Source organism: Hippichthys cyanospilos, chromosome 6, assembly GCF_059441005.1.
Source record: "Hippichthys cyanospilos isolate Australia breed blue-spotted pipefish chromosome 6, RoL_Hcya_1.0, whole genome shotgun sequence".
Lineage (NCBI taxonomy): Eukaryota > Metazoa > Chordata > Actinopteri > Syngnathiformes > Syngnathidae > Hippichthys > Hippichthys cyanospilos.
This window is the reverse complement of record NC_142374.1, coordinates 24,429,775-24,570,000: the sequence shown is the minus strand read 5'-3', so window position 1 is coordinate 24,570,000 and position 140,226 is coordinate 24,429,775. Positions and strand designations below refer to the sequence as shown.

The 140,226-nt window shown below is 43.4% G+C and overlaps 5 protein-coding genes and 1 long non-coding RNA gene across 13 annotated transcripts; 2 read left to right on the top strand and 4 right to left on the bottom strand.

Moving 5' to 3' along the window:
- Positions 1-3,246: 3,246 nt before the first annotated feature.
- LOC148422930 (copine-8-like) lies at positions 3,247-37,120 on the bottom strand. The gene is made up of 20 exons (XM_088417607.1): positions 36,952-37,120; positions 30,586-30,626; positions 27,117-27,163; positions 25,410-25,513; positions 23,331-23,370; positions 20,422-20,498; positions 19,663-19,726; positions 18,129-18,232; positions 16,803-16,907; positions 14,594-14,635; positions 14,144-14,219; positions 13,066-13,122; positions 12,865-12,926; positions 12,722-12,768; positions 11,043-11,224; positions 10,268-10,395; positions 9,303-9,405; positions 8,821-8,878; positions 7,055-7,128; positions 3,247-6,009 (listed from the first exon to the last, which is right to left on the bottom strand). The coding sequence occupies exons 1-20, from the start codon at positions 37,026-37,028 to the stop codon at positions 5,797-5,799; spliced, it is 1,701 nt and encodes a 566-aa protein (XP_088273733.1). The 5' UTR covers positions 37,029-37,120; the 3' UTR covers positions 3,247-5,796.
- Positions 19,654-21,585, top strand: LOC148422931 (uncharacterized). Its single transcript, XR_015865933.1, has 3 exons — positions 19,654-19,862; positions 20,439-20,532; positions 20,865-21,585. It is a non-coding gene; the product is annotated as an uncharacterized LOC148422931 (long non-coding RNA).
- Positions 37,121-41,520: 4,400 nt separating the features above from the next.
- LOC148422929 (kinesin-like protein KIF21A) lies at positions 41,521-78,491 on the bottom strand. Of its 4 annotated transcripts, XM_088417603.1 has the most exons (35): positions 78,235-78,491; positions 68,061-68,283; positions 67,012-67,194; positions 66,376-66,516; positions 66,162-66,296; positions 65,441-65,617; positions 65,134-65,249; positions 64,873-65,068; positions 64,222-64,411; positions 64,063-64,129; positions 63,676-63,879; positions 62,741-62,812; positions 61,737-61,827; positions 61,427-61,541; positions 60,368-60,556; positions 60,102-60,301; positions 59,898-60,005; positions 59,754-59,822; positions 53,250-53,392; positions 52,757-52,901; positions 52,013-52,207; positions 51,838-51,939; positions 51,059-51,224; positions 50,334-50,354; positions 49,570-49,627; positions 49,414-49,465; positions 48,750-48,916; positions 48,496-48,624; positions 47,461-47,597; positions 47,207-47,381; positions 46,394-46,558; positions 46,202-46,319; positions 45,182-45,352; positions 44,739-44,938; positions 41,521-44,618 (listed from the first exon to the last, which is right to left on the bottom strand). In XM_088417603.1, exons 1-35 carry the CDS (start codon positions 78,276-78,278, stop codon positions 44,522-44,524), a joined length of 4,761 nt encoding a protein of 1,586 aa, XP_088273729.1. In that variant the 5' UTR covers positions 78,279-78,491; the 3' UTR covers positions 41,521-44,521. The 4 variants fall into 4 exon arrangements, with proteins under 4 accessions (XP_088273729.1, XP_088273730.1, XP_088273731.1 ...); XM_088417604.1 differs by lacking the exon at positions 50,334-50,354; XM_088417605.1 differs by lacking the exon at positions 62,741-62,812.
- A 623-nt stretch (positions 78,492-79,114) lies between these two features.
- LOC148422928 (proton myo-inositol cotransporter-like) lies at positions 79,115-90,704 on the bottom strand. 3 transcript variants are annotated; one of them, XM_088417989.1, is made up of 12 exons: positions 90,602-90,704; positions 87,327-87,811; positions 86,408-86,567; positions 85,181-85,389; positions 84,763-84,871; positions 84,494-84,657; positions 82,995-83,109; positions 82,554-82,679; positions 81,972-82,090; positions 81,687-81,839; positions 81,459-81,631; positions 79,115-79,975 (listed from the first exon to the last, which is right to left on the bottom strand). In XM_088417989.1, the coding sequence occupies exons 2-12, from the start codon at positions 87,754-87,756 to the stop codon at positions 79,775-79,777; spliced, it is 1,959 nt and encodes a 652-aa protein (XP_088274115.1). In that variant the 5' UTR covers positions 87,757-87,811; positions 90,602-90,704; the 3' UTR covers positions 79,115-79,774. The 3 variants fall into 3 exon arrangements, with proteins under 3 accessions (XP_088274115.1, XP_088274116.1, XP_088274114.1); XM_088417990.1 differs by lacking the exon at positions 90,602-90,704 and having other exon boundaries at positions 79,115-79,800; positions 79,907-79,975; positions 87,327-88,172; XM_088417988.1 differs by lacking the exon at positions 90,602-90,704 and having other exon boundaries at positions 87,327-88,172.
- Positions 90,705-90,737: 33 nt separating this feature from the next.
- Positions 90,738-117,206, top strand: lrrk2 (leucine-rich repeat kinase 2). 3 transcript variants are annotated; one of them, XM_088417984.1, is made up of 50 exons: positions 90,738-91,111; positions 92,386-92,471; positions 92,560-92,633; positions 94,045-94,133; positions 95,308-95,445; positions 96,195-96,329; positions 96,924-97,055; positions 97,665-97,784; positions 97,875-98,047; positions 98,114-98,193; positions 98,839-98,945; positions 99,218-99,472; positions 99,542-99,669; positions 100,189-100,333; positions 100,430-100,569; positions 100,734-100,865; positions 100,941-101,111; positions 101,182-101,446; positions 101,579-101,764; positions 101,825-101,937; positions 102,146-102,215; positions 102,320-102,516; positions 102,660-102,910; positions 103,578-103,729; positions 103,801-103,894; positions 104,079-104,265; positions 104,330-104,511; positions 104,694-104,923; positions 105,110-105,237; positions 105,701-105,919; positions 106,467-106,668; positions 106,893-106,981; positions 107,314-107,495; positions 108,316-108,470; positions 108,549-108,695; positions 109,019-109,210; positions 109,272-109,418; positions 110,179-110,482; positions 110,594-110,754; positions 111,555-111,725; positions 111,810-111,910; positions 112,919-113,104; positions 113,384-113,577; positions 114,613-114,685; positions 114,756-114,943; positions 115,282-115,428; positions 115,896-116,134; positions 116,510-116,578; positions 116,665-116,800; positions 116,950-117,206. In XM_088417984.1, the coding sequence occupies exons 1-49, from the start codon at positions 90,976-90,978 to the stop codon at positions 116,790-116,792; spliced, it is 7,590 nt and encodes a 2,529-aa protein (XP_088274110.1). In that variant the 5' UTR covers positions 90,738-90,975; the 3' UTR covers positions 116,793-116,800; positions 116,950-117,206. The 3 variants fall into 3 exon arrangements, with proteins under 3 accessions (XP_088274110.1, XP_088274109.1, XP_088274108.1); XM_088417983.1 differs by having other exon boundaries at positions 90,863-91,111; positions 100,734-101,111; positions 107,317-107,495; XM_088417982.1 differs by having other exon boundaries at positions 90,863-91,111; positions 100,734-101,111.
- A 551-nt stretch (positions 117,207-117,757) lies between these two features.
- On the bottom strand, positions 117,758-134,129 carry slc6a15 (solute carrier family 6 member 15). Its single transcript, XM_088417985.1, has 12 exons — positions 133,966-134,129; positions 131,285-131,768; positions 127,651-127,808; positions 127,251-127,377; positions 126,435-126,616; positions 122,858-122,968; positions 122,145-122,386; positions 121,849-122,044; positions 120,813-121,005; positions 120,558-120,717; positions 120,190-120,352; positions 117,758-119,329 (listed from the first exon to the last, which is right to left on the bottom strand). Exons 2-12 carry the CDS (start codon positions 131,610-131,612, stop codon positions 118,943-118,945), a joined length of 2,247 nt encoding a protein of 748 aa, XP_088274111.1. The 5' UTR covers positions 131,613-131,768; positions 133,966-134,129; the 3' UTR covers positions 117,758-118,942.
- Between the last annotated feature and the right edge of the window lie 6,097 nt (positions 134,130-140,226).

Sequence of the window (140,226 nt, the reverse complement as noted above, 5' to 3'; positions counted from 1 at the left end):
CACCATAGAAGAAGATGTGTAACATTAAAATATGAACGCGCCAAAACTATAAACCTGTATACATTACATACCAAAATCAACTTGAGGGCCGGATTAAACCCGTTGCGGGCCAGAACTGGCCTGCGTGCCGTATGTTTGACACCCCACCGTAGCCTATTTTCCTCTCTTAGAAACATGATTGAAATTTGAGACAAATACTGTATGTCCACGTAATATTTATATAGGGCAAGGGTTTGAAAAGGGTCGCAGGTTTGCTGGCACCTATCTCAGCTGGCTTCGGGCAGTAGGCGGGGAACGCCTGAACTGGTTGCCATCCAATCGCAGGGCACGCAGAGACGAACAACCAATCACGCACTCAATCACACCTAAGGACAATTTAGTATGTCCAATTCACTTGCTATGCTTGTTTTTGGAGTGCGAGAGGAAGCCGGAGTGCCCGGAGAGAACTCACGCAGGCTCGGGGAGAACATGCAAACTCCACACAGGAAGACTGTGTATGTGTTTATATATATATATATATATATATATATATATATATATATATATATATATATATATATCCCGTTTCAAATCCGCCCAGCTCCGGCCTTCCTGTGTGGAGTTTGCATGTTCTCCCCGAGCCCGCGTAAGTTCTCTTTCCTCCCAGCTTTTGTGAAAAGGCATCACGTTTGCATGTTTCAAACTGTACCGTACGGCTCGACGGAAACGCGGCAAACAACTTGGATGAGTCTGACAGAGGAATGACTTTCGTATAATAAAAGAAAAAGGTAACAAAAGACCTCAGGTCAACTTGAACGATTCCAGAATGGGCCCGTAAGATTTTTAAGGCAAAACAGTACAAAGGAATTCCACTGATACTCTTACTTTGAAAATCCACTTGCAAGAAAAGAACGTACACATGCAAACTCAATGCATGCTCGGATAAGAGAGAGGATATTCATCAGAAGCATTCCGTGGAATCGCCGCATTTCTATCACAAGAGACATGGGAATTTTTTTTTTAAAAAGTAGCGAGTAGGTCACATGGCCTGGCGGGCCGCGGCTGACGGAGGCGGCGACCGGCGTTTTTCCGTGGTCCGTCCACGCTCTCCATTGTTACTCCTACACGGCCTCAGAGGAACAAGGATTTCGCACTTGGCGGAAGACTTCCAAAGCCCACCCTCCGACACCCCCGTCCGTCGCCATGTGAACGCTATTCATCCGTTCTTCCCCGGGGCACGGCAAAGCGCGCCAAACGGCCCGTTGTCCAATTAAAATAGGTCTTTTACTGCTTTGTGTACATTTATATATAAATACGGGGCGCCGATTGTCGCCGCCAAAATGTGTTGTTCGCTTCTCATTTCCCGGAAATCGCTTTTTGAAGATGACTCACTCTGCCTACACTCAAGTCATTATTTGGACGTTGGTCCAAGCCTACCTGACGACAGTCTCTTTGGAGAATCGTGTGCATGGAAATGGAAAATACTGAGAACGGAAAAGGAAGTCCCAACTTGGGCATACAAAAAAAACCCCAGGAGGCTAAAATATTGCATAGATTGTCAAAACATGTCGACCCTCCATATGCCATCCCTTCTAAATGCTTGCAAACGAGAGGATGTGAGGTTCACCCTATAGGTGTCAAATTTAGCCCATGTCAGGCTCATTTACTGCCATTCAAAATTGGAGATTCAAAACCCAATGTTTTATCATGCATCTCCCCCCGATATTTGCATTAATCCTTTCAACGGCAAGTGACAAACGGGGCGCAATGGAAATTTTTGTGTTGACACATCCCAAGTTGTGTGATAATAAGGCCAGTCTAGTGAAAAAAACTCCCGGACAGCCAGGGGTTTAAACGTCGAAATGACGCTAATGTTGCACAACTCCATCTAGTGGATGCAACCCCGGCCAATACTGCAGCTTCTATTCTGTGCGCCTTATAATGCGGTGCGTCCTTTTTATGAAAACAGTTTTGACCATTTATTGAATGTGCGTCTTCTAAGCCGGCGCGCCTTATAAGCGCGGAAATGACGGTAAATCTTACCAACCCGACAAAACAAACAACAACCCTGTGAAACAGTATTGGGTCATGAAGGAAAAAACTTCAAGCCAGCAGAAATAAAAGCTCCATTATCCGCAGCATAGTCCGTCCTACATTAAACTTTTCTTAGATATAAAAATAATCAAGACCGGCAGCAGAGCAAACTATTTCTCTCTCCAAGTCTGCGTGAGCTGCGCTTGTTAGCATCGGCCAATTAGCTAATTAGCCTGCCGAGAAGCGCGACGGGTCATCGCTGATGCATCCGACATCTTGGAGAAGTCCCGCTATTTAGTGATCCCTGCCTTGAAAACGTCAACCGTTGTCCTTCTTTTTTTCAAATGAGGTCGCGATTAATAGCCAAGGACATGAAAGCGTTGTTCCTCTGAGAGCACAATCAAAAGTGGGCCTGCTTACACAAGCGTCATACATGTTTCATACGTGCGCTGGATGCGCATACCAGGGACCGGGAGAGCGGGGGCGACATCAAACTTGTCGTCATGAATAAATGAAACCAGAGGCCCTTATGCCTCGTGATCCACGCGCTACGAGACGCGCACCGTACTGTATGTACGAATTACATAGTGGATGTCCTCCACATCCGCGGGACGCAACGTCAGGGACATAACATGATCAAAACAAGGGGCAAAAAAGCAAAACACTCCAAATGTTTGGAACACAAACCTCATTTGCATTCAAAGAAATATCCTCCTGAAACAAGGCCTATTCATTTATGTCCCCACCATGTATGTGTATGTGTGTGTGTATTTGTGTGTGTGTATATATATATATATATATATATATATATATATATATATATATATATATATATATATATATACTGTAAATACAGTATATTTTCTGAGAGCTAGCCTATTCATTTGTGTCCACTGTGAGGAGTCTTCGTGTGCTGAGGACAAATTTTGACAGTAGCCCCCCCCCATTGAGATTGCTACCCCACTGAAAAATTTCTGGGTATGCTCCTGGTGGGATGCAATTAACTTGCCTTTCTTGCTGAGACAAAATGGAGACTACAGTGGACACAAATGAATAGGATCGGGAGGATATATGAAACATATTTTGATTCTGGCATCTCCCATGGTCCCAAAACATTTGAGGACTCAAGCGGGATCCCAGAGGAACGCCACGTCGTTTTGCTTACCCAATTACGCAAGGTTTGAATTATCACTTTTTTTTCATTGGATGTTTAAATGATTTGGAAAGAGCTCGTCAGTTGAAAATACATTTAGAAAAATTTAAGGTCATAGCATTTTCAAGAGGTCGCTGCTACATTTGTCACTCAGGTGCAGAACAAAAAGACAAAATACGTGAAAAAAAAAATAATAGTAAAGAGTATAAAAAGTCTGTCAGACCACCCTTTTCATCGCCGACATTACGCAAAACAATAACACCAAACAAAGTGTTTCTTGGGGTCAATGCTACCGAGTGTTCACAATATACACAATATATAGTTATAAAAAATACAGGCCTGTCGTTCATCATTTAAATATGAATAACTCAACATAGAAATACAGATAAGGCCTGTTAGTCATAATTTAAATATGATTACAGGCCTCGGTACAAAATATGATACATAAAGAAGCAGCATTACATGTAATAATAAGATAGATATCATGAGCCCATACACCAAAAAAGGCAGATATTTGTACAGTGTATAAATATATACTGTATTTATATGTATAAGAAAACTGTTTACAAGCGTGTGTTGGGTGTGTGTTATGAGGCCTGACTTTGGAAAAATATTGTAAACAGGGCCGGGATTGTTTTTTTCCGTACGATGAGTAGGAAGTGGGCGCTTGCTTGCTTGCTTGCTTGTTTGTGCTTAGCTTCACATTAAAAGAGACAAACAAAAAAGACAAATCCAAGAAAAAAGGGGCGTGGCTCAAAGTGTCACGTGCAGTTTGGGGACGGACTTTTGTTTCCTGAACTTTAAGGGGACGCAGAAGAAATCGCCATGCGCCCTTTTGCCATTGAAAGCGGCCCTGAAAAGTTTGTAATGGATTGTCGCGCCATGGATCACATTATGAGTATTGTTCCTCAGATTTCAGAACTTTTGGAAGCGTTTCTATTTGCGCACTTATACCGGGTATTCTTAGTAATGTTTGGTTCAACTTTTAACGGCTTATTTTTATGACACGTGTGACCGGGTACGATGAGTAGAATCAACACCAACTGAGATGGATGTCGTCAATTATAAGGAATATCATCAGGTACTATGAGTATTATCGGTTACAAAAGTTATGACTTAAAAAGGTAACTACAGTTATGATAGTTATCGTCTAATATGATTGGGATCCTTTCGTAAGATGGGCATGGGCTTTTGTGATAGCTAACATGAAAAACAGTTTCGACGGCAATGAACGATACTGAAAGGTATCGTTCATGATAACGAGAGTAGACACATTTTTTTCAGTATCAACTGTAAGGACAGTTATTGCCAGTATTTGTCCAATAGGTATTCCAATAGGTATCTTCAATGATAACAATAAGAGCCAAAATTTTGGGGGGATAGCAACTATAATGACAGTTATTGCCAGTATTTGTCCGTTACTACAGCTAGCTTAGCTATCGTCCGTTTTAACAGCCATTAATATCTTCAGTTACAGTCTGGATTGTAAGTTATGACGGGCATAGCATCAGCAAATGTACTTCAAAGGTACATCAACTGAGATGGGTGTCACCAATTACAAAGGGTATCGTCTCAATTCTAATGGGTATCGTCAACGATAACGCAGGTAGACACAGTAAGTTATGACGGTTAGGTCAATTATAATGTTCATTAACATATGCGACTGTCAATAATGATGGGATTCACCAGATTAGATGGCGATCACGTATGACGAATTTCCTTATATCCGATGATAGTTTACGATCGGTGTATTTTATCGGTATTCGGTTACGACGGACGTCGCTCGTATCCTTCACAATATTTATCGCCGGTTACGTCAATAACATTGATCATTTATGACGGGTACGAGTTAGAACGGCTACTGCGAGTTATCAGATGGATTAGCTGCAAACCTTCCCGCCTCACCTGACACTTCAGTTGTGTATTTTTCTCGTGTAAAGAACACGTTTAAATGCTACTAGAACTTCAGCAGTCTTTCACTACTGGCTTCGCTTGTTTTTTTGTTTGTTTTTCAACCAATGTGCTTGGTGGAAAAAAAATATAAGAATTCAAAGGCTTGGAAAAAAAAAAACCAAACAGATAGGCTATCATGCTTTGGCAACACACTGAGAGGTAGGAGGGCAAAAGATACGCAAAAAAAAAACAAAAAACAGATGACACGCTGTAGTCCTGTTTTGAATGTGGAGTGTGCGGATTACTGCCAAGCTACGGTTCCATGAAGCCGCGTGGAAGAAATGTTAGGCCGGTTCCGGTCGGTGTTGCGGGACAAAGCCCTGAGTGCGGGACGACAGCGCATGCTTCTCTTTAACTAGCACATGCTCCATTTAATAACATAGTAAAGAATATGAAAAGTCCCATACTGCATCCTCACATTGATTGGTTAGTTTCATCCTTTTCCAGGCCTCAACTTGTAAACTTTTATATATGGAGACACAATTTGGTGACGGAAGCGGGATCCCAAATAACGGTCCCTTTTGTTCATGCGGCCTGAGCTCACCCTTCTAAACTAGCTAGCGTTCCCACGGTCACGCGTGCACCCGAGCGCCGTCGCCGCGACGGCCGGCGCTCACCACCTTGAAAGCTTCCGGCCAAGATTCGGAAGAAGAAGACCAAGACGAGGCCTCGGAGCTTTAGATCCGGCTTACGCGTCTGGTGAGGAGAGGGTGGAGGGCCGGCGGGGGGCACGGCGTATAAGGGGGCGGCAGAGGACCGGGTTTGATCCCCCGCGTCCTCATGTAAGACAGGAACTGGTCGGGGATTTCCGCCAGAACTTCCTTGGCCAGCCGGGCCATGCTGAGGATGTGGTTGCCCCTGCGGTCGATGTAGTCCCGGAAGGGAACAAACTTTGAGAAACGGAGAACACAAGAAAAGGCGGACGAGGCCCTCATGAGCGAGCGAACCATTGCAAAAATGCCCGTGAAGATTTTCTCCGAGTCGTAACCGATAGCTTGGGAATCCGTGGCGCCTGTGGAAATTGTGGCCCGTATGATATCGTTTCAACCTTTCGAAACTTTTAACCTTGCTACAATGAGAATTTCTCGCCGCAAACACCAACAAGGTGTTATTTTCCTTCATTGATGCATTTCGAAGAATTTCTTGCTCTCGGCACCGGCCCCGCCCCGGCAGCTATAAGCGACTTCCGTCCTCGTTTCTTTTAGTAACGTGGCAGCAAGGGCAAAGGTACCGTACCGTACCGCCTCTACACCGCCCACGCGAGAGTAAAACACGCCCACCTTATCAGACGAGACGTGTACCTGTTGTATGATAAACAGTACGCTCTAATCTCCATGTTGGTCGCCAGTTACCTAAAGTGCTAATGGTAAGTAAATACATTCCTAGCATCGCTGATACAAAATTCCAATTATACGCAACATTTAATATACTCATGAAGAGGTGGGGCTTGGCTCCGAAAACGCAGTGTTGCACAGGATGCTTGCAATCAACAGGAAGCGCCTAACGCAACAATATCCTGTTTGCTTTTCACGATAAAACATCATTTTTAAACTTACAATTGAAACAAAATAAACAACACGTGGATTTTCTGGAGACGGAAATAGTAATGGGAAAATGAAGCCTCGTGAAGCATTTGTGATATTTTTTTTACACCTTTAGACGGCAGTAAAACCATATTCAATTTCCACTGCATCTTGAAATCAAGAGCGGTATTCGGAGGAGTCCAAAAACATATATATATCACAAGTGCTTCATGAAGCTTCGTTTGGCCACTCTTAATCAGATTATGTACATTAATTGAAAACAACAAAAAAAACTACTGGGGAAAAGTATTCAAATCTGTACTCGCTATTGGGGTAGCTAGCGAATTATTAGGGGTGGCCCGTCCAGCCATGGCCGCCTCCTGGTGGCGCCACTGCTGGGAATGTGTCATACCTGAACAATGTCCCGCTCAGCAAATCGTCCTTGGGAGGAGATCCTCTCCTCGTCGCCGTCCAGTTCGATCATTTCTGGGATTACATCAAACATTTTTTCTTACAAAAATAAAATTATATAAAAAACAAACGAAATGATGCCAGATTTTGGGGAAAGATGTAAAATCATTATCAAGCTGCCTAGTTATCAATCGGCCCAGGTATTGTAACATAATAATCGTTAGCATATTGGCATTTCATCCACTCATTAGATATTGAAACTGGCCAGGGGACGAGAAGAGCAATTCTTTTATCTATCTGCTACAGTACTTTTTATGTGGATATGATAGCATACAAACCGTTAGCATGTGTTTCTATACTCTTACTAACCCAACTTGCTAACAATTACATATAGTATTGAATTAAAGGGCAAAATGTACAATATATGATTGCACAACCTGCCTTTGCGCTTTATGCGTTTTGGCTGTTGGTTCTTGTGTAGCAACTGTTTGCATTTCATCAATCCTCACTTGGAATAATGCTTGACAGTAAGCATGATTTATTGCGTGTGTTTTATTCATTCACATTAAAAAGTGCGGCCAATTAAAGTGCAGATTGTAAACATCTTACTGAGCCGCTTCAGCACTTTATGTACCAGAGTGGCTAATTTGCAGTATTTTAGCGTAATAATTGTTAGCATGGTCACATTTTTTGAATACGGTGTGCCCACGGGTGCCGATTCTTGGCAGGGGGTCGCTTTCTTCAAGTATGCGGCCTCTTTAGAACTGCATAATGGCACTTCAACATTCGCATGAATCTATTATTTATAGACAACATACATGCAACTAATTATATTGATGTTGACTGTGGGTTGTGGGCGCCCCCCCTTGATGAATGCCCCTGGGCCACCCCCCCCATTGGCCTCCTGCCTGCATGGCCCTGAGGGCATCTCCAAGAAAACTTAAGCATGAGGAGACCCGCAAAAAAGTCTTAAGAAGCCATACAGTACCTGAAAAGACACGGGGAATCCACCATTTTGCTTTGAAGTGGACAATTTCGGTTCATAAATCTACACAAAAATACGTGCAAAAATTCAGCTCCTGGATCTAGTTTTACTTAGCGTCATAAACTTAGGCAGGCATGTCTATCATGAGTAGACGCACAAAGAAGTCTGAAAAAGCCATATCATGAAAGTCTCAGAAGGTCCACCATTTTGACTTGAAGCGGACAATTTAGGTTCAGAAAAAGACATGTAAAAATTCAGCTCCTGGATCTAGTTTTACTTAGCATCCTAAACATTTGCCAGACATGTCCATCATGAATAGACCGGCCCCTCTGGAACCGCATAACGTCTCATCAAAATTCCGACAAATCTATTATTGATGGGCAACATCCACGCACCTAATTACACTGATGTCGAGCGCGGGTTGGGGGGGCCCCCGGGGGCCACCTTCCGCAGCGCGGCCCTGAGGGCATCTCAAAAATCTTTGGCGATCCGTCAAATTGTTTGCGTTGCTCTGATTGGACGCGGCAACATTCGATCCGGTATCATTTCTCCTGTGCGGTTCTATAAATAAAAACTCCGCTGCGTTTTGTTACGTGGGAAATAAGTGCTCGTCCTCCGCCGTGACAACGGGGAATTTTCCCCTCAGCGGCGGCGCGCCGGGGAAGAGCAACAATTATTGAGAAGAGGGCACGGAGAGAAGCCTCGCGCCATGTGGGAGCGGAGATAGCGAGTGTGGAATGGAGGATTAACGCACACACGTAGGCAATCCGCGCGCCGCTTACCATCAAATTCTGCTGGTCCGACCCCGACAATTATAATTGACATGGGCAGAGAGGCGGCCTGTGAGGGTGAGAGGAGAAAGAAGGCATGAGAGGCAAAGCGGGGGGTGGGTCGGGGGGGCCGGCGCTGTTTGCTATCTTTGGGCCTGCAGGCTGTCAGTGAAATAGTGCCGCTAATTACTGGCTGAGCCCATGAGAAAAAGGAAGCGCCATTGTGAAAAGAAGACCAAAATCAATCTGCCTTTTTCTTCGCTCACTTTTCTCATTTCAGCGCGGGCAGTTAAGCGAAGACGGGCAAACTTGCGACGGGCTCGGATCCGGCCCTGAAAATCAAGGCCAGGACCCCCCCCTTCTCAAAAATCCATATAAATTCACCGCCGGAAAAAAAGGTATTGAAATTGCATTCGTTAAAAGACATTGTGCAACAAAGACGGCTTATTGCACTTTTGGACCAGAGCTGAGCGAAGGAAAACAAAAGCGCTCACGTTGACGATGGACTCTTTGGTCTGAGCCATGTCGGTGATGACGCCGTCCGAGATGATGAGCAGGATGAAGTACTGAGAGCCGTCGGTCACCGCCGACGCGTACCTGCAAGGGAGGGAATGTCACGAAGAGGAAAAAAAAGGAGAATTCAACCCGGAGAGGAGACTACTCTCAGTTAGCAACAAGACATTTGGCAGATGTGTCTATCATGTGCGAAACCGCAAGAAGAGTCAAAGAAGCCAAATCCAAAACGACGCAGGAGTTCCACCGTTTTGGTTAGGTGGGCAATTTACATTCAAAAATGCATGCAAAAATGATGTAAAAATAACAAATATTCAGCTGCTGGATCCAGATTTACTTTGCAGCGTTAAATCACGTCCACAAAAAATGCCAAAGCGAAAACTGTTTGGGTTTGAGGTGGACAATTAAGATTCGGAAATATACGTCAAAATGATGTAAAAATTCGCTTCCTCGGTCCAGTTTTGTGTAGCGACATAAAATTTGGTACACGTGTCTAAAATAGTGAATGAAACCCCATCGGAAAAGAATCGGGCGGTCCACCATTTTGGTTCAAATTGAACAATTTAGGTTCCGAAACGCACGCAGACGATTTGCAAAAATGTTCAACCCAGATCCAGATTTACTCCGCAACATAAAACTCGCGAGACATGTTTATCATGAGCAGATCCACAAAAATAGTATGAGTGAAGCCATATCTGAAAAGACACGGGAAGTCCATCAATCCGGTTCGAAGCGGAGCGAAATGTAAATAAAAGTTGCGTTGGATCCAGCTTCACTTGGCAAGAAAAAAACTTTTTAAAAAAAGTAGACCCACCAAAAAGTGAATAAAGCCATATCAGAAACTCCACATCCAGTCAAATCAGATTGTCTTTGTTCATTACGAGCGGGCGGAGCGCGGCGGCCAAATTGGCTGATTGGCCATAAAAGCCGAAGGACTTATTAGAACCTGGCCACGTGGTTGATGACCGGGGAGAAGTGGGTGGGCCCGTAGAGGCGAACTGACTTGAGACTCTGGTAATAAGCCTCCATCACGCCCTCGATGCCGCTACAGTACGGATTCTGCGGGTTCCCGTTCTGCACACACAAAAGTGATGATGCCGCAAACAAAGCGGGAAAGTCTTAAAGGGGCCACGTTGCATTTTTTAAGAGTTCCGCACGGGGGAATCACGTCGCACGCGCGGCAGTCGCTATGGGGGGGCGGGACGGGCAGGTACCGATACCGCGCATCTGTATCGGGCCGAGACCGACCTGAGCTCAAGGTATTGGTATCGCGGTGAAAGTTGATACTAGTATTTCTACTGCTCTACTGGCTATTTGTTAAAGCAAAATGTTATATTGGAATAAATTATTTCTTAAAAATCATTTCATATTTTTTGAGGGAACGTTTACTGTATCAAAAGTATACTTGACTTCGATCCCAGATGATAGATTTTTTTTTCAAAAGTTTGCCATTTGAAATGAATCTAGTACTAAAGCAATTAAGTACTGAAATAAGCAATTAGTTGAGTTCTTAAGTGATCTAAAATAATACACCTGATCATTTTAGGTACTAAAGTGAAGCATTATTTTGGAGATGAAGTACTAGAATCATTTGATTCCTTCTCCCAAGTACTTGCTTTAAAAAAGACGAATAAATAAAACAACAATGAAAATACATTGAAAAAAAGTCCCTGGCTTTAAATGTCTTAAACGAGTTGTTTTTGCTGCCCCGGAGTCCTGACCAGGGCAAACTCGTGCGAGACGCGTCCGTCGGGGGGCAGCTTGGCTCCGAAGCCGAGCGCGGGGAACATCTTGTCGCTGTCGTAGTCCTGGATGATTTCGCCCACGGCCCGGAGCGCCATGGCGTAGTCGTTGAGCTGGTACGGGCTCATGTAGTGCAAGGAGGTGGGCTGCGACGGGTTGCCTGCGGGAACACGCAAATGCCCTTTTTCATCTTCGCGCCATTTCCCGCCCAGCTCCGCTAATTCCCTTTTTCTGGCTAATGGAGAAAAACATTTGCAAAATGGCGCGCCGTCATCCCCTACGCTGACGTTTCTACATTTCGACAAACGCCAGGCCCAAAAAGTAGCCCATAAATAATGGGCCACCCCCGTCTCACTCTTGAGTGGTTTTGTAATAAAAAACCGTCCGCGGCCCGCGGCCAAACTGCCAGGAATAAAACAATTACGCCGCTAATATCGAGATTCCGACGCGCCATCGCAGCAGCCGGCGAGGCGACGGGATGATGGGAGGCGTGCCGACCCCCCCCACCCAGCCCCCAAACTTAATTACATTTAATAACTGGGCTGCTGGTACGCATGTTTGCCTCCAGGCGCCTCATAAGGCCTCGCAAGAGAAACATTAGCTTCCAAGAGCAAAGTTAGCCAAAACTATACTTTTTTGCTTTTTTTTCCACATTTTGGGGTTTTTGTGATGGAGATGCAGAAAAGAGGAGATTTAGAGCCGATTTGGGTGTGTGTGAGGGATTGTCTTTATATCTTTGTTTGTGTTTATGCTAAATGTAATCTGTCTCTTTGTTTGTGTGCATGCGTGTCGTGTCCTCCAATTTTGAGACTTTTTCAAAAATAATAGTCAAAAATGTATGAAAATGAAAACGAAATCATATTCTTATTGATTTAACCAAGATAATTTGTTGGTTTCTTTTATTAAATTTTAAATAAGACAAGTATAAGTTAATTTTTTGGTTTATTTTATTTTATTGATTTTGTTTTAAATAAGACAAGTATAAATTTGCAATTGAAGTGAGAACCATTTGTTTTGATTTTTATTTTTAAATATTTGGGAAAAAAATAATTAAAGAAACTTCCTATCAAAATACTAAAAACAAACATTTTCATATTTTTTCATAAACAAAATGTAAATGAGTAAATGTTTCAATTTTAATCTATTTTTAATTGGATTCAGAATTTTTAATAACACAATCAAAATTCTAAAAAAAATGTTTCATTTTTTTATCAATATTTAGGGAAAAAAAAATCTAAAATCGCTTTAATACTATCAAAATAAAAAACAAAGTATCTATAATAAAAAATATAAAATCACCAAAATTGTAACAAAGCAAACATTTTTGGTTCAGTTGTGCACCACAGAATTTAATTTAATTTTAGTCGCTATTATAAGAATAGAATAGAATAGAATCGAATAGAATCGAATAGAATAGAATGCCTTTGTCGTCCTTGTACACTGGTAACCCCGAAATGGGGAACGCTGCTCAGACTGGGCATTTCAATGTGAACAATAAATTCAATAAATAGTAATATAAATTACAAATATTCACGGTCATTATTTATTTTAAGTTGTTTTGTTGCTATTCAAGGTTACGTTAAACTCAAGGAAACGAAGGGCAGCGGAAGGCTAGCGTGGCGTCCAACATCGCATTGGAGCGAGAAGACGCACTCACCATTTGATGCCGTGAAATCGATGGCCACCGTGAAATTAATCTGCGTTCTGCAACGACAAGAAAAAAAAAAAAAAAGAAGGGCATGAAGGCAATGGAGAAGCAGGTGCCGGCTCGTCCGCTTGCCCGTCTTCATCCCGCCTTACCCGCCTCGGATGTAGTCCAGGAAGGACAGCTCCGTGTCCACCAGGCACGACAACAAGGTCACCTGCAGGACAAGGTCGGTGGAGAAAACCCATTGCATGCATGCTTCAAAAATACTTCCTTGAGGCATTGAATACTAGCCCACCTCAGTCAACACTTTGATTGGTTGAGACGTGCACACAAATACACACACAAGTACTCACCGTTCCTGAGTTTTGGTACTTTTTCTTCTTCTTCCCTTTCTTCTTTGGATTTAGCACCTGTGGGGCGAAAAGCGCATCGGCGATTGTGAATGTGTTGCCACGACGACGCCTAATGAGCCCGTTTCGCGACTTTGTCGCAAAGTTGTGGTGCGTCTGACTTGGATATCAACTATCTACAGACAAGCAAGATGGTGTCGTTGAAAGGAGCCGCGGCGCGCCTTCTTCTTCTCCTCGTCAGCGTTTTTTTTTTTTTTCCCGCCCTCGACCTTTACCGGCCACGTGATCGGGGAGCCGAGGTCGAGCGACCCCGCCGAGGGATCGCTCGTACGCCGCTCCGATTGCTGATATTTCAAACTAGCGTGTGCTGACATCGTCACTTCATGACTAACAGGCGCCGGACACGTTTTTAGGCAAAGAATTGAGAAGTCTCTCTCTGTTGTGTGTGTGTGTCGCTGGTTTTCACTACACGGTCGGGATGGAATCCCGGGTTTTACGGTTTTTGTGGGGACCTTTAGCCCATTTTGGTCATGGCCACAATTTCAGACCTTTGAGAGTATAGCTTTAAATTGGGTTAGGGTGGACGACAGGGATGTCCCCACTACGATAGCAAAACCTCATTGCATATCTATGTGTGTGTATGTTCTTGCTCAAGTTTGTCTTTTTATCTGTGTGTGTGTGTGTAATTGTCTTTCTATCTTTGTGTATAATCGGTATACAGTCTTTGTTCATATAAAATATATTTAGAGTCTTTTGTGTAAAACTAGTGACTCTACTGTATATGTGTGTGTGTTTATTTTTATGAATTGTGTGTAAAATGTGTGTATAATGTACAGTACAGTATACTGTACAGTATATATTGCTGAACAGTGTACAATGTGTGTTCTTGTCTTTATATCTTTATATGGGTGTATACTTATCTTTCTAACTTAGCGTGTGTGAGACTGAAAATCAGCGTGGGCATTCTTGTCTTTCTATCAATGTGTGGCCCCACGTGCTTTGATTGGTGGGAACATCTGTGTGAGGACATTTTCGCGGGTCCACTTTTCGGGTGTGTGTGCGTGCGCGCGTAAGACGTTACCTCATAGATATGGAACTGCGACTGGCTTCTGGACATTTCTCTGTAGCTGGTGGTGAAGTCGCCGATAAAGTCATGCCTACGTGTGAGAAAGGACACGGACGGGGACACACGCACACATAAGCGTGCGAGTCAAGATGATCACGTTTAAAGCGTGACATGTCATCTGATATGAAGCGTCCCAGCTAACGAGCCGATTGGTCATTTGCATAATTGTGAAACGTGGACATTAGTTGCCGCATAGGCAAATCTGACATTGGAAAATTGCGTGAAAGCCGATAAAGGGTTAGCCACGTTAGCGGCTAATTGAGCGAATCAAGCTAACAGCCCGCTGAGTTCATGTTGCTCTGCTCTTTTTGCAACGTGAACTTTGTGTTTTGTACAGCCAGTGAGACAAAATCATCATAAAGTGTGAGACTGCGTCCGTATTGAGCGAATGTCGCGTGTCCTTACCCTCCGTCTCTGTCCCAGTCGTACACTTCCACCTTGATGCTCCTACAAGATGGCAAGGCATAACCGTGATTATGTATTCCATTTCTTAGCATTGCTATTGATTTTTCAGAACCTTTTGAGAGCCACCCTATTGATTTGCATCCACTGTTGTGTTCGTTTTGTCTCAGCGAGACAGCAAAGTAAATTGCATCCCACTCAAAGACATGAGACCTGATCGGAAAGGCCAGGATCTGTTCTACTGAGCGCGCCAGGACTTAGTAAGCTAGCTCTAACGAGTTAAAACATACACACATATCCACCACAGCCGACGTGAGGACTCAGTAAGGAAGCGCCAAAGTGTCAAAGCTATTGACTAAAAGAAAATGTCCACCTCAGAGGACGCTAAGTTTTAGTAGGTAGGGTAGCTTTAGTGAGTCAAAAGATATTGACTAAATACCAATGTCCACTACGGTGGCCACTAGGATTTAGTGGTGTAGCTCTATTGAGACAAAATATGAAGACCAACTTTCACTAGAATGGACACTAGGACATAGTAGGGTAGCCCAAAAACCAGTGTCCACCTCAGCGGACACCTCAGTGTCAAAGCTATAGACTCAAGGAATTACAGTGGACACTAGGACACAGTTAAGTAAAAAAATACAGTGGAAAAATGAATGTCCACTAGAGTGGACATGAATAAATAGTCTTGGTTTCTAGCCATCACAACGTTTGGGTTTTAAAGGATGGGCAGCATTAAAAGTGGCGTTTCCTTTTGGCATTTTCCCGACAGGTAATGCATGAAAGCGCCACCATATGCTCTGATATTTAACCTTAGGATCATACATGAATAAAAAATGCGCTGCCGCAGGTTTAAGGTCAAGTCATTACAAATGCAAATCCCCTTTTTTCTTTTTTTTTTTTTCTTCTAACAAGTGGGCGAGGTCCAAGTAATCCAGCGGCAAGCGCGGCGCGAATGTGACAGCGCGAAAACCTGCCGAGCTTCTTCTTTTTAATCTCGCTACGCTTTCATCGCTATCAAGCGCGCTAAGAACGCCGATGAAATACGGCGCGCTGTAATGCGATGGATTCCACGTGCCCGCAGACCCCAAAAGATTCATCGGCGTAGAGGAGCTAAAGAAACTCGGCTCTCTCTGTGATTTATGAAGCCCCGGGTAGTGACCGTTAATATAAATGAGAAGGCATGTGAAAGCTATTAACAGCTCCGCGCGAAACATTAGTCCAGCTTTATTTGCAGTAATCTTAGCATATTGGCATAATGTGTCTCCAGAGACTTTTTTTTACTGCGCAAAAATATGAACTCATTCGCCGGCAGCCGCGAATAAAAGGGACTTTGACGTCTACGGCCGTCAATGGCAGCGAAGCTCACATTTCTAGGGATTGTTATTGAGTTATTTGAGATGTGAACGTCTGCAAGTTATGTGAAGCCCGCCCCAAAAAAAGGGTCATTACTAATAGATGCTACAGCGTGGCGGGGAAACGCTAAAACCAGCAAAGATCATAAAGTATAAACAACACGCGTCTTACAAGCGTAAAAAATAGAAAGCAATTTAATATTACTTTGTAATAAGTATGTATAAGCATTGGGCTGATACTACTATCTTCTACAGTAGGTTTTAAAATCAAAAACAAGAAAAAACAAATTGGAAAGATAGCAAAAAAGTATATGATTATTATTATGAAATTTATATTATTGTTGTTACTAATGTATATATACCGAATACAGTGGACACAAATGAATAGGCCGTCTCTCTGGATGTATTTTTCATCCATACCGTTCAAAGACATTACACATGCTTGGAAAGTCCAGGATGTCCACAACTCAGGACACCAGGACTTAGTAAGGTACCCCAAATGAGTCAAAATTTAAAGACAAAAAACAAATATCCACAACAGTGGACTCAGGTGCATAGGCCAGTTCTCAGAAACGATATGGCGTTTTGAATGCATCCAAGCCAAAGACATGAGACATGATTGGAAAGGCCAGTAAGTCCTCTACTGAGGACACCAAGGACTTAGTAGAGTACCTCAAATGAATCAAAAGATGAATGAAATGAATAGGTCGCTTCTTAGGAGAATGTAGTATATTTCACGCATCCCACCGAAAAGGTAAGACATGCTTGAAAAGTCCAGGATGTCCTCTACTGAGGACACCAGGACTTAGTAGGTTATTTCAAATGCGTCGGAATTTATAGACCATTTTTATGCATACCTGTCGTAGTCTCCGTTGCAGAGCGCCCTGACGGGAATTTTGAAGGCCTGCCACACGGGATCCAGCGTGTTCTTCACCACCTCGGTCTTGTGGCAAATGGTGAACCTGAAGCAAACACAAACACACACGTGTTCAGGTTTATGTGCGATGCGGGGACCCTCTTTGCTTTAGTATTTAGGCGGCCAGAGTGGACATCAAAAGCTGGACAAAAAAAGCAGGATTTGCTAAGTGGCTTCCGCTGCGGGCTCCACTACTTACAGACCAGCACTTTGCTTTTGAATTTTAGGGAAGCTTTACAATGACGACAGTTTGACCCTGGAATCAAAGAGTTCTATTGCCATTACTCCCGACTGGGACTTTTTTGTGTTGCCACAATATGATAGTAGCAACGGAGGCTCCTGATTGGCTCTCAAAAACAAGTGTTCATTCTGAGTACCCGCTTACTTACTACACTGCACGGAAAAAAAAAAAAATCACATTAACGCAATTAAAATGAGGGAACAGATTAAAGGCAATATTATTTATTAATACGAATTAAATAAAACTCTTAATAATGATCTATTTAATATGAAAAACATAATATTCTAAATCTGTAAATAGACCTATAAGTCTACTACTAGTCTAATATTCAAAACTACTATTATTACTACCAAACTAATAATATTATTTTTTTATAATAACCTGAAAAGCAAGCTATACAATTGTGTCCACAGTTGTGTCCATTTTGACCTAGCAAGACAGCAAAGAGAATTGCAAACTTGTGAGATGTCATAGGAAAGGCCAGGATGACCACTGCCGAGGACAACAGGACTTAGTAGAGTAGCTCTAATGTGTCAAAAGATATAGACAAAAAAAAAATGTCCACTGCCTCGAAGTGGGCTATAACATTTTTCATCCATCCCATCCAAAGACACAAGACAATATTTGGAAAGGTCAGGGTCCTCTACTGAGGACACCAGGGTTTATAGTATGGTAGCTCCAATGGGTCAAAAGATATAGAAAAAAAAAAATGTCCTTTACGGTGGACACAAATTAATAGGCTGCCTCTCAAGCAGATATGATTAAACCTAAAGACTTTTGTTTTGTTTGTTTTTTTGTTTAGTTTTTTTTACAATCATTTATTTGAATGACATGTTTTTCTGCTTTGTGGATGCACATGGCACATGAATGTAAAGATCCAGTATAGAAGATTATATAAGAACAACACATTTGGAGCTTATGGAGTGTACACAGCAGCTTTCTGGAGCGTAAACAATCAGCGTGTGTATGTGTGTGTGTGTATGTTTGCGTTGGTTAGCGGAGGCGAGCGGCAGCTTGTCAACTCACGATCCGTCTTCATTACTGCGGTAGAAGACCAGGAAAGGGTCCGACTTGCCGAAGAAATCCTTCTTGTCCAATTTGTTTCCACAAAACTGCAGCATGACCGACTCCTGCCAGCATCACACACACAAAACACACGCACAACACACAACACACAGTGTGACGGCTGCCGTGGCCCAAAAGAAAAAATGATGCGAAGAGACTTTCCATTCGACTTAGTTTGGTTGTTAACTCACGCTGCGGACTCATTCATTATTCATAATACCGCTTATAACGTGATTCATTTTGAATGGTGTTTTGTTTACGAAAATGCATTTTTCATTTCATGTCTTGAAATATATACGGTCAGGTTTCAGATTCACCTCGACTCGCCTATTGGCGTGAGTTTGGACTGCCTTGAAAATACTGGGTCATAGCACTCTTTTTATATATATATATATATATATATACATATATATATACATACACACATATATATGTATTTTTTTCATATAAAAAATGCTTTGCGCTGGTTAGAAGGCACCTGGGTTACTTTAGCCTGGGTTGATAGTGGAGGTTACAGAGCGGGTATTTCCCAATCATGTGAAAGCCATTTTTTTTAATTATTATTATTATTTAGATGAACGTCAAAGATTAGTTTGAATGATATTCAAATGTGCAGAGATGTTTATCATTTACAAAAGGAAAGAAAAATGAATGAAATTGGTAGGTCGTTTCTCACCCCAACATGTGCTGTATTTTTAATGTACTTCTCATGATGTATTAATCCATAAATATTACTCACAATGTTAATATAAATACTGTTTATTTATGAGCAAAAAAATTGCTCTGGAGAGGCTGAAATTCCCAGTCCCTTGTTACCATGGCGACTAGAAACCGCGAGAACATGGGGAATTACTGTGGCTGCCGCGGACCTCGTTGCAACATCCTTTTTGAATACATCGCTAATGGATATAAAGAAACAAAATACGTGCTTGTGCTTGTGTTGCATGTGGCAGTAAGCGGCAGCGGGGAACTATTTTTAGAAAGTCCACTTTTGGACACTCGCCTTCTAATTTTAGCCCCGTTGGGAGCGTCGCCCGGCAAACAAACACTATCTCTGCGCTGCATTCATGACATGAAGGACGTTTGTGTGTCGGAGCGTCTGTTGACTAACATGCCCTCGCAGTGTGGTGCATTTAACACACGTAGGATGTTGGAGTGTCAGGTCGCTATTGAAGACAAAGTCGCGGTGGCGTATTTAGGACGTGTACGACGTTTGTGTGTCAGTTGAGATGGCTATTGACAAAAACTTTGGGGTGCTTTCAGGACACGGAGAGCATTTGTAAATCTTGTGACACACTCTAAGTGGTGCATTCAGGACACAGGATGTGGGCCATTTTTTGTTAAACAAAACATTACAACAAGTAGGACATTGGTATGTCAGTGCGTCTCCTTGTGGTGCATTTAAGGACACCTAGGTGGATTGAGCGTGAGAGTATCTGCTGACTAAAACTCTCTGTGGTGCATTTTGGGCATATAGGATGTTTGTGTGTCTCACCCGGCAGTTGCTCAGCTCCTCGGCTCTCACGATCAATGTTCCGCATTTCTTCCCGGGAATTCCGCTGTGACGCAAGACAAACAGCTTAGCTTAGCACCACACGGCAAATGATAGACCATTTTTCTTTCGGGGTTTGTGCAGACTCCAGAAAAATGGACCATTAACTCACAATCTAATATTTGATGGCATAGCAAGATTAGGTGATTACATGGCGTTATCGTCGCAAGCTAGCAGATATTAGATGGCTAGCAAGCGTCATCTTAGTGTATTAGCAGAATGGATAGATTGCAGCTGGCTGGCTGGGAAAAAGTCATTTAACATTAGCATGCTAGCTGGCTAGCATGGTTAGCTTGCTAGCTAGTATTTTTAGTTGTAAAGATTTTCGCTGTCATAAGCTGATTGTAGCATGCTTGTTGATAAAACCCAGAGAAGTGGTTAAGCAGATTGCAAACTAGCAAAAAGTTAGCTTGCTAAGCTAACTCGCATATCTAACTCATACATATCTAGCTCTAGCTTGCTAGCATTAGCGTGCTACCTTGCATACCTTTGATGATAGCATGCTCGTTGATTATAGCTGGAAAACAAAACTAATTTCAGCGTTTCGCAGACTGGGAAAAAAAATGTCCTTTGACATTAGCGTGATAGCTAGTAATAGCTGATTACTAGATTACTTGATTTGTACATGTCATAGTGTCAGAGAATGAATTAAAGTCGAAAGTCAAGGTTGTGTGCGGCGCATAATGTGCCTGTGTAACTCACATCAACGCTTTCTCCAGGCGGCTCCCCAGCGAGCCCACAATCTCGCCCAGAGTGCAAAAGGCCTGGCCAAGGAAGTCCTGCGAACGTGCCGCCCCCCCCAAAAAGAGTCAGGTCAAAGATTTTCATTTTTATGTTTCACGTAGTACATTTTGCTATGGACGTTTTTTCTTCTCTTGGTATTGTATTGGTACGGCCTCGCGTTGCGTTCACAAAAAAACATCCAAAACGGAATTCACACGGCTGCTCAAATTCATTTTGGCCTGCCGGGGGCCTTCGATTTCCCGGCCGTCTTGAACGCGGCTCGCTGGTCTGACGCGAGGGCCACTCGTAGCGTCCTTGTTGGTGTCTGGGGGGCCTCCGAAGAGGATTGCCGTCAGGAGCATCAACAACAACGACACGTCTGTGCAATGATATATAAACACGCGCGCGTTCCTGTCCCGCAGGCGCAAATGTGCTCCCAAGATGCTAGCCGGAACGCGGCGAGCTCCTCCTCCTCTTGACGACAAGGAAACATGACAAAAAGCGGCGACCTTTCCGAGAGGACCTCGCTGGAAATCATATTCACGACCGAAGATGACCACAATGTGTCCGCTACATACCGTCTGGCTTTTCTTATCACTGGTTAACAAAAAAAAAAAAAAAAAAGGTTTGGAAAAAAAAAATGGAATCAGGAAAGGAAGTCATTTTCATCACGAGAATTTTTCATACGTAGTAAAGATGATAAACCCTTCAAATTCATAATTATAATTGTGACAGTTGATAATATGATTGCAGTTAATTCGTTTGCCTTGAGATGGCGCTTGTGTATTATTGGTGATGCGTGCAGAGAACCTTGTTTAGGTTGTTTAATTTGTACATTTTTATTTTACATTTCCAGTGATCTAGGCATCATTTACAAGTCTGCAGGAGCATAATTTTGAGGACGTGAGTTTACTTAAGTTTATTTTAAAGCACTGGTGTTGTTTTGGTCATTTCTTTTGTCATTGCTTACTTAAAAGCCAATTATCTCAAAATTTGTTCAGTTTTTCATCAAACTTTCCCCCGTTTTTCGTTAAAATAATGTAGGATTCTTTGAAATTGTTTAAAATTTGAAATGCTTTTGTAAATATCATTGCCCATGAAATAAATCCTGCATCAACCCCATTAAAAGCATACCTAAATCCATATTTTGATCATCTTTTGCTAGCCCCCATTGAAAAACTGTGTCACCATTTTTGTTGCCAATTACTTAGAAATTGTATGTAATGTTGACGTCAGAAGTACCGTATTTTCCACACCATACGGTTCCGGGCTTTATATCCATACATCACTCATACGAGTATTACATAATGTTCTCTGATTGGTTTATCACTACCAGCTAATGTGCAGCATGTATAAAGTCATGTTCTGTAATTGCCAGTGTGTACTGCAGCATACAATGTACTGTACGTATTACGTAAAGTTCTCAATCGGTTTATTGCTGCCATTTTTTTTCAGCGGGAAATAATTGAAAGTAAGTCAAGCGTAGCACCTACCAAAATATTTTTACAGATTTTTGAACCCGCAAAGCGCATCGGATCGGAGGGCGCCCCGTCGATTTCGGAGAAAACGCCAGGCTTTTATTTGCTGCTTACGCTACGGAAAATACGGTCATTTTTCTGAGGGTAAGTGTTATTTGTGTACAATGGGGCCACGTGCCCGATCGGCAATCCCACACATGGGCGGCGCTGACAGGACGCATCCAAGCATCCTCGGCCTTCACGCTGCGCTCAGATGGAGCCCCCGGGGCATTGTGGGTAGGAGAATACGAGGAAAGAGTTGAGCGGGTTAGGAAGAGGCGTTAGGGTGTGGAAGGGGGCGGGGGGTCCATTTGGTCAGGATTGAATAGCTGAGGGCTGATAAAAGCATGTCTCGCCATTTTGGAGAAGAAAATGCATGTGCATGTTACTTTTTCTTTTTTTAATTCCAGACATTCAATTAAAGGTATTCATGTTTTATTTTATTTGATTTTTTTTTTAACTGAAGAGGGGACTAAGAATGGCTGGCACTAAGTAATTGACCACATTCAGTAATTAAGTAGTAAAGGATTTAAATACCTTAAATATTTTAGTAATAAAGTAACTAGTAAGTGCTGAAGTAATCAATTACTTTCCATGGAGTAATTGTACACTTTAGTAATTGTTTAATTAGGTGCTAAACTACTAAAGTAATCGATTACTCTGAGCAGTTAAGTGCTAATCAATTACCTTAGAAATTTCAGTCATAAAGTAACTACAGTATTACTTTGAGAAACTCAATGCCATTTCACACTGGTAAATAATATATTAGGGTGAGAAAAGTAGAAGCTTTGGTCATGCAAATGTGGGAAACATTGCCACCTGGTGGCAGGATGACAAAGCACTTCATTTGAGATGTGGGGTTAGGGTTGAATCAGGCGTTTTAACTGTTAATATCGCCACTAAAGTATGAAAGTGCAAAAGTACGAAGGTAATCAATTACTTTGGCAACTGATTAGTAACCAAGTACTAAACTACTAAAGTAATCGATTACCTTGGGTAATTCAACACTAAAGTAATCAACTACCTTAGATATTTCAGTCATAAAGAAACTATTAGTTTAGGTACTAAAGCACAGAATAATTGATTACTTTAAGGTATGGTCATTTATTACTTTAGCAATTTATTAGTGAAGCAATCAAGTACTAAACTACTGAACTAATCTATGACTTTAGCCATTGATTATTGATGGATTTTTAGCCACTCAAAGTAAAAATATGCCTTTGCAATTGAATGAGTTGAAAGCATGCATCTTCAAACGCTGCCTCATTGTATTGACACTGCCAGTAAAAAAGCATGTCTCCAAATAATCCTTTTCAAAGTGGAGACATTATTCTTTTGATGTTAATGAAATGGAGGGCGAGAGAGACTCACATGTTTGGAGAGATTGTCACTCTTGCAGTCCAAGTCGTACCTGAGCGGAGAAGGGTGCAAAATTAGCATGGCCGACAGATATTTTAGTGCAGAGGTTTCACATTTAGGCGTGTCCCGCCTGTCTAGCCGTCCAAATCTGGTGGCAAATGGACAAAATGTCGGACAAAATGTCGGACAAAATGTCTGACAAAATGTCAGCTCAGCTGGAAGTGGCCCAAATGAGCCTCGATCTGCCAATTGAAAGCAAAATGGCGGCCGGCCTCCGTCTTTTCGGACGGGGCTTCATCACAATTTTTTCCTTTTGATGCCAGAATCCTTATGAAAGGCATGCCAAAATTTATTTATTTATTTTTTTTACAGTATCTCCTTGCTACGTTGTAGTTCTGTTATGGTAGCTTCACTGAATTTATGAGCGTAAGCTTTTCTACTGCAAGTTAATCTCGCAATGTTTTTTTAATATTTTTCCTTCAGTTATGTCAGATCAGGCAAAAAAAAATAAACGATTATTCTTTTAATTTTTTTTTACAAAATAAAGCAAAAATGCAATACAAAAGCAAAACAAAACACTTTTTTGTGGCTTTGTATACATGACCATAATATTTTAAGTTTCACTGACTATTGTTTTGTTTTTTTTATAAATATTTTTCAAAAGAAAAGAAACAAACTGTGGAAACAAACTTAAAAAAAAGTTGAATTCCTACCTTGCTGCGGGTATTTTTGGGAACATATTTTACGATAAACGAGGGGAGGCAACATTTTGTATTTAGCAAATGTTATTCTGAAAGTCACGTGATGAAAAGAAACTCAACATGGCAAAGGTGAAGAATGTGTGTGTGTGTGTGCGTGCGTGTGTGTGCGCTGGCGGCATGAGACACAGGTGCGCTTGATGCGTTGCGTCCGCCTCTGTCACTTTGGACGCCTCATGAATCATTCATGTGATCCCGTTTCATAATGAGATACACCGACGAGTGTGTGTGTGTGTGTGTGTGTGTGTGTGTGTGTGTGTGTGTGCGTGCGTGTGCGCGAGAGAGCAAGTGAAGGCAAGGCAGGCATTAAAAGCAACAACATGATGGATGTATGTTGATCCGAGCACACGCACACACACACACACACACACACGCGCACGGATCTCCCGCGGCGCCTCGTGAGCACAAATTTGTGGATGACATCACTGGGCAGCCCGCCACAGAGGATTCCACTTCCTGTGCCGTATGTTTACTTCGAACAGAGATGGACTGCGAGTCTTTTTTTTTTTTTAACTACTTTTGGCCAACAAGTACACAAGTGAATCTTTCTCCTCAATGAATTGTGCTTTCTTTCAATGATGTAGCCCATGTGAAATATTTTTTTCAGCAAAGTAAGGCTCGGAAAAATGTGTCACATGACAATAAAACCGTAGAAGTAAAAGCATTAGCAAAGATAAAATAGGATATACACAGTATGCACGTACTGTATTTGTGAGGAGCGGTGACTTGATGTAGACTTAAAATTTAATTTATAAATATTGACAAAGAATTCAGGATTGTTCAGTTTGATCTTGCGCCGATTGACTAGTTTTTAAAACCTGGATATTGATGTCAATATTTTTAAGTTAAGGTCGTGTTTTCTTTTTCTGTGCAATATGCAATAAGTAAAGATTGGAGTACAAGAGTTGCTTCGTGTTCTAATTCATTTGCTCTTATTTTGAAAGGGAAGGCATTATAAAGATTTGAACATACACGCATTTCCTGAAGTGCCTTCATGCACCCCCCCACCACCCGAAATTAAAGAACCGACACATTTTTTCGGTTCATGTAGTTGAATTCTGATGGGAAGTGTACTGTATGTTGGTTGTAACGGACGCCTCAGCATCGTTATCACAAAACGCCTTCCGGTCAAATGGACTTTTTGTATTTTCCTCTCCGAGCGCAATGAGAATGCGGGGGGAAAAAAAGTGACAAGAAAACGCGTCTTTTATTTAAAAGGCGGAATAACGTACATCTCCCTCCCGCACACCGCATGAATATTTGACGTTTAGCGCCGCTCCGATGCATGGAGCGCACACACGCGCGCACACACACCAATCAATGATTAACTCACAGGTCAAAACGTAAATTCTGCCTCTCCTCGAAGAAATAATCCAAGATGAACTTGCGCACAAAGTCAGGGTTGAGCGTGTTGTCGATCACTTCTGTTCTGCCAAACTGCAAGAAAAGAAATAATCAAATCATATGTATTGACGATACAAGATTGATCGCGGACGCTAAGTGCGGGAATTGGATGCTGAGATGCTCATTGTCATCGTTTCTACCAAGGGCAGTCTTTCGTGTTAGAAATAGTAACCGTAACAAATAAAAAAATTCATTTTGGTCTCTTTAAAACATCAGACACTTGCAATACAACATTATGTCATCAAACTTTTAAATATCAAAGAGAAAAAAAACTACAAAATCTTGTATTGTGAATACATAAACCTCTTGTCAGAACATATTACATATATATATTCATATTCATATACTATAACTGCAATACTAAAGAAAATATTTCAAATGGACTTTTCCATCGCAATTGCACAAATGGGGACTTTGCCCATTAGACAGCGTCTTAACTTGCTGGCTGGCCGCCATTTTACCCAGCCTTCCCTGTTTGTCATGAATAATACATTTGGTGACAACAAAACATCCTCTTGCGGCCCTAACAAAAGTGTGAAAACAACCGTGCTCTTCCTATTGTTACTGTCTCGGAACACTTCAGCAAGCAAACCAAAAAAAAGTGACACTAAGGACAATAAAATCACCAAATTAAAGTCATAAGATATTATAAATATGACATATATGAATTTGGGTGTACTGGTGAGTCGTTGTAATTGACAATAAACAAAATGGGCTTTAGTACAACGATTGCCTCATGTTCCAATTGATTCGCTCTTAATTTGAAAAACCAAGTTTTGTTCCTGAAGTGCATTTCTGTGCCCAAGGAATAATTGTCGCCCCTGGTCTGAGAACCACTAATTTTTCTGGAAAATTGTAACACTAAAAAAAATGTGTGTATGACAACAAAATAATGGCATCAACAAACAAATTTTTGGGCAAATTATCATAAACGTCAACTTTCCTACAAAGACAGTGCGACTTACAAACAGTCGTGGGCTAGATTTCACAGAGAAACAAACATGTATGTCACAGACACTGACCGCTCTCAACTCAAGCCGCACCGTCCTTCCTCACGACAAAATGGAAAATCAACAGCGAGAGGCGGTGCAAAAAAACAAAGATCAAGCCAAACAAAGCACAAATTGACTGTTAAAGGAGAAGCTAAACGGTTCAAAAACATCACTATTTAGGATGCGGGCAGGTACCAGTGCGGGGACGCGGACCGGCGTTTGTGAACCTCTGGGTTAGAAAACACGGAAAGGTATCCCGCTTGACTCCTTTATTAATTCCGATCGTTTGGCATATGCATGCTCAACTTTGGTTATTTATGGCAAAATGAAGTTGAATTGCGTCGCGACGTAAAAGAAAACCAAATGCTTGGAGCGCGTTTACACTGCCGCTGCTTTCGCTGACCGCTCACAATATGGGACATCTGAAACACATTTCATTTACGGATATGAACACAATATGAAGAATTTGCAAAGATGTGTTTAGCTGGTTTTTTACACTGTCGCCAAACTATTGGTGTGTCCTAGGAAAACAACCAAATTTGACTCTGAAATTAAGGGTGCGTTCTACACACAGGTGCGCTCTATATTTGTGGACTTATGCCCCCCCCCCCAAAAAAAAAAAAAAAATGACACGAGTGACTCACCTCTCTCCATTCCCTGTTTGCTATCCCCTGAGTGTAGAGCACGCAGACTGCGGAGAAGGGGACGAGACAGAGAAGAAGACTTGAAGGAGAACATTTGAGCAGTGACAAGTTGATGCTGACGAGCTGAGAGCCTGTTTTCCCCCGGACGGCGGCGTGCATGGCGGGAAAACTCCCTAATTAAATGTCACTAGAAGTTTGCCTTGCAGCGTGATGATATGTCAGTGAGAGGAGGGGGGGCAAAAGAGGGGGGGGGGGGGTTGTTTGCGTAGGTGGGAGAGGAAAAACGAGGTTAGAGTGCGGCGGAATGTCCTCCTTATCGAGTGAGGACGCTCGATAATATTGACATGCCAGCGTCTGCCGTCCCTCGGGGGGAGTCTCCTTATTTTTATTTTTTTTTTTCATTTTCCAAGACGGCTCCGGTGGAAAAGCAGAGAGAGGCGATCATCCGGCACTAAAGTGACATTTCATTAGCATTCGCGCCGCCGCCGCTACTGTACTGGAGATGTGCGAGGAAATGACGTCATAGCGGAGACGCTTTGAGGACAGATTGGAAAAAAAATGATACTTTGTTCGTGATGGGGATAAGCTTCATAAAGCAATTGTGATTTTTTTAACCCCTTTACAGTGTGCTCTTGTTCGAAGATTAAAACGATACAATATCATATATCTGCTAAAAGGTATACTAAACTAGCACGCTAACATTCGCGAGCTAACGCGCTAATGTCGATCTTAAATGCTAACTCCATGCTAGACGCTAGTTAGCTAAAGTAAACTATTAAGTAAGTAATCAAATTTCGAACATCTCTGATACAAAATTACAAAAATCATACGTGATATTTATATACACACGTAAAAGTGGAGTTTGGATAAGAAAACGGAGCTACAATCATGTAGTGAGCAGTGTAGTGTAGTGTAGTTTCTTACATTTCACTAAACAGGAAGCGCCCAACGCAACAATATCCGGTTGGCTTTTCACAATGATGTAGATTTACAACGGTAAACATTGAAACAAAACATACATGGCTTTTCATGAGACAGAATTAGGAAATTAAGCCCCATGAAGCACAAGTTTTATATATTTTTTAGCCCTTTTAGATGCTCTTCTTGGTTTAAAGATGAGTGCCGTGGATTTTTTTTCCATTTCCACCGCATTTTTAAATCACAAATGACTTCTAATTTCCGTTATCCCGTAAGATAGTTCATCCTTGATAAAGTTTTCTCCTGAGAAATTAATACTAGACTGTTTGAAGACAAAGAATTTCATTTGAATTTTATGCATTTCTGCCACATTTGGATAACTCGGGGGGGGTCAAACTCATTTAAGCTTGGAGGATCTCTTCCTTATTAGGCCAGACCGATAAAATCATGGTTTATATTTGTATAACTTTGGGTTGCAGTTTACATTTAAGCACCCTAATACAAAAGCATCGCGCGGGCCGGATCAATCTGGTTCGCGGTCCAGGACCGGCCCGCCGGCCGTATGTTTGACGTCCCTAGCCGTCATCGGTAGCGAATGGGTTATTTATTTAGCTGTAACGGAGCGAATGGAATTGGTAAGTGGACGTAGCTGTTTTTTGGGGAGCGGGGAGAGGAGGCGCAAGAATGAGCATCCTCGGCGGGGCCAACGTTTATACAAGGAGGCACTTGTGCTGCGTCCATGTCTCTGCTATGCTGACAGTCACTGGCCACAGTCACACGGCATTAGAGCGCCTCAGCACACACACAAACACACACAAATACACACGCGCGCACGGACACATTTTCAGGGCCTCGGGCACACGCTGGCGTACCGTATTCATATTAGCTTATAAGGCCGGATGAAATTCCACTGTTTGTGCATATCGCCGCTATTCCATATACACGTGTGTGTGTTCGGAGGGAGAAACCAGGATGACGGTTAACTCGTTCGCTGCCGGACGAGTTCCAATGGATTTTTGACTTGTACGGCCGCCAATGAAATGAAATGAGTTGACGTATGTGTCGCGAGTCCCCAAATGCAGCTGAGTCCCCAATTGTAGTGAACCAGGAAGTAAAAAACACCCACTTTAAAAAGAAGTATGATGTCAATTGATCGTTTTGTTTAATTGGGTGCATTTACTTACACTAATATATATATATATATATATATATATATATATATATATATATATATATATATATATATAAATAAAAGCAATGTTCCCTCGCTACAAGGCTCTATGATGAGTTTTCATTTACGGCGATCACTTTTTATATTGCGGGTTTACCTCGTTTTTTTCCAAATAAACAAAAAATCAATTTTATGTACTTATTTTGAACAAAACCCAAAAAAGGAACAAAACAAACAAAAAAAAATTCAAGCTTTTAGGAGTGGATTTTCATTTTTTGATATTAGCAACTTTTTAAATTTATATTGCTTTTTTCTTTTGTTAATGTTAAAAGGATCGAGGTTTAGATACAATTTTTGTAGACAATAATCTTATTTATATTCATTGCGATAGGTTTTCTTTTTCCTGGAGGGGTCAGGGCAAAATATAATTGAGAAAAACTGGCTTGGAAAAATCGGTCGTTGGATGACAGACCTAATTCGGGTTGAAGTACACGCACACACACACACACACACACACACACACACAAGAATGCAGATAGCATGTGTACGCCGATGCTTCATGTTGGGTTAATGGAAAACATGCAAGCAGATGAGGCCCCGAGTAAGTGCACGACATGCGCAACGCAACATGCAACAAAACATCACAATCTTATGTGCTTCCATCTTTATGTTACATGGACATTTGTAAATGAGCTGAGCCATTTTGATGGTTAGCATTCTAGTAGCCATGCCACAATGTTGCGTAACGCCATGTGTATATATATATATATATATATATATATATATATATATATATATATATATATATGTGTGTGTGTGTGTGTGTGTGTGTGTGTGTGTTTATTGTGTATATGTGTGTCTGGGATTCTGGGCTAAAAAAGGAGCAAAAATATGTATTTAGTATTGAATAAGGTTAAGATTCCAGTCCAACTTTTTCAAAATACATTGTGTATTTTTTTTTTTCAGCCAAGTAACCGTTAATCAAAGCAAAGCATCACATGTCTTCCATGTCTGACTCAAGTCAACTTTGGAACGACATTTGTATTTTATATTATTTCCTTCAGCAACTTCAGGAGATGAAATTGTTTTATTTCTGTTTCGTCGACTGGAAAACTGCACCATTGATCAAGATTCGCATCTGTAAGTGTGTGGGAATGGCGAGAAAACAATTTAGCCAAATGGCGCTTTATGTTCCAATTAATTTGCTCTTAATTTGAAAACTGCACGGCACTGAATTCGAGTTGCTGCTACGTGCAGAAACGCTGTTCAAATCTCATTTCTGTTCTGGTAAACTAACCGTTAGCATCCCCACAATGTTGTGCGCCTAATGTTTATGTTCCAGTGTGCGTTTAAGTGTGTGCGTGTGGCGAGGGGTCTTACTGGGATCCGATTTAGAGAAGGTGTCCCGGTCCAGCAGGTTTCTAAAGAGCAAGAAAACAAGACAAAACATTAGCGCTAATTGAAAAGCATCTTAATTAAGCTTCCCCAGCCAAGGCCAAGAAATAAAGAAACAAAAGAAGTATTTTTCTTTGATTGCTTGCCACCGAGACAGCAGCAATAAAGAGACTCCAAAATGCGACAGAAAGTGGAACTTATTAAATATTTCAAGCGTGGAGCAGCCTGTTTTCTCTCTCTTTTCGCCGTCCCTCAGCGCCATCAAATTTACATGACGCCGCCATCTTGGCGGCGAGGGGGAGGAGGAACAGCCGACGCCGAGCGGCTGCTCTCAACGGAGGAAATCGATTCAAGAGGAACATCCAAAGTCTTACAGGATGACACATAAACGGACAAGTCTTCGTATGGAACGCAATTAAAAATAATAGGCTACTGGTACGCGGCGATGAAACCCGGTCGTGTTGGCTTTCGCCCCAATTAAAAGCTCTCAAGTCAAAATGTTCCGCTGTTCAATAATACTTCATTTACAGTAATAATAGAAAGAAGTGAATAGAAAGTAGTAGAAAAGACAGAATTTTTAATTGAAAGTATTAAAGGAGACAGATTTATATCCAACAGGAAGTAGTATTACAGCCAACATGAAGTGGAATTAGGAAGTATTCATGGTGACAGAATTATGTCCAACAGGAAGTAGAATTACATCCAACAGGAAATTAAATTAGGAAGTAGTAAAGCAGGCGGAATCATGTACAAAAAAAGTTGACTGACAGCCAACAGGAAGTTTTAATTGATAATGATAAAGGTGAGAGATTTGGGTATGACAGAAAGTAGTTTGGCAGCCAACAGGAAGTTGAATTAGGAAGTACTAAAGGAGACAGATTTATATCCAACAGGAAGTAGTATTACAGCCATCAGGCAGTTTTAATTGAAAGTAATATAGGAGACAGATTTAAATCCAACAGGAAGTCTTATTACAGCCAACAGGAAGTTGCAGTAAAAAGTAACAAAGTAGAAAAAATGATGTCCGACAGGAAATTGTAATTAAATAGTAGTAAAAAAGACAGTATGTCCAACAGGAAGTAGATTTACAGCCAACAGGAACTTAAATCAGAAAGTACCAAAGGAGACGGAATTCTATCCTGCAGCAAGTTGAATTTCAGCCAATATGAAGTTGAATTAAGAAGTACTAAAGGAGACAGATTTATGTCCAACGGGAAGTCGTATTACAGCAAACAGGAAGTTGCAATAAAAAGTAAAAGGCAATAGAACAATGTCCAACAGGAAATTGTATTAGAAAGTAGTAAAAAATACAGAATTGTGTCTGACAGGAAGTAGTATTGCAGCCAACGTGACGTATTAATAGAAAGTAACACAGGTTATGGAATTTTGGCTAACAGGAAGTAGCATTAGCATTACAGATGAAAACAGCCCATTCAAGTCTGGTTTCGGTCTAAATATCGGCAAATTTGCATTAGGATTTACTCTACCGAGCGTATATTTTACTTTTGAAATTGACGGTACTAAATGAGTAAAATTGCATTCTGTGAAAATCCCTGCGTGGGCTGTGACTTGTTTTCCACCGAGAGCGCAGTTTGGCGGCTGTTGCTGATGGGACTGCGAAGGGGTGTTTGGTGGGGGCGTTGGGGTTGTTTGGATGATGAAGCTATCATGCTAGCTGGAGGGCGAGCGCCGCGTCCCGTCCTGTCCCGTTTGACAGGCGAGGAGCGCCGCGCAGCCGCTGATGTCAAGTGATGTTTCTGGATCGGGCTCTCGGCTTCTGCTGATCCCAGCGTGGCCCAGATGGTAGCGACCCCCCCCCCCCCCCAACTGCCCCCCCCTTCGCCGCCCCACCCCCCTTAAATAAATGATAACAAGCCGACGGGATGGCGTCCAAGCGCTTCACGAGTGTGTGGGAGTGAGAAGTGGGAGCCTTCACCTGCCAAACGAGATAAATGTCGGATAAAAAGCCAAGAAATAAGGCGGCGAGAAACCACAATGTAAGTGGGTGTGATGTGTATTTCTGCGTGTGTGCGTGTCTGCCCAATCTTGGTTGAGATGCAGGTTTAAAAAAAAAAAAAAAGAAAGAAAGAAAATGGCATCCCGCGGTGGGAGGCCCCGGCTGAGTGGCTCTGCGCTCATCAAACATTTACGGCAGCGTTCCCTTCCGACACCGGAATTACATTTGAATTACATTTGAACTCCCACTAGCGACCCGTCACGTGCTCGGCGCAACATGGCCGCCCGCCACTTGAAAGCAACTTTTGACGTTAAGCCAGATCAACATCAAGTGTAAATTAAAAAAAAAAAAAAAGAAATCTAGTTCAACACACATGCATAACATTAGTGATGTGCTAAGACTCAAAAGGGTTCCCTTACTGTATACAACATTGCGGAGCAACTACATGTCAGAGTTGACTGGAATGCTAATTGACACCGAAGCCATCGTCTCCACAAAATGTAAGATTCAGGAAAAACTTGGCATGAATATTAGGTTGCGTAGATAGCTGGACCATACACAAGGGCGCACACACAACATTGTGGAGTGTCTACAGATCACATTTACCAAAATGCCAAAGAATTTGCATGAATATTGTTGTGTAGCAAGCTGAACCATACGCAAGGGCACACACAACATTGCGGGGTGTCTACATACAGTATCTCATTTTACCAGACTGCTAATTGTTACTAAAGATGTTGTCGTCGCAAAATGTAAGATTTAGGAAAGAATTTGCATGAATATTAGGTTGTGTAGCAAGCTGGATCATACGCAAGGACACAAACAACATTGCGGAATGTCTTCGTATCACATTTTACCAGAATGCTAATTGTTACTGAAGACACTGTCTCCACATCATGTAAGATATAAGAAAGAATCGGCATGAATATTAGGTTCTGTAGCTGGCTGGATTTTGAATGCAAGGACACACACAACATTGTGGCGCGACATCAGAAATGCTCAGAGAAGACGGCATCTCCATACAATATAGGAACTTAAGCAGGCCCAATAAGCAGCAAAAATCCCCAGAATATAAACACAGGCGTACACAACATTGTGGAGCGACAGCCTGTCGCTCTACCGGAATGCTAATGATCATTAAATACGCATTCTTCAATTAATTTAAGCTACAAGGCACACATGGCATAAGATGGCAAAAAAAAAAAAAGCTGCGTAGCTAGTGGGAATATCAACAAGGAGGCACACAACATTGTGGAGCGACCACATGCTGGAATTTAGTGAAACGCCTACCGCCTGCCGATGCCATTTCCTTCTAATGTAGGAGAGAAAGACTGAACGGGACTACTCGGTATTATACATTTCCGCAACATAAACATTCAGGGACACAACATTGTGGAGTGACCACATGCCAGAATCCAGTGGAACGCTTCCTGCCTGGAAAGATGCCATTTCCATCTGACGTTGCAGCAGAGGCAGACCGGCCGGGACGAATGGATTACATTGATCCCCAGAACAGAAACACGGAGGCACACAACACTGCGGAGAAAGCAAGCCGTCACGCTAACTGCTGTAAATGGCACATAAAATTCAAACGGAGCTTGAATAAGAAGACGACTGGGAGCCAGTCCAAATTTTGCTTGAGCTAATTTGGACTTCCATCTTTTATGACGGCCAACACGGCACCGGGCGGGATAAAAGTACGGCGCCAAAAGTGGGTCGGCGTGCAAAACTCCTAAGTCATTTGGACTTGAACGACCACCAGGGTGCCGTTTCGTACATTTCATCACCGAGGCTCGTTACGGTCAGCGTTTTCTCGCCTTTGTCCAAGCGCTTACCAAGTATCAAGCGCGCACAACATTGCGTCGTGATGGTCATTTCGGTGGAAAAAAAAACATGTTTAACAGATATCTGTGTGAAAGTCTTTAAGAAAAATTGCAGCCAATTTCTGCAGTGCATGAGAAAGCAAAAATATTCTCAATTGCCATTGCTTCACTGGGTTCTTTGAGAAATACTCGATCTACCCTTTCCATAGCCGTAATTTTGCAGTGTCTCCGTATTAAAGGCCTTTAGTCTTTAAATGAATTTTACACTGCCTGTACAGTACAGTAAGATTTTTGTGTGGAAAAGACACACACCGTATCTGCAAGTGTGAGTGTGAAAAATGGACAATTCTACGCTTGGTAGATAAAAACATATTCACTGGGTCTTTGAGTGAAAGTCTTTAAAGACCAGCCCTTTTTTACACTGTGTGGAAAAGTCACTTTTTTTTGCCATCTTTTCACTAGCTTATGTGAAAGAAAGAAAACGTAATGCTTTGCCTTTAGTAGATATAATTTTGCAGCATCTCTGTATGAAAGATTATTTTTTAACTTCATTTTACAATGCCTGTAAAAGAGACATATTTATGTGTGAAAGACAAATGCTGTATCTCCAAGGCTCTGATGCAGGTTATGAAAGAGATGATGGGCAACAATTCTGCTTTTTTGGATAATTTTTTTTTTTTTTTTTTACTGGATCTCTGTGTGAAAGTCTTTAAGACCAGCCTGTGTAAAAGCAACAATTTTTTTCAAGTGCCATTGCTTTACCGGGTTATGTGAGAATCCCCAAATCTAACGCTTTGCCCTTTGCGGCTGCAATTTTGCAGCGTCTCTGTGTGAAAGATCCTTTTTTGAATTGAATTTTAATCTGCTTGTAAAAGCCACATGTTTTTTTGCGCGTGAAAGACAATTGCTGCATCCCCAAGGCTGCGATGCAGGTTATGAAAGAGATGACGGGCAACATCTTCTTCACCTAGCCGAGGAGAGGCAAACGTGGGCGCCGACGCATCGACCCGCCTCTCGGCGGGGAGCCTTCCACGCGGCCGCGTATCGACGCCCGGATGCGCGGGCCCCAAATGTCACGTGGCTCCCGCTCCACAATGCGGCGGCGGGGACCGCGGGACGCTTCTCTTGACGCCCGCCGTGACTCGCCCAACACCCGCGGGCCCTTCTGCTCTCATGTCAACGCCAAGCCTATGGCGAGATGACCGAACGCCTTCCAGATATTACGCACGAGTGAGAAAAATCACACCGCCTATACGGGCGTATGGAGAACGGCGGCAAGGATTTCAGGTGCAGTCGTACGTCATTTCAAACAGTGCTTCTTCTCTGAAGGACCCCGGGAAATAGAAAATGAGGCCACTTCAGAACCAAAATGGAAGACCTCCTCTCCAGACTTTTTTTTTTTTTGTGATAGACATGCCTGGCCAATTTCATATTGCTGAGCGAAAGTGCCGGCACGTTTTGCAAAGGTTCTGGGGCGCAAAACTGAATTCGAAACGGCTCCGTCGAGGCAAAATGACAGACTTTCCGCGTCTTCGAGTATACGGGGATGATAGTTGGCGAATTTGATATATTTTAATGGTGTAAAATGGAGAGTACGTTTTCAGATTAAAAGCAAATGAGTTGGAACATGAGAAAGTTATCGCAACATTGTTTTGTTTGTGGCTCCTTTGCAAACTGTTTTATGCTTTCATTTCGATGACTGAGTCAGTTGGACAAACAGGTGCTGGATGCCAATGTGTTTCAACACTACATGGCACTGTATACCAGTGGCTTGAAATCTTCTGCAGGTATGAGTCTATACTTAATGGAGTATTTTTCTTTTCAAACTACGGGCAAATTAACTGGAAGATGAAACAGCGTCTAGCTAATTTGTATCATAGTGGCTCACTTGCAAAATTGTAGCATTTATTTTGTTGTTTTCTACAGATGCATATTATAAATGACAATTTTAATAGCGATAGCTCTACAAATGTACTTCTAAAGTTTAATAAGCACGGAACTCTCTTTGCTGTCTGTTTTCGGGGGTACTTGGCTGGAAAAATAGTTGACAATATTTTAACAGGTGAGTGAAAACGATTCCTTGGTGAGTAAAAACTTGAGTTATGAGCGGGAATGCGCAAGGTACCGTAACGTCGTAAAGACAAGCCACTTACGGCCGTTTATTGAACACAACAAGCCGCTGCTGTGGCCCACTACTCACGCCCAGATGCTCACACGCAAACCGGCCAACTGACTCAATTTGCCACGGCCCTCAAAAAGGCGCACATTCCCTTTACAGCAATATCTTTCTCTTTTATGTTTTATAAAACACTGTGGGTTTTTTTTGTTTGTTTTGTTTAAAAAAATGCATTTTTTGAGGACTGGAACGTAACGATGCAAAATTGGCATCACGGAACGACCAATACGTCAGCAGCGTGCCATGATAATATTGGGAGAAGAATGTTGGCAGCGGCCGGCGCGGGGCATCTCTGCACGTGTCACCTCGCGCAAAAGACAGCTGCGGCCAAACAAAGCATCCCCCGGCGCGCGCGCGCGCACCCGCCAGCGGAGTCAGGGAAGCATATGGCGTACCTGCACGAAACGCTGAGTTCAACTTTGGTGGCGGGGATGGCCGCGGTGAAGGGGTCCGCGTCCCCGATGCACGCCATGCTCCCAGCTGCAGGAACGCTTCAGCGGCGGGCATGAGAGGGACGGGAAGGAGCTGGACGATGAGGAGGGGGATGATGATGAAGACGGTGGTCGCGCCGTGGGCAAAAAAGACGACGGGGAGCCCAAGTGAGGAGAAAGAGAAAGAAGGAAGGAAGGAAGGAAGGAAGGAGGAGACCCCTCCGTCCGCTGCTCCCGCCCGAGCGCCGACGTGCGGATGCTTCCGAGCGCGGGAAAAAAAAGACGGGAGTGTGTGACAACACTGAGGGGGGGGGAGGGGGGGGAGGGACGGGGGTGTTTCGATTGGCTGGCTGCGGATTAAAGCCGCTGTGTGGAATAATTACATTCATACCTGTACTAGAGCGCTCACGGTGGGAACGGGAGAGAGAGCGCGGGGAAAGAAAGTGAGTGGCGAAGAATGACAAAGAGGAGAAAGTGAGAGAGGACAATAGGGAGGCTAAGCGGGAGAGGAATAGAGCGGGGGAGAGCGAGGGCAAGGGGAGACGAGAAGGAGAGGGAGATAAAGAGAAAACAAAAAAGGAGAGAGCGAGAAAGAGAGAACAAAGTGAGGGAGCGCGAGAACGAGAAAGAGAGCAAAGTGAGAGAGCGAGACAGAAAGTGAGAGTACAAGAGGAGGAAAAAGAGAGACAAAGACGGAGAGAAGAAGAGAGGGAGCGAGAGATTGAGGACAAGACGGAGTGATGAGAGAGAGAAAAAACAAAAGAAGAGAGGGAGAGAAAGAGAGCAAACGCAACAGCGAGGAGGGCGACGAGAAAGAGGGAACAGCGAAATAAGAGAGCAAGAAAAAGAGTGATGAGAGAACAGCGAAAACTAAAGAGAACAAGAAAGAGACGGAGAGGAAGAGAGCAAAAGACAGCGCAAGGACACAAAGAGCGAGAAAAAGACACTCGGAGAAGGAGAGAACAAGGGAGTACTACGAGAGAGAACAAGAAGGGAAGGAGAACTGCAAAAACGAGAGAGCAAGAAAGAGAGCGGAGAGTGTGAGAGCAAGCGCAGACAAAGTGAAGGAGGAAGCGACAGAACAAGAAAGAGAGGTCAAGAGAGAGAAAAAGAAAGAAAAGTGAGGGAGAACAAGAAAGGAAGAGAAAAAGAGCAAAGAGCGAGAGAGTCCGGAAGAGAAAACAAGAGAGAGCAATGAGAGAGAACAGTGAAAATGAGAGAACAAGAAAAAGACAGAGAAAAAGAGCGCAAAGGGAGAAAGCCACAAGAGAAAAAAAGGACAGGGAGAACAGCAAACATGAGAAAACAAGAAAGACGGGGAGAGAAAGAGCGCAAAAGAAAGTGCCGGGAAAAGTCAGACGGCGAGAACAAGAGAGAGCGACAACAGAAAAAGGGAAAGAACAGCAAAAACGAGAGCGAGAAAGCAAACGCAAAGGGAGAAAGCGACGAGAGAAAAAGAAGTCAGAGAAACGGAGAACGAGAGAGCAATGGGAGAGAGCGAGGAGAGAAAGAGAAAAGAGAACGGCGGAAACGAGAGCGTAAGAAAGCGGGATCAATGGGAGAGAGCAGGAGAAAGAGGAGAAAGGGAGAACAGCAAAAATGAGAGCAAGAGAGAGCAAGAAAAAAAAGCATGAGAGGAAAACGAGAGAGAAAGCGAAAGAAAAAAGACAGAGTTAGAAAAAGAGAGTGGAGAGGAAGTAAAATGAGCGAGAGAGACAACAAATCTAATTTCATGCTTATTAAAGCAATGAGAAGAATAGTACATTTTCCTTTCAAATAAAGAGCAAATTAATTAGAACATGAAGCACCTTCATTCAAAATGGCTTCTAGTTACTCCTTTACAAAACATATGATCTTGTCCGGGTAAGTTTCATATGCGTGATCGTTTGTGGCGCCATTTCACAGTCATATGAGGCAGAAATCAAATAGATGATGTCACACGCCTCAAAGTCACAGAAGGTGTTCCAGGCCAGCTGTGACTTGGCAGATGGTTGGCCACGGGCGAGCACCTTGACCGTCTCGGACTGGCTCCGAGCAAAATGGCAGGCGTGCTAGCGACAGTTAGCATCTACGCTATCCCCTCTTTGAGAAACCTCTCCCAGTTGGACCACAATTTCACGCTTCACCACAAGAGGCGATAGCGAGTCATCTTGTTCCGCGTTGACCGAAAAAAACAAGATGGCTGCCTGAGCAAAGCTAATTAGTGTTTTTATTTTTTTGCTCATACATCTCAAGGTCAAATTGACTAAAAAAAAAAAAAAAAAAAGACCGTGTCTCATTAATTAAACCTTGAAACTACATTATTCCGCTCCAGAAGACAGATTGTGGAACATCTGATGTTTGTCTCATTTGCCAGAAATTTGCTAAAAAAAAAAGTCACAAAATAAAGGCAAACAACATTTTGCAAAAGAGTCATTAAAAACAGCCGAACAAGTGGGCGCTTCATGTTCCAATTAATTTGCTCTTAATTCGAAAACTGCACTGTACGTGACATTTCGCACTACCGGCAGAAAGTGTTCAAATCTCACGTCTCTTCAAACATACGTTAGCAATGGGGATCCTCGGAAAATTCGATTCCCGAAAAAGTTTGACAATACCTGAAGTAAATAGTGGCAAAATGTGCTCAATGTTTTTAATATTATACACAATTTCAGTGACACCCCCCCCCCCCCCCCAAAAAAAAAAAAAAAACATTTTCATCATAGCGTCATCTCACATAAGGTGAATATGTGCTTAGTTAGCAGGAAGGCAGCTGACAGGTGAAGTGTGTGAAGTCTCACGTTTTAATCGCAGCCTCTCGCAGACGACACGTGTGCGAGATCCTGCAAAGTATATCATCTGGAATAGACCTTGAGTGACAAGGGCATTGGAGCGTTCTTATCGGCCGTACAAGTGGAGAAAAACCGAAATAAAAAAACATGCCAGGTACATTCGGTGAATTACAAAAGAATTTAAGCAGAAGAAATTAATGTAGCTTTAGCTTAGCATAGCACACTAATGAAAAGGTCTTTTAACCCCTAGGTGAAATTTTGACCCAACTCTGGCTTTTTGATGTTTTTGATGAGTAATGTCAAAAGCGTACCCAAAAAAAAAACAATAGGAACCTATAGCTGTCAAATTTAGCCCATGTCAGGCTCATTTACTGCCATTCAAAATCGGAAATCTAGTCCATTTTGGACATATTCGAAACCCCATGTTTTATCAAATATTTCCCCCAATTTTTTGCATTAATCATTTCAACGGCAACCCACAAACTGGGCGCAATAGAAATTTTTGTTTCGACACCCTAAAACCACCAGATGGGGCTAGCGGTCAACATATGACATTTGCATTCTTTTCAATGACTTTGTTGACTGGCTTAGCCTGGACTCCCATAATGCACAAGTTTTCAATTTCAAAACTATATAACGCTACGCATATGCATATATTTATTTATATGATTGTATTTGACAATGTTATTAGCCTTTCAATGTCAGCCCGAGTTGGGTGATGATAACGCCAGGCTAGTGAAAAATCCCCGGACACCCAGGGGTTAATGAGAATCCCGTACCTCGCCTTCAAAGATGAAAAGTTGCGCTGAGTCGGCACCTCCTCCCACATGTGCAATTCTGCAAAAAAAAAAAAAAATCCTCGTGCTGCTTGCGCTGTTTTTAAATGAGGATGAATGGACGCCCGCGCTTTAATAAGCATCGGCGTGCCGCCGCCTCGGAGGCTTTGGGGAAACAATGCGTTGGACTGAAAGTTGGCAATGAAAGATGATCACAAATGTAAAACTATTAAACAGAGATAATTGGCTTTTATAAGCGTGCACATTATCTTGGAACTATTACAAATTCATCCAAAAAACAACAAAAAATAAACTAAGCATTTGAACAGGGGTGTGTAGACTTTTTATATGCACTACTGTGCAGATGTAGTGAGCAACATATGAATTCCGCAAACTATAATCAACACAGAGAAATGACAGGAGCAGAGCCAGATGGTGTCCAGGGGTGGCCACGCCCACGTCGAAGGTACATTTTTAACATCTGGGATATTTCCGCCATTTTTGCTTTCGTTTTCTTGTACAGCCATTCACAACTTGTGGTTATCTATAAGAACGGCATATTAAATCTAATTTACTTTTTTATTTTGTTTGTTTAATTAATAAAATAGAATTACATCATTTCTGGCTCCGCCCCTGGTCCGGTAGATTCAGGATGCCTGTCAAAATCGCACATCAACCACACAGGCGGTGAACCTAGACCTTAGATTTTGTCGTTTGCCACTGCTGCCACCTGGTGGACATGGATGGTAATTATTTCACAACAATTTGTAATCCGTTGCCCGACGTCATTCATTTCCATTTTTTTTCAATTGTGTAAATGTGTCCTGTAAAAAGAAGTCTAAAGCAAACTTTTTATAGTATATATATATATATATATATATATATATATATATATATATATATATATATATATATATATATATATATATATATATATATATATATATATATTAGTGTGTACAAAGAAGACAGCACGCGCGGATCCGTTTTGCTTTTGACAGATGGCGTTTATTCTCAGCGGGCATCATCTGACATTAGAATAGCTACAGAGGCGTGGCTTCTACAATTGCGAAAGGGGAGGGAGGATCCGGGATTAACGCTGAGCAGGGGGGACCCCAAGAAAATGGCTACCAACAAAAACAAGGCAAACCTGAATGAACAAAGTCATGTCAAGGAAGCGTTCATATCGGTGGTCCCGAATAATAAAAAGCAGACAAACAAACAGACATTCAGTCGTGTTAGCATCATCAAAACATTCGGGAACTGTGAAGGCCTCTTCTCTACAAAACGCTGCGAGGATAATGGACAAAGCTAGCATGTTGCTACGCTAACGAGCGGGCCTCACTCCATTATTGAGCGGGCGTGAGCGCATCCCTGTACTGTACGGCGAGTGAGTGCGTCGTCATGACAACTGAGCACGGATCACGCTGTCTGCTGAAAGATCAAGGACCGCGTCAACATACGTGGAAAGGACACGGACCTTGGCAACACGTAGTGGGAGTTTACCAAAGTAGAACACGACATGTATCCGCAACTATAACGGAGTCGTCGTTTCAAGCTACCGTTTCACTTCAAACGGTTTCTTTCGTCTTTCGGGAAAGCGGACTTCTCTTTTGCGTATAATCAAAATATTAGCAAACGTCTGCTTCTACTTGGAAAAACCACGAGAAAAAAAGACAGGTCATTGGTGTCAAAACGTCCCCCTTGTGAGATACCGCAGCTCAGTAGTTTTTTTTTCCCCGCTGAACGATATTAAATAAAAAGTAATTGTGAATAAGTGGTAATGATGCAAAATGCCATTTTTACAGTTGACTCGGTGAGATGATCGGTTGTTAAAAGTGTTGGATGGCGACGGGCCTACAGCCAAGTGAGCGGGGACCACGCCAAACGTCTTTTGTGGCGTGGACGTGCGGAGACAGAGTGCGAGTGGAGCACATCAACATACACAAAGGAAAAATGGACAATGTCCATCACGGGTGCGCGTGAAATGCGCATGGGGTCCATCGGTGGACGGGTGGCGCTATTATGTCATTATCCTGCAACCAATAAGCACGGACCGTGTTAACGACGACAACATGAAATCAGAGTGGCTGATGGACATACAAATCGTCCTCAGAGACAGCCTATTCACCTGTGTCCACTATTCTGTCCATTTTGTCTCTTCTGTTAATTCCATCACAATCAAAACATGAGTCATCATTGTATTAGCCTGGATGTCCTCTACCGAGGACATTAGGACTTAGTCGGGTAGCTCCAATGAGTGTAAGAATATAAAGCGAAAACTAAATGTCCACTCTAGTGGACCCAAATGAATAGCTTGGCTATCATAAGGATAAAAGTGGACGGGCACAATGTCAGCCTAGGCGGAGCATGTGATACATTGTAAAACGTGAGTATAATATCCGCATCGACACACAAAGTGGGCGGAGCATGTCTTCATACAGGAAGTGTTGTGAATGCGGACATAGACACAAAAGTACTGAGACTATATCGAGTATATAGGGTGTTAACGGGCAAGTGAGCCCTAAAGATCTTTTTGATCAAATGTTCAATCTAAAGACGCCATTGTGATTAATATTGCGTTTGTGAATATGAAAAAAAAAAACAGCGGCAAAATCCACCTCTCGGGACAGCGTTGTTGTCACTTGGCAATGAAATCACTAGTGATGAACAAATGAGGCTTCAAGAAGCGCTTGTGATATTTTTTTCAGTCCTCTAGATGCTTCGAAGAGGCAGGGAATATTGAATCCATTTTAAGTGTACTAGCATGTATCTGTAAAGCAAGAGCGCCTTCTAGAGGGGTACAGAATAATCTCAAGTGTTTCATGAAGCTTCATTTTGTCCTCACCAGACATCCTCTTTCACAGATATTCACGTATTTGTGTATATTATATTTCTCAATATTACTTAATTGTATTATTATTGTTTGACAACAAGTTGAGGGTAAAACGCGTCTTAAAACGGCTGCATGAGTAAATTCATTTTCGAGTCGGGTCATGTGACACTCGAGCCGAGCCATGATTGGTTGCTTTTTTTAAGGGTTTTTAGAGTACATATTTGTATTCAATTTTGCTTGCTCGGATTTTGCGACCTGTTGTGATGGGCAAGGAAACGCAATGCATTATGTTAACGCTTTCAGTGCCAATCGGAAAAGGAAACCGCAAGAGGGTTAGTATATTTAACGTAGGGTGTCAGCTACCCGCCATAAAAATATTTATTTGATGAGAATTTCACGATTTATTGAAAAGATGAGAATTCTCATCCATGGCACTGAAAGAGGCAATGGGATGCCCCCCACTATGGTAGGAAAAAACCTTGTGTGTGTGTGTGTGTGCCCTTTGTTTTTGCGCCATGGTGGGACCCAAGACCCGGGTTTTACTTTCTTCGTGGGAACCTCCCGCTCTCGAGGTCGACCCCAAAAATTCAGACTTGTGTATTTTAGTCAAAACCATAAAGTCATGATTAGCATGAGCGGGCCACATAAAATGATGCGGCGGGCCGGTTTTGGCCCCCGGGCCTTGAGTTTGACACCTGCGCTTTAAGACTTTTGTGCAAAGCCTATAGACAAATCGCATGCATATGTGGAAACGCCATACCTGCGCACGCAAAATCACATCAAAAAGACACATCCAGCATCATTTGTCACATTTGAAGCCACACCCCCCCAAAAAATACATGTAAATTTACACTCACCAGGGCGTGAAGTTTCCCCCCCCAAAAAATGGTGGCTTAAAGACACTTGTACAAGGGTTGACTTGAGGACATCCAGCAAAGAAGAAAGCTGAGCGCTGGGTTGTTTAGACCAGCTAGCAACCCAAATACCTTCCGCCCCTGACTTGGGAGCACGAGCGGCGGCCATGTCGGAGCCCGCCTTAGCTAAGAGACACCGAACGCAAACCGTATGTTAGCTCTTAATTGTGGCGTAGAGAAGCGTACAGTATGTGGGAATCAAAGTGCACATGGTAACCAGTGTCCTACAGAAGACGCTCAGTTACTCGCCGCGTCGTCCGCCGCGCTGTCCAGCGACTCCGAAGCGCCGTCCGGGCCGCCGCTGCGAGCGCGCCAGATCTTCACCGTCCGGTCGCTAAGAAGCAAAAAAGGATGTTAAGCTCCATTAAGCTTTAAGGTAACAAAAGGGGAATTATTTCATTCATAATACAGTTTTGTTATTAATCGGCTAATCAAACGGTCATCGGAAACTCACTCGGAGGCGGTGAACAGGTGGCTGGCGTTTGCGGCGATGCCGTTGATGGGGCTGTCGTGACCCTTGAGCTCGCCCAGGCCGGCCAGTGTGTCCGCGTGCCACAGTTTGAGCACCCCTGCCCGACAGCCGCTCAGGAGGGCCGGAAAACCGGGGACCAAGCCCAGAGCGCACACCCAATCGCGGTGGGCGTTGGGGACTTGCTGGTGGGAGAAGTGAGGAAGACATTGATTACAAAAGAAACCCGCCTCATGTTCCAATTATTTTGCTCTTCATTTGAAAAGAAAAACACAAACCCGCCCCATGTTCCAATTATTTTGCTCTTCATTTGAAAAGAAAAACGTCTTAAAAAGCATTATATTAGATTTGTTAACAGCAGAATCCGCATCCCCCCGTTTGAGGACAGCTGGAATAACCAAAATTTGATGGCGTTACGCAAGCAGCACCTGCAGCAAGTCCTTGCGGTCCAGGTCCCACTTTTTGATGCCGTTGTCACGGGAACCGCTGAAGAAAAAGTCGCCCTGGATCACCAGAGACTCGATACCGTCGTAATGGGGGGGCTCAAAGTTGTGGGTCGGGCCGACGCTTCCCAGGGAGCCTTCGGTCACGTCGAAAAGCTACGCAAAACACACGTGCAAGGTCAAAGCCGTCTGAATGCGATTTTAATGAACTCGTTCAATCCCAAAGACATTTTTTTTCCCCCAGCCGCCGACTGCTAATGTATTTTTTTCAATTATTTTCAAGCGATTGGCTAAAAGGATGGTCCAAAATGAGAGTTGAATGAAAAAGAATGAATTAACTACTAAAGTAATCAATTACCTAAGGTGAAGGTGTCCAAACTAATCATATATTTGCGGTCCGACATCTCAAATTTTGTGGCCCGCGGCAAATACCAAAAATACATTTTGACATGGCACGCAATGCGAGGCAAATTTCTACACAAATTCATTGTTATGACGTTTGAAATACAGAATAAAAAAATATTTTGTTGTGATTATAATTACACGGATTAGAAGGCGCGCCTTTGATGAATGGCTTATTTTAAAACTGTTTTCATACAAAAGGTGCGCCGCATTGTAAGGCATACAGAATAGAAGCTACAGTAGTAGTTGGGCTTGCGTTATGCATCCACTAGTTGGAACTGCGCTACAGGGAATGTCAACAAAACAAATTAAATAAGACAGTCAAAATATAAACCAATTCTTGTCAATATTAAAATATTGAATCAAATAGCAGGCAAAAACCTTCAAATATATTGTTTTGTTGATTTAAAAACACTTTCTGGATTTATTTCCACTTCCTTTTGCAAAAATCGGTGGTTTTTGCGCCTTGTCGCCGTGTACATTTCTTTAAAATTGGAGCGTTTATAGCATATCAAAATTTCAAACTGGGTGAAATGTTTATAGTATGGAAAATCTGGTATTTATTTCATTTAGGAGCAGACATTGAAGTGTGGAAGAACACACCTTGACATAGTGGTCTTTGGAGCCGGTGACGACCAGGTCCTGGTTGTTCCCCGAATGGTCCACAGTCAAACACATAACAGGACCCTGGTGACCAACGAGTTTCCCGGTGGACGCAAACCTGCGGAAATAATCGATCAGGTGGCGCGTTCTTACTTAACGTCCATGTCCAAAGAAAAGAATCGGGAACCTCACCTTCGCAGGTCCCACACCCTGACCGAGTTTGCGGCGGCGGCGTACAGGAAGGTCCCGCTGGGGTTCAGCGCGATTTGGTTGATTTGGGTCTCGCCCGCCGGGATGGCCAGCGTCCGGCTGGCGTTGGACGAGCAGACGTCGCCCACATTAACCTGACCCGAGGAGCTACAGAAACACAGAAAGGTGCATTGAGAGCTTCGGGATGGAAAAAAGGGAAAAAAATGATGATAAAAACATTTACCCAAAAAACTAAAGATATTATAAACTGGTTTGATTGTATAAAAGTATGCTTAAAAAATACCTAAAAAAGTTGGAATTTTGAGAGTGCGTCTAAATGTGAAATTTGGTTAAATGTTAATGCAAAAAAAAAAAAAAAAAGACAAAAACATTTATGAAAACCGTATTTTAAAAAATATACATGTATTGATTTAATACTTAGGTATCTGGGAATTAATGTACTTAAGTGTTGATTTAATACTCAAGTATCTGGGATTTAATGTGCGGACTCTTAAAAAACGTGAAAATACATCCCTGGCATTGAATGAGTTAATTACCTAACATACAGTAATCTATTACAGCCAGTACTTTTAGTACCCCAAAATAAATTGTAAAAAAAAAAAAAAACCCAAATAAATCTACTTGTTGGATTTCACTTATATTAAGTTATTTTTAGACTATAAAACATGACATCGGGCTTACCCGAATGCCGATTGGTCGAAGACGCATACGACAACATATGACCCGCGGCCACGTTTAGTCCACTTGGAACGTAAAGACGGACACGCCCGCCATTCGGGAACCCCCTCCACTCACCAGAGCGTCCGGATGCATTTGGCCGAGTCGCGGATGTCCCACACTTTGATGTAGGAGGTGGAGACGGAGAAGACCAAGCTGGAGCTGTAGCGCACCGAAACCACGTTGTTGGGGTGCCCGGCCAGCGACATGATTTCCTGACCCGTCACCAGGTTCCACACCTTGCAACTGCGGTCTGGACGGAGACGAGGGCGCAAAGTCGGCGGCGTCTCGCGGGGGGCGGGCGTCTCGCCGCGATCTCCCCGTCCGTCTACCTTTGGAGCCGGTGAAGAGCAGGTCGTCGGTGCAGTCCACGCACAGGACGGCCTTGCTGTGTCCCTCGGCCACGTGGACGCACTGCAGCAGCGAGGACGAGCGACTCTTGGCGGACGCCACCGGGTGGATGACGCCCCTGCGGAGGCAAACGCCCGCGTTTGCGAGGGGGGCGCTATTTGACGGCGAGGCGTTGCACGGTGGCGATCGAGCGCGCGAGTCGGATCATTGGGGACACAAAAGAAAGGAGACGGAAAAAGGAGGGAAAAGCCGGACGTCGTACCTTCACCTTCACCTGCGTTCGTGTCGGAAATGGCAAAAAAAAAAGTGATGTTACGTTTCTGGAAACACAGGGGGTGCCACTGAGCTGGCGGGGCTGTTGGGCAACTGGGCACACATTAAACTCATTTCGAAAGGAGACATTGTTTTTATATGAGACACCTGTCTGTCTACCAGGTGTTACAGTTTGTTTCTTACAGCATGTGTGTGTTACAGCATTTTTATAATTTATTCACCCTTTCAGCGCCATGGACAAGAATTTTCATCATGTAAAATACTTCGGGCGTGTCCCAGAGACTAGAATTTGCATCAACCATTTTTTTTTTTAACTCATTCAGTGACTTGAATGAGAATTCTCATCTTTTAAAATAGTAACACCAATAATAAATGATAAAATCCAGATCAAAAACGTTTTTATGGAGAAGAACTGACGTCGGTAACTAATGCTTACCTAATACAAGCACTGTAGTGCTAACTGCGACCGTTGGATGGCAGTCTTTCCAAACTTACAATACATCTATTCCCTACAACAATTCTAACTGAAGAATGGAAGTCAATCTTTCATATGGCAGCACCATATTTACATAGACACAATGAAGGTAGCGGATGACGCAGAGTGATGAGAAGCAAATAGAATGAGGCGAGAATTGGGAAAACTGCTCAATGGAGTGGCTCCATTTTGGGGCATGCTTGGTTAAAGCCAGGGCGCATTAGCGGAAAGTTACGCTGGCCTTTCGGCTGTTCCGGTCGCCTCTTACTGTTTAATCTCCTTGAGCTTTGCTTTGTCGCCCGCCGCTTGGGCCTTGTCATACGTCTTCCTGCGAGAGAGCGGCGAAGGCGCCGGCGAAGTTCGCTTTTCGGCAGTCGGCGCCATTCTGGAGCTCGGACTGACCGTCGCGTTCGACAGTTTTGAGGGGACGAATCAATCGTAAGGCAACAACAAACACAAAATGGCGGGGTGAAATGATGACGGGGAGCATGCGGGTCGCGAGGGGGAAAGTGGCCCACTTACGCGCTGAAAATTTTGGAGGAGAAGCCGGGCGAGAGCGCCGCAAAGTCGCTGGCGCCGTCTGGCGTCTCTGCCGGCGGCAACGCGGGGCCCGTGAAGTCGGCCGTGTCCGGGGCCGCCTCGCTGTTGGCGTACAGGAGCTCCATCTGAGTGGTGGTCCGACGGCGGGCCTGCCAAGACGGGAAGTGAGCGTGCTGACGGAAATCCCGGCGGGGCGGCCCAATGGACTTCCGCTGTTATACCGTGTTCCCACATATACACATATATACACACACACACATATATATATATATATATATATATATATATATATATATATATATATATATATATATATATATATATATATATATATATATATATATATATATAATAAAATGAAAAAAACAAAAAAAACAATAGAAAGAAAAATGCATATAAATAAAAAAATACTGCAAATGAAAAAAGTTTATGTAATTTTAATCCTAACCCATGAAAGGGCATTCATAAACAGTAAAATAACTTGAAAAGGAGGAAAATATTGATTATTAGAATGAAAAACATCTGATTAAAAAAAAAAACATACTGTAAAAAAACTAAATGATAAAAGATCACACATAATGATGAAAACACTTTTAAAAAAACAAACAAACAAAAAACAACATATCCTAGCTAAATTGAAAAGTACCTTATTCCTGGTCTTGGCCTCGCCGCAGAACTTCATGAGCTCATTTACCGTGCTTAAAGGAGAACGTCAACATTTTTATTAATCATTCTAGTCATAGAAAGAGGCAGCGGCGCTACGCTAAACTAGAAAGAGGCAGCGGCGCTACACTAAACTTACTTTCCGTCCGCGGACGGGCTGGCGGCCGACTCGTCGCTGCTGCTGTCGTCGCCGTTTTCTGCGGGGAAAAAAGAAGCGCTTGTCAAGAGACACCGTCGCAAAAAAAAAAAAAAGTCAACAAAGACACTTACAGTGGAACCGCCAAAGTCAAACCAACAGCATTGGAAGTCATGTCAAGTGATAAATGATAAAATCTCCATCCGTCACCTAACGGCTGTATCCTGCTAAAGTATTAGGGAAACTAGTCAGCTGCTCAATTTTGCTTTCAAACACCTTTCTTATTAAGGCTAAGCTTTTGGCTCGTCAGCGTCGCAATCGCTGTCGCCGTTCTCATGGTCATGGTCTCCGTCGCCGTCCCCGTCGCTGCGGTCTTTCAAACGGTTGGACTTTGGAGGTTCGGACGAAACTTGTTTAGTCAGAATGCATTTTGCCAAAGTGAAGTAAAGGGAGGCGGATGAGGTGTCAGCGCAGCGCCGCGCCGCTGCAACGGGAACGCCTTCTTCACGGAGCTCGGCCAGAGAAAGACAAAAAGAAGGTGGGGGTTAAAGGAATGGTTAGTTTGGGGCTCCTGGGGGAGGGGGGTCACGTGATCCATGAGTGCCTCCTGCGTACGTGTGCGTGAGCGCTAGGGGGTTAACTTAGCGGGGGCGCTAAAGCATGGAGGCCTTGGCGTTCTGCACCTCATGCACCTGCTCGCGTTAGTTCCACACGGGCACGTGTGCATGCGCTCACAAAGCAGATGGCCGCGGCGTGCGTCCACTTACCGGCCTGCGCGTTACCTAGCTCTGGAAGAACACCACAACACAAGATATATGGGGGAAAAAAAGGAAATACAAAACAAAAACGGACACGTCAAAACCACGTTCGGAAAGAAAAGTGAACAAAGTGAAGACGCTCTGTCTCCATTGTCCATATCGCACCCAAGTCACGTGGTCAGTCCTCGTTTAGGTCCTCATTTGCCGCAGAGAACTCCGATCTATGGGCAATACTGCCCTCTATGGGTAACAACATGTAATAGCACCAAAGTAGCTCTCCTGGGGACATATTTGTTCCTGTATGATATCAATTACAGCTTCTTTTTTTTATCCCAGGGCCAATACTGATTATTAGTCGATTTGAGGTTGATTACTCGTATTTGGAGTCAATATTTTTTTTTCAGTAAACGGGAAAATATTGACAACAAATTAAAAACAAACAAACAAAATAATTGAAGCTCGTACATAGCCATTTTCAGCAGTAAAAAGTTCATATTTTGTCGAATTATTTACATCAAGGATTTTTTTTTCAATGTACGGTGACTACATCTAAAAACACATTTTGCCACTTGCCGTACAGGAAATGACGTCACAATGACAAAAGTATTGGGACACAAGCAATCGCCTCAGATTGTTTTTTCTTCAATAATTTTGCTCAAAAAGGCTCACTTGGTATCCGGCGAGAAAAGTGCACGCTAATGCTGGCTGCCAAAGTCCAAAATGTGGGCGTGTACCTTGCAGGGCGTTTCCGAGCAGCGCGTCCAGCTCCGGGTTGAACTCGGCCTTCTCCTTGAGCATGTGGAAGAGCAGCTGGTTCTGGGTGGCGCTGGTGATCTCCGTCTGCTTCAGGCGGCCTTCCATCACTTTCACCTGGGACTCCTTCTGGGCCGCCTGCAGACCCTGCCGCACAACCACACGAAACAAAAACTGCATTTTTTTTGCGTTTTTTTACAGTGTAGCCATGAGTTAGCCACCTAGATCAACAGGATGGTGCTAGCGCTTAGCTTGTTAGCCTCACACCGTACACACGTGTACAAAAAAAAAAAAAAAAAGACGTTTTTACAGTGAAATGACGGCAACTTGGATGCCAGAAAAGTACCGTTAAATTACGGCAATCATTTTCTATATTTACAGTCAAACATTGTATTTTTTACCGGTAAAACCTGCAAAGGTTGGTGCTAACGCTAACTTTGTAAAATCAACACTATTGTGACCATAATTTAATGGTACTTTTGTGGCAACCACGTTGACGTTATTTTAACGCAAAGTCAGCATTTTTCTTGACAATGTAGCCATGAGTTAGCCAGCTAGCTCAACAGGACGGTGCTAGCACTTACATTGTTAAACCAACAGTATTTGACATCAAAATCAACAGTATAAATACTTTTTAATTTTTTTTCTACCATAAATATAGAAAATTTACCGTAATTTAATGATACTTTTTTTTTTTTTTTACAGTGTAACTACAAAGCAAAATACAGAGAAAATAAACTTTGTCCAAAAAATACGGTACCTTGTTTATAGCCATGGATATAAAGTGATCGAGCAGGAAGCGAGCCTCTGCCAGAGTGCAGGAACCAATCACGGCAGAGACGTCCACCGCGTCGGCTTCCTCCTGGACGGCAAGGGGAAAAAAAATATAGCTGGATCGGAGGAACCGATCGGAAGGTCCGGTGGGATTCTCTGACCTTGGTCTCCTCCATCTGCATGATGTTGGCCTGACAGTCGGCGATGCTGTCGTTGATGTAGTCGATGTTGGCGGTCAGCGCGTCCACTTCCTCGTTGAGCGGGACCAGCGCCTTCTCCGTCTCCGACGCTTCCTTGGCCACTCGCTCTCGCTTCTTCACCACCTTCTCCTTGCGCTTGGTCAGCTCCTCGCGTTGCTGTGGCGACAAGACCCTTCACTTTTCCGACGCGCCCTGGGACATCGCATCCTGACACCGACCTCGTTTTTTTCCGATAAACTCCATTCGAGATACGCTACGTGGTCAAAAGTATTGGGAAAAACGTTAAAAAAAAAGTTTCTCACTTAAAGTCGTAAATTTAAGAATTCTGCAAACAGAATGAGAGTTTGATTCCTGAGAATAAAGTCAAAATTCCCACTCTGAGTTTGAAGTGAGAGAAATTCTCAATCGGAATTCTGAGAAAAAATTGGGACAATTCTCACTTTAAAGTTATTCTCGGAATTCTCACTTTGAAGTAAATTCTTAGAAAAAGGTCCGAATTCACACTTTAAAGTCATAACTCTGACCTTAAAGTCACCTCGGAATCCTCACAGCTTTCGCGCACTTATCAAAGCGAGAAATTTGAAATTAAAGACAGAATCCTCACTTTAATGTTGGATTTTCTTAAAGTCAAAGTTCTGTTAGAAGTTAGAGAATCCTATCAAGCTTTTTTTTTCCCCCTTCAGTGGCCGTGTTACGTCAACCTACCTTGAGGAGGCGGTTCATGTCATTCTCCATGTTGGAGAGGGTCATCCTCTGCATGATGACGTCAGAGACGCGGCGCTCCAGGGACTGCCATTTGTTGCGGGCCATGCGGGTAGAATAAAGGCCACTGGAGCGCCTGGGGGAGGACCTGCAGGCAAGGGGAACAGTGACATCTGATTTGAAGTGGCTCCTTTGGACAATTAAAAGTCACGGAATGGTAATTAGAGTATATTCCGCACTTAAAAGCCTTTGTCAGGCTTCCCTTCAGCGCAGCTCCATCTAGTGGATGCATAATGCAACCCCAGCCACTACTGCAGCTTCTATTCTATGCGCCTTACAATGCGGCGCGCCCCATATATATATAAACACTTTTAAAATTGTCCATTTATTGAAGATGCGCCTTGTAATCTAGTGCGGCTTCTACTGCGGAAAATACGGAACTCAACGGTGGCTCTCCTTTCCCCATACGCCCTCGCCTAATGGACCTAAGTCGTACCTGGTGCCGTTGAGCGCGCCGTGTCCGCCGTACATGCGTCCAGAGAGGGGACGGTGGGACAAGTCTTGGTTGGTATCTGGCAGGTTGATCTTCCGAATGACCTTCCCGGAGGTGGGTCTGGCTTGCCTCCTCAGAGCTGTCACCTGACCACACACACAAACACACACACACACATATTGAAGGAAATTCATATTTTTCAAATTCAATATATCAATAAAATAGTGTGTACATGGAACTGTATTATTCTAATAAAGATTGAGACGATGTAATGTCAGTATAAAGCAGATATGGTCCTGGCCCAGGGGAAGTGGGGACAAGTCGGCACCTCCAAAAGGAACAGATGGCATCCCCCGACCAACATTCCACCATGGGCAAAAGGCTAGGTGTGGCCTTCAAGAGAAGATATCAGTCAGGGTTTTATGGTGCTCAGACTTCCTCCCGCTTCAAAGACTGGCCGGCAGAACAAAGACTTTTGAAGACACCATCCCCACGCAAACAGACCCCCACGCACGCACACACATCGACAGACACGCACGCACGTGCACACACACACACCGACAGGCGCGCACACACGTGCACGCACACACACACACACTTGCAATCCACAATGGGACTAGATGACCCGGAAGGGTATAAGAACTGAATGTTGAATGTGAAAGGTTGCCACTTTCTGCTCGGACCCGCGGCAGGACTGGCCCGAGGCCTCGTGTACTTTCCCACTCTGTCTGGATTAAATCAATTGTTTCACTATGTTGTGGTATGGGCGATCTTTCAACAAAAACCAACACGCTAGGAACTAGTTTAAGGCAAGAAGCTTTTTCTAGATTCCTTCAATACTTGTTTTTGTTACATTGATGGGACACAAGACCAGACCCCCCTTTGTGGGAACCCACCTTTCTGAAGGCCCTACAGCCCTGAAAAAAAATCAGGCAACATCCTAAAATCGGGGGAAAAATTATCATCACTTCAAATTCCCATTTAGGCAAAGTTTGAGGAATTGACCTGAGTACAGACTGCCATGTGGGGACATGTTTGGTTTTCATCACTTCTGGGGTTAGTATCTATACACACCGTCTGGCTTTTCTGGCTTTGTGGGTTTCCCTTACACACTACCTGGTTTTTCTGCCATCCTGGGTACCACTGACACACGGTTTGGTTTTAGAACCTTCCTGGGTACCCCTCACACACGGTTTGGTTTTAGAACCTTCCTGGGTACCCTTCCATAGTCCTTTACCCAGGACATGCTGGAGGGACTATGTCGCTTGGCTGGCCTGGGAGCGCCTGGGTATTCTTCTAGAGGAGCTAGCTGGATGAAGTGGCTGGGGAGAGGGAAGTCTGGGCTTCCTGTCTTAAGATGCTGCCCTCGCGACCCGACCCCGGAACACAGCAGTAGAAGATGGATGGATGGATGGATGGATAGTATCGTGTTGTGTATGCTATCGTCTATGGGATATATAGTCCCAGTGGTATTTCTTGGTGTAAACGGAAGTGTTTTTTTTTTTTTTTTTTTATTAATTTTGCAAGTTATCCTAGAGTCTAGGATAACTATAAACAAGTAATATATGCCATAAGTTAAAAAAAAGAAAAAAAAGAATCGGTCGTGAAAGGGTTAAAAAAAGGCCTGTGCTAGGGGTGATTTTAGCTGTGTCATGGGGCTGTTATGGCCTCACATATTATGAAACGCTATCCTAATCATGGAATCAGTATCTCTATTCTCCGAACATGGCAGAGAAAAAGAGCATGCACTTATCGATTGCAAAGTCTTTTATGACCCAGTAAATTATACCCTTATAATAATTATATGAGCAAAATTTGAAAAACTTACCTCCATTAATCCTTCACCGGACTTCATGCGTCTTTGAAGGTATTTCTGGTGATGCTGAAATGTTGAATTCTCCATCGAAATCTTTCCAATTGTTTTTCTTCATTGCAAAGTCAATCAGCCATGAAGAAGTGTCATGGGGTTGGGGAATCAAAAGCAACAGTTTGCAGAGGTGGGATGGCCCCTCCCCTTGCCAATTTCGTATCGCTCCAACTTATTCAGTATTGTGCACTTGTCACTTTGCAAAATCAGCTGCTTTTAAGCACACTGTGGTCAATTTGCATCAACATTTACAGCACAAAAGTTATGATCGTTAAAACACAAGTACACCCCTCCCAAAAAAAGTAAATATTCTTAAAGCACCATAATGCTCAAGCTACTGTGTGACATGGAATTTAAATGAAACATAATGACTGTGTTTTGTAACTGATATAAATTGTTTCAAGGTTGGGTTCATAGAAAGTTGGGCGGCAGCCAAGGGCGGGGACCTTGGCGCACCGATCCCTGGCTAAAGAAGCTAGCTCCTGGGACAAGAAATGTCACTTCTCTGACAGGGAAGGAGTCTGGGCTAGTCTACGAGTCTGAGAAGTCCCAACTAGATACAGTCAGACGTGACTCCACACACAGCTTGGGCTCTGGTACTAGTTTTCTCAAGAGGGTTTGGATTCTATTCACTGGAGTTGGCCATAGGGAGAGGCGCAGAGCAGGAGTAGGCATACTTATTGTCCCACGGCTCTGCGCCTGTACATTGGTTTCTACCCCGGAAGACGAGAGGGTAGCCTCCTTCGGGTGGGGGATGCATTCTGACTGTTGTTTATGCCTGTGCACCAAACAGCAGCTTATCTTGAGCTACCCACCCTTTCTGGAGTCCTTGAAGGGTGTGCTGGGTAGCGCATTCCCTGGGGACTCACTTGTTCTGCATGGGGACTTCAATCCTCACGTGGGCAATGACAGAGAGACAGAGAGAGGTGTGATTGAGAAGAATGTGCCCCCTATCTGAAACCGAGCAGTGTTCCGTTATTGGACTACTGTGTGGATTGTCGAAAATGAACACAATGTTCAAGCATAAGGGTGTCCATCTGTGCACTTGCCATCAGGACACCCTTTGCCATAGTTTGATGATCAACTTTGTGGTCATATCATCAGAAATCCCACCGCAAAATTGGTCATTCAGTGAAGACCATACCACCGCCTGGTGGTGTGTTGGCTCCGTTGGTGGGGAAACATGTTGATCAGACCTTGCAGACGCAAACGTATCGCAAGGGTTTGCTGGGAACGACCGGCAGAACCCCCTGTCAGAAGGTGTTTCAACTCTCGCCTTCAGCAAAATTTCTCCCACGTCCCGGGGGAGGTGGGGACATGCTTCCATTGTCGCGGCGGCTGATCTGAGTTGTGGCTGTGAGGTGATTGTTGCCTATCGTAACGGCAGTCCCCGAACCCGCTGGTAGACACAAGCAGTAAGGGGTGCCGTCAAGCTAAAGAAGGAGTCCTATCGGGCCTTTTTGGCCTGTGGGACTCCAGGGGCAGCTGACAGATACCAGTTGGCCAAGCGGAGTGTGGCTTTGGCAGTCGCAGATGAAAAACAACTTCCGGATGGCTTTGGGGAACTTCTGGTCCACCATCCGGCGTCTCAGGAGGAGGAAGCAGTGCACCATTAACACTGTATACAACTGACTTCAACTCAGGACATCATGAGCCGATGGGCAGATTGAAGACCTCCTCATTTTCACTAACCTGTCTTCCTTTGGAGATTCCATACTCTGCTTTCTCAATGTGGGCTCTCCTATCTCTGAGGCTGAAGTCACCGAGGTGGTCAAAAATATCCGGACACCCTGGTATGGGCTGTTCAGTCCCTGTACGAGAGTTCGGAACGCATTTCTGGCAGTAAGTCGGACCCGTGTCTGGTGAGGGTTGGACTCCTCCAAGGCGGCAGGATTGTTACGGATCACTGTTCATTACTTTTATGGAGAGAATCTCTAGGTGCAGCTGAAGCGTTGAGGGGTTCTGGTTTTGTGGTCTCAGGATTTCATCTCTGCTTTTTGATGTGGTTCTGTCGACTTCCTCAGACTGCGACCTCCAACTCTCACTGGAGCGGTTGGCAGTTGAGTGTGAAGCGGTTGGGATTAAGAACAGCATCGTCAAGTATGAGACCATGGTCCTCCATTGGAAAAGAGTGGAGTGCCCTTTCCGGGTCGGGGATGTGGTCCTGTCCCAAGTGGAGGAGTATAAATATCTTGGGGTCTTGTTCACGAGTGAGTGTATGATGAAACGGCATATCAACAGATGGATTACACTATCTGATGTGGTAAAGAAAGCGCTGAGCCAAAAGGGAAAGTGAATCACCCCTACACTAGTAGAAGATGTATGGTTGGATAGTTGTTTCAATATCTAAAGCGCTATATAAATAAAGCACATTTACATTTATGAAATAATCTGTATTGAATGAATATAGTCCAATCTCAAATACAGTAAGCATAATATTTCAAGATTCAAGAGAATTTTGTACCATACAATGAAATTCTTATTCCGTTCACTTCCCCGGGCAACAGACTACATTCCAGAAGTGAGCAATAAATAAAAAGCAATAAACAACAAACAGAGACAATGGTGCTAATAATGTAGCGCAGAATATTTAATGATAAATAGAAGTTAAAAAAACATAACCTTGCATGTATTATATGGGTTTTCTCTGGGTACTCTGGCTTCCTCCAATTATTAGACATACACACCATACACAAGTGTCAAAGGTCACCTGCACCTCCTGTAAAAGGCCTTCAACTGAGTTTGTGACCATTTTAACCCGCAAATCTTTGTGACACATTCATCTAGGAAGTTGAAATTTTATATTCTGCATGTAAAGAGTAGACAGAAGGTTTGTGACGATTATGAGACATACACGCCATACACAAGTGTCAAGGTTCACGTGCATCTCCTGTAAAAGGCCTTACACTGAGACTGTGACCACTTTCACGCACAAATCTTTGCAACACATTCATCTAGGAAGTTGAAATTTTCTATTCTGCATGTGAGGAGAGTCCTCAAAATAGGACATGGGATGCGCACGCTTAGGTTTGAGAAAGGCAAGGAGAAGACCCACGACTCACTAATGGTTCCTGCTGTCTGTTTCACCACCTAGCAAGAGGGTGATCAGCTATTTCTTCTCAATTAGCTTGTTTGTTAGCCATGGCAAACGCGCATGCTCTTTTCGTACCTGTCAAATAAAGACTAAAAAGATGACTGAAAATCTTTAAACCTGTATCAAACGCATCGGTTTTGTCTGCTAGCTAAGGACATTAGCAGTAAATTTTGCACCACATAAGTGTACGTTAAGGCAGTGGTTCTCAAAATGGGGTCCGCGGACCCCTTGGACCCGTGGGCTGACTGCAGGATGCCCATGAAACAATTTTGGTAATTAATTAAACAATATACATTTGCCGGGCTTGGTTTTTGTCACGGTTGAAATTTAGGGAGAGTACGCAAATGCGCCAAGTGAAGCATGTGATGTTACGCATCAGTGATTTCTGTCGCGCATGCGCACCGGCGTACCACTTATGTGCACGCCTGTGTATATTCTATGATGTAGGCCTTTACCAACAGAGACACCACTGGACCTGCTGCTCACAATTATATCAAATGTTTCAGGGTTCCAGATTAGCTTGAAATAGTGGCATTTTGCCCCCAAAATATGACAAAACGGTACATTTTTCATCCACTTGTGCAGATATGAAGAGTACATTTATTGATTATTGAGTACAGGGCCATCATGCAAAAAAAATACAATAAATGTTGGATCCTGCATGACTCTAACAATGAATACCCATCAATTTAACATCAATACAATGAAACTTGAGCAAAATCTGAACACTTGCTTTGCAAATCATTTCACCATGTGCTCCCCTAAGGTTTGTTTCAGCGCTCCTAAAATTTTAAGCTACTGGCTACTGTTTTCCTTGTAACAATACTGTATGTCAGAAGTATTGTATTAAGAATCAAAATCCATTGGCACATACTAATCAGCTTTATAGGGAGTTGTTATCACATTGAGCATTTATGTTCAGCAGTAAATAGTTCATGTTCTCAGATATATAATAGATATCTTTGTAATAAAATCAAGTTAAATCCTTTCTGAGAGCACCAAAACTATGGTTTTGATGAGGTCAAAGTTCACATTTTAATCATAAGAATCAAGTATGACTTCACCGCGTTCATTTAGGTAGGTTTAACCTGGCAAAATTCTTGCAGAAACTCCCCCATGGCGTCTTGTCGGTGTCCCCACAATGTACAAAAACTGTTTTTTGTGTGTGCTGCCGCCATCTTGCTCAAGGTGACCCCACAATGTATGAAAACCACATTTTTTGTGCATAAAAGTGTGCGTGAGCTCGAGAGTGTGTGTGGGCTGCAGTACCATTTTCCACCAGCAGTATGCCCTACTGAGCACACACACTTACACACAAAAAAATCGTTTTTTGTGCATTGTGGGGATGTCCTTCAAAATTGGCCAGGGCACTTATTAGACCTTTTTATCTTTGAATTAGTGGTTAGAATTTTTGGGTCCCCACACTGTGATTGTGCTGTCAGGTGCAGGTTCCCACAATGTAGCAAATACAAACGCACACACACAGTGGATACTTAAAAGCATGCCAAAAAAAACGAAACAGCACCACATTGTGGCTGAAACCCACCTCCTCTGTCTTCCTCTTGAGGATGAGCTCTTGCTGCCTCTTCTGAGCCTCCAGTAGCTTCAACTGGTGCTGAGGGAAGGGAGGAAAATACTGCCCATCACCCGGTCATCAGGAGAGGATGAGCACTGTGAGGCCTTCACTGACCTCTTGTTTGCGCTGGTCTTTTTTCAAGGAGGCGATTTCCCGGTTTCGGCGAGACTCGTTCATGCGGTTCTTCTCCTGCTGCTCCTTCATCTGCCTCATGAGGCGAACCTGAACACACACACGCGTGAGATTTTAACCTGATTTTTTTTTTTTTTTTTTTGAATATCGTGACAGAAAATGTTTGTTTTGGCGAAGGAGGCTCACCTTGGTCTTCTTCATCTCGGTCACATCCATCTGGAGCTTGCGCAGCTGCTTCTCGTACTGCGACTGGTTTCGAAGCAGGCGGGCGTGCTCCTTCTGGGCCGCCTGCAGCTTCTGCAGCTCCTTGTTCATCACGCTCAGCTTCTTCTCGTACTCAGTCTTGATTTTGCGGGCCTTGTCGTCCGAGCCGCTCTCCACCGAGTCTGGGTGAGACGCGCGGGCTCAGAAGCGGGAGGTCTTTTTTTTTTCCCCACCTAAGACGAACTCACTCATGTTCTGGAGGACGCGGTCCCTCTCCAGCTGCGTGTCCCGGATCTTGCACTGCAGCATCATCAGCTTCTGCTCGTACTGCTGCTTGAGCGTGTGCAGGCGGCGCTGGCTGTTCTCCAGCTCGTCGATCAGCTTCTGTTTGATGGCGATCTCGCACGTGATGTTGGCCAGGTCCGCTTGGAAGTTCTCTGACGGGAAACGCAAAGAGAAGACGGCATGTCATGTCATGCTATGTATCCATCTAAAACTCGTAGAGCTCAATAGAAAAAAATTTCGGGGTGGGAAAGTAAAAATGAATGTAAATAGTTCAGAGTTTACTGTTAGAATAATTGTGTATAGGTTATCCCATGTTTGCTTTTTTGCAATACGTATGATTAGACGTGGATATTTTCTGTGGACTTTTTTGTGAAGAAAGTGTGAGGAGATGACACGTCTCCTGCATCTGTAAGAAGAAAGCAGGCACCGAGATCTGACCACAAGGCGGAACGGTCATTAGGTTCCCGTTAAAAAAGATAGCAGTTATTACATGGACTGATAGTGTATGGACTGTCACATACGTCCCCCACAACCACTAGCTGATTGTTGTGATGCTGCTATACGCCTCCCCTCACCCTTCAGGGCATCAATAGCTTCGGAACAAGGTCCAACCCAAATGAATAAAACAGGGCTCGGTATTAAACCTGTAGATCTATGATGATGCACATCTCTGTCAGTTTTCCTCACAAGTAAAAAGAGGCCAAGTGTCATCTTCCTTCGTTATAAATACGCTAGGTTGACTGAACCTGACATTTACTGTAACCCATGTGTCCTCCTGAGACCCGATTCTATTCATTTGTGTCCACCGTAGCGGACGTTTGTATTTGGTCTCGATCGTTTGAATCGTTTGCGCTACACTACAAAGTCCGATTGTCGTCTTATCGAGGACATTCTGGCCTTTCCAATGATGTCTCCTGTTTGATGAGACAAAATGGACACAACGGTGGAAACAAATGTGTAGGTGGGGCCTCAGGAGGACAAGCGGTTGACGCAACTTGCTGACATCGCCAGACTGCTCTGACCTTTTTCGTCCGACTCCGAGTCGGAATCTTCCGAGCTGTCCTCCACTTCCATGTCCTCGTCTTCTTCTTCGTCCTCCTCCTCGCCTTCATCGTGATCGCTGCCATCCTGAGTGTCCTATCGAATGATCGTGCGACATAAATTGAGCATAAATATGAAACCTATTCAACCAGGAGTAACACAAGCACAATGTACAAAAAGAAAAGAAGGCTGGACAGGATGCGTTCTCCTCGCGAGTAAAACGAGTTCAAGTCTCTTGTCTTCCTTCCTTGTGTTTTATTAATCAGATGTTCTAGATCTTGATCAACTCACCATGTCGGCGTCATCGCTTGCTCGCTCCGCGTTGCTCTCCTTGTCGCTGTTCTTCTCCTGCTCGTTGTCGAGAACGTCCTCCTTGCCGACGCTGAAAGATGGAAGCGCACACATTTGTTTGTTTGTTTTTTTATCCGTTACCGCCATCGCTGTCTAGTTTCCATTGCGTTTTAGTGACGTTTCAGTTGAGAACATCGGTCACGTGACATGCGCTAAAATCGCTTCTGCTCAACCCAAAAAAAAAAGACACAGGACATAAAATGTTTGAAAGTTAAAAAAAAAAAAGTGAAAAAAATTGACATGATGGAGCGCTTGTTAGGGGAAAATCCACAATAGCTAACCATGACAGAAACAACTATAATTCTCGATAGACTTCATAATATGATATGAAACATAAGATTAGAATTATGTTAGGATTTCCAAAGGTCAAATACAGGTACACAGGTACAAATAGGTACACTTGCACAATGTAAAGAGAACAGAACTGTCAGTCTCAAAATATGGGGAAAAAAAACAAATAATTTTTTCCGTCCGCGGTTTATGCGCCGCATAAGGTGCGCCGGAATATAATGCGCACCGTCAGTTTGAGGAAATTGAAGGGTTTTAGGTGCGCCTTATAGAGCGTAAAATACGGTAACTGCTTTTTTTGAATGCTATGCCAGGAACAGTAGTTTTGTTTTCAAATTAAGAGCAAACCAACCGGAACATGAAGCAACTTACTGCTTGTGTAATATTAGTGACTGGACCATGCCTTTATTTTGTAAGGCTTTATAAATACGTGCGGTTTCGTTCTTATGCCATCATCTGGAGATTCTGGAATGAATATGCCTAGAGGTACCAGTTTGGGATAGCGCCCCTCTTTCAAAGATTGACAACCACTGTACGGAATGACAAAGCAAGCGGCGTTGATGGGCGGGGTAGAGAAAAGAGCAGAACTGGTGTTTGATGATTACGATGAGAATGTTGAAGCGTGAGGGACGGCAGGAGGGTGGAAGCCAACAAACCTCACGACGACCTCCTCCTCCTCCTCCACCTCCTCCTCGTCCCTCTCTCGCTCGTCCAACAGCAGCTGGAGTCTTCGGGGGAGTGAGTCAAAGGTTAAAAACCACAGGTGAAGAGGGATAAGGAGAGGAAGGAAGTATATCTATAAATATATATAGATTTTTTTTTTGCAAGAACCCAGGGGGGGGTTCTATCAGGGGTCGGCGACCTTTAACATTCAAAGAGCCGTTTTGAGCCGGTTTCCACAGATAAGACAACAGCGGCCATAAACGCATCTGAAATGAAGCAATGTGAAAGCTGACGGAATCAGTTTGGCGTTGCTTGCAGCAGCTTTTGTGACCCAAGGTTGGACCACATTATTTTCACCGAAAGAAGCAAGCAGACCGAACCAACGTCCGAATCCATCCGCGTTCACAAACAGGGGCATTCATTTATTCAGACTTCTTCAAGCGCTCCGGTTCATATCGTTTACTTACCTGAGTTATCTTACTTTGAAATATCTGCTTATAATCCGGAAAGGCCGTGCTGTAAACTGTACCTGTTTATGTTCTGTGTCTGTCATTCAGCTCTTAGCAGTTTCAAGAAAAGAACTAGCAGACCGAACCAACGTTTGAGTCCGTTCTTGTTCAAACACCATTGACTTTATGTTAAGAATTCTTCAAAGGCTTTGTTTAATGTTATATTTGACTTTGACAATGTGGGCTTTTAATCTGGAAGGCCGCGCTTTATTTCCCTTTCCTGTTTTCACCTTTCCCAAACCGATCGTTTGTCTTTTCGTGCCCCGTCGCATCAAACGCGTCCTTTAAACGTCGCCCTATCACGTATCATGGTTGGTTACGCTGTCCACCGAGTCGATCTGAAGCGAGCGTCGTTTCTTTTCCTAAACTACGGAGATGCTGCGGTCCATTTTCATCTCGATCAACATTCAGTGGCTCACCTCTTCTTCTTCTTCTTCTCTCGCTTCTTGAGCTTCTCCAGGTCCTTCTTGGCCATCTCGATGATGTCGGACGTCTCCTTCTCGGGGGCGGAGGAGGCGGAGGAGAAGGAGCCGGGCGTGCCGTAGAAGGCCTGGCGGCTGGAGGCGCGGGAGAGGCTCTTGCGCAGGCTCTCGTTCACCGCCTCGCTCTCCAGAAGCTTGGCTCTGAGGACCGCGACGTTGCGTGAGACGCGCACCTCATTTATTCCAGTTCAAATGGGTACCGCGTTTTGAAAAATTCATGAATACGACGGATTAACCAATTTTAGTGGGGAAGGCGAGAACTTTTAACGATCCAAACGGCGGCTAGCGGGCGAAATAAGTTCCAAATCTGGCATTTGCGTTTACCTGAGGTCTTCAATTTCTTTGATGTAACCCTGAATCATGTTCCCGATTTCCTCTGAGCCTCCTTCGCCTGAACAAGAAAAAAAAAAGAAAAAAAAGAAACGGGACTTTTTAAGGCCATTCTTCTAAAGTTGAGCCGGGCAAAGATTGGGCTGCGCTTACCCGCCCTGGCGAGCGCCTGGTTGGCCTGGTCGCTGAGCAGCTGCGTGAGGCGCGCCCGCTGGGCGTCGATGGTCTCCTGCATGGCCTTGACCCGCACGCGCAGGTTGCCGTTCTCTGTCTGCAGCATGGCGTTCTCGTGGAACATGTCGCTGAAGCTCTCCACGCCGTCCTCGCCCGCCAGCCGTTTACCCTGCTCAGGGGAGGATGGCACTTAGGGTTTATATCGTATACTAATACAAATCATTCATCGTAATAATGAACTATTTCCGTTGACTGTCAGAATATGCAGTTTAATGTTAGAAAATTCTAAATATCCAAGGTTTTTTTGGGGAGCTTTTATTTTATTTTGAAAAGCCTTTTATTTTGAAAAATGGCCGGATTCTCTTGGATTCGTTTGGGTCACTCGAGCGCAAAAACTTCGCTCACAAATAAGTCAAATGAGTAAGACGTTTTTGGGAAGGGGAAAAGGCGGCGTGAAGAGACAGGTGACGAGCCGACAACTTTGAAAGAAAAGAAAGGTTTTAACAGGCAATACCAGGAGTCCTAGTTGAAATCATGACTTCTAGCGGTATGAACTTTGAGCGATACTTTGTCCAAAAAGAACCCACAAAATGACAAGAGCGCGCAAGTAGTACGCTCCGCAGTACGCACCGTCTTGTACTCCATGAGTTCCATCTGCAGCCTGGCGATCTCGGTCCTGAGCGCGCTGATCTGCTGGCTGGCTTTGTCCTGGTTGACCACCACCTTGTTTTTGATGTTGCGGGCGCGGTTGGCGTACTTGAGCGTGTTGAGCGTCTCCATGAAGTCGCGGTCGGACGGGCTGATGCACGCGATCATCACCGTTTGGCTAGAGGGGCACAAGGACGCCACTTGAGCGCCGATTCACGGCGAAACGCCAAGAGCGCCGCTGACCTGTTCCCCCCCAACGAGTCCTGCAGAAGCCGGGTCAGTTTGGAGTCTCGGTAAGGCACGTGCGAGGACCGCTTGCTGCGGTCGCCCAAAGCGCTGATAACGTTCCCCAGAGCCAGCTTGAAAAACAGAAAATATTTATCTCTCATTGCGGATCAACAGCAGGTAGGTTTTTTTTCCGATACAAAAATGTTCCGCGATAAGGATTTAGAAAACAAAAATCCCGGGGCTCACGCGAAAGAAAAAAATTGTGAACCGCTTGCGAGGTTGATGTACGCAAGACGACCAGCAGATGTCAGTGTTGCCTCACCAGTCCGCAGTTGATAGAGATTCCCTCCTTCGCACGGTCTCCCGTGGCGCCGGTCCTCTTGAGCCTCTCGGATCCGGCCAGGTCCACAAAGTGAAATTTGGCACTCAGTGTCTCGTACTCGTCCATGTCCCCGTTGCTGTTGGAGACCCGATTGTCGCTGTCGTCGCCGTCTTCCTGCTGCAAAGTATTGTCAAATTGTTCTTGTTTAGATGGCATTTAAGAAAATAAAAATGTGCAAATAAATTGAATTTAAATGCTTAAAAAAACTCCATGATTTTAATAGTAGAAAAAGGGATAGAACAGCTAATGTTTTAAGTAATATAGATGCATTTAAATAAATAGGACATGAGAAATGTTGTTTCTGGGTGTTATTCTTGATGAGAATTTGTGTTGGAAACCACACATACTGTATAAAAAGGTCAAAAATATCCAAAACACGAGCACTTGCATTACACTACGTAAAGGATTCATTAGATAATAAAGTGTTATACATGTTAGATAACACCAGGATTGTTTCATATTTAATTTATTGCAGTAAAGTGTGCGGAAATGCTTGAAAAGCACATACTCAAATACATTGCAATAAGAATAACTATAAGGCGCACTTAAAAGCCTTCAATTTTACTGCTGAACTTCATTCTGATTTGGCCAACATTGAACGTGTTTTGTTTTAATAATAAAATAAATGAAATGAAACATAAAACAGAGATGTGCGGCTCACATTGTCGGGGGAGGCACAGACTCTGACTTGGCACACGTGAATGGTGAATATGGCGTGCGAGCGGGAGCTCTGGACGTTCATCTGCGTGCTGGCGGTGGTGCGGGACAAAGCGCCCAGCTTCAGGCATTGCATCATCTGAAAAAAAAAACAAACAAAAAAAAAGATGAGCGACGCGACAGGCAAAGCTGCCAAGGCTTCCGATTGGACGTCCTACCTCGGCCTCGGAGGACACGGTGCGCGTGGTCACGCCCACGGTGTAGATCCCGCCGTTGGCGTCCTCGTGGATTTTGATGTGAGATTTCTGCTTCCCGTCTCGCACAGAGTCGAACAAATCCAGAACTTCCTCATTGTAAAGCTGCATCAAATCCCAAAAAGAAGAAGAAAAAAAAGCTTGGTACCATATCAATATTTTCTTGGAAAACCCAAACAGATACGAAGGTCTTTTATTTGTATTTTGAAACAAAACAACAACAACAACAAATTAAGAAAATGCATTATTTTAAAATTCGCTAAAGTTATATTTTTTTACGAATGGACGAGTACCAATACTAATATCAACGACTTCAAATTAATTTAAGGAAAATGACTATCTTGGGATACATTTCTTTTTACTGCAAGGAATTGTTATGTTTAAAAAATACCGGGCGTATAGCCGCTCGGTATCGGTGACAACTCAAAAACGAAGTATCAAAAGCGACGTCCGCAAATTAAGAAGTATCTGCGCTCGTCCACGTTTTCTCCCATCTCGGGTTGCGGCTATCCCTTTTTGGTATGCGGCCGCTGTCAAAATGTGACGGAGCGGCACACGTGCCTCCCGACGATAACGTCAGGCCGACGCCAGGCCGCTCACCTCCAGAAACTGAGCGTTGATTTTAAACTCCGGCGCGGGGCGTCCCTGTTCCTGCGCGGCCTGCCGGCGCCGCTCGATGCCCCGGAAGAGGTGGTGGACGGCGCGGGGGATGATGCCCAGCTCGTCGTCTGCGATGTTGACGTCGAATCCCGTCCCCATGGTGTAGGTCTTGCCGGAACCGGTCTGTTGGGACGCAAAATTAAGTCAAAGCAACGCAAAGATAGCGAAGCTGATGCCTTCAAAAGCAGCTTTTTTTTTCTTGCTCTCTCAGGTTGAATCACAGCTTTAAAAGGCAAGGCGGCGTCAGTGTTAAGGCTAATAAATACAAATAATACACTCAAATAAATAATTAAAACATTCACTTAAGAGATGGCAAAAACTTGGCGCACAGCTAACTTACTTGCTGAGCGCAAACCAATGGAAATACTGCAGCCTACTTAGAACCAAGCACATTATTTACTTTGAAGCGATTTTTCATTTATGAGCAGTCAAAATGTCATTATTGTTCATTTCAGACCCAATTTATTCCAATTTTTTGCCAATTGGATTTTTCAAAATGGCTCTCGATTGACAGCTAGCACGGTATACATTAGGGATCAGGTGAGAAACTCAATGCCATTTCACCCTGGTAAATAATATATCAGGGTGAGAAAAGCAGAGGCTTTTGTCATGCAAACATGTGGGAATCATTGCCCCCTGGTGGTAGGATGACAAAATGCTTGATTTGACATGTACGCTAGCAGGCTTACGCTAGCGAATTTTCATTTATGAGCAGTCAAAATGTCATTCTTGTTCATTTCAGACCCAATTTATTCCAATTTTTTGCCAATTGGATTTTTCAAAATGGCTCTCAATTGACAGCTAGCACGGTATATATTAGGGATCAGGCGAGAAACTCGATGCCATTTCACACTGGTAAATAAGTGGTTGGAAAGCAACTATAGCCCTATTTGCCGAAATCCCGCTTTTCAGGGTTTTGTGCAGGAAAAGGGTGGCGATGACATTTCCGACTTATGGTGCGGTGTTCGAAAGGAAATTTTGCGACTGGCCTGTCCGTAGGCGAAGACGGTGGCGTTGTATCCCTCGAAGCAGCCCTCGATCAGCTTCTCGGTACACGTTTGGTAGATGGCGTCCTGCTGCGAGTCCATGTCGAACACGTAGTCGTACGTGAAGGATTTGTCCTTGCCCAGGATGACCTGCGGCTCGCCGGGCATCACGTCCGTGCAGATGTGGCATCCTTCGATCTTCTCCCGTGCCAGTTGAGGACGAATCCTGGAGGAAAAAAAACAAACCCCATCAATTTTCAATGTTATCCTCTGATACATGGATTAAACTGGATCTCTGTGTAAAATGTTGAAAGTATCCGTGTGAAAACAGGACACAAGGGTGGCTCATCACACTATCACTGTGTTCTGTCTAAAAAGCATTGGTGAATAAATTGTCAAATCTATTGTTACACCTCTGGCAACGGTTTTGATGGATCTCTGTGTGAAAGATAAAAAAATCTCTGTGTGAAATCACACAGTGGTTACAATAGCTTACCTTTATTGTGACCCACAAAAAAAGCATGTTGCCATTAAGTCAGATCTGCTAATAAGTCTCTGATGCACTAATTTTGACAGATTTCTGCGTGAAAGGCGCTGTTCATCGGAACACCATTGTGTCTCGGCTGGTTTCCGCGCAAAAAAATCATAGATTGATGCCACATGTCGCTCATGCACCGGTTTTAGTGGATCTCAATGTCAAGTGATTTAGGTCCCTGTGTACATGTTCCTGTTGTCGCTGGGTTTGGTGTGAAAAGTAGGGGTTGGGGTACCAAGTCTACAATTTGTTTACTATACATCCTTTCTAGTTTTAAATGAAAGGTTTTAAGACCCTGTGTGTAATGCACCCACATTTGGCATTATTTTACCTTTGCTGATCTACTGTTGCCGCTTGCTCTGACGTACCAATTGTACCGGATCTTTGTGTGAAAGGCTTGAACACACCGTGAGACGCTAAAGTCTCAACGCCGGGTTCTGTGAGAAAGTCAAAGACGAATAACGATGTAGTGTTTCAATTTTTCGGCGTAGAACTCTATTTACTAATGTTTCGTCTGTGTTTTTTTCTCCAACCATGAATGAAGAATCCTGCTCGTCGCTGTGTTAAATTTGAAAGAGGCACCTACCCTCGATAGGGCTGAAAGGCACCTGGCAGCATTTAGCATCTAGCGTAAATAACGGCCTCATTGTGCCTCCAAAACAACGTCTGGGGGTCCAGCACAATGCGGCCATTGTGCGTCCATAAGTGTGAAACCGGTCCCTGGTACCGAGCGGAGCGACTCTGTGGGAGCCGCAAGGTATTGAGACACCCCCGGGCTGTTTTGGAGTCGTTTGCAGCGACAGTATATAACGTTTATAATCGGCTACAGTGAGGACAGGGCGCCCTTTGTTGCGGGAGACTGAACTGTGTGATCCGGTTAAGAATCTCAACATTGATGTGACGTCTGTTGGATAGTTTGGGAACATTTGGGTGGCAAGACCCCTGGAAATGGGCATTGCACCCGAAAAATGACCATTTTGAGGCTGATTGGATGAACTGGTGGTGGATGCTGATATTTTGCAACACTAGGGGGCAGTACGGAACAGGGTTTTCAAATGGGGGTTCCTCAAGACAGTTCAGGGGAGTTTGGGAGAGGTAAGCAGAGTTTCTGCAAGTATCAGAAAATCTCATTTATTACTATTTAATGACATGACAGGAACGGTACATTTTTCTTTTCAAATTAAGAGCAAACGTATTGGAACGTGTAGCAACTTTTTTATTGAGCAGGGGTCCCCAACAACAGACCGGTCGACGCTTGAGATTTTTATTGTCGGGGGTGTTGTAAGCACGTCACCTGTCTCTTGAATCAAATCCGGACAGTTTTCAAAACATAATAGCTTTCAGACTCTCCTGCATGCATCCACAAATCTAATGTATTGCTTTCTATTGTTGTGCCAGGAACAGTTCATTTTCTTTTCAAATTAAGAGCAAATTAATTGGAACATTTAGGAAGTTATTGCTAAACTGTGTTAGTTCCTACTTTCTAAAAGCTTAAAAGGCGTGATTTTGCAAAGCTTTTTACGGATAAGATAGCCTTGTTGTGCTAGACGAATGAAACTTCCCGAGCATCCAAAAAGTGAACCACGGTATGCGCCAGAAAAGAAGACATCGGATCAAATTGGCCAATGTAAAAAAATCTGACTTTGTATCCAATGGGTGCGTCACATTTTTCTCATATTTACTGTTGCTGACTATTGATTTTTTTTTTGATAATATCACGTGATCCAGTATCGGAAGTGAAAAAAAAAAAAATGGTATAGAGACACATAGGAATTAAACTTTAACGTGCACACCAGGATTTGGCCATTTGTTGAAAAAGAGTACAGTAATGGCACACCCAATGAACCTTAGTGCACAGTGGGTGCGTGACAGAGGCTGGTGTTGCCATGGCGACCATCAGATGATGAATTAATCCCATGCAGGGAGGATATGACCGCGTGCTGACCCAAAGGAAGACATGAACTCTTGTGGCATTATGTTACAAATAATGGATTTTTTTTTGTTTGTTTCCTTTTTATGATATCATATCAATGGAAAAAAAAAAACACTAGGGAGCTGAAATTTCGGTTATGGTTAAAACATTTTTAAAATGCAACCATTCTGACATTTCTATGTGATTGCAGCTGGACGAGCGAGATTTTGCGTGCAAAAATGATAATCGTCCAAATTTTGGAGCATATAAAACCATTCGAATTACAATTTTTGAGATGCATTTGAATAGGATTTATGACATTGATTCTCCTGCGATTTTTGCAACATTCCATTGATCGGCGGTCAAACGACGTCAATAAACAGAAAATTCTTTCCTGACTTGTGTTTCACCTCAAGACAGTAGGTGGCGGCAGAGACCAGATAAAGGCTATGTCTTAAAGTCTCATCACTATAAAAACAGACACAACCTCCATATGTATGGATAAAACTGAACAATTTCAAGGTAAAACATTATTCATAAATAACTTTCATTTTTACCCCTTTAAAAGCATTTGCAAAATTAGGAAAAAATTGCAATGCGTATAGTTTGCAAAGTGTATGCACAAGATTAATAGAGAGGAGGAAAGGGCAAGGGGGGGTGGGGGGGGGGGGGGGGGGGTTGAAAATTAGAACCAAGCTCAGCATCCTGCCAAGCTCCAACCTCGGGCCTAAAAGTGGAAACGGCGCCACAAATAGGACTGGGGTGAAACTCCAGCGGGGCTCACAAATCAGGTCTCCATTTCCTCTCTAACGTGTGTACGGGCCTGGAACACGTGGCCTGAAATTCATAACGGCCTTCAAATTCTCATGTTTGTCAAAATCTTTGCCTTTGCTGCACGGGTGAACTTTGACCCGCAGGAAGCGGGCAAAAGCGTTATCAGCGCACCACGCGGGGACTTTGAGCCGCCGTGTTTGTTTGGACGCCACTTTTTCCAAAAACAACTAGCGGGGATCTCCCTGTCTGGGAATTGAACTCAAAATAAGGGTGATGATGACATTTTGGATTTATGATAGACATTTGATTCAATTGTTTTGTTTTTTTTTGTTTGTTTTTTTAAACGTTGCCGTATTTTTTTTAACACGTAAGTTCATTGATTTTAAAGAATATCTGACCAGGCTAAAGTTCATAATGGTATTTGAGATCGAAGACTAGTGATAATCTACTCTAGGACAAGTCAACGTTCGTCATTATGACTTCAAATTTTATTCAGTCCAGAACTCATTTCGTAACGTGAATTATTCGTAGAGGCCCTTTTGACATGTAAATTTACCAATTCTTTCCAAAACACTCTCCTAAAGCCTTTAAATTCATTATATTAATTGAAACAGTTGAAAATATGAATGCAGTTCATTTGTTTGCCTCGAGATGGTGCCGGTGAGCTGGTGGTACGAGCAGAGAATTTTGTTTAGGTCGTTTTATTTGTACAGTTTCATTTACGTTTCCAGTCATTTACAAGTTCGCAGGAGCGATAATATGTATTTTAGGATCATTTTCAGCATGTAAGTTTACTTAAGTTTAGTTTAAGGTCATGTGAAGTACTTCACATTAAGCTAATGTGTTAAGCTAATGTGCTAACAAGCTAAAGTCAAACGCGACGACTCGCTAGTTGAACAGCAATTCAAGAGGAAGTTTTCAGCGGTTTGTTTACAGCATCCCAAAGTGGTTTGCACGTGTTTTTACATGATTAAACGCAATGTTAGCGATAGCTAACGTCGAGTTTGTTTTTTGTTTTTTTTTGTTTTTTTGTTTGTGAAAAGGGTTATGAAAAGCGCCAATGTTATGTTGCTTACGGCTGAGTTGGTGGTAAAAACACAGAAAAATAGAATCTTAGCACAGTTTTGGTTCTCCTTTGCGGGGGGGGGGGCAGCGGAGCAGTCAGTCACACAGGCAGGGGGCGGCGCCAAGAACAAATATGGCGAGCTAGCGGCGGAGCTAGCGAGGGAACGCTATGGTTCACTGGCTGCGAACAAAGCCGAGGTCTCACGGGGGCTTTGGACACTGTCCACTCCACTCACGTCTCCCTCTGGACAAGCGTTCGTCTCATCTGGACAATTTTCTTTTTTGCTAATCTTTTTAAACTGCAAAAACTAAATTGACGTCAAAGTGGGGATTAACAAGTAGCTAGAACGTTTTTTTTAAATTTTTTCCCAGTACCTGGTATCCGCCAACCGTGTCAATTTTACTCAACTTTGGAAGTACTTTTGTGGTTTTGTTCAATTCCCAGAAGATAAATCGTGTAACGTCATCTGTTTTACAGTAGTTGATCGTTTCGTCACAAGACACCCGGATAAATCTTAACAAAATGAAAGCATACAATGTTTTGTAACGAAGTCACTATGACAAAATTCTGAAATGATTTTCTTCATGTTCCAATCAATTTGCTTTTAATTTGAAAAGAAAAAAATACTCTTCCTTTCACAGCATTTCGAACAAAAAATAAACCATTAAATTGCATTTACTATTGCTTAGAGAAATCTCATCAAGTGCCTTTGTGTACCCAAGAGGTGCGCGTACCCCCTTTTGAGAAGCACAAACATAACGCTTATTTGGAAAAAAATAAAAAACAAACCTAAAACACAATGCTGTGCCATCAGTGTAGGATTTATTCAATTTTGAAACTACATTTATAGTGGTAGCTCTAAGTGCATCTCATTGGGCGACTCCAGAAGATATTCATTGCGTAACATCATCTGTTTTATTTTGGGCTCGTTCGCCAAAAATGTAAAAACAATCGCCAAAAATGTAAAAACAATGTCAAAGCCCATCCATATAAAACTTCCCAGAACACAGGCATGAAAAGTTTTGAAAAGAAGTCACGACAATACAATTTCGCCATATGTTGGTACATGCTGCAATTCATTTGCTCTTAATTTGAAAAGAAAAATGCACTGTTTCTATTATGGCATTAAAAAGCAGAAACCGTTAGAATGTGCTGAAAATGTTGGGGGTGGGGGTAGGGATTCTCTTTTTTGACTGCGCGCATGAACGTGAACGTCACCAAAAATCACGTGCGGCGTGTGACGATCAGCTGTTTGTCGTCAGCTGACTCCGGGTCGGCCCGACCGGCTTATCCGTTGGCCCGCGGCCTCCGACGTCCAATCCACTTATACGAGTAGCGGCACGCCTTGCGCTCATTTCGCCGAGCCGGCTAAAGCCTTCAGGTCTCGACGGATCCGTTTAATGTCATTACCGTCTCTCGCCAGGCCACCTCGGCGCCGGCAAGCCCCGGCAGGACATTGGAGGCAAATACATTTTGACTTGCGGGACTTAACTCATTCGATCCCAAAGACGTATTTTTACGTTTCGTAACCTGTCCAGACATTCGATCCCAGACGCTTGTGTTAAGTGTTAATCCATTATTTTAGTACTTGAAAAACTGAAGTATTTGATTACTTTTAGTACCTTGGCAGCACCCAAATGAATCAATGACTGACTCTAGAGAAATTGATTACTTTAGTACTCAAACTAATCAATTACCTTAAGGTTACATTACTTTATGAGCTAAAGTACTCAGGATATCAATTACTTATCAAATACTTTATTGCTTAAAGCATTCGTTTACTTTGTGTACTCAAATGTTAGTCCATTCTTTAAGTACTTTAAAATCTAAAGTACTTGATTACTTTTAGCACCTTAGCATCAAAGTGAATCAATTACTTACCCTTGAGAAATTGATTACTTTAGTATCCAAACGAATCAATTACTTTAATGTTAGATTACTTTATGTACTCAGGATATCAAGTACTTATCAAATACTTTAGTGCTTAAAGCAATCGATTACTTTGTGTACTTGTGTTAATCCATTATTTTACTACTTTAAAATCTAAAGTACTTGATTACCTTTAGTACCTTGGCACCAAAATGAATCAATTACTTACCCTTGAGAGATTACTTGATGTGCTAAAGTATTAAAATGATCAATTACTTTAGTACTTTAGTACTTTTAGCTATTGTAATCGATTACTTTAGATATTTTTTTGTATCAGCTATCTAGACCCTTCTTTAGACAAACACTTTAAAAATATAACAAATATGAGTGCATGGGATTGAACGTCTGGCAGTAAACGTAAAAATATGTCTTTGGCATTGAATGGGTCAATGAATTCATCAATTCATCTGAGACTGAACTACAGAGGCTCTTTTTTCTTTTTATTACGGTGAGAAAACATATAATTAATGTGCATGTTCTCTATGTATTTGTGGACGTGTGACTTTTTCAAGCAATGGAAAGAGTGTTGTGGTTACCATGGAAATCCTCATCTTTTTTTTTTTTCTTAATCCCCGCTTATCTCAACAGAGGCCCCGCTGTTCTTTCATCTGGAGCTAGCTAGTATCGCTAGTCCCGAGGTGGCGTACTTTGTGTTATTTACACAGCGCCCGGACACATTTACAATGTTTCTAAGGCGTACACCGATGGGCGGGGCGCAACTAGCTGGAGGGCAGATACATTTTATTTTCACAAGCGCGAGCAGCGACGGACCAAAACAAAACACCGGGGAAACAAGAAGCAACGTGTGCAAAAAAAAATAAACAAAAATTATGCTACGCCCACTTTTAATTCAGTGTTTGGGTTTGTTTTTTCATGATTTAAAATGTTCCTAAATGGACGATTTGTTCACAAAAATTGAATATATTTTATAGTTTGGATATGGCCGCCCCCCCAAAAAATGTAGTCCATTTTAATTGAAGTAATGAACCTTGCAAACACTTCGAGGTTTAAATAATTAACTCATTCAGAGCCGGATTTTAAGAAACTCATGTTTTCATAACGTTTGAAAAAAATATACATACTGCAAAAACGCACATGGAATTGCGTATATTGACTCTGCAAGGACGTGTAAATACGTCTTTGGGACTGAATGTGTTCAAGAAAACCCCGGTGGAAAATGTTCAGAGTGCAATAATGGATATTGTATACTTAATCAGTTTTAACAATACATTTTACGTTCATATGTTCTGCAAAAAAAAAAAAAAAAATCACCTTTCTATATCAAATTCCCGCCTTACATAACATCCTGTTTAAGACTCCCCAAATGTTAGCCTTCATAACTTCTAATTTCACGTTAACCCAAAGGCTCGGCATCTCTTCTTGGCTATATTTGAGAACCATTAATTTAAAAAGGACAAAAAAAAAAAAAAAATGAATTGACAATGAACAAAAGAGGCGAAGCTGCCCACACATCCTCTGCTAATTGTATCTTTGTTGGGGGAGGGGGGGAACCACAAGCCAAATGACACAAACAATGAAGAGTTTCACCACTGTAAGCAAAACTGTATCTGTGCTTCGACTCTACAGAGAATCTGAGAAAACCAAGCCGCATTGAATGCACCGGCGGTAAGCAGACACATGCTAACAAAAAAATAGTAACCAGGGGGGTTCCTAGATTTCCGTCTCAGCTTGCTGGTGTTGAAATGGGCCGTGGTAGGCAAAAATCTCAACTAATTTAAGACTTTTTAACTCATTCACTGCCGTCGACGGCTAATGACGTCACAGATCCATTTGAACGGGGCTGGCGGTGAACGAGTTGGTGCCGTGACAGGGACGCTAGTTTTTTCTTTAAGTCAAGAGCAAATTAACTGGAACATGAAGCAACTTCTTGGTAAAACATTTTATTTGAAGTTGTATATGGATGCTCATTGAAATTAGTGACACCATTTTCTGGCAGAAGGGAACAGAACTACAAATGTAGTTCCAAAGTTGATCCAATAAAACAAGGATGGAACGGCACCATCTTTTAAGCCTTTTTGTCCCAAAATGTTTTGCACTGGTTAGTGTGTACTTTGTTGAAAAAATTAATCCACACGGGGTACATAATAGTAGTTTTTACGTTTATCTGTTTTTACTTCAATAGTTTGATGTCCCAATATTTATGAACATCTCAATATTTATGCGCATACATAACTCACATAACATACACATAACATATAAAGATAGAGAACAGATTGACAGTATACAGATTGATAATACAATCATAGATAATATACATAGATCAAATGATTGATAGTAGAGTACAGATAACATTAATAGAGAGATAATGAATCATAAATATATGGAAAGATTAACAATCACGAATAGATAGATAGATAGATAGATAGATAGATAGATAGATAGATAGATAGATAGATAGATAGATAGATAGATAGTTTATATGTACAGATTGACGATATAATCATAGATAATATGATACCTGTATATAGATCACAGATATATACTGTAGATTTAAAAATAGATAATAGAATCAGATATAACATAGATATAGATAGATAGATAGATAGATAGATAGATAGATAGATAGATAGATAGATAGATAGATAGATAGATAGATAGTTTATATGTACAGATTGACAATATAATCATAGATAATATACCTGTATATAGAGCATAGATATATAGATTTAAAAATAGATAATAGAATCAGAGATAACATAGATAGATAGATAGATAGATAGATAGATAGATAGATAGATAGATAGATAGATAGATAGATAGATAGATAGATAGATAGATAGATAGATAGATAGATAGATAGATAGATAGATAGTTTATATGTACAGATTGACAATATAATCATAGATAATATACCTGTATATAGAGCATAGATATATAGATTTAAAAATAGATAATAGAATCAGAGATAACATAGATAGATAGATAGATAGATAGATAGATAGATAGATAGATAGATAGATAGATAGATAGATAGATAGATAGATAGTTTATATGTACAGATTGACAATATAATCATAGATAATATACCTGTATATAGAGCATAGATATATAGATTTAAAAATAGATAATAGAATCAGAGATAACATAGATAGATAGATAGATAGATAGATAGATAGATAGATAGATAGATAGATAGATAGATAGATAGATAGATAGATAGTTTATATGTACAGATTGACAATATAATCATAGATAATATACCTGTATATAGAGCATAGATATATAGATTTAAAAATAGATAATAGAATCAGAGATAACATAGATAGATAGATAGATAGATAGATAGATAGATAGATAGATAGATAGATAGATAGATAGATAGATAGATAGTTTATATGTACAGATTGACAATATAATCATAGATAATATACCTGTATATAGAGCATAGATATATAGATTTAAAAATAGATAATAGAATCAGAGATAACATAGATAGATAGATAGATAGATAGATAGATAGATAGATAGATAGATAGATAGATAGATAGATAGATAGATAGATAGATAGATAGATAGATAGATAGATAGATGCAACATCGTCATGACGACAAAAGGACGGCACGAGTAGTGTGCCAAACTACTGCGTCACAGTCTTCAAAAAAATGGCATAATTTGACGATCTTATGACCGCACCTGGCAAGCTAGCTAACTAATGGCCCCCAAAACGGGTGCGTTCAAAGACATCAGGACATCTACAAACAAAGCGTCAATCACTCATTCTTCAACGTCTGCTCCATCCGCGACCGTTACACCACCATCCTTCTCGTCCCCCCCGAGCACCTGCACCGCGGCTGCACCGCCACAAGTGGATCTAGGCCCGCAAGGCAGAGCCGCTAGGCCCGGTTCGAAGCCGGTTGACGACTCGGCGTTACCGCGCAGGCGCTAGCAAGCTAGCTTGACAGGTGTCACATACACATACAGCGCACAGAAGCGGGCTCACCTCAACGCCACACGAACCGAACTTTCATCCTGGGCCGACGTCATGGTTCCGCACGAAATCCTTTCGAATGTGTAGAAACGAAATAGCTACCGCCAGTCGGACTCCGCCATGTCTAAAAGAACGCCAAAAATAAGACGTTTCTCTTTTTTTTCTACCTGCAACTACGCCGCGGATGCATCTAGGCGCGTGCTCAAGTCCGGGCGAGCAGAGGCAACGTCAACGCGCACGCAAACAAACGTGTGCCGTGCACGCAAGCGCACACGCGGACGCGCTGAGTGGAGGAGCGCCGGCGGGCGGGGAGGTAACCGCAATGCGTCACTAAGCCCCGCCCCTTTGTTTGGCGTCATAACCAGCGGCCCACATACTGTCGGTTTCTTCAAATAAACAAATTGATAAGCTCTACTTTTTTTTAAATAAATCAATTCAAGGTTATACCATATTTGTTAATATTAATATTACATTTGTATTTTTGTATAATTAAAAACTATTTCATGTACGCGACCGATGTCATTCACGTTATGTGAGGTCGTGTTTTAAATATTTTGATAGTCTTTACTGTATTTCATTACATTACATAACAACATTTCATCATGTTTTGGTCCTTCGACGTGCACATTGTTCCGACAAGATATCCTAGCGGTTGCTTGGTGCTGCCAGAGGCAAGCACAAGCACGCACGGAGTTAACGCTGGAAGTTTGGCTTTCAATTGTTTGTTATCTGTAAACGGGACCTCGTCGAGCTTTGGCGACATCTTGTGGCTGCGGAGTGTGACGACACTTGTAGTTACTGCATTGCAAAATTCATTGGAATAACTTTTTACACATGGCATAATAATATAAAAAAAAACACGTAAAAGAAGGAGTAAAGCTTTAACACAATCTAGAAGCTTAAATAAATTTATTTCCTTTCAGAAACAAGATCTTTACAAGTGCTAGACATAGAAAAAAATTACATTTGGTTTTCAAGCCACTTGAATGTCTCCAAAAACACAGAATTCAACAACATATTACATTTTGAGTATAGTTGATATAATAAAATCTCTCAATCGCTGTACAATAAAAAGCCCTCCTCCATTTTATGAATATTGGATGTTTTTTCCCCTTAAAATGGGAAACCACTAAATTGAGTGCATTTTATTAGACAGTGACAAGGTGTATAAATGTTGAATTGAAAATAAATCACATCATCTATCTATCTATCACACTACTGCATTTAAGATTGTGCAAAATGTCTTGGACCATCCCCGTATGAATCTTTCCATTTTTAGCAATTGATTACTTAAGTGCTAAAGTACTTTAGCACTTAAGTAGCTGAGATTTAATGTGTGGAATCTTAAAATGTGAAAAATGTCTTTGGGATTGATTAAGAATAAATAACAAGTACACAGCCAATTCGCCTCAGTTTCTTTTCTCACTCGGCCATCATTTGAAATTGGAACGCGGCCCTCAAAGCCCAGCTCCCGACTACGTCTAGCGAGCGGGACGGGATCCGGCTAAAGACGCCCGCTCTCCTACCCGCCCGTGCAAAGCGAAGGCCGTGCTCAGTACACAAAGTCGCTCATTTCAGCTGTGGGAATAAAGAAAATACATTTCAGAGCGAAGAAAAGAAAAGTACTGGGACCTTTGCCCCCGCGCTTATTGCTCTTATCCTCATTTTCCTTTTCTTTACTTACAGTGATATAGGCTATGCCGTTATCCAAGCCCACCTTGCCGTAGTCCACCGGGCTGAATTCTGGACTTTTCTAAAAACATTTTTTTTAGTAAGTCAATTAAAGCGGTTAAAAAAAAAAAAGGCTTTTATAAAGTGCACCCAGCAAGCACCAAAACACACCACCCAGGAATGTGGTTGAAAACAGAAACAAAACATAGAAGTTGCACACACATGGAGGAGTACGCTTCAGTTTGCTACGTTTCAGGTCCCCCCCAAAAAAAAACACACAAAAAAACTGCTTGAATTCCAAAATGACAACAGGCTTTGAGTTTTTTTTTCGTCCCCTGTTGGAAAGCCAAATTTCCAGGTCTGGCTGTAGCGGACTGAACGGATCTGCTCGTGGAAATATGGCTGAAATAATAAGGCATTGGTGGACCCCCTCCCAAAATTAAAAAAAAAAAAAAAAATCACAGTACTCTTTCCACATAGACGGAGTGTGTCAGTATTAAAGTCAAATCTCAAACTTGGTTTGAAACCCGCTTCGACGGTAAATAACAAAAACAAAAAAAATGGAGTAAGGCTTCAGAACGCTTGAGATTGTGACGGAGTGTGCCACTAATATGTGCAAAATATCAACATTTTTACTGCTGAAAAGTGGACTATTCCTTTTACCATGGAATAATAATTTTGGGCTGTTTTTCGGGGATCATTGAGCTTTTTGGTCAAGAGGAAAAAAAAACGTTTTTTAAGGTATAATTGCTCCATGGAAAATAACAGTTATCACAATTATAGACAAAATAACAACTTTTCACGACTGAAAATGGTCAAATAAGTGGATTATTCCTTTTAAAATAGAATGATAAGCTGTGGTGTTTGTCAAATATTTGTTAAAATATTTTCGGATCTTACGATATTCTGCATAAGGCACCAAGTTGAATTTTAGGCATTTTTCATTGTTGTTTATGGGTGTAAATTTTCCTTGAAGTCAACGCCACAAATTTTATATTAATAATATATAACTCTAAAAGTAACTCAAAAGTAATAAATGTTCCTATGGAGGCCATCTAGTCCAAACACGATATTCCGATCTGACAGTTTGCAAGCAGAGCCGTGATTGGCCGTTGCAACTGTGATGTCATTTTCTGTGGACAACCAGTCCAAACACAAAAATTTGCCAGTGTTGTTTGAGCACCGGTGCAACGAAAATCTATTTTTTTTAATTGACTTCCTTTTAAATATGTAAGTGCTGTATGTTCGTATCTATTTATCTGAATAAAACATGAAAAGGAAAGACGTCCCCAGGTGAAAAGAAGCCACATTGATCAGAGTTGCCTGAGTTGGAAGACGCCACGTATGAGAAAAGAAATATTCCAGGTGCAAATTTTGCTCAATTTATGCTCTTGACCACTAGAGGGCGGTAGGTGATTTTTTTTTTTTTTTTTCCTCCCAGCTGCAGCAGTCTTGATAAAAACTAAACAAAAGCCAACCAAGGAAAGCCACAATCCCGCCGCCGGCCCACTCTAGTCTACGTCGGACGTGTCGTTGTCCGACGGGAGGTGATTGCTGCCTTTTACCCGGATGTACTGGATGTTCTGATTGGTCAGGTTGGAGGAGCTTCCGCAGGAGCAGAAGGGGCCCATGAACAAGTTCTCAATGTCCTCCAGCTGCAGGCCCCGCGTCTCGGGGAGGCACCCGTAGATGAAGATCAGGCCCAGCACGGTGAAGCCCATGTACGTGAAGAAGATGCCTGACGGGGAAGCCATTATTAGCGCTTCGTTGGCGAGGCCACGGGGTCGGTTTACCTTGATAGGTGATGAGCTCGGCGATGTGAAGAAAGGTGAGCGAGAGCAGGACGTTGAAGATCCAATTGACTCCTGCCGAGCAGGCGTTTCCGGTGCTGCGGGCCCACAGGGGGTAGATCTCAGAGTTGATAGTCCAAGGCATGGGGCCCATTCCTGACACCCCCCCCCCCCCCGAAAAAAGTCTCATTAGGCCTTTGTTTGTTTGTTTTTTGAACAAATGAAAGAGAAAAATTGGCGCAAATTTAAAATACAGCTCGATTTTTTTTTTAAAGCGTGCTTGCAGACCTGGAGCAAAGGAAGTCAGGTAGAGGAGGAGACCCATCAGCACGATCCAAGAGTAGGACGTGGGGCAGAAGTTGTAGGCCCAGAATGGACCGTCCGATGTCTCCGTCTGGTTGGCACACCTGCGTCATTCGCATTGGGGAAGAGTAGGGGCAAAAAAAAAAAAAGTCGAGCGCTTACATTATTTCTGAATGAACTGTCACATCTTTCAAATTTAACAGGGGCAAATCAAATGAAAAAACTGTAGTAATATATTCTAGGCGGCCATTTTGCAACTTGCAGTCGACGGAAAATGACATCACGGCCGCTCGGGTGTAACCAATCACGGCTCGGCTTTTTTTCTGAGTACGGCGATATTTGGTGCGCAAGTTGAGACGTGGTTGGTTGATAACTAAGCAACTGTGATGTCACTTTCAAGTGGCCGCGCCCTGAGATGCCTTTTGCAGCTCATTTCCTGTTCCGCGAACAAAATATTGTGTAAATCAAAACGTTGTAATGGAGCGTAGAACATATTGTAACCCAAGATTTTGACTTGACTTCACCATGATTGGCGGCTAAAGACGAGGAGATTAGACGGCAACCTACCGTCCCCACGCCGAGTGCTCGGTGGACGCCGCGCTGACGGGAAGGCAGCTGGATTCAAAAATGCCGGTGAGGTTCTCGCGGTAGCAAAAGCCACAGGCTGGATTCAACATGCAATCTCCGCAGTAGCTGACGAAAACAAGCGCGCGTTTATGAGGGCCGCGCCTACATCACGGCCGTAATGAATAGACCCAACCTATTCGTGTGTCCACTGTAGTTTTGTAGACATTTGTTTTTGATCTACTGAATAACCTTTGCCTCATTGGCGCTAGGCTTCTAAGTCCTAGCGTCCTCGAAAGAGGACCTCCTGGACTTTCCAATTACGTCTCATGTGTTTAAGCGGGATGGAATTTTCTTTGCTGTCTTCTTGAGAGAAAATGTCCACAAAACGTGGACAGGAATGATCAGGTTGGGTCTTACTGGTGGCGGAGGATGCATTTTTACCCATATATCGAACAGGAAGAGTTGCGCGTATCAACCGGTGGCGTCGTAACAGCAGGAGAGAACTGTGCTGACAGCAAGAAGCCGAATGACAAAACGGTGAGACTCAGAGCGGTACCTGTACAACAAAAAAAAGAGTAAATATTAATTGCCAGAGATATTCTAATAAGCACATTCCGTTACGGTAACTCCCCAAATATAAGAAACACTTTTTTCGCCAAAAATGAAGATCAAAAAAGTATGCGGGCAACCTATAAAAGTTAACTTAAAAATCAGATTTTTTTTTGACACTATTCGAAAAGATTAATCTGCCAGCCACATCAGCCGAATTTGACGCACAGATGTGCATTTTTATGTGGCCAGTATTCTTACTCAGAATGATTACCGTAATGGGCAGACGTCAGCCAGTGCCCGTTGTAGCTAACAGCAGCTCGCGTTCACTGAGGTTGTTGCGGCATTATTTTCAAAAAAAGAAATGAGCAGACTGAACCAACGCCCGAGGAAAACACGGAAATGTATTCCCTTTGACGTGTTTATTAATTGCGGTCTTTTGTCATATACACACCTTAGTAAACTTGGTGAACCACAGATAGATGCTGCACAACTTCAAGTATTTATGTCAGTTTTGCTAGTTTTTACATCGCGTCCTATACACGATAACATAGAAAATACCATAATTTGCCCCTAAAATTAAGGGTGCGTCCAAAACACAGGTGCATCTTATATTTGGAGAATGACGGTAATTCCTGACTCGCGTCATCATATTTCAAGATTTTTTAACCGTAATGATTTTTGTGCTTCAAAACACCTCTATGCTGATTTGGACTGCTTCCAATTCAAACATTCAATAGCTAATTGCTAGCTAACACTCACTTTTGATAATTAAAGCAAATTTATGAGGAAAATCTATTGATGGGTTATTATTTTCTCATAAATGTGTACGTGCTAAATCGCCATGTTTCCCTTCAGCATACCAAATGTTTCTTGTTGGCTCCCAACGCGCTTCCGCAAAATGGCTGCCGCGTTTTGTTTGCTGAGAAATTAAACCTGTTATTTAAAAAGCGTCATGCGGTGCCAAATATGTGTGGTTAAAACATCTTTTGTTTTTTTTGTTTAAGGGCCAGATACTGTTAATTTGCAAAGTAGTCACGCCTCCGCCTTGGGTGCATGCAATTTATTGACAGTACGTAACATTTTTTTCCAGGGCTAAACTACTTTGGAATTTTTCATGACTGAGTTTTTGTTTTGACTTTTGTTTTCTTTTTGAAGTCCGTCCCTCGGTTATTGGTTTTGAAAGGGAAGTCCACCCCCGATCTTTGGTAGAAAAATCAGCGTTCATGTGCCACGTGTATCCGACACGTCGTGACAACCGTGCGATTATATATATCGTACATGTGATGGCACCGTCAGCTTTTGAGAAAATTGAAGGCTTTTAGGTGCGCCTTATAGTGCGGGAAAAAGTGACTCTCTAAATATATTTGAGCTGAGTTGTGACATCTCACCGGCGAGGCTGGCCAGCGTCAGCTTCCTGCGCCCGACTCTGTCCACGAGCCAGATGCTGAGGGACGTGCACACAAAGTTGGTCGCCGAGGTGACGGCCGACAGCCAGATGGCCTGCTGCACGTCGCGCACTCCCGACATCTGCAGAATGGTGGCGCTGTAGTACCTGCAAAGAGGAGGAGAAACGGTTCATGCGAAGTGGCGCAAAGTGCGTCTTAACACACACAAAAAAGGAAAGAGTGAGAAAGAGAGGAATAAGAAGAGGACCTACATGACGGTGTTGATGCCCGTCAGCTGCTGGAACATCTGCAGGCCGCAGCCTACGATCAGAGCCCTGCGGGTGGGCCCGTGGCCGAGGATGCGCAGGAAAGTGATCCCGCCTGGCCGGTTACCAAAAAAATGTCAAAAATGTTAACGATCCAGCCACACATTCCAAAAGTTTCCACCTTTTGCACCGATTCCACATACTGCGAATTGAGGCGAAGACAGAAAGTTGCGCAAGTCTCAGGTAACAACCAATCACAGCTCAGTGTGTGTCACATGATCAAACTCAGAAAAGAGCACAGAAAATGACAAAATGGCTGTCCCCAAAATTGGAAAAAAATAGTCAACATGTTGCCACGAAAATTTGGGGGTTGACGCCCACCGCAACTAGCGAACGCGCAACGCTGCCGTTTGCCCGCGCTCGCCTTTTCGCTGCTCCTTCTCCTCCTCCTCGATGCTGGTCCTGATGTAGTCAAACTCCTCGTCGACGTCCTGGCAGCCTCGGATGCGACTCAGGACCTGGCGGGCCTCCTCTTGCCGGCCCTTCTGCAGGAGCCAGCGGGGGCTCTCGGGCAGGAAGAGGAAGCCCACAAACTGCAAGATGGAGGGCACCACCGACAGACCCAACATGTACCTTGGACCGACGAAATATGTTGTGTATTAACGGTGGGAAGAGCAATAAAATGATTCATGATGAAAAATGGTATTGATGTAAAATCTCTTCTGATTTAGCCACGATATGATAACTACTGTCGTACACATTTTGACCCAATTTGGGCTTTTTGACGAGTGAAATCATAGGAAAAGCATACAAAAATAAACAATATGAGGCTAAAATATTGCATATAGTGTCAAAACACCAAGACTTTCAATATGCTACACTGCCTTCCCTTCTGAATGCTTGCAAAATGGAGGTTGAGAAGTACAAGCTACAGGTGTCAAATTTAGCCACTTTTGGGCTCATTTACGGCCATTCAAAATTGGAAATATTGTTCATTTTGACGCCCAATGTTTTATCAGACATTTCCCCCGATTTTTGCATTAATCTTTTGAACGGCAACTTGCCAAAGGGGCGCAGCAGAATTTTTTGTGTTGACGCCGCAAAACAACCAACTTTTTTTTCATTTGCAAGCCTTTAAAAGACAGTGAAAAAAAATAAATGATTAGCAAAAGGCAACACAAGTTTGTATTCATTTGTTATCGGCCAGCGGAAAAAACGGTATTTACAAGCCTGTTCCTTGGGGTCATCCGCGCCACAAGGACAGCTATAAAGAGTGAGACCAAAATAAAAAAAACGAGTCCCATAGTTGACAAATCTTAGCGACGTTGCCTGATCTACAAGTGACTTCTCGTTTTTTCATTTTGTTTTGTTTAGTCTTATTTTCACAAACTGTTCAAATATGACTTGGGCAACAACACCACAAGGCTAATATGGCAAATGGCGGCGTCCAAAACAGACTGCCTGCAGCACATGACACAAATGAATGCTCCATGTGATGTTTCCTTCAACTGATAAGTGTGCATCAGTCAAATGAGTGTGACAAAATGGCTGCTCCACAATGTTGGAGAAGAATTTTTCCTGTTTCGGTGCATGTTAGCTGGACTGTGTGTGTGTGTTTTTTTTTTTTTGTGCGTGTGTGTGTGAGGGTTACCTCCAGCCGTCGCGCTTCATGTAGCTGAAGGCGCCGTCCACCACGCAGGCGATGAACTGTCCGGCAGTGACGAGGACAATGATGACGGTGACCAGCTGGCCTCGCATGTCGGGGGGAGAAACCTCTGCGATGTACACTGGGAGCGTCATGGAGGCCACACCTTGCAAGAAGAATTGCTACTTCAGTAAACTACAATCATTTTAGCTCTTTGCGCAATACGAAACAAGTATGTGCTGCTGCACCATTTGTGGTCAAATATCCACTGCTTTAAAGGGAAATCCAACTCACAGTTTTTTAAAAATTGTTTTATGTGCCACAAGTAGTCTCAACATGGGATTCTAATTAGTATGGTGTTTCTCACCCAAAAAAATCGGAATTGAGCATCAAGCCCAGCTGTCTGAACACTTTGTTTTCAATTATGAATATTGACTTTCTCCAAATAAGGTCAAATTCTCTATGAAAAAAAGACGTAATGGATGGATAAACAGATGAACGGATGGCTGGATGGATGAACTGATGGATGGAAGAACGGATGGATGGATGATAAAATGTTTGATGGATGAATGGATGGATGGACAGATAGATAGATGGATACATGATGGATGATAAAATGTTTGATGGATGAATGGATGGATGGATGAACAAATAGATGGATATATGATGGATGGATGGATGGATGGATGGATGGATGGATGGATGGATGATAAGATGTTTGATGGATAGATGGATGATAAAATGTTTGATGGATAGATGGATGATAAAATGTTTGATGGATGAATGGATGGATGGATGAACAAATAGATAGATGGATGGATGGATGGATGAACTGATGGGTGGGTGGATGAACAAAAAGATAGATGGATGGATGGATGAACTGATCCCCAACTTTTTGTAGGAATTGCGCAACCCAGAAACTCACCAATCCCCAAGCCGATGATGATCCTGCCCACCAGGAGCACCTCCTTGTTGGGCGCGAACGACATGATGAAGCCGCCGAATGTGAAGATGAAGCTGGCCACCAGCGTGCACTTCCTGCGCCCGAGCAGCCCGTTGAAAAAGCCGCCGCTCAAGCTGGAGATGGCCGCCGCCCCGACCGTACTGGAGACCACCAGCTCCTGCCATAACGTGTCGAGGTTCATCTCCCGCTTGAGGAGCAGCATGACGCCCGACACCACGCCGGTGTCATAGCCGAAGAGGAAGCCGCCCAGGGCCGAGAAGAAGGCCAGGACGTAGACGAAGGGCTGCGTGGGGGCTTTGCGGGACGGGGAGTCCGATGACTGCGAATTGATGAGACGCCGCTCGCCGTCGTCTTCTCCTGCAGGGTCGCACTTAATGCTCATGTTGACCATTGCGCTGCTGATGCTGTTGCTGCCGAGGCGCGTCAAGGTGTACTCATCCTGCTGCCTGTTGCACATAGGAAGCGGGAAGGAGGGGGTCAAACTCAGTTGGAAAACAACTTTTCTCACTCGGGAGACGTCAAGATTGCGCGGGCGTTCCACGGAGCCCTCTAATCTTCATTTGACTTTTGTCGGACGTCATTTAGCAATGGTCCGCCTGCTTCAACGCGTCATTTCAAGAACATTCAGATACGTTGATTTGGATAACTTGAACGAGCTATGATTTCCCAAATGTTTTCCCCTCATTCCAAGAAAAGTCACTCGAGCGCGGTCTCGTTCTTGGAGGGGAAAAAAAGCGACTTCGGACGACTTTGTCAAAACATGAATTCCGAGCTACGGCGTCAGTCACAGAGTAGCCGTTTCGCCATGTTGGCATGACGTCACCACCGGTCGACCCTCCTCGCCCCCGCCCACCACCCCGTGATGTGACGACATTAACACGCGACATTCTCGCTCTACAAAAAGTCAATTTATGGAACAAAACATTGACATTTGCAATATTGTTTGTCTTTTGATTTTGTTTGGGAATTTTCACATTCATGGAGCCGTTTTTTATTTTTTATTTCACTCCATGTTTTAAAGTGTTCAAAACTGATATTTGTTTTTTTATTTTAAGTTCTTAAGTTTGTAAACAAGACAAAAATATTCAGAACATTTATTCTAATTTATTTAAGTGAAGTGTGTCATTTGCATTTTTTCATTATAAGGATGTTGGAATTATCTGGAACGTCTAATTGTATAAGTGTTATTTGTCTTTGTTTTGTTTTATTGACAAAGAAATTGTTCATGTGTATGTGCGTTATACAAATCATGTTTGTTATTGTGAAAGGCTTTATTTGAATATTAGGTCAGTAGGTAGTATTTACTTTGTTCGTTTATGGTTTTCTTATCACTTTCTTTGAACCTGAGTTCTGGGTAGGAGCATATGTAATAAGAGCTCGTCTTTTCCTTGCTGCTCCATTTAGTTCGAGTTTGAACAACACTTGTATTATTTATGTTTTTTTCTTTTAAAAACAACAGAAATGGCTGCACTTTTCCTGTTAATCACACACCATACCTTTTAATAACTCGCCATACACAACAGCCCCTCTTTTAATACCTGAAATAGTCTTCCTAGTGTGTGTAAAAATACATAAAAGGACCGTCTGGTTAGCTTGCCTTTCTTCAACGCAAGAAACACATGCCTGGTAATGAGTCAGTCGTAAAGCGTTGATGTTTCTTCCCCATGGTAATAGTTCTAAGTTTAGTTTTTTTCTTTCGTCGCATCATTGCTTCATCATGGGTGTGAGTGATGTTTTGTGTCGACATACTGTCAGTAATCTTCAAGTAGTTGTGAATAAAGTTGTGGAGCGTTGAAGCATAAAGAAAGAGCTGCTTTTCAAGCTAGCCTTAAGTACGTATGATTTACCGACATTATATCGTCCGTTTGCAGTGAATTACGGTATTGCGGTATCTCAGCAGCCCCTGCTTTCCAGGCTGCAGACAACAACACTGCTGTTACATTCATTGTTCCTCTTGCCATAAATACACATCATTTATAGGACGATCCCCATAATGACAGTAAAGTTAATTTTAATGAAATAGTCATTTTGATTTGTGGTCAAATTTGACACCAAGCAAAAACATCCCCACAAACTGTGAGGGTGTAGAATCACACTAACATTCCCAAAATTCCAAACAGTGTATGCATTTTCAGACGCAAAAGGCAAGCTAACCCTAACAATAAACTGGTCGTACTTGTTTGGCAACATGGCAGTACAACAGTTAGCGGTAATACAGTATTCATAATCTCATATGAGCAAGGCTCTAAACGGTTTTTAATTCAGTAGGACTTTGTGTTTTTCCATTTAATGTTCATGAAAACGTCGGTGTATTTTAATGTCTATACCACACCTCGATAACAAACGGACTCCTTCTTTGTTGTTTTGGTTTATTCGCTCTGAATACATTTTCATGTTAAAAAAAACCTGCATTTGGTCATTAGTTATAAACACAAGGACAGCCTTTATCGACGCAGAATCAACTGTGTCCCCCATTTCAGCAGTTTCTCCTCTTCTGCCCATTGTCTAAAAGACACTTCTTCATTGCATTCCCTGACTATGCAAAAATATTTGCAAGCTTTGTGTTTTATCTATATATCAATATTAATGTGTTTTGTTCACCTTGACATAAATCGGGGGAATTTGTTGAAGTTTCTAAAAATGAAATATCTGTATTCATCACAGAGTTTTGAAGACAAATTGGGGGTTTTAGTTTGAGCTTATTTGTTTCTTTGCTACCGAGAATAGACATAAACCCGTACTACCAGTAGTGGAACCTATTTTTACACGTTCTTTCTCACAATTATTTACTTATTTTGGTATTTATTTATAGCAGCCTTGGTGATGAGTTTAAAAGTCAGTTTTAGGAAATTTGTCACAAGGCACCGAAAAATACGCGGGGGGTCACGAACCCGGGCCGTAGTTTGGACACCACTGATCAAAACAACATTATAACAATCTTTAGCTTTCAGTTGCTATAATAATCCAATTTTATACGAATCGAGATACGCCGAATAAAACGGGCAACGCCAATTTAGTTAGACAAACCATTACGAAGGATCATTCGCACTTGTAGTTTTCACACAATCGCAGCTAAAAGAAAAGAGAGCCTTTTTCCAATGTAGTACGGCGAAGCTGTCAACGGACCCCGAAGGAGAAAAAGAGGGCGGCAATCGAAGGGGCAGTTTTAAACGCTTATTTCCATGAAAACACCAAAGGGGGAAAAAACATCTTTTTGGATTAAAATAGTGACTTACCGAGTTTAAATGACGGATAAGTGACGGGAGAGAAGAAGAAATCCCTGGCGAGCGCTTATTCGAGACCTACCCCCGAACGGGAAGTTTTGTTTCCACTTCCTGCGTGGAGTCATATGATGTGATCGTGGGAGGCAAGAACACGCCTGTCTGTCTGCGGCTGTCTGTCACGGGCCAGAAGAGGAGTAGCGAAAAGAAAAATAGCGAAGACACACACAAAAAGAGGAAGGAAAGCGAAAGTTGACTCAAGCTCCTCGACGGCGAGACATGTGCGCGGATGGCAGGCTCGCGCACGGCCCATCTCGCGGCCGCTCGGCCGATCCGAGCCTTGTCCTCGGGGCTGCCGTGATCTGAGCGCCCCGGGCGCTTTTGACGAGATGGACAGCAAAGAGGAGCTGGAGGAGAGGCTGAGGAAGCTCGTGGTCAGGCTCAGGAACCCCCAGGAGGACAGGCAGCTCAACACGCTCGTCCAGATCCTGAAGGATCTTCTCTTCTTGTCTCACAGCGACTATGGTAGGCGACAGACAACTTGTGGCTGCAAGTTGAACATCATCTTCAACTAGCAGATCGAATGTTCAATTAGTCCCTCACAATTAGTCGTTTGGCTACTCCATGATTAGATCCATTGTCCATCGACTTCCAAGTGCCCAATAAGTACTTTGCTAGTAGAACCAATGTCCACGTCCCTTGACCGTCCAACTAGTCCAAACCCGGTCCTCAAGGACCGCTGTCCTGCTTGTTTTTGATGCTTCTGTTCTCCAAAACACCTGATTGAAGTGATCGGGATTGTTCCCGAGCTTCTGCTGAGCTGCAATCAAATCTGGATTTGAATCAGGTGTTTTGGAGGATGGAAACTTGAAAAACATGCAGCTTAGCAGCTCTTGAGGACAGAATGATTGTCAGGTATATACTAATCCCTTCAATTAATCTTTTTTTTAAATATATATACTGTCCAAATTGTCATTAATGACTCCATAGATCTCAGCTTAAGTCTGAATTTATGTCCAAGCCGTCCTGCCCTAATTAGTCTTTCAACTGCTCCTATTCCAGACAATATCTCGCTTTCTCTATTACTTTGCCTCCAACATTCGTCAGGTTGATGATTTCCAAGTGTCTTGTCCAACTAACTAGTCATTCGAATACTTTTGACTCTAATAAGTCCGATGTCCTGCAAATTCAGATGTCCAACAAATACTTCAGCTGCTTCTTTCCAAACAATAAACAATAAAGCCATTGTCCAAAAATGTTCTTCTAAGGCCAAAGTCCATCAGCTTCAAATGTCCAACAACTCCTTCCCTGAAAAAGACAATGTCCAAACAACCTCTAAAGGGACATTTTGGAGATATAATGTCCATTGTCAAATATCCTTTTGACCAATCCAAATCATCCTGAAACTACTCATTCTACAGTAGATCGAGTGTCCAACTACCCCAAATGTCCAACTAATGTTTGATTGTAAATTAGTGGCTTTCCCTAGTAAATCTGTTGTCCACTAATCTTCATTTGTAGGTCACTTGTCCAACTAGTCCTCGCAAGTACACTTTTCTGTCCAACTATCCCAAACGTCCACCTCCTCCTTCAATTGTAGATGAATGACTTCCCCAAGTAGCTCATATGTCCAACAACTGCGTCCTCGTACGTCAAACAGTTCGTCCAACCGCTCCTCCTGATTTTAATCATCTGTATTGCTTTTGTCTTCATATTAATGACACTTGAGAATCGTAGTGGAACTAAAACTGCGCAGGTTGAAGAACTGAAAGCTAGCATGCGGCCTCGCTTTGTTGCAGCGCGCCAGCTGTTTGCCGACAAAGACATCCATGAGCCCCTCATGGCCACGCTATCGTCTCACATGGACAGCAGATGTGTCCAGCAGGTACTTGAACGCACCGTCACGCAATCCCAAATATCACCCGGGCCAGGAGAGGCGCCCGTTACGCTCGCAACTCATCCTTTCGCCATAGGTGGGCTGGTCACTGCTGTGTCAGCTGCTGGAAACGTGTCCAAATATCCCGGAGCACTTGAACACATCTCACCAGTAAGCGCCTGCGTCCCACGCTCAATACGACTGCACTGACATTTATTTTGAAAATATGGACTTTCTCTTGTCGATATTGTGATGAATGCAGTAGGTTTTTCTAATAACACAGTGATCTTCACATAGTACTTTCTACTATTAATCATTAAAACATTAACAATACTATTAATCGTAATTTTTGCCACAAAAAAAAAAATAGCGGCCATCTATGGGCCACAATTAGCTCCCGGGCCGCACTTTGAACACACTCGTTTTATATTTGTGCCGGTTATTTATTGAAAGAGGCGTCATTCCTGTTATCCGTGTGTTTTATTGACATGCCTGTCAGGTGAACATCCATAAAGTATGCAGTTAGCTGTTGTAATTTCAATTACGAGCGCCTTTCAAATTCCTTATCATCTGACTTCCTCACACTTTCCTTTTGAGAAGCTGTTGCGCATTCCGAAAATCAACTGGCAGGTTTCGATATTGTCACACGTGTCAATACGGAACAGAAGAATTTGAAATGTTCAAGTCATAACTACATGAATGTGTGTTTGCCCTTGGTTTTTGCTGCAAAGTGGGGACCAAATCTTGGGTTTTGCTGTTTTTGTGGACCCCACAAGTTCAGATCTTTTTTTTTTTTTAGAGTAGAAGATATGAATCGGTTGAGGTTAGGTAGTTTATGTTCAAATCAAACCTACCAACGGAGTCGAGTAAGCATGGGCACAGGTAATGACTATTTTAAAGAGAGAAACAGAGCCATTAGTCAACCAAAAAAAAAACTTCTACGTAGCGTTTCACCTGTCTCCACTTCATCAGAGGTCTAGTCTTTTGAATGGTTTTTGTTGGGTTAAGGCAACCTAAAACGTTTAATAAACAACAAACAGGAAGGAAGACAAGGGCCTTTTACTCGCGAGGAGAGCGAACAGGAACCTGGACCTTCTTTGGGTTGGCCCAAGGTACAAAAGCCATTTTTACCCTGGAGGGTTTGGGGAGACATCTAGCAACAGTGTACACAATCAATTTATGATCATGGGAAATGCAGTTTACGAGTCCAGGCTGCTATCTTCTTCCTCAGGAAAATCAAGCGCGACCCAGTTCTGGTTTTGCTCTTTGGTCGGGGTCATGGCGCCTTTCTCTTTTTTACAGCTGCTTTCCTCTTCTTCATAAACAACAGTAACAGAAAACATTCATCCGTACTAATCTGCCTGTATACTTATTGCATAAAACAAATATGGGATAACCTATATACAATTATTCATACAGTTTTGTCCACATGTTTGGCCATTATGCGGGAGTACATCCTGTCTCCCGAAAATATGGTTCTTCCCAGTTGGTTCTCTCTATTTCCAACCTTGCCCCTTCGTTAAAATTCAAGCCACAGTGTGCGCGCGTGTGTGTGTGTGTGTGTGTGTGTGTGTGTGTGTAGGCACATCCTGAAAGTTCTGTCACAGTACCACGCAGACAGCCGGGTGAGCAGGGTGGCGCTTCGGGCCCTGGCCCTCCTTCTGCACTCAGGTACTTTCCTCCCGGGGACCAAACCGCCGCTATTTTTAGTCTATTCTTTTCAATTCATCTTTGCTTTAAAGTGCTTTCATTTTGCTGCAACGTTTGTTCACAAACATAACGCCGTAAGTGTTCATTTTTAAATCTGTTTTGTTTGCACGACTATAAATCGGGCAAATAGTACCAATAGTAGTGATGTTATTTCCTGTTATGCGCATGAAAAATTAGTTAAATAGATGTAGAGAAAAAAAAGAAATGTATTACATCAAATGTTAATCATTGCTTTTGTATTGTTGACAAATGATGTCGATTGCTTTTATCCGTTGTCCATTCTAAACTACAGACAAATGTTGCCCAAAAATGTCCCTTTGGACAAAATCCATATGCACAGACTAAATTTAGCATACTGTATTTTTAATAATTGGTTTTCAACATTCCCAATCACAAAACATGTTTTGACAGGTGCAAAGTACAATTAGGCCTCAAGCACTGTTGTTAAACCGCACAATTAAGGCTTGAGTAGCTACTTTGCAAATGCAATTAGCTTGATAGCATTTGGGAATTTTCCTTTTGTCAAGGTGCTTAAGTAAGAACGATAGCTTAATTCACGAGTGGAAATGTACAACTTTCTCACCATCTTAACTGACAGAAAACTTGCCACGGATGGGGGAAAAAAAAGCATTTTTACCCGCCATTCATTTGTTAGTAATAACGAGGCACCGGATTTTCGTCCACCAAAAATTTTCACCCGAAAATGGAAACCCCCCCAAAAAATGCATGTTCGGCTTTCAATCAAAACCAAAAGAGAGCCGTCACTTAGTAGGCAAGAAGAGGAAAGTATTTTAGTGGTTTGAGAAAAGAGGAGTGGCGAGCTTCCACTTCGTTCCTGGACTATCCTCGAGCCCCCCAAAAAAAGACCTACCGAATATGAATACAAAAAATGGCAAGGGCCGTGTTGCAAAAGCCAACTTCAAAATAAAACACCAAATAATACATGGTTGATTGACTGGACTCTTAAAAAAAAAACTTCAGTAATAACGTAAAAATACGTATTTGGGATTGAATGAGTTAATCAGTGGAAAGTTGTGATTTATTTTCAAGGTTGTGTCCTTGTCAAGGACCTTGTTTTTGGTATCCTTGGCTTGTTAGCGAGCTAACCCTAACACGTGACATCCTCACGACGTAGACGCCATGGCTCTGGTTTTACTGGAAGATGAGGAGGAGGACGCGTTGGGCCTCGCCGTGCAGGCCATGAAGGCTCTGGCCTCCAACGAGGAGGTGCAGCTCCAAGGCTGCCGAGTTCTGCAGGCGCTCCTTCATCGAGGTGGGCCCCAACTCATTGGTCGGCTTTTTTAGCTAAACAAACTTTTTTTTAAGGTTTTTGGTTGCAATTTGATTAAAGATTTGAAGTTTAAAGTCTTGATTTGCCTTGGCATTGAGGTAAACAGTCTTTTAACGTAATGAAGAAGTATTTTTTTCTTGTTCTTCAGCGAGTACTTTCCACAAATCGTATTCATCCGTAGTTTTTGATTGTCTATTCATAAAGTTGGACTTACTTATCTGATTGTTTTGGCGCACTCTCCTTTCATGCAGCTCCATCTAGTGGATGCATAATGCAACCCCAGCCACTACTGTAGCTTCTATTCTATGCGCCTTATAATGCGGTGTGCCTTATTTATAAAACCGTTTTAAAATAGGCCATTCTTTGAAGGTGTGCCTTACAATCCGGTGCACTTTATAGTGCGGAAAATACGGTATCTTAAAAATGATTTTTTTCCTGTTTTCCAATCACCTTTATTCTTAATTTCTAATAATATATTAATTAAGTGTGACTGACTTATCTGATTGTTTTGTTGACGACCCTTTTAGCGCAGCTTTATCTTCGGGATGCATAACACAACCCCGGCCACTGCTGTAGCTTCTATCCTATGCACCTTATAACGCGGTGCGCCACATATAAGTAAACTGTTGTTAAAATAGGCCATCAAACATTACAAAGAAAAGTACATTTAATTTTCTTATTTTAATCGGGAGGGTTAACTTTTTAAATACCAATCTATTCTGATGTTCCAGTAAATGACGAGCACCTGGTGGAGTTTGTGGAGACCCAGGACCACCTCGTGGTTCTCGCTGCCCTGCACGGGTTCCCCGACAAGCCCGAGTTGCTGCTGCAAGCCATGAAGGTTCTCCTTCCCCTTTGTAGACCCAGTAAGACCCTCCTCCATCATTAGCGCCATATTAGCATCATATATACAAATGATAGGAACTTGAAGTCCAGCCTGTCATTCTTGTTGTCTATTTATGTGAGGTTGCAAAATCATCTGACATTTACTCGCCTGATGTACAATACGTTGTTTTCGTTTGCCGCTTGGCATCCATGCAAAGAAAGTTGGCTCGCAGTCAGCCACGTCACTAACAAAACATCCGAGGCAAACAATTAGGGCTCGGCTTTTATTCAGAGTGCATCTGGCGCGAATGTGGCAAAGCCTGATTTTCACCACTTTGACTTTTGGTGGACTCGTCTCTGCCAAAATGACTTGATTGGCTTCTGTGTCCGCCGCACATGCTGGCGTGTTGACATTGTGATGATTCTCACACGCGCACACACACAAAATGAGGATTTGTTTTGCTTTGTTTTGAATGACAGCTCCACAGAATGGCCTCATTCAAAAAAAAGAAGCTATCCAATCTAAGTTCATGACTAAAGTTGGGCAGTATGGCTCAAAATATGTACAATGTTGTCACTGCTTTCATGTAATCTTAAAAGCCTATGGGAAAATTCATATTAATGTCTTCTTGCAGGCAGTAACGTGGAGATGTTAATGTCCGGCAGCGCTCGTTGCTATTGTGCGATCATCTCGGCCATGGACGCCTTCCCGCAGGACGAGGATCTCCAGGAGACGGCGTGTTGCCTGTTTCGAAGGTTCACTTCAGGTATCTATCTATCTATCTATCTATCTATCTATCTATCTATCTATCTATCTATCTATCTATCTATCTATCTATCTATCTATCTATCTATCTATCTATCTATCTATCTATCTATCTATCTATCTATCTATCTGTCTGTCTGTCTGTCTGTCTGTCTGTCTGTCTGTCTGTCTGTCTGTCTGTCTGTCTGTCAATGCTAGCTAACGTTTTATCTATCTATGCTGGCTAGCTAACGTTTTATCTATCTATATCCATCTCTATCTATCTATCTATCTATCTATCTAGCTAGCTAGCTAGCTTTATCTATCTATGCTCGCTAGCTAGCAAGCTAAATTTTTATCTGTCTATCTATCTATGCTAGCTAGCTATGATATATCTATCTATGCTTGCTATCTAGTTGTCTTTTTATCTATGCTAGCTAGCTATGGTTTTATATATCTATGCTAGCTAGCTAGCTAGCTAACTTTTTATCTATCTATCTATCTAGCTAGTTATCTAAGGATAGATCTTGTGATAAATGTTTGTTTCACTTGACAGGCCTGTTCATTGGAATTGATTTGTTAGCATGTGAATGTGCATGAATGGGTGTGTGCATGTTTGTTGACCACGTAGAGAGCTACTACAACATCCTGGTGCTGAACGGCGTGGCCCGGGTGATGGTGAGGGCCTGCCAAACATTCCCTCGCAATGCCACGTTACAGGCCGCCGCCCTGTCCTGCCTCGCAGACCTCAGTAAGGACACACGCACACAAATTAATCTCATAAATCTATTTTCCTTACATTTTTACATGCACAAACACAATTTAACGTTGCGCTTTTTAGCTTCCAGCATGGTGCAAAGTAGAGCGGCGGCCGAGCAAGGCTTGGAGGACGGCGAGGCGGAGGAGAACCGTGGGAGCGGCTCGGCACGTGTGGACGACTTGGACCTGGGCCTGTGCTGGATGGGGGTCTGCTGCACGGCGCTGGAGCTCCACGCCGCGGAACCGCATGTTCAGGTTGGACCTAGCGACTCCATCTTTGAAAAGGAATCGAGTGTGGAGATCTCCCATCGATCTTTGCAGGAAGCTGCATGCTGGGCCATTCACAGTCTGTTGGTCCACGGAGCTGGAAGGAGGCATCCCGAAGAGGACCGGGATGATCGGTATTCTACAGCAGTCATTGTTTATTCATTATTTTCATTATAACGCAATTTAGTAATAAATTGGTTTTTGTTCCAATGCATTTGCTCTTAATTTGGAAAGAAAGCTACCATGCCTGTCACAACATTAAAAATCCTTAAATTTGATTTCCTGCTACAGAATCCTGATTGAACTCTTACATACTCCCTGAAGTGCCTTTGCGTACTCCCATTTAAGAACCACTGCCAATATTACATACCGTACTTTCCGCACCATAAGGCTCACCAGATCATAAGGCGCACCTTCAATGAATGGCCTGTTGTAAAACCTTTTTGTATATAGGTCGCAGTATAAGGCACATAGAATAGAAGCTACAGTAGTGACTTAGGTTGCGTCATGTATCCACTAGATGGAACTAAAGTGAATATCAACAAACAATCAGATATTTCAGTCAAACCTTTCAATCAGAAACATATACATAATATATAGGACACACACCACATTATAAGGCGCATAGAATAGAAGCTACCGTTTTAGATGTGCCTTAAAGTGCGGAAAACACGGTACACTAAATGGACCTAAGACTTTTTTTTTTTTTTTTTCGTTACCCGACACTGAGTATTCCGTCCCAATTTATGAACAAGTTTTGAGTGTGCATCTCTTTTCAGGACTCCTGTTCACAGACAACTGATGGCAGCCATGTTGCTTCACTCCTCCTCGACTCGCGTATTTGAGGCTGCCACCAGCGCCATCGCCACGCTGGTCAAGCAAACTCGTAAATTTAAAATTTATTCATACCGAATTTATACAGTCTGCACAACTATGAAGTGAAAGTCCTCCCAGTTCGTAAGGCAACATCCACATCATAAAAGTGACTGAGAATGTTTCCAGGAATGCCTTCTTAGATAACGCTAAATAGTTAAATTGTGAATGTATTCACGTCTCTTCAATAAACCAATCAGTTCAAGCAGTTTCACATATTTTTACAATGTCCTAAAAAGTTTGAGAACCCCCGATTTCAAGGACCATCTTCTCTCGCTGTTTCAGCTCAGATGCGTTCCACGCTGCTGTCCAGCGGCCTCCACGTCAACGTGGCGGAGATGATGAAGAGGCACCCCGCCTCGGTGCGGGTGTCGCTCAGCGCCTGCCGCCTGCTCAGCCTCCTCTTCCAGGGCCGGACCGCCGGCCTGGATGAGCTCAACATGGCCGTGGGTCAGATCCTGAGCGTCATGAAGGTCCACAACTTCCAGCCGGAGGTTCAGCTGGAGGCTCTGCGTGCCAGCCTGGTCTTCTTCTATCCAGGTATCACGCGGTCGGCAGACCCGACGCCCAAACGAGCCTGCCGACTGATTCGAAGGTAAACTTTTCCAGATCGGAGCTTACGAGAGCACGGCGCCTCGGTGGCGGACCCTGACATGGCTGACGTGTCCCTGAAGGTCCTGAAGAATCAATGTGTAGTGGAGGGAGCGCATGCGGTCTACCTGGAGGTCCTCAACAGGGTACGAATGCTGCAGAGTCATGTCATCTGGCACAATAATACAGTGGAGATAGGATTGATTCCAGTTTCTCCCCCGTGAGGGGGATGCACAAGTACTCTCTTATCTGTGTCCCGATACTTTTGTCTGTACACTCCCATAATGGGTATCAGTACCCCTAGGGGTTTGTGAAGACACTTTCACAGAGTATGTAAGACTTTAATTCATATGGTTTCTGCAGGCATTCATGTTTTGAATGCCATTAAATTTTCTTTTTAAAATAAGAGCAAATGATCTGGAACAGGAAGTAATTTGTTGCAAAATTTTGTCATAATGACTCCTTTGCAAAGCGTTCAAAGTTTAATAAGTCAGACATATTTATGTCCTTTATTTCACCTCTGTGCTAACTTCATTAATTTCGGAACTACATTTGTAGTGGTATATCTAGGTATATTTTATCAAGCAACTCCGCAGTACAGTGTGTAACATTATCAATTTTATTTCTGTTTTTTTTTTGTTTTTTTTTTCCGCGTGTGCGTGTAGTTCATCAGGTGTCCGACCATCCAGGTGTGCGGCTTGAAGGTGCTCTCCGCTTTGGCCGACTGCTCAGGCGCAGTGGACCTGCTCTGCCAACAGGGGGCGATTGACACAGTGCTCCACACGCTGCAGATGTTTCCGCGGGATCGAGGTGTGTTCGTCATATTGCTGGTCTTGAAAAAAATAAAATAAAAAGAAAGATAATCTGTAAAAATCCATGTTTTCATGTGTCCTCATCATCCTGCAGAAATTCATTACTGGGGTCTGACTCTGCTCAGCTACCTGGTAACCAAGAAAAAACTCTCCAGGATGATCGTTCCCGTCTTGGCTTCGGTCCTGGTAGCCTCACTGGGCCAGTACCAGGAGGATCATGAGTTACTGCTCAAGGTATCCAACCTCAAAGTCCATTTTTTACTTTGAGTGTTTGTTTAGCTTCAACTTGTCTGTTTTGTTCCTCTTCTCGAGCTTCACAAGTGTTTTCATTAATTTACTTTCTAGCATTTAAAATGAAAAATATCGCATTATCCCAAAGTTTTCTGGCGTCCGTGCAGTGTTTTCAGGTGGCGCTGAGGATGCTGGATGCCTGTTCGGGATCAGCCGGCGAGCTACAGAGGGAAGACTTTGACCGGCAAATATTCCAGCATCTCCGAGAGTCCGACATCCCCGAGCGCGGCAGGAATCCGGTATGTCCGATCCGAGTTGCCATTTCGACACCGAAACGGACGCCCCTCGTTCAGTCCCTGCTTTCGAATCGTCAGCTGCGTCGGTCCGCGTGCTTGGCGCTGTCCAAGATGTGCGCCAACTCGGAGCTGCACTACAGCATGCTGGAGAAGGCGTGCGAGGACGGAGACACCGTCATGGCGGAGTGTCTCATCGAGCTCGGCGCCGACGTCAACAAGAAGACCAAAACGGAGTCCCTCATCTACCGGGTGGGTCGTCGGCTAACTTGTCGGGGCGCGGCCGATGCTGAGCTCCGCCTCCGCGGGCTCTGCGTCGCAGGTGTGCGAGAAGGGAGGCCCCCTGGAGCTGGTGGAGCTGCTGTTGAGCCAGGGCGCCCACGAACAGCAGCTGCGCCGGGCCCTGGCCGTCAGCGTCAAGCGCGGCGACGGGCCCATGGTCATCCAGCTGCTGAGCCGCTTGGGTCTGGACCTCAACAATAACGCCTTGTGTCTCGGGGGCTTTCGCCTGGGCCGCCTGGACGCCGCCTGGCTCTGCCCCCTGCTGGCCCACAGAGGCGGGGCGCACAGTCGCCGCTACAGCGCCGGTAAGAAGGCCGCAACGTTAGAAACACAGTTTTAGGGATGTCGTCGGTTTAGCGCTTCGCGTTTTCGCTAGGTTTTGCAGGAGAACCCTGAAGAAAAAACTCTAAACACCAGATGTGTTTTGTGTATGGAAGGCAAAGGAGCTAGCTTGGCCCGCTACATCCACTCCTTACAGCGCTCCAGAAGCCTGGGAGCTCCCCTCAAGTCTCCGGGGGAGCCCTGCCTGACGTCCGGCTACATCTCGGACGAGAGCGACGACTCCAGCTTCAGCTTCCTCTCCGTGGATGAGGGCCTCTTCCTGGACGACATGGAGAGCGACGGTGAGGACGTCGTCGGTCCGCGTCGGGCTGACGTCTTTTTGATCATTCTGTGTCGTTCAGGGAGCGATTCGCTGGCGGGGCTCACCCTGAAGCCCCACAACAACTCCACAGAGGAACTGAGGGGGGGTTCCTTCAAGAGAAACTACGGACGCCGCAGACACGCCAGTGCAGAGGTACTTTCATTTTTGTATTCCCGCTTTGTTTATTGGTGCCTGCTTCGTGTCAGTTTTGACCAATTTGGGCCGTTGGTCTTGATACATCTTACGAAAAAAACACTAGAAGTCTAAAAATGACTGTAGAGGCTCAAAACGGACTTATTTGATCGTAAATCAATTGATAATCTTTGCGTCTAACGGGATGGTTGAACGTTTCTTTCCCCAGAGTGGTCCAATCGACAGCGAACACACGGAGCACGCAAACAAACGATATGGAGGACATCCGAAAAGTATCCGTACGCTTTCAAAAATAAAAATTCAGCATCAAATTGTGACCAATGAAGAAGAGTGGAGTCGGGTTCCAAACCCTCTGCGACCGGCTGTATTTTGTGGTTGTTAGCGTTCGGTTCTCTGGAGAGCTCCTCGGCGCTTTCCAAGGAGAAGGAGCGGATCCGCCTGCTGGACTTGTCGGGCAACGAGTTGGACTGCCTCTTGTGCCTGATGGACCACGGGCCGGTTCAGCGGCAGCTGGCTCATCTCCTGAGATTGGACCTGAGCCACAACGTCCTGCTGGAGTTTCCCCCCGCGCTCTGTCAGGTGACCATCCAGTACCATCTAGTAGACGGCAGGACGATGAAAATGGACAATCGGTGGAATTTTGCGGCAAAATTTGGTGGAAAATTTGGGGAATTATGGTAGCAATTGAGCTGTTGAGTCACCATCCCGCACCTGCGTTCCAGAGCTTGAGCAGCCTGACCCGACTGGACTTGCAGGGCAACCAGCTCCAATCCCTTCCGTCGGAGCTCTTGGCATTGCCGGCGCTGGCCGCGCTCAACGTGTCGCGCAACTGCGTGGGCCCGCAGCTGTCTTTGGACGCGGCGGTCGCCTGCCCGTCGCTGCGCCAGCTCAACTTGTCCTTCAACAAGCTGACGGCGTTCCCGCGCCAGCTGGGCCGCGCCGCCCGGAACCTGGAGGAGCTGCTCATGGAAGGGTAGGCGAACTGATGGGAAAATCAAACTTCACGAAGCACTTGTGGTGCTCTTGATTTAAAGATGAAGACCAGTGCTGAGGAAATGCATTACAAGTCTACTCATTCAATCCCAAAGTCGTATTATGACGTTTTTTTTTTTTCCGAGTCCCAACATTCAATCCCAGTTTTTTTTTCCCCCCAAATGTTCAAGTGAATCAGGAAGGACCTAAAAAATTAATCAAATAAAATAATGAATTTCCATTATACGGGTCCTTTACATGAAGAGTGCCATCTAGAGGAGTCCAGAAATATCACAAGTGCTTCATGAAGCTTCATTTAGTCATCTCTAGCTAGGAACAGTACGGAGGCATTGTAGAGCCACTAAGGAAGTTCCAATCTTCATAATGCCGCCTCAAAAAGTTTGAATTTCCATAATACAGGCCCTTTAGATCAAGACTTTCATCTAGAAGTGCTTCATGAAGCTTCATTTAGCCATCACTCGCCACAAGCAGTCTGGGGGCGCTGTAGAGCCGCTACGAGGGCGTTCTATCATCGGTGAAAGTTCATAATACGGGCCCTTTAGATCAAGAGTGCCATCTAGAGGAGTCCAAAAATATCACATGCGCTTCATGAAGCATCACAAAGCTGGGACTTGTGAAGCAAGTTGACCATGGGCTGCCATCTTCAGGAACAACATGGCGGAGCTCTCCATGCCGCCGCCGCAACTCCCCGACATCAAACTGCTGGACGTGAGCAAGAACGCCGTGACGGACGTCTGGCCCGGCTTCCTGGCGGGCTGCCCCAAGCTGGAAATTTTCAACGCCTCCTCCAACAAAATAAGTGAGGCACTGAATCTGCGAGAAGAAGTGCGGCGCCATTCTGCCTTTCACTAAGATAATTACCGCCTGCAGGTTCCTTGGCACAGCTGCCACCAAAACTCACCACTTTGAAACTCGCCAACAACAATTTCAGCGCCGTTTCCGACGCCATCCTGCGCCTGCCCAGGTACCCAATGCCCTAGAAAAACTTCCTTGACCTTTTGACACCTGACATGATTGTTTTCATCTCATTTAGCGTGTCAGTCAAATGTTTGGAAACACCTTCCATTTCGTTGCAAATACCCTAATTCACAAAATATAGGACCCACCTGTGTATAGGACACGCGCTTAATTTACACCCCCCTCCCCAGCTTGAGATCAGTGGACATGAGGACCAATCACATCGCGGTATTACCGGGCCCGGGCTCATGGGCGTCCAGTAACCTGCGCGAGCTGATGTTCAGCCACAACAACATCGGCGCGCTGGATTTAAGCGGGCCGGTCCACAAGTGGACCGGCCTTGAGAAACTGCACTTGAGCAACAACGACCTCGCCGAGGTGAGACCAGCAGCTTCAGCAACAGAACCCGAAGATCCGAAAGCGATGGTTTTGCTGTCGTCAGATCCCGCCTCAGGTGGGTCTGCTGGAGGGTCTGACTTCCCTGGACGTGAGCCGCAACGCCGGCCTGCGCTCTTTCCCTGACGAGATGGGCCGGCTGGGCCGCCTGTGGGACCTCCCGCTGGACGGCCTGCGACTCCAGCTGGACCTCAAAATGATCGGAAGCAAAACCAAAGACATTGTCAGGTAAGAAGATAAACACACTTGACTCCCGAACAGGCATGACTCAACGATAATACGACCAGATATACGGTATCGCAAGTGCTTGCAGAGTTGACTCAACAACTCAGCAACATCACACCGTCAGAATCTGATATTCAGAACCAATCACCTCCCAGCATTTCTTGAGCCAGCTCCTCGTTTTTCAGGTTTCTTCAGCAGCGTCTCAAGAAGGCGGTTCCGTATTACCGCATGAAGCTCATCGTGGTCGGAAACGCCGGCAGTGGGAAGAGCAGCCTGCTACGGAAGCTGATGAAGATCAAGCGGCCGCAGCAGACGTCCTCCAGGCGTGCGGGCGGCTCCGCCGTGGACGTCCGCGACTGGACCATCAGGGAGCGGGACAAGAAGAAGATGGTGCTGAACGTATGGGACTTCTCGGGTGCGGCTCCTTCTCGTGCTGGGACAGTGGACGCAAATGAATAGGCCGGCTCTCGAGAGGACATATCGTAATATTTTCTGCAATTGCAATTTGCCGACAGCCCGGTTCAAATCTGGATATTTCACATCTGTGAATATGTAAATCTGAGTCCCGGGAGTTTTATTTTGATGGCTCCGCCCCCTTCAGGTGGCGACGAGCTGTGCAGTTCGCAGCTCCTTTTCCTGTCCTCCCGAGCGCTCTACCTGGTGGTGCACGACCTGAGCAGAGGGGCCCAGCAGCTGGACGCTCTGAAGCCCTGGCTCTTCAGCATCAAGGTAGCTGCAATTAAGCGCAAACTTTAATCCTCAAAAAGCCGTTTTGATTGTCTTCCACAGAACAAAAGACCCTGGGAGCCATAAAAAACTTTTTACATCTGAAATGAAGATAACACTGTCTGTAAAAAAATATATGTGCCTATGTCAGAATACAAATATGTAATTTGTACGTTTTTGTACAGTACGTTTTTCTTTTCAAATTAAGAGCAAATTAATTAGAACATGAAGCAACTTATAGATTCTTGTCTGTTTTGTTTCCTGTCCGTCACAAATATGTGTCATGTGATTTCACAAAACCAGGCGTATGTCACAGAGATTAGTTTTGAATTTTTGATGAAAATATGACATTTCAACAATGTCTGTTTCGAGATTTGGCAGCATTCAAATTGCTGTAACTTTCTAAAATTTGCTGTATAGATTATTTTAAAGAAAATCAAGTGTGGAATTGTTCATCTTGTCATAGGCGGTGGCGCCGCAGTCACCCGTCATCCTGGTGGGAACGCACATGGACGTGAGCGACGACATGGCGTTCCAAGCCTGCCTCACCAAGATCCGCGAGGAGCTCCTCAAGCACCAGGGCTTCCCGACCATCCAGGACTACTTCACCGTGTCGGCCTGCGAGGACTCGGACGGCGTGGTCCGACTGCGCAAGGCCATTGCCAAGGAGGCCAACGACTTTAAGGTGCTTCCGCGCCCGCGTGGTCCAATCCTGACTTGCTTTCTTCTCCACTGCACTGGCCTTTATTTTTAAAGCAGGAACCATCTAAAAAAATACAACAAACAGCACATGTGCTTCATGAAGCTTCATGAAGCACATGTGCTGTTTTTGAATCCTCTAGATGGCACTCTTCACTTAAAGTGAAGAGTGTTCTTCATGAAGCTTCATGAAGCACTTGTGCTGTTTTTGAATCCTCTAGATGGCACCCTTCACTTAAAGATGCAGTGGAAATTGGATACCTCTCCACTGCACTAGCCTTCATCTTTAAAGCCGGAGCACCATCTAAAGAAAGCAAACAAACATCGCAAGTGCTTCATGAAGCTTCATGAAGCACATGTGCTGTTTTTTACTCCTCTAGATGGCACTCTTCACTTAAAGATGCAGTGGAAATGGGATACCTTTCTCCTGCACTTGCCTTCAGAGCATTATCTAAAGTGGTAAAACAAAAAATATCACAAGTGCTTCATGAAGCTTCACGAAGCCTCCCATTCTGTCTCTTCCCAACCGACAGATCCAGGGTCAGCCCGTGATGGGCCAGCTGGTTCCCGACAGCTACGTGGAGCTGGAGCGCCGGCTTCTCCAGGAGAGGAGCAGGGTTCCGGCGGAGTTCCCCGTGCTCACGCGGCACCAGCTGCTGGAGATCATCCAGGAGAGTCAGCTGCCGCTGGAGGAGGCGGAGCTTCCCCACGCCATCCATTTCCTCAGCCAAGCCGGTCTGTGTCCGATTGCTAACAATTAGCGCATTAATGCATGCAGGTGTTTAAAGCAGGTAAAGGGATAGTCCACTTATTTCATTCATTGTTGAGCCATGATTGGCCGAGCCGGATGTCATTCTACACAAGACGTTTTAATGGCCAAATTAAGTGGACTGTCCCCTTAAAAAGCGTCAAATAAAATAAAAACACTCTCATTTTGTCTTTCTTTGCATGCGCTTCAGGGATCTTAATGCATTTTGACGATCCCACCCTCCAGCTCCACGACCTCTTCTTCATCGATCCGCAGTGGCTCTGCAATGTCCTCTCGCAGGTTTGTTCCACTGAAAAATGTATTTCAGATGATTAAAAAAATAAATAAACAAAAAACAGGTGAATATATCGGTAAATAAATCTGTATTACCGACCCTTTTTGTTTTTCCAAGAAATAGACAAATCATTTCCTTTCTTTGTGGTTTCTATGCCATCAAAAAGGACATTGACGCCATCTGCTGGCAGGAAAGGATTCATGCCAGCAGATGGCGCCACAGTCCTTTTGTTTCTCCAATCTTGTTCTTTCACAGAGCCAATACTTTGTCCACTCGATCGAGAAGTTATTCATTTGTTTTTATTTATTATTGTGACTTATTGGGCGCTCTTTTGCAGAAGCTAACCCCGAATGATGACTGGAAGCAACGGCAAGGAGTTATTCAGCGTTCTGCAGTGGAAGATTTTCTCCTGGAGACCAAATGTTTCCCCGCCAATCACGCCACGCACTACTTGCAACTTCTGGAGAAGTTCCTGATTGCGCTGCCCTGTGGACGAGACCGCCTGCTCCTGCCCAGCAGGTACACACGCTTTGGAAGATACGCATCATGAGGTACACTCCCATCATCCATAAATTTTGACCCAAATGGGGCTTTTTCATGTTTGAGATCAAAGGAAAAGCATACAAAAACATGAGGGAGGCTAAAATATTGTATGGATTGTCAAAACATGACGACTTTTAATATGCAACGCTGGCGTCCCTTCTAAATGCTTGCAAACCGGAGGTCGAGAGCTACAACCTGTAGGTGTCAAATTTAGCCCATGTCGGGCTCATTTACTGCCATTTAAAATTGCAAATATTGTCAATTTGGGATATATTCAAGATCCTATGCTTTATCATGCATTTCCCCAATTTTTGTATGACTCCAACTCCAACTCGCGAACGGGGGGAGCAGTCGAAATTTTTGTGTTGACACTCCAAAGCTACCAGGAGGCGCTAGGGGGCACCTTATGACATTCCGAGACTTCCATGATTGGCTTAGCCTGGACTCCCATAATGCGAAAGTCTTCTCCTCTTTTATTCATGAGATTAGAGTTGACATTATAGCAAGGACAGTTTCTGATAGTAGGGGATGTATGTACAAATCCTTTCACTGTCAGTCCATGTAATAACTGCTATCTTCTTTCCCATACTGTTCCGCCACGCGATTAGGTAGCAATGCCTGTGATTAGGTCACAGTGCCTGCTTTCTACTTAAAGCTGCAGGCGACATGTCGTCTCCTCACACTTTATTCACAAACAACCCCAACAGAAAATATCCATGTCTACCCATATACATGTTGCAAAAACAAACATGGGATAACCTATATTTAATGATTCTAACACTGCCCATTTCTCCAGTTTAGCTACGGAGAAGCCTAGCATGGAGCTTCCTCACTGCGAGAAGTCGGAGGTGATTGTGCGAGAGTACGAGATGCCCTACTTTCCCGCAGACTTCTGGCCGCGGCAGATCAGCCGCTTGCTGGAGGTCTCGGCTTATTTGCTCCACGGGCGAGGTAAACGGGCCGAGCCACGCCCCTCTCTTCTTGCCCCGCCTCGAGTTGCCTCACCTCTACCTTTGTGCGCTTTCCTAGAAAAATCCTGCTCGCCCCAACAAGCGTGCTGGAAGCGAGGCGTGCACCTGAGTTGGTCCAATGAGGCCTACTGCCTGCTGGAGGCGGCGTCCACGCACGAGGACGTCTCTGCTATCCTCCGCATCACCGTGCCCTGCTCGCGTAAAGGTACGCGTGCTGCAAATTCACATCAGGAAATTGTCTTCCAAAGTAAAGGCGGACCTTTGCAAATAGTGACGGGAAAATGAAGCTTCATGAAGCACTAGAAAGTCCTAAGTGCTTCATGAAGCTTCATTTGAGTCCCATGTTTTCACCCCTCTAGATGGAGCTCTTGCTTCAAAGAATAAAAGCCAACTCAGCATTCCACTTAGGCAGCGTGAGAATTGGTGGCCATCTTTGTGGAATTTTGCACCCCAAATTTGGAAATGCTTCTACCATACTCCATTTTTTGAGGGCATTTTTCCACACGCGGACGGCATTTCTCCCGGCAGGCCGGGTGCTCCTGGGCCAGGTGGTGGACCAGGTGGACTCCCTGCTGGAGGAGTGGTTCCCGGGCCTGCTGAACACGGACGTGCACGGCAGCGGGGAGGCCCTCCTGAAGAAGTGGGCTCTCTACAGCTTCCGGGACGGACACGAGTGGAGCAAGATGCTGCTGGAGGAGCTCTTTGTCCATTTCGAGCAGGGTGCGTGCCCGATTCAAAACCCGGACGCCAAAGTGTAAGAAATGCTTGCTTGTCCCTTCAGACTTTCTTCTGGTGAACCCCGAGGACCCTCGCTGCACGCTTCCGATCTCCCAGGTGGCCCCGGACGTGGTTCTCAGCGACCAGCCGGCCGGGACCATCCTGGACGCTGACGAGCTGCACGTGGACCTCTCCAAAGCCAACCTCCTCGGTGAGAAACCAGAACGGAACGAAAACGCACCGCCGATGCCGACTTTAAAATCAACTTTACCATAGCAATTAATATAATGTTACAAATGCTTTGGTTTGCTTTTATTTTGAATTTTTTTCCGGCCGTCTTGACTCATCCTGCCGTCAGCTGCGTCTAGCAAAAATTAGCCGCTAGCTAGCAGTGCTTGATGGCTCAATGTGGGCTTGGTGAAATCCCCTCAGATGACTTGTCAAAATTTTATGGACGTAAATGATCCCAAAAGACACTCTTGCCGTTTGTACCGATCACTTTTCATTTTGACTCGTCTGACTCGACTCATCTTTTTAGTTCCGTTCGCGCCTGTCACAAATCGACGCAAACAATACAACATTTCATAAAATCATGTTTAATCTCCAATTCGGGGAGCTAAAAAATAATTAGGTGAAATAATCAGGTAACAATGAGCCAGGAAGTAAAGAAGCAAGAAAAAAAATTCCTCAGGAGCTCGAGAAGAGGAACAAAACACACAAGTTGAAAGTAAGCTAACACTCAAAGTAAAAAGTGCACATTTCTACCAAATTGGACTAAGTTTTATATCAGTGTTTGCTATATTGTGAAGATGATGACAGATGCTACATGGAAGTTGATTCTATTTTGATAAATTTTGCTGCTTTGTTTTTATTTGTCAAAAATGGAGCGAAAAAAAAAATCTCATCTGGTTCCCGTAGAATCTTGAGACGTCTAATCGCAGTAGCGCTCATGGTAGCGTTTGACCCGACAGGGGACGGCGGTTTCGGCACGGTGTACCGAGGCGTCTACAAGAAGGAGGAGGTGGCCGTCAAGCTGTTCAACAAGCACGCGTCGGAGCTTTACGTCCACAGGCTCCTGAGACAGGAGCTGGCGGTGCTGGGGCGCCTGCGTCACCCCAGCCTGGTGGGCCTCCTGGCGGCCGGCTCGGCTCCGCACGTCCTGGTGATGGAGCTGGCCACGCGGGGATCCCTCGACTCCCTCTTCCAGCACAAGAGAGGAAGCCTGAACGGGAAGCTCAAGCACAGGATCGCCTTGCACGTGGCTGACGGATTACGGTAAGCAGTGGGGGAGAACAAAAACGGGAATGGACGTCCTTGGCGCGGAACGTTCGGGTCGGAAAAAAGTTTTGCTTCCCAGTCACGAGGCGGTCCGCCGCGTCCCGTCAGGTACCTGCACTCGTGCATGATCGTCTACCGAGATCTGAAGCCTCACAACGTGCTCCTGTTCAACCTCAAGACGGACGCCGACGTCATCGCCAAGATCACCGACTACGGCATCGCGCAGTACTGCTGCAGCATGGGGGTCCGCGGCTCCGAGGGCACGCCAGGTCAGATCCGCCCTGCCGCGCTTGCGTCCGGACTGTGGTGAATCGCTTCGCAAATTTTGGGGCGCTTGCATTTTCTTTGGCGCTGCTGCGACACCCCGAAAATTTAGATAGACATTCTTATGGTTGTACAAATCAGAAAAAAATCCCAGAAAAATTGCGACACTAATGACAATTTGCATCCTCTGCTAATTCCTCTTAGCCTGTCTATGACATTTTTCATTATATGTTAGCATTAAGCTAGCTTGTTTTGCTAGCCAAAACGAAAGTTGCGCATTTTTTTTTAATATATGTTTGATTTTTTTTGTTTTGTTTTATGACTCAGTTTTTTTTATTATTACGATTTAACTTCAAATGCATTCTTTTTTAATACTCTCCAAAATAGAGACAAATTCACTATTAATCATAAAGAACTAACATTACTATTAATCATAAATATTTCAAGTTATTCATTCATTAAAAAATTCTGCTCATTTTGATACTTTACAAAATCATCTGATGTGCCCTATAAAGCACATTTGCAGGCCAGAACCGTTTTTTTGGAGCTGCTTTTCTGGTGGCATCACTCGGCTTATTTTGACCGGCAACTTCAGAAAATAGAAAAATTGCATCACTAATTTGTACGAAGTAAAAGAAAATAATGGCATACAATACTTTACCAAAGGATGGACCGGAAAGTTACTTCGAGGTCCAATGAATTTGCTCTTAATTTGAAAAGTACCATTCCCGGCATTAAAATCAAACCAAATCAACTTCATCCTGCACCTTAGCGCTAGCACGCTAACCGCCAATCCGGCGTCCAGGTTTCCGCGCGCCGGAGGTGGCCCGAGGCAACGTGACGTACAACCAGCGGGCGGACGTCTTCTCCTTGGGGCTGCTGCTGTACGACCTGCTGACGGGCGGCGAGCGCATCTGCGACGGCGTCAAGTTCCCCAGCGAGTTCGACGAGGTGGCCGTGCAGGGAAAGCTTCCGGGTAAGCGCAAAGGCCATCCCGTCGCCGGCTTTGAGCGCCTCTCCTCGCAAACCGTGCCGAGCGGCTCGCGCGTTGCCGCCGCAGATCCGGTCAAGCACTACGGCTGCCCCCCGTGGCCCGCCCTCCAGGATCTGATCAAGGAATGTCTCCAGGTTCATCCTCACCATCGCCCCACGTCCCAGCAGGTGACAATTGTGCTGGTATCTCTGGGTGTATTTTATTCAGCGCCTTAGAATCTAGATCGTGTAGCGTCATTCGTCTCATTTCTGGCTGATCTGCCGTGAAAATTGCATCACTAACGATAATGCGCAAAACCTAACGATTTTGGAACCGCATTTACGGCGGTATCTCTAGGTGTATTCGACTAAATTCGACACTAAAACCAAGCTAAATCGTGTAACGTCATCCGTTTTATTTCTGGCCAACGGCAATGCGCAAAAGAGTCAAACGTACCAAATTTGGAACTGCATTTGTGGTGGTATGGCTAGGCGTATTTTATTTAGCATCTTCGAAGCTAAATAGTGTAACATCGGCCGTTTTATTTCCTGGTTCGCCCGCCAGAAAAATTGCATCGCTAACGACAACGTGCATCCACATAAAACGTAACAATTTCGGAACTACATTTGTGGTGGTATCGCTAGGCGTATTTTATTTAGCATCTTCGAAGCTAAATAATGTAACATCGGCCATTTTGTTTCCTGGCTCATCCGCTGGAGAAATTGCATCGCTAATGACAATGTGCATCCATATAAAACGGAAAAATTTTGGAATGACAATTTTTGTGGGATCTCTAGATGTATTTTCTTCAGCATCTTAGAAGCTAAATCGTGTAGCATCATTTGTTTTACTTCTGGCTCGTCTGGCAGGAAAATGGCGTCACTAACGACAACGTGCATCCACATAAAACGTAAGCATTTCGGAACTACATTTGTGGTGGTATCGCTAGGCGTATTTTATCCAGCACAATATGAGCTAAATCATTTATCATCATCCGTTTTGTTACTAGTTTGTCTGCCAGGGAAATTGCGCCGCTAACGACAAGGTTCAGCCACACAAAACGTGACATTTTTTGGACCACATTTGTGGTCGAGAACCTTAGAAGCATTTTTTTCAGCTAATTTTCAAACGGTTGCTAACGACCTCCTGCGAAAAGAGGGAGCTTTCCAATGACGGGCGGCGGGGGTTGGGCTCAGGTGTTTGGAAAGCTGAACTCGGGCGAGATGCTGTGCGCTCTGAGGGAGCTGGCGCTGCCCAGGCCCGTGCAGGCCGAGTGCGTGGCGGTGGGCGCCGGCGCCGTCTGGCTGGGGGGAGGCGGCAGCACGCAGAGGACGGGAACGCTCACCGCCGTGGACCTCCGCTCGCATGGCGTCTCCACGCAGGTACGCCGCGCGACTCGCCATCGTTTTCACAAAATGTTTTTGTATTCTCTATATGCTAATCGTGGCTAAACATTTTTTTTTTTCATTTCTTTCTAATTTGGAATTTTCCGGAATTTTTTAGTACATACTGTACATACTTTTTCATGGTTTATTTGAATGTAATGATTTTTTTACATGGATTTTTTTTTTACATGAATACTTGATGGGCTTTTGTTTATTTTCTAAAATTAATTGGGCTGCATTGTTTTCTTGTATTTATCTGATTATGTGTGCAATCAGGAGGTGGGCAGCAGTCCGGTTTTGTGCCTGGCGGCGGTGCGGATCCCGGGCCGGGCCTCCGATTGGCTGGTCGCCGGCACGCAGTCGGGCTCGCTGGCGGTCCTGGGCGGCGAGGACGCGTCGACGCGCTTCCGCTTGCGGGACGTCAGTGACGCCGTCACCTCCCTCTACTTTCACGAGACCCCCCCGCGCCTGTGAGTGCCCACAAAGTATAAAATACTTTTCTCAAAAAAAAAAAAAAAAAACTATGACAAATCATTTGAAAGGAGGACATTCATGTATCAATAGAGCTTTTTTTTAAAATAATGTAGTTAGTTGGAAAGGAAACTAGTTAATTAGATAGTTAGAATGTAAGTAAGTTAGAAAGAAAATAAGTTAGTTAGTAGTTAGCTAGTTAGAAAGGAAAGTGATAGTTAGTTAGTTAGTTAGTTAGTTACTTTCTAACTAACTAACTAAGTTAGAAAGTAAGTAAGTTAGAAAGAAAATAAGTTAGTTAGTATTTAGCTAGTTAGAAATGAAGTGTTAGTTAGTAAGTTAGTAAAAAAATAAGTTAGTAGTTAGCTAGTTAGAAAGGAAGTGATAGTTAGTTAGTAGTTAGTTAGTTAGAAAGTAAGTAAGTTAGAAAGAAAATAAGTTAGTTAGTATTTAGCTAGTTAGAAAGTAAGTAAGTTCGAAAGAAAATAGTATGTATTTAGCTAGTTAGAAAGGAAGTGTTAGTTAGTTAGTTAGTTAGTTAGTTAGTTAGAAAGTAGGAAGCAGTACAAAATGTATCTAGTCCTACCACTTATTTTCTATATTTAACTCCCCTCTTGTCAGAAACACTTTTGATTATTATTAGTATTATTTTTCAGTCATATTACACGCAAATAACAGTAATTGTCTATTCTTTTTTGTAGTTCCTCATTTTTTTAGACCAGGCAAAATAGGGTAACCGATACCAACCCAAATTTGCCCGATACCGACACCTCGGTATCAGTACGTGCTCATCCTTATTATATAATTCCAATAACATGCGTAAAGACATTTGAACAAAGAATGGTAGTTTGTATTTATAATATTTTGTTTTCGACCATTATCTTACCGACAATTGATAAAATCGGTTATTGATATCCTTGACTCCTAATCACCGGTATCGTATCGGCGATGCGATGAACCATATCCGTCTATATCTGCTTTGCTTTGGGATTCATTGTAAAATATACTCTTTGTTTTGTTTCTTTTTTTTCAAGGCAAATGAAAAACTACTTGCTGGTCGGCACCGCTGACGGCATCCTCACCATTTACGAAGATTCGGCGCTTAAGGTTTGATCACACAAGTATTTATTTTTTCCATCTATAACCCGATGGCATTTTCCCTCTTGCCGTCCGTCAGGAGTCGGGTCAGCCGCTCAAGTCGGTGGTCCTGGGCACGGTCAACACCCCGGTGGTGTGCCTAGGCGCGTCCTCGTACTCTCTGGACGCCCGCGGCCTTTGGGCCGGCTGCGCCACCAGGATCCTGTCCTTCGGCGCCCATTACGACGTGAGCCGGAGCATCGACACCCGACGCGCCCTCGCCCTCCCGTAAGTCCGCACCGCGCCGCACGTCGCCCCTCCCTTCACAAAGAGTACAACCAGAATGATGTGGAAGAATATGAGCCAAAAACGGGCAAAATACTGCATGAGTGTTATTAACTCATTCAATGCCAGGGACGGATTTTCACGTTTTTTTAGAGTTTGAACATTCAATCAAGAAAGTATCGATTTAATACTTAAGTATTTGGAAATTAATGTTCTTCATATACTTAAATATCAATTTGATACTTAAGTATCTGGGATTTAATGTCGGGACGTCCTTAATAAACGTGAAAATACGTCGCTGGCATTGAATGAGTTGATTTTTTTCCTTTGTAAATTCTCAGGCATCATCCCGGCGGCGAGGCCAGCGTGTGGCGCATGGCTGTGGATAAGTACGCGTACGTCAGCAAAGCCGGCATGTCCACCATCGAGGTTTGGGACAAGAGAAGCGAGCGCCTGCTGGACTGCATTGACTGCGCCCAAATCATCAGGTAAACCATAAGGGATGATTTTTCAGCTGACGCGGGCTGAATAATGCAGAGGAAGAGTCCAAACTGGGACAATAAACACATGCCAAGTTAAAATTCAGTATGCCAAGCTGCAACAGTTTAGAATTTGCAGCATGGTCGTATTTTGAACTTGATTATATAATTAAGGTGATGTTTCAACACCCTAATGTTTTATTTTCAATGCTTCCTCCTTTAATTTCACAGAGAAATAATGGAAAAAGTTCCGTAATGGTACCATGAATGCACAAAATTGCCTACTAAGTCCTAGTGTCCTCAGTAGAGGACATCCTGGCATTTCCAGTGATGTCTCATGTGTTTGCGTGGGATGCGATTCACTTTGCTGTCCTGCCGAGACAAAACGGACACAACGGTGGACACGAATCAACAGGATGGCTCTCGGCAGGATACGATTGCCAATCTTAACGTGCGTCTTATCCCCCCAATCCCAGAGAGCAGTGCGGCTCCGGCGGAGGGTTCCCCGAGGCGGACGCGCCCGCCGACGGCTCCCCGTCCTGGGCCCGCTGGGCGCGGGTCAAGTCCCTGCTGATCGGGCCGGGCTCGTCCGCGCTGTGGGCGGGTCTTCGAGGTGGCCACCTGCTGCTCCTGGAGCTGGGAAACAAGCACGGCGCGCTGCGCGTCATCTCGCCCCGGTGCCACTCGCTGCGTTGCGTTTCCTCGGCATTCATAGGTGGATCTTTCTTTATTATTCTATTATTTTACTCCTGCAAGTCAACCTATTCATTTGTGTCCACTCTCGTGTCCGTTTTGTCTCGGCAAGACGACAAATTCTTCTCCAAGAACATAATGGCCATCCAGGCAGTCCTGTCCGGTGGTTAGGTCATGGTGTCTCCTTTCTTCTGGCGCTTGTTCCTTCCACAAACTAGGTTAAACTGCTAAATAAATGCTTTGCAATACAATAAGAATAAACGTGGGATAGCCTATGTACTTTTAGTCTAAAATAGACCAAAAAAAACACCCGAGAGCGGACACAAATAAGTTGCCCTATTAGCTACACCCGCAGCTTCTATCAAACTTTCACTTGCTTCAACTAATGCATTCTCAGAGACGCTGAACTGGAAGAACGTGGTCCTGGTGTTGGGCAGAAGACTCCCGCGGGACAAGAGCGAGTGGGGTAAGTGAGGGCGGATGGTCAGGATTCAAGGGGTGGAGCCACACTCACACGCCATTTAAACGTGCTTGTTCCGTGCGCAACCCCAGATGCCCAGTCCGTTCTCATGGTGTGGAGCAGCACGCTGCCCTCCGAGGTCAAAGACTTGAACAAACACGCCGAGAGGCGGGAACACATCGCGGCAAGGATGAGAGAGCGATTATACAATCAGGACTGAAAACAAAGGTTCCATTATGTCTTATTTCATTTGCTTCCTTTCAATATAAAAAAAAAAAATATATATATATATACTGTATATATATATATATATATATATATGTATATATGTATGTGTGTGTGTGTGTGTCTAAATGTAGTTTTTTCTTGATTTTCAGAACGTTGGTGGTAAAGGGATGAAGTCGACTTCCGCGATTTCTTGAATGACTTAAATTTGGATCAAATGTTGAGAAGTTCTGCTGTAGCAAATGAAAACAGGAGATTTATTTTTTAAAGGGACAAAAGTGATGTACATCAGGGCCCGCGATAGCAAACGTTTTTAGCTTCCGCGCAAAAGACAAGCAGCGTTAGCATTAGCTACAATGCTAATTAGCCGTTTGAAGCCATGAGACCGACTGAATAAACACTACGCCATTTTTAATGGAAGGACCTCCAGTCTTGTTTTTTGGGTGGTATTTGATGTTTAATGTAGAAGAAGTGGCGGGGGAGGAAAGACATTTCTCTGCTGCGTGTTTTCAAGCCATTTCATGGATGAAAACAAAACTATTTACAAGGACGAGGACTCGGCCCTCACAAACGCATTAGTAAAAAACGGACAAAAAAAAAAAAGAAAGCAATGACGTTAATAACAGAATGATTTGCTGACCGAACCTTACAAACATTTATCCAAATGAGGCAGATAAATATATTTATATGATATTTACAGAATACTGTAACTATACAAACGTGGCGTATTCTATAAATGAAAAGGTAGGCACGTGTTAGCCTTGAGCAATGGCGGAATTTTGGAAGCTACGCGCAAAACCCTTGCTGACGGACGCTTCTTCCGCCGGCGCGTCCGCCTTATTGCTTCTTCGGCGACTGCGACAGGGGAGGGATCCCAAGATGGAGTGAGTCGGGACCGCACGCTAGCCAGACACTTCATTAGGTACGCTTGCGAAGGATTTCGATGCACGTTTGTTTGCCGCCGTTTGCTTTTTCGTGCCTCGTCGGCAGTTGGCGAGGTCGATTTGACAAAATAACGGCAGATCTGGGATGTGCTCGTCCGGGCCTTTCATATGACGCGTGAGTCCGAGGCGCCGGCATCGTTGGATTTTTTATCGGAGTTCAATTCGGAATTTAGGGCTAGCAACCTTTGTCCCGCGAGAGATCATTTTATTTGGCCTGCCAAACAGTTCCGAAAAACAATCATGACGAGAGTTTAGAACTTTTCCGAGGAATATTAAGTGCTTTTACATCTTAACATCTTCATCATTTTCACGCAAAAAAAAACAATCTCATAGCTTGCGAAAATGACAAAATAACGGTCGCGATTGGATTTTTTTAAACTTTTTATTTTTTTGTGGAATTTGGGGTTGGCATTTCTTGTCCCGTGGGCCATATTTGGCCCGCAAGATCATTTCATTCTGCCCGCCACACAATTCCCAATAAACAAATCGAAACTGATGACTCACGTACTCGACGATTATTTAGTTCTTTGGCGCCAGTAAGCGTTATTTGGAATTTAGGCTTAGCAATCTTTGTCCCGCGGGCCATAATTTGTCCGCGAGATCATTTCATTCAGCCGGCCATACAATTATGAAAGACAAATACCAAAAGCTTCCGACTTTTTTGCTGAATATGATGTTTTTTTAGTCCTTGCAAAATTAACCTTTAAAATTTCTGAGCAATTTTTGGGGGGTATTTCTTATATCTCATCAAATTGAAAAAACACAGTCGATGTTATGTCGCAATTAATTTTTTTTTTAAGGCCATTACATGGCCACTGGAGCATTTGATGCAATTCTAAATAGAAAAAATATTTAACGATAATAATGATACTGCGGTACATAAAAACATTTGTTCAGTGGCTACATGGACAATTTAAAAGAAATGTCCTGATGTCTCTTTGAGTCCCATTTTTTTTGTACTAATAAATCCATTGAGGGCAGATTTTTGTGGCCTATTTGAAACGCAGATATTTCCGCAAAATTGCTCTCGTATATAAAAAAAAAGTGCTTTGGCGCCGCCTTGCGGCGTACCTAAGGAAGTGGCCTGCGTGCGTCGTCGGGAGCTGTTAAGGTTCAGGGACGACATAAGAAAGGCAAAGAAACGAAGCGGCTAGGCTGTGGGACAAAGAGGACGACGAGAAAGGAAGAAGGGGGCGGGGCTCTACAAGTCCGACTCGGGCAGGTCCGCCACGTCGGCCAGCAGGTAACCGATGCCGTAGCGACCGTTGGGCGCGGCGTCGGCCTGGGGGACGCCGCCGCCGCTTTGCTTGCGGTAGATGCCGTTGGCGGGCGTGGGCGAGGGCGCCTCGCTGGGCGCGGTCTTGGCGCGGAGGAGGCTGGCGTCGTCGTCCTCGCCGGGCGCCGCGCTCTCCTTGATCATGCGCCCCTTCTTGTAGGACACGGCCGAGATGCCGCCGCCGGCGCCGCCGCCCGTGGCGCTCAGGTGGCGCAGCCCGAAGACCAGCGGCACGGGCAGCACCGCCACCACCACCAGGGAGATGCACACGGCCACGCCCCACGGGGGGAAGCCCAGCCACGCCTCCTTGGCCTGTTCCACACCGGAAAATGAGGGCTAAACAAGCGGCTTTCCTGCACGCCGGAAGCGGCTAGTGCCGCTCTTGGCTGTTAGCCGCAACATTGCTAGCAGCTGATGTTGGAGTTGCTGCTAATTGTTGGCAACGGATGCTGTATTACTTTTTTATGCATCCTTGGTTAGCTGCTACCCACTAATGCTGCAAGCACCTCCCGTTTCCGGTCGTGATTAGCGCAGCTAGCCGCTAACGTTGGCGTCGCCACTAATTGTTGGAAAAAGGTGCTGTATCAGACAACGCCAGTGTAATTAAGTATTTTTTTTACACATTTTAATTAGCTGCTAGCCGTTAACTTAGCGCAGCTAGCTGTTAACGTTGCAATCGCTGCTAATTGTTAGCGACAGGTTTTCCATCACACAATGTCGGCGTCAAGTTTTTTACTCATCCTTAATGAGCTACTAGCTGCAATCGCTGCGATCAGATAGTGCTGCTATGGCCGTTAGCGCAGCTGGCCGCTAATGTTGCCGTTGTGGCAAATGTTATATAATGTTAGCTTACTTAAGTCTTTTTTATGGATCCGTATTTAGCTGTTAGCCGCTTCCGTGGCTAACATCTAGTGCTGCTGGCCACTAACATTGGAATCTCCACTAATTTTAGCGACAGGTGTTGTAATGAAGTCTTTTTACACGTCCTTAATGAGCTGCTAGCCGCTAACGCTGCGAGCATCTCGTGCTGCTCGTCGTTGTTAGCGCAGCTAGCTTCTAACGTAGGGGTAATGAAACGGTTCTAAAAACGCTGCAGCGGCGCCACTTTCGCAAGCCTGTCGGTAACGGTTAGCACGAAGCTAACAGCGATGACATGCACGGAGGGGACCAACCTTCTCTTGCGACCAGGCGCTGTAGCCGGGCGGCGTCATGATGAGCTGAACGAAGCTGGAGCACAGCAGCACCAGCAGCAGGATGGGAGTGATGAACTTCCACATGTAGTAGTAGAAGCGGTACGGCGTGAAGCCCAGCATGTCCTTCAGGTCTTCGAAGAACCTGGCGGGAACACAAGGCTATTGGGGATATTTGGGATTCAGAAATGATCATGATTCGGATGAATACTAATAATCATTACTGGAGAGCAAATGAGGGACGTTGGATCTCACTGGTCACCGACACCAAGAACCGACACCCGTGCCTTAAAAGTTCTCGTTCGGACAAAAGTATTGGGACGCCAAGAGAAAACCCCCGGGCCACGTACTTGTCGATGCCGTAGAACCAGGCGATGGCCAGGTTCTCCAGGATGACCACGACGAGCAGCGGCAGCGTGGCCGAGTAGTCGTCGAACATGGCCACAAAGTAGTTGCCCGAGCGCTGCACGAACACCAGGCCCAGGGAGAAGGCCAGCGCGCAGCAGCCCACTGCGCCGCCGTCACAATATTAGCAACATCACAAGCAACGGTACAAAATATGGATATATATTCATGTTTTATTTTTTTATTTTTTTGATGCTGACCCGTCAGGAGCTCCTTGCGCACTTTGAAGGTGTCGATGAGCGGCGTGAGGATGCCCTCCATGGTGCCGAACATGCTGCCCAGGCCCAAGTTGACCAGCATGAGGAAGAACATGACGGACCAGAAGGGCGACGCCGGGAAGTGCGTCATGGCCTCCGTGAAGGCGATGAACGCCAGGCCTGTGCCCTGCACCGCCTGCGCCACAAAACAAAACAAACAGAACAGAACCACTACGGCTTTGTTTTGACAACTTCAAACTTACTATCATTTACCACTTTGGTAAAAATGCACGTGTTCGCTATTGTCCACTACAGTGGACACAAATGAATATGCTGGCCCTTAGGATGATATTCTTATTTTTCTACTTCTATTCTTGAAAAAAAATCTCTTTGGAACGTTTCCATTCCAACTTTTCAAAGTCTTCATTTGAGCGATTACTCCCTTTTTACTTGGAAAGGAACAAATCCTTAATTCAAGACAGGAAATAATTGCGTTTTAATCGCGACATTGGCTGCCACGGTTAATTAAACTGAGCCACATTTAATAAGTCAAGCACTTTTTTTTATTAGAATTAAAATCAAGCACTACCACCAGAAGGCAGTGTTTCCCTCGTTTGCATGGCAAACGCCTCTTATTTTTTCACGCTAACATTTTATCCACTAGTGTGAAACGGCGTTGAGTTTCTCACCTGGTTCCAAATATTTACAATGCTAGCCGTCAATTGAGACCCGTTTTGAGAAATCCAACTGTACTGAAATGACCGAAAATGACATTTTGACTGCTAGTTGATTAAAATTTGCTTACAAGTAAATAATGTGCTTGGTTCCAAGTAGGCTTATTCTTTTTTCATTGGTGTGCAACTCTACGAACAATGTTCATTTGACGTTAATACTGATTTAAAGTCAATATACAGTATCGTTGTCTGGACAGGGTTTACTTTTGAACAATACGTAACAAATGTTTGTTAGCTTTAATAAAACTGTAATGATTCAGAATGACTGAGATGCTATTCTACTCTTCAGCCGTTTGTCTCGGTACCTTGTTGAGCTCGTCCTCGATGCTGCAGGAGTCCAGCCCGAGCTTGCCGAAGGCGTCCTCCTTGACGTTTCTGATGACGCCGATCATCTGCCGGTAGTCGTCCACGCTCACCTTGCTGCTGAGGTTGATGTGGCCGGGGATCAGGTTGGCCTCCAGGCTGCCGTTGCTCAGCAGCTCCCAAATCCTGTTGCTGTTGCTAAACAAAAAAACCCAAAGAAAATCCAGTTGAAGATTCTTCATCTGGAGAAAAAAAAAAAAAGCAGTTTGTATGGATTTGAAGGGCAAAGGAGACTGACAGCGCCACGCATCTGCCGTTCATGATGTTGGCCTTGAAGCCGAGCACGGCGAACACCACCAGGGTGGCCAGCACCGACGTGAAGAAATTGATGAAGGACACCAGCACGGCGTCAAAGTGGCAATTGTTGTTGCGCTTGTTGTAGCTGGAGAAGGCGATGACGCCGCCGAAGCCCAGGCCCAGAGCGAAGAAGACCTGCGTGGCCGCCTCGCGCCACACCTTGGCCTCCAGCATCATCTCCAGCTGACAAAAAAACCCAAAACAACGCTCAGCCCATCAAAAACAACATTCTCAAGGGTTTTCCACACGCCACAAAAAAAAGGAATGAGATTTTGCTGCGTGCCCTGAGAATGTTTTGATTTGTAGGTATGCTGAACTGATGTAATTGCATGCAATCGACACAAGAGGGCAATGGAGCACCACTGAAGCGTTCTGTCAGTTTCTTGTGAGTTATGGTCAAACTACTCTTGTTTCCATGGCGATGGAAGCTGCTGCAGAATCTACAGCTTTGGAATCTGATTGGTCTTTTATTGCTGAGCTATCAGCCAATCAAAGCACAGTTTGTTTTTTTTTTTTGTGTCCAAACATTTTTTTCCTCTTTGAACACGCTGTTATTTGCTGCATCATGTCTATTTGAACAAAAAGGAAAGCTCACTTTGAAAGCATTTTTTTTTCTTTGCCCAGATCATGTCTGAGTCCAAGCTTGCTTCATACCTTGGGCGTGAACATGTGGCGAATGCCGTCCATGGAACCCTCGAGGAGTAGCGAGCGCACCAGGAAGCAGATCAACACCACGTAAGGGAACAAAGAGCTGAAGTACATCACCTGATAGAGAAAACACAACGTAACATTAGTTTAAACACCGCACTCTGATTGATATTGTGTAGGTCAGGGTTGTCAAACATATGGCCCGCGGGCCCTTCCTGGCCCCACATATTGTTGTAAATGACATTTCTGGTTGAGATTTTTAGCAATTAGACGAAGCTTTGAGGACAAATTTCTCAAATTTCTCTCTCCCAAAATGGCTGCCTTCCGGTGTATTTTGGGCCGCGGCTTCGTGAATTGTTTTTCCCCCATGATTTCATGTTGCCAAGCAGTGATGCCGGCAGCAACACTCGAACGTGAGCGCTTTCTTCAGTGACAACAAAATGGATGGATGGACGGTTGGACTTTTCAGCATATCGTCGCTGTGAGTGTGCTTGCTATTGCCACGCGGACGAGTTGCCAAGGTACTTCAGTTTGATGAGGCACGATGCCTAAATGAGTAATCGGCCACGAGACGCAGAACAGAATGAGCGGCTGGTCACTACGCCAAACACGCCCGGCAGTCGGGACTAAATTAACATGAAGTAAACACGCGACAAAACCACAAGACAGGCTAGGTAAGTCACCCACACAAACGCAAACAATAAAACAGTAATAAATGATGTCATTTACTGTGTACAAAAGGCTATTTTTCTTTCTTTCTTTAGCATGCTATGCTAACTTCAACGCTATGTTAGTTTAGCATCCAAGTGTTCGCATGCTACGCTAGGTTTTGCGGCTATGTTATGTGGAACAAAGTTAGCATAGCGCTGTTAGTTTGGCATCCATTCTGTGTTGTGCAAAGTTTTCATGCTATGCTAACTTTGGTACTATGTTAGTTTAGTATCCATTTTGTATTGTGCAATGTTAGCTTTCTATGCTAGGTTCAGTGCTATGCCAGTTTAACGTTCATGTTGTGTTATGCTAAGATTGTTGCTATGTTTGTTTAGCAAGCGCTAAAGTCTATATCAGTAAGGCGCATATTGCATTGTTGTGGCCACATTTTTTTTTGGGATAAATTTTATGAAAAAGAATTAGTTTACCTTGTGCAGTGATCAATATGGTAACTTACAATCCAACTGAATCAGATCAAGAAATCTTTCGTGGCCACATTTTTTTCATGAAATAATAAACAATGATCAGATGACATTTTCAAAGCTGCAGCTATACTACTGCCCAGTAAAAGAGACTTTGCGGGGTGAATTTCAGCAAAATTGAAAAAGTACGAGTGAACTAATGGTGAACTTCACTCAAATCGGCCATCCGCTTCTTATTTGTTAATCAATGCAAAGTCTGTATGACTTCATTTTTTAAGGCTCGCTGCAATATTTAATAAGTCCTCTTATTCGCTAAACCGTCGAGTCCCGCTGTCCCCCCGTCTTCACCGTCTCCGACAATCGAGCCGAAAGCGCGCGTGTAACCACGGCAACCAGATCCCTTTCACGCCCACCCACGCTCACATGAGGATATTCCTTCCAAAAAAAAAGAAAAAAAAAAGTCTTTGTGCACATGGGAGGAGGAGAGGCTCCATTAATATTCTTTTGTCCTCACACTTGCAGGACACCTCGCGGGGTCCACGACAGGGAAAGTTTAGACTCCGACAGCATCTTAACCATCTTAACCGCATGCAAGGTAAAAAAAGAAAAAAAAAAAAATCGCGTCCAGGATTTCCACAAAGACTAGGGTGCCGTCACAAAAATAGACCAGAGTGCCAGCGGGAGATAGCGTCTGGACAATGGGACACATTTCAAGCCAGCGGGGGCCAATCGGGGACAGTCAAGATGGCAGAGATTTCATTAGCTCGACATCCATCTTGTTTTGTCTCGACTTGCTGCGTCGGACGGCTGTGGCGCAGCTAATCACAAAGCCAACAGAAAAACTTAGAAACGTAAAGAAAAAATTACCGCAATTCCCCAAATATAAGACAGAGTTTTTTTGCCCCCAGAAATTAAGGCAGCAATTTAAAGATTAGGTTTTTTTTGGACACCATTTAAGGAAGACTCATATGTCAGCCAAATAAGCTAAGTTTTGACGCTAAGATGCGCATTAATTACCGTAACAAGCAGACGTCAGTTGGCGCTTAGCAGGCCGGTTGCAGCTAACAAAAAAGAAAAATCTAATTTTAAAAATCAGATTTGCTGATGGACGCGGAAACTGGCATGCCGCAAATGCTGATTTCACAAATAATCCAGCAGTCTTTCGCAAAGCAACTTTAATTAACGGCTGAACAAACTTGGCACTTTTGGGGTCCCCCGTTTTGGAGGATCCCGCCCGACGCCAGCGATAATTAGCACTACACTATAGTGGAGGCGTGACGTAAGAAGGGCGAAATCAAAGGTCCAAACATCAAAGTAAGATTAAACACTGTGCCCATTTTTCCCCAATAAGCTGCAGTTGAGCATCCGGCGGCTAATGCTTGTCATATGACAAACAATGGAGTGATTAAAGAAAAAAAAAAAAATGGAGGTACGCAAAGGTCTTAATCCTTCCGGACGCTAGTCACGTTACTGTCAGCTTTGATGCTGGAGGCCAACGAAGGTAGGTAAGCTTAAGTAGAAATCCGTCCAGGAACGTCACATGAGCCAACAAGGATGATACTTCTTAACGCAGAATACTATCACTTTATTCTCATAACAATACAAGGTTTTAACCCATTCACTCCCAAAGACGTTTTTATACGTTTTTTTTAAGTTCAGAAATTCAACAACGGGTATCTATTTATGTATATTTTGTAACTTTTTCTGTGTTGGGCTTGAGAAGGGTCTGAAATAGACGAATGGTGATGAATGGTATCCTTTTATTCTAATAACGATACAATGTTTTAACTCATTCACTCCCAAAAACGTTTTTATTAGTTTTTTTTTTTTAGGGAGTCGCGATATTCAATACCATGTATCTTTTCATATACTGTGTATCTTGTATTTTTTGTCTTGGGCTTGAGTAGGGTCTAAAATAGGCTGTTAGTAATTGATAATACCCTTTTATTCTCATAACAATACAAGCTTTTAAAAATCCCCAAAACGTCTTTTTTTTGTTTGTTTTAAGAGTCCAGAAATTCACTACCAGGTATCTTAATTAAATATATTTTGTCATTTTTCTGTCTTGGGCTTGAAGAGGGTCTAAAACGTGCCGGTAATGATTATTGATATCCCTTAACTTCTCATAGCGTTGCATCGATATGTAGCGTACGCAACTTTCTTTCGTTCCTTGTTTAGCTTTCTTCTAACTTTTTCTTTCTCGCAAATTTATCGCCAGCTGAGCATAAATGGGCAATTTGAGCGCATACTTGCAGACAAGGCATCCATACAGCGAGCGCAGCGTAAGCTTGCGCCTTAATATGCGCTAAAGCGGCGTGAGAGGATTTCCGTAACACTGGGCGAGAAACGGCCTTTTGTTTTTCGAATCCTGCTCCCGATATCCAAGCCTGCGCGTCGGCGACGCTATGTAGGTGGAGACCTTTCCCCCAGAGAGCGCCCTTAAGCCTTACCTTCCCGGAAGACTGGATGCCCTTGATCATAGCCAGGCAGACCATGGACCAGGCGGCCAGCAGGCACAGCGTCATCTTCCAGTTGAGGCCTCCGCTCTCGTCGATGTCGTCCGAGATGTCCAGGGCCTCGCGGTACCAGTAGTAGGTGGTGGCCGAGCTCTTCTCGCACTCGGGTACGATAACTGCCGAGGAAAAAAAAAAGGCCGCGTCCGGCGTCATCGTGCCGTTTATACTCTTGACCTTTGAATTTTGGATGACGTAATGTTATAGTTCACTATATTGGGTGCGTGCAGTATAAATGACTAACAACCCATTTGATCAGAAATTTGACCTTGATTTTGTCCCCTAGTTACAATATACATAAGATGTCAAATGTTTTGTTTGGCAGCAATACAGAGTCAAAGTATCCGTTCCCTTGGACATTTTTGAGAGACATTAACCTCAATTAACAAGTAAATAATTTCGATTTGGATTAGGCCCTATAAGATCCCTGACATTTTTTGTCAAGAAGAGGAAATCCACTAGGCTCATTTCCTGGTCCAAAAAATGTCAGATTATTAAACTGTGCACCGATCTTGGAGTCCTTGTTGAATTTCCTTTCCATCAATACCTGAAATGTGAAGCTTGACCTTGTAGTTCCTAAGATATTAGCATTCAAAAAGCTGGCCACGCCCCCTTTTGCTGAAACTGTCCAAATTTGGCTGTGCGTAGCTCCTCAAACCCCTGCTTCAATTGACCGATTCCATTGGATTAGGGCGATTTAGCAAGTTCCCCTTCTCCAAACATTTTCGTGATAGTATTTGGAATATTTCTTACATGTACTGTTCTTGTTCTTGACCAGCGGACACTCGTGCCACGGCAGCGGTTGCTGGAAGGACTGTGAGAAGTAGAAGAGGCTCCAGCTGATGATGACGTTGTAGTAGAGAGCAACGAAGAAGCATACCTGCACACAGCATCAGTTATTGGAGGGGGGGGAGGAAGGGGGGGCTTTGGGGACAAACTTTGTGTCATTTTCAGTCCAAATTGCCGCCCCTCAGAAGGAAAATAAATGGCGGATTTTACCGCTTAATTCAAATTCCACAAATGCAATCGTTTTATTCCAAACACCGTTTTTCAAATTGTGATTGTTTAAAAAAAAAAAAAAGGGGCGATGACTTTCCCTTTAAGAAAAAGACACCACGCAAGCGAATAAAAATTGGGAAAGCGCGGTACTGACCACGCAGCTAGCGAAGCCGATCCCCCCGAGCCGAGGGCTGATGTAGTTCCACACGCCGATGCTGCCCCGACGGATGCGTTGACCCACCGCCAGCTCCAGGAAGAAAAGCGGGATGCCGATCAACACCAGCAGGATCAAGTAGGGCACCAGGTATGCCCCTAGTGGACAAAATAACACATGCAACATAATATGTTGATTTAAAAAAAAAAATCATCAATGGTTCATTTTGTTGATTACTTGCATAGAGAACGAGAATTGTCCAAACCCTTAAATCATCATCATATTGACAGTAAGTATAGATTCCAGCAGCCCACTTCCTGATGCTTGCAAACGGAATTCATTCGATGGCAAAGTATGACCGTTTAAGTTATTATCGGTGAAATATTTCATGATTTTTTTTTTTTTTCAAATATAATTTTGATGAATAGAAATGACAGCTGATGAGAACTCCAAATCCTACCGGTGGCAGTAATGGAAATGAGTTAAACGAATGAATATTTGCATGACATTCAAATGGTGCTTTCATGAGCTCTGATGCTTGTAGTTAACTTTTTGATGTTTACTTTTGACCCACTTTAAGAGGAAGCGGGCTGCTTTTAGGCGGCATTTCCACCTAAAGCCACGTAGAATAACCACAGGCATATTTTTTTCCGTGAGGCAAGTAGCTTCACGGAGGGGGTTCCATCAAATATCCGTAACCTTTATAGCCGGAGTCTAAAATGGCCCGAAAGAACGATTGCGCTGAGACGGGTCCAAACTAGAGCGGGCGTCTGTAGAAGCCCCGCAACTCCGCATTCATGCAAAAAATTCAGTTGAAGCACAATTTCATCACGCCTTGCAAAACTACGTGACGAAAGCATACTACGTGCGTTAGGTCATTTTTCGACAAAAGAAGGTAAGAGCCAGTGAAGGGGAAAAACGTTTGGCAGGATTCTCACTTCTGACATTAAAGTCAGAACCTTGACTTTATTCTCAGAAGTCTTACTTTTAAGGCAGAATTCTTTCAAATGAGAATTCTGACTTGATTCGCTTGAAAGTGAAAATTTTGACTTGCTTAGAATTCTTACTGAATTCTAACTTTATCCACAGAATTCATTTGAGTGAAAATTCTTACTTTAAAATGAGAATTCTGATTTCGGATTAGGACTTCAAAACAAGATTTTAGAATAAAGTCAGAATTCAGACTTTAAAGTGAGAATGTTTACTCCATTCTCAGAATTCTCATTTTAAAGTAGGAACTCTTGACTTTAGTGCCACTTCTTGTAAATGTTTGCTCAAAAGTGAGAGTTGAAGTCAGGATTCTTTAAAATAAAAAATTGCACCGAAATTCTCAGAATTCTTCCAGCATTCTAACTTCATTTAGAATAAAATCTCACTTTAAATTCTGAATTCTGACTTTAAAGTGCCAATTCTTGAAAACGGATTGTCAAAAGCGAAGGTCAAAGCCAGATTTCTTCCTTTAAAGTACAAATTCTGACTACATTCTTAAACGACTCACTCGAAACTGAGAACAGATAGCAGTCAAAATTCTGACTTTAAAGTGAGAAGGCTCATATTAAAGTGACAATTCTTACTTAAAATTCAGAACTCTGAGGAAAAAGCGAGATCTCTACAAACCTTTTTCTCACCGTCATATTTTCCCAACTCGCACACGCAAAATTTTGTTAGCATTGTGGATATTTCTAGCTCGGCGTCACCGCGTTGCGCAATGTGTGTATTGTATTAGTGTTGGTTTAATCCCTGTCCAAATTGGGTTTTGTTTATTGTTTCCCGGGACAGGATGTTCTTCAAGTCCCGCCGCCCCTCCCAGGTGTAACTTCTCTGCGCGTGTTATCTGTGCGATGACATCATCTTATTCTATCCGATTCCGGGGAGCGGCTGAGACATCAGTCAGAATCAAACCCGGGTGGGCTTCCATTGTCTTTGCAAAAGCAAACATTTGCGTCTTTTATGTTTGCCCAAAACAGCTTGCGCGCTTACGGGAGGCCGACAACATGCGACAATGTGTCGCATGTCGGTGTGATGGCTTTCGAGCAAATGTTTCGCCTCATTGTTTTACGTGTTTGTGCGGCGCGGGCTTGAAATTTTCCTCGAAGTGTTGCTCATGCTCTGATTGGACAAGATAATCCATGGGAAGTTAGCTACTCAGGTTTTTTTTTTCACTGAGAAATGCCTCTTACTCAGCCAATTATTTAAGGACTACTTTTAACGTTTTTGTCCTTTTTGGAGGGTTGGATCAAGTATTACCCAAGCGGATTATTTGGCACCGTAAACCAGCTCTAATTCTAGTGTGAAATTCGAGTATTTTCTGTGCTAACGTGTATAAGACTCGCCACCACTTTGGCTACACTACTAATACTTTTTGTCAAAACTAGAACAAAACAGAATAAATCTCATCTTTTGTCATTTCTTCCTATTTTCTTATCCATAATTATTCCAATGTTGCGTGTTAAGTGAGGTGTGTTTCAGATTTACTACGTTGTGAGCAGGCAGTAAACGCTTCGCCAGCGCAACATTGAATGTGCAGATGTTTTTTTATCTGCGAAACCGAATATCGAACTCCTTGAGAAATAGTAATTGGTATTAGCCCTGAAAAACAATTGAATCGGTTTAAGCGTTTACAAAGCATCGTTCTATGCTGCTGTTTTGGTTAGCAACAGCAGATGGTTCCATTTTGCTTGCTTTACAGGAGAAGCGTCTCTTCCTTTCTCCTCGTCAACCAGCGGCTGAATCACTCGTTGACTACAAAGTTGTACAGTAGCCCGGAATGCCCCCCCCCCACCATGAAAGGAAACTTGTTTCGTAGATGAAAGTTAATGACGTATATAACGAGGTCTGTGGTGTGCGTGCGTGCGCTTAGGCCCCAGACGTGTCATTTTAATCCAATTACACTTGAAGGCAGCGGGGTGACCAGAGCTGTTTAAAACAGGCCTTCCTCTCAGGGCTGGTGACTCATGGGGACGACCTGACTCACGGCGTGAGTGTGCAGGACATCTCGCTCCACCAAGAGTAGAAGAGTAACGGCCAAAGAGAAAATACATCACCGCTTACTTAGCGCACCGGACTGAAAACGGCAGTTTAGTAAGCTAGACAGTTACTTTTCCCCCATTGTCGTCCAAAATGAAAATCTGGTAATAATTCCAACTGAGAGGCGATGACTTGATGATTAAAGTAGTTGTCAACTCATTTGTAATTGATTAGATGTCATTTTACTGATTTTTTTCCCCTGTAATTTCAAAATACTTCAATGAAAACATACAGTACCTTGGTTTTTAATCGCAAACAAAAACAAAAGCTGCTATGCTACATCTTTTATAACTTTCAAACAGCGAGGTTAACGCCATTTTAAATGGATGTTTTCAGCTTTATTGCCTTTTCAGTCCAATCCCGAAATTATAATAATAATGGGCCTATCTCCATTACTACTACCTGTCATTCTATTTGAGCACATTTGACTGGTCTCCTCATAACATAAAGCTCAAGGTGGGCTGCGTGAAACTAGCATTAGCATTAGCATAGCTCCCGTAATTTCCCAAGTGGAGGACGCACCCTTAATTTTAGGGTCAAATTGTGCTATTTCCTATGTCGGCGTTACAATTCGGTGGCAATGTATAAACAATAGCGAGACACTCACCTCCACCGTTTTTCTGGCACAGGTAGGGGAACCTCCAGACGTTTCCGAGGCCTACGGAGAAGCCCACCTGGGCCAGGATGTACTGCAGCTTGCTGTTCCAAGCCGGGCGCTCCTCCTCCTCCTCCTCCTCCTCCTCCTCCCCCTCGCCGTCGTCGGAGCCTCCCTCCTCGACGTCGCGCTCCTTGCCGTCGCCGTCATGGCCGCCGATGATCAGCGAGCTCTTCTTGAAGGAATCGTCGCAGGCGTCCTCGTTGGAAAGCAGGTCGCGGGCCGACTCGGTGACATCGTCGTCAAGCTCTCTCTTGACGGCTTTGCTGTTTTTGGGCATTTGATAACGCAAACGAGGGCGAGGGCTGCCGCGCGCCTTTTCTTGTTTGTCGGCCTGACGTAGCTCGATTGTCCGTCCCGTCTTTCGACTTTTTCAGTTTGTCTGAGTCAGTGGGATTTGGGGAAAGAAGATTTTAGTTCTTCATTATCACCGGATCTGTGGGGCGCAACCAGGAAATTGGTCAGTGGATAACGCAGTCCGGTTCAAGTACTTTCGATACTTTTCTCTTTCCACCCAACCGCGATGGAACCTTAGTTCACAAATGTTTCCTCAAAGTGCGATTCACACACTTTCATTACATTTGCCATTTTTTTTCGCCCAGCCGCAATGGAAACTCAGTCCGCACATTTGCTTTATGCACAAATTTTGCAAACAAATTGGTTTACACGGTCCGATTCAAGTACTTTCACTACGTCCGCCATTTTGTTTTCTCACAACTACAATGAAACCTCAGTTCCTAGTTCACGAATAGTTTGGTTTACAAACAAAACTTGCAAATAAATCGTCAGTAGATCACACAGTCTGAAAGAAATCTTTTTTGTTGTTGTTGCCCTTCACATCTAAAATAATAAATTAAAATTGAACATTCAAGTTTGAAATAAACCTTGAGCGGTAAATACGTAAATAAAGGGGAAAAAAAAAACTAATTTAATTGCCATTTTGTCACTTGCTGTCAAACTATGACATCACATTTGCTCATGTAAGCACCGTTCACCGTTTAGCTTGCTAGCCTCACATGACCAAAATTTTTTTTGTGATTGGTCATTACCTTAGCAACTGAGATGTCATTTTCGGTCGTCAGCAAGTGAGAAAATGGATGTCCGCTGAAACGAATAAACATTCGTTGCTTAATTTATATTCCGCAATATTAAACTCAGTGCTTGACGGGGTTCATAGAAATTATTGTCGGGAAACATACGTTTGGGTTAACTTCCCCTTAAAATTGCACGCCGTTCTCAACCCCAAATTCTCGACCGGCTGATATCAACAGGGCGGTTTAGAGAAAGTGCAAAGTATACTTTTATTCTTTATCTTTGGGCACCCAGGATCTGTGGAAAATGTGATCATATATGTTTATAATATTTTTTTTCCATGAAATTCCCACGCGAAAGGACTATTTTCATAACTATGAAAACAATCCGCGTGGCGGGAGAACCGGCGGGACGAACATTATCGAGTTTCTCTCAGCTTCTAAATAAATGAATGGGGGGCGGGGCATTTCCATAACCAAAGTACCCAATCAAATAGTTTCATTTTAACTTATGTCGCCTAGGGGTGTCCCAGGACACCTTTTTCATTGTTGATACGATGCAAATATTGCAACCTAGAGTGCGGTCCGACTGTCGGCAGGAACGATGCATTTAATGTGAATAAGTGACTTGATCAAGTGATACTATTCAAACAATGAACAATTTACTTTGGATAATCTCGGGTCAATTTACAGTTTTCAAAGACGCTGACGTGCGCTGATGTGGGAGGAAGCCAATGTACACGGAGAAAACCCACGCAAGCGTGGCGAGGACATGCAAATTCTCATCTTGTTCACCTTTTCCACATTTAAAAAATGTGGTATTTGATAATATGATATAGTTTCCTATCATTCGATTATCAGGTTAATGATTAGAAATGAACTTAAATAAGGTGTTTGAGGTATAAAGGTTAAATAAATACAAATCAGTACTACAGAACTCTTAACGTAAATATAGGGTGGATCAGATGAAAGATAGCCGGCCATACTTTGTTAAAGGGATAGCTTTTACCCCCCCTCTATTTTTTCCCTCAAAGATTGGTCTACCTAATCAATCGCCTGATGGTGGTTGAATGATGCGAGGAAAAGCCCCAAGGGTGTGGACGACGCACCACACGGAAGATCACGCCATTTTTTTTTTTTTATATAATCTTCCCTCTTTCGCGGAATTCAAGGATTAGGCCGATAAATAGATTTACATTGTTACAGATTAGCATAGCTTTCCTAGGAGGATGCTGAGTAACCTTCGATGCGGCGAGGGAAGGGTTGGTTGGGGGGGGGGGGGGGGGGGAGTCATTATTTAACCCCATAAGATACCACGCAAACTGGCTTAACCGGGGCCTAAGTGGAAAAATAACGCCGCAGCATTTGACGAATTTCCAAATATATCATATGAGTAAATACATTAAAAAAAAGAAAAAAGAAAAAGGTTAAGCGACTCATTGCCGGGTTCTCACAATGTGACCATTATGAGCATCCAGCTTCCCGAGGCGTCCACATGTGAGATTTCATCATCCCATCCACGCGCGCGCACGTTGGTACCCCAGTCCGTCTCGGGTGCACGCGCACGCTCACGTCGGGGGATGCTCAGTGGCGGGAACTCACCTATTGAAGACGAAGAAAAATTGCGAGAAAGAAGCGGAGACGTCTCAAGGGATGAAATTGTGAGAGCGCATACACGGGGCGGACATTATCACTCGATCGAAGAGCGTCCAATTTCGTCGTGCTGTCGTCTGGGGGGGTTCTGGTGTACTGTGAGCTGGTGCCGTTCAACGCCTTCACCCTCCAGTCGGGCCGCAACAAGACGCGGAAATTTGGGGGGGGGTGCAAATTCTCAATTCCCCCGTTGGCAAATCATTAAATTTCAATTTCTGATAAATGGCGTCACCTCGCACCTTTTAAAAACTAATTCAAATCAGTTAAAGCCATTTAAGCGCAATTGTATTGCGGTTTTACTGTAGTAAAAGCACCAGTGGTAGCCGTAAATGCCCCTCTGATTACTCCAATTTGGTACCTTCCACTATGAACTGGTCATTACCGAAAGGGGTTGGCGCTTAACCAGCAATGTGGATCTGTTTGTAAACCGCACAGGAAATATTCGATTAATCTGCACAAGCAAGAGCTCTCTGGTTACCATTGAAACGACATTTTTTTCGTTTTCTTTTCAATTTTTTAATATTGTTCAAGGTAGTTATTTGACGTGCATGGTGGAGGGGAAGGCTTAATATACAATATGTATGTGTTACTGTGTATATTTTTATCCTCGGTAATCACTAATTCGTCCATTTTGTTTTTAGATTTAGTGCGCACAAGTGTGTACAGAAGAAAACGTCGTGGCACTTAACCTGCAGCGTGTTACAAGGAAATCTAACTAAAATAAAATAGAACAAAAATAAAGTAAAATACTGTACCAGACATTTGAAATATGCAATGATAAATATTGTACCATACAAGCTCCTGTGCAAAAGAACAAGAAATACTGCACTGCACTATACATGATATATTTTTTTCCATTTTTACTTTTAACTGCACTAAGAGCTATCTGTGTGCTCAGCTAGCCTGAATACTATGACGAATATCGTAATTGTAATAAAGAATATAATAATTATGACATTATGTAAATACAGTACAATAAATGAAATGAAAGAGTTGAAAGGGAGCATCTTGCTTCATGATGTGTATTCGGTTTTGTTGCGCAATGTAAGGACATGATGCGCTTCCCCATTGGAAAAAAAACCAGGACTTAATTTCAATTTGACAGTGCATGAAACGTTATAATGACATTGATAATAACATAAATAATGATTCAGTTTGGTTTGGTCTGGAAATAGGCAGAAAATTGGTGAAAAAACACGTCAATCATGTGTTTCTAAAGGAAAAGCCATTGTTTTGTTTTGCTTTAAAACAAATATGATTACTGTGTTGAAGAATTTCGCTATCGTTAATCAAAAACGACACAATGAAGGTTCATTCATGATTTGTTCAAAATGAAGGACATTTTCCATGCTGCTCTTTCTTCAGGCAAAGTGATCTTTTTAGACCACAGATGCTTAGTGCAGAATACATCTTATGATTAGCTTGGTGGGAAAAAATAGGAAAGAAATGTTCTTTCTTCAGGGCGAAAATACTTGATATTATCCTGCACGTTTCAGGATCATGCTCATAAGCTTGTTGTAGAAGAAACTAATGGCCAATAGCAGGGGTGTCTAATTCGTTTAAGATTGCGGGCCACATGGGAGAAAATCTATTCCCAAGTGGGTGGGACCAATAAAATCACAGTGTTTGACGCCCTGTCCCATAGTGGTCTTAGAAGACAAGAATATCAAGTGCCTACCTGTGCCAGGGCCGCACCTTTCCCCAATGTCATTTGAGCGTAAATTCCAAAAGTGAAAATAAGATATCAGATGTCTGAGCAAAAATAAAAAAAACCTGAATAACTTGTCCCTCCTTATACAGAGATTATTTATTGTAAACCCACAACTTTCATTTTTGTTTGAGCTCTGTCTCCTCTCAATAACTGTGTGTCTCCTGTCAAAACCTGACAGGCATTTCTTCCATCCTGATGTGTAACTTGAAACCACATCGATTGACTGACCAACCGGGAACTAACCAACTAACTAACTAACTAACTAACTAACTAACTAACTAACTAACTAACTAACTAACTAACTAACTAACTAACTAACGAAAATGACTAGCATCTTTATTATGAACTAACAAATGCTTAAATCATCAAAATTATGCAAACTACAAGTGATAAAAAAACAAAATAATAAGTACTAACATGTACTGAGTAACTAACAAAAATATAACTACTTATCACAAACTAACTCTATGACAAGTACTTGTAACCAAAACAACTTGTATAATAAGTTTTAGCTAGCTAGCTTGTTTACTTACTAACTTACCAAAGACCAAAAAAAATGACTAATTAACTAACGAATGAATGAGCGAGAAAATCACTAGAATCGTTATTTGGTACTAGCAAATGCATACAGTAACTGCTTATCTCATCAAAATCATACAAACTACCTGTGATAACAAAAAAGTACTAACTAACTAATGAAAAACAAATTAACGTTTTTCCTTAGGAGCTAACAAAAATATTACATCTTGTCACAAACTCATGCTAACTAATAATCAAAACAACTTGTGTATTAAGTTTTAGCTAGCTAGCTAGTTGACAAACAAACAAACAAACAAAGTGACCGACTAACTAATGAGGCCAATATTTCTCCTCATATACAGTAATGTTGACTTTGTCCACCCGATTTCTCATTAGCACCATTAGCACTATGATACGCCATTCAGTTTTTGTTGTTTATCAGGCGACTCTGCTGCTGGTACACAGTGTCTGGAAATTGCTGTTTTGATTCAGCCATGACCGCAATACACATAAGCGAGGCACAGGTGGCACCTCGCTGCTCCCCACTTGAATAGTTGATGACGTTCTCGCGATTTGGTAACACGAAGCCATGGAAAGTTGAGGCGTATTGTTTCACTCTGCGCATCTCAGAGACGCGACATCTCAGCCAATGGGGATCGACCTGTCATGGAAGCAATGAATCAATGAATGAGTGAGTCAGTCTTGCTGTAAAACATCTTGGCAAGGAGATTAACATTACATCAATTTTTACAGAGGTGACCATATAAAAAGAGTTTTTTCATCAGTAACATACAGTATGTGCGTCATCCTGTAATACCACGATGATCCTCAAGAGGCAGCGGTGAGCGATCACAAATTTGTTTCAAACCTCACGTGTTTACTCACAATAGTTTTCTATTCATTCAAAAAAAAAAGCGACAACATCCTGCCCCGGTGATCCCAAGCTTTGATGGCTTTGATTATTTTGAATATCATCGCGGCAAAATAAACTTTGGAGCCGTGGGACCACGAGGCGTTCACCTTGCTGAAGTCTTTTCATGTGGACGCCAGTGAACAAAGAAAACGCTCATTGTGGTTTTTATTGTTAGGGCCTCCGAGGATACTTTGAATTTCATCCCTGTCGTGATATATATATATATATATATATATATATATATATATATATATATATATATATATATATATATATATATATATATATATATATATATATATATATGTGTGTAGTAGGAAATCCATGCCTTGGGCATCTTACATTACCAAGAATTGTTTTCTTTTTTATCTATAAGGAACGCTTTCGATAGACAGTGTGTGTGTTTTTACATGTCATGGGACTGGCAGAGTTCATAAATATGTACAGTATATCCCACAGCCACATGCTCCATTTTTATTATTCTAATATGACATTTTCAGGTTTGAGAAGCCACAATACAGACATCAACTTGGGTAAACAGATTACTAGCTAAATTGATTATTTTATTACTGAAATCATCAATTACTTTAGTAATTTTAGCAGTAAAAATACTAGTATTTTGTTAGTACAGTACCTAAAATAATCAATTACTAAAGCAATGAAGTCGTTAAATTAAGCAATTGCTTTTGGTGCTTTAGTACCTCCAATTAAGAACTTTAGTTGTAATAGTAGTACATGAAAAATAATTCAATCATCACATTGATGAAAAAGTATTAACGTTGCACGGCCAAAAAACCCTTGTATATTGGGAAAATCATCTTTTCTTTCAAGTCATGACATGACACCCTTGCGCAATCTTCTGTGCAATAATTTGTCCAATCTTTTGATCTTTACACCAAAGGCATTTCACATCAAAGGGCACACTATGAAAGAAGACACTAGAGAGCTGAAATTTCACCCGGACGGCGACATCATTTCAAAGTTCAACATGGCACGACCGTTTAGTTCTAACACTAGCAACAGCGTGACATCTCTGCTAAAATACCGCCAGAATTGATGTGAAAGAAAATGACCAAAATACTGCATAAAGGTTAACATTCATTGACTTGTTAGCGCAGCATGACTTCTGTCAGACTGAACGCACGTGTCTTGTGTTCTGTGCTACATAGTGCAACAATGACAGTACTAACCATCCAGTGAGAGAATCATCTAAGGAGCATGTGACCACAAAGAGGATGTGTGCTCGTACGCGCAATCTTTCCTGGCATGCGGGACGTAAGAAACGAGTCGGAGGCTAATGGGTAGAAGAAGTGCTGGACTTGGTGAACTTGTTACACTTTGGAGGATTTTTGGCTAATCGCAGGATCAGAGTGAATAGACTTCAGACAGTCATGTTGGAAAATCTCTCTGGGAGGGTCAGAGGGGCGATTGGGGCCAAAAGGGGCTGACTATGACCTGGCGGAACGGAAGAATGCGATGCTAGCAGCGGATTAACCCGCTTTAGTGTTTCTCCTCCTCCTCCTAAGGCTAATGTGTGAAAAGTGTTGCCTAGCGAAATGTAGCCTTTCATCTTGCTTAGGGTGGGAAGTATCATTCACAATGTGTGCCTCGGGTCAAGGTCAAGCTCAGGACATGACTTTCTCACTGATTCTTGAAACCCATCAAATGCTAAGGCTAAACTAGATAGATATATTTCTTATTTTGAAAATAAAAACAATAAAAAATTTATATTCAGGAATTAAATTCATAAATTAATATTGTGCATATATATATATATATATATATATATATATATATATATATATATATATATATATATATATATATATATATATATATATATATATATATATATATATATATATATATACACAGTTTCCTCCACGCCATCTATTTCATAACATGCTCAGAAAGTTTATTCGTTTATTAGTGGTTCATTATTACGGCCCTTGTTGCTCTACTACTGTTTTTTTTGTTGTTGCCTACTTTATTATTTGCTCGATTATGGAATGTAGTTTTCTTGTAGGAGTGAACAGAATAAGAATTTCATTGTGTAGTATTACTATGCATTTGACAAATTAAACTCTTGAATCTTGAATATATATATATTTATATATATCATATCAGATTTGAGAGCTGCAGCCCTAACATGAATGTTCTTACGGTTGGCCCAACTTTTCTCGGGCTGAGTTTGACGTCAGAGCCGCTCGGTTCACGGCGATGAAGAGAAGTGAAAACAGGCTATTGAAACAGCACCATTGAGGAGCGTAATCTGCTGTGCAAACCTGCGGCTCGCCGTTGTCTGACCGCTGTCTGCAGCGCCTGCGCTCGGACAAAAGCCGCGTGCACCTTGCCCGGCGAGAACTAATTGGAGCGGACAAGGTCTGCTGATAGAGGCGATTTTACCGATTCATCTTGCTCCGCAGTTAAGCAAACATAAGCCACGGTGGTCACTGAAGTTGTGCTATGACCCGTGGGGATATTTATAATGCACTTGTGTTCACAGTAATGGTAACAGGGTTTTGAAGAAGTCAGTAAAGCTCAACATGCTTCACGTTTGTCTTGCATGAAGGCTGCTGACTTTCAGTCGGAGGATGAATATGGTTTTTTCGATGAGGGCTGCATTCAGAAAAATCCAAAGATGTCAGGGCCACCTTTTTTTTTTTATATCTATTAAACACAATCAATAAAGTATTTACACATTTCTAGAATTACCTTTCATACTCTAGTATATTTAGTTGTTAAACTACTAACTACTAGTAGTTAAAGTAAATAATTACTTAAGTACTGGGTAAATACCATAAATAATCAATTACTTTTCAAACTTTAGTTCATTTAGTAATTAAACCACTAGAACATTTAGTGACTGATTACTTAAATACGTACTTATGACTCCTGTACGTACGTATACATGAAATGGAGACTATTATTTTGCAGGTGCAAGGTTGTTTAACCCTTTTTTGTCATTTTATTCCACATCCTTCTGGCAGTATTTTAGCCAAGGGACAGTCTTGGTGGTGCGATATCTAAGTGGTGAACTTTGGCATGTTTTCACCATCCGGGTGAA

What these genes read in the sequence shown, in the direction of transcription:
- LOC148422928 (XM_088417988.1), bottom strand. Translation starts at nt 87,822, where the DNA reads ATGTGCAACAGGCAGCAGGATGAGTACACCTTGACGCGCCTCGGCAGC. An exon ending in CATCATCGGCTTGGGGATTG is followed by an intron (nt 86,568 to 87,326) that starts GTGAGTTTCTGG and finishes TCTTCTTGCAAG; the next exon opens with GTGTGGCCTCCATGACGCTC. An exon ending in GACGCTGGCCAGCCTCGCCG is followed by an intron (nt 83,110 to 84,493) that starts GTGAGATGTCAC and finishes TTTGTTGTACAG; the next exon opens with GTACCGCTCTGAGTCTCACC.
- LOC148422929 (XM_088417603.1), bottom strand. Translation starts at nt 78,278, where the DNA reads ATGACGTCGGCCCAGGATGAAAGTTCGGTTCGTGTGGCGTTGAG. An exon ending in CCGTGTCCTCCGAGGCCGAG is followed by an intron (nt 66,297 to 66,375) that starts GTAGGACGTCCA and finishes TTTTTTTTTCAG; the next exon opens with ATGATGCAATGCCTGAAGCT. An exon ending in AAGCTCAAGGAGATTAAACA is followed by an intron (nt 47,598 to 48,495) that starts GTAAGAGGCGAC and finishes TTGCCTCCGCAG; the next exon opens with GGGCGTCATCCACCCGGTGG.
- LOC148422930 (XM_088417607.1), bottom strand. Translation starts at nt 37,028, where the DNA reads ATGGCGTGCATCGGGGACGCGGACCCCTTCACCGCGGCCATCCCCGCC. An exon ending in GTGACAATCTCTCCAAACAT is followed by an intron (nt 20,499 to 23,330) that starts GTGAGTCTCTCT and finishes GCACGTTCGCAG; the next exon opens with GACTTCCTTGGCCAGGCCTT. An exon ending in GTCATCAACCACGTGGCCAG is followed by an intron (nt 9,406 to 10,267) that starts GTTCTAATAAGT and finishes CCTCCCTTGCAG; the next exon opens with GTACGCGTCGGCGGTGACCG.
- lrrk2 (XM_088417982.1), top strand. Translation starts at nt 90,976, where the DNA reads ATGGACAGCAAAGAGGAGCTGGAGGAGAGGCTGAGGAAGCTCGTGGTC. An exon ending in GGCCCTCCTTCTGCACTCAG is followed by an intron (nt 94,134 to 95,307) that starts GTACTTTCCTCC and finishes CTCACGACGTAG; the next exon opens with ACGCCATGGCTCTGGTTTTA. An exon ending in CTCCAAAGCCAACCTCCTCG is followed by an intron (nt 109,419 to 110,178) that starts GTGAGAAACCAG and finishes TTGACCCGACAG; the next exon opens with GGGACGGCGGTTTCGGCACG.
- slc6a15 (XM_088417985.1), bottom strand. Translation starts at nt 131,612, where the DNA reads ATGCCCAAAAACAGCAAAGCCGTCAAGAGAGAGCTTGACGACGATGTC. An exon ending in GCCACATGTTCACGCCCAAG is followed by an intron (nt 122,387 to 122,857) that starts GTATGAAGCAAG and finishes TTTTTTTGTCAG; the next exon opens with CTGGAGATGATGCTGGAGGC. An exon ending in GCGCAAGGAGCTCCTGACGG is followed by an intron (nt 120,718 to 120,812) that starts GTCAGCATCAAA and finishes ACGGCGGCGCAG; the next exon opens with TGGGCTGCTGCGCGCTGGCC.